A 135,537-nucleotide genomic window follows, 5' to 3' on the forward strand; every position below is an offset into this window, starting at 1 on the left:
TACGGTACCAAGGGGCTGTTTTCTTGGTCAGTTCCTTTCGGCGATAAGATCACTTTTGTGAGATTTTGATGGCTCGGCACCGGAAGTGTAAAAAAAGATATTAAATTATAGGGTTTTACGTGCCAAAACCACGTTCTGATTATGAGGCGTGCCGTAGTGGGGGGGGGGGGGGGGGCGGACTCCAGAATGTTTGACCACCTGGGGTTCTTTAACGTTCACCTAAATCTAAGTACATGGGTGTTTTCGCATTTTGCCCCCATCGGAATGCGGCCGCTGTGGCCGGGATTTAATCCCATGACTTCGTGCTTAGCAGCTCAGCACCATAGCCACTAAGCAACCGCGGCGGGTTAGAACCTATGGGTGATAGGGCTTCTCGCACAGTGCCAAGCATGCTATGTATTTTGTAAATGCCAGGAATGCTGTTGCTCATAGATTCCAACATGTTCAGTTCTGAGTCATGCGAAGCAGCCATGTCCCCCCAAAATTGCCTGCCTCCCAAGAAACATGTTTTGAATGACACAGTACTAGGGAGCAAATATTTGTTTCGCTATATCTGATGTTGCGTTGGATCTTGTAGTTCTGATGTCGTTATAGCCGTAGGTCAGCCCATTAAAATAAAGCGTGGCCAACCAAATTTTTAATTTACTTCGTTGTACACGATAATTCGTTATATCCATTTTCGTTATGTCGAGGTTTTGCTGTATCGTTGGCTTCACTGTTTTTGGTGATTAATATGGAAAGGTCTCGAACCAGCTGTATGCATAGCATCTCCTGGAATACCACCACTTTTGGTGAACAGTACGTCTTTACTTATGTATTTGCAAAAGGTGATTGCTACTCATGCCTTTTACCCAGAACACATGATTTACAGTGTGCTAAGATCTAAATTCGAGCTAGTTGGTACGGCAACATCTTTGCAAGGAATATCACAAAAGACAAGGCAAGCGAAGCAGACATCCACAGGGTGCTGCGTGTGTATGTGTCTGTTTTGCCTGTCTATGAAGATTTACTGTGTGTGTGCAAAATAGTTTTCAACTGTCAGTACTTTGCTGGAAGCTTGCTTGCTTAAAAAAACATTAATCGAACAACCTATGTAGCCCATCAAAAGACATTGGAACTTTGTGGAGGTATATGAATATATGGCCATCGTCCTTGTCATTTTAGTGCCAGGAAACAAGCCAAGGCGAGATGGAAAAAATGCAAGAAAAGATGATATGGTGTCGTAATGTGTGCAGTTTGGTAAAATAGGGTGCAAGCCTGGGCTATTAGTTGGTTGGTCATAATTAAACTAATAGTGTGAAAGTAAAACTTGGACACCAGAGAATATAAGGGGATGAAACACAACGCTGACTTCCAACTAGTTCATTCTATTTGACACGGATGCTTTTATACAACTCACGGGCAGCTACAAAAAATTTAACAAAATTAAATGCTTAAGAGATGAAAAAATGAAAAATAGAAAACGGAAGTGATATGAACAAAATATACACAAAAGGCACCAAAAAAGAAGTTGGCTAAGCCAATACGATATGCATGCTATGATATTTATGGACATTCTGCATTCCAAGTTTGAAAGCTTTTCCTCAGATATAGCAATTGGTGAAGCATTTGGTGTCGCAACGTATCAACTCGGATGTTTCAATGATTTCCTTTGTTCTGTTGATGCAGTGCCGTATTTTGTCCTTTCTCTTCTCTTGCGTTCAAATGCTTTACCTTTGTGCGGTTAGTTTAATTAGTTTGGTACAAGTTTTCACATATCTTGGAAATGTTTCTGTCTGGCTTTTTCACTCAAGCAATGCTGTGCGTGGCACTGGCTTGCACTTACCATGCGTGCGCGTTAATATAGCCTCCTTTATACTGCATTTGAGGAAAGAAAAAAAAAACCTAATGGCAGTGATCATAGCATTGTGTGACCATTGAGGGGTTATGTTTCCAGCCGCCTTTTTCACCATATCAAAAGGCTTGAAACAATAGCTTAATTGTTTCAGTAATCTATTTCAGGCACCTCTGGTTGGCATTCTGTTATTTTTCATAATTGTTTCAATATTTCTCTTTCAGATGATCCCCCAAGCATTGCAACTGGCCATGGAGGAAGATGTAGAGTAAAGGAAATCTCTACCAAGAGGTTACCTCAACTACATGGGCGTGGCCAATGCAGATGTGGTTTGTAATCTTTGTCTGCTTGCTTGTTGTAAAATAGTGTGTGTGCAACTTTAAACAGGGCCTTGCAGCATGAAATCTACTACGTTTTCAAGTGAGCAATTTGCTGCTATTTGCATGAAAACTGCTGTATTGCAGGTTGAGAATCGGGAACTGATACAATCCGCCTCTTTCATGTTCCTGTGCTGCCCTCTAACGCATGCCGCTGGAAACGTTTTGGGAGTGTGTCGGGGATTTCGCCGGTTGATTTGTGTACCTGCGCCCATGTTGAGTGCGTGTCGGTTGTGCGTCTCGTGGATCGCGATTAATTAATAATTGTTTCTCTGAGGCAGCATGTCGTTCACCCATTGACTACAGTGGGTGAATAGGCCGGAGTGCACTGTTGTGGTAACAGCGCGGCCAATAAAGGCGCGCCGAGTTCCGTCTGCGGATGCGGCTGTCTTAGAGTTCGTTATCGCTGATGCCTGCGATTGCACATCGCTTTTTGCATTCCTTTTACACATTCACTAAACATTTCGCATATTCAAGAAACCTTCGAGCGCAGCCTTCCACGTAGGATTTGCCAAAGCGGTGCATTTGTTTACATCTACAGCTTCAGATCGCTGTTAGCTTCGGATATTGTAGAAACGGTGCATCGCTGATGTGAAATAATCTCAAAACGTAGCAAAGCGTAGATATCTGCACATGTGAGCCGCATTGTTCCTCCCCGAGACGAGTCAATATGAGCGGCCGAGTCACTTAATCAACTGCAACTGTGATCCAGACGCATATATATTGCGGGCTGTTACTACTTACTGATTCTCGCTCTTGTTTAACTTCATCATATTTACAGTTTGTACGTGCTATAAAGGATTATTAGAGACAGCTGTGCTCGGCATAAGCCCCAACTTATAGGCCATGTAGTTTTCTCGCGAAACCATGGATGCCATCGCTGACACCGTTGGCAACTGAGCGAGCTTATGCTGCTGTGCCGAATGATTATTCTCTTCTTTCCCGTTTGCCGCAGAGGTAAACAGTGCTTCTATGGAACTAAGAAATGTGTCAGTATAACAACACACACACGCCCACCATGTATGGGAATGCGACCGCCGGCATTCGGGAACGGTGACCAAAGTACAAGATGCTGGCACAGCGCTGTGCCGCCGCTTGCCGCTTATTGTGTACGTAGTTATCGAATTGCTGTAGTAGTTATCAAATCGCTGTAGGGCCACAACTTAACTATAAGAGCAGTTTACTTCGTCCTGACTGCTTATTTTTTAAGTTCAGCTCCATCGGTAGCGGCTGCACGAACTCGACAGGGTCAAGCCTAACCCAACTCTCGCTAAACAGGATCAACGTTGACTCAAACTTCACGTGCACCGCATGAGAGGACTGAAGCTCGTGCATTTCAACTTCGAAGGCATGTCGACCCATTTTGAGCTCAAATAATTATATTTATAAGTGAATGAGCTGCAGCTATCGTGTTGTCGGTTCAATGGCTGATCGCGTTGTGTTCGGTCTAGCTATCATGGTCGGCACGCTGATTTTGTCGGTGCCGTTGACAAGAAAGCCCGTCGCACTATATGACAACTTGCACCCTTCGGTTGCGTCGTTGTTGGCCTATTATGACCAAATGGTCTCAGTGACACTATGCTGAATTGTCGGCCAATCGTCGGTGTCAGCGCCTTGTCAGTCTCGTATCGACGCAGTGTTACCATGCCTTAAAAGAGTACATGAAGCCAGGCACGCGCTGCCACCACCAGCAACAGTGGGCCGACGCTGCAAGAAGACTACGTCAGCAACATGTTTTTTTAAGTGTCGCCCAATTGTAACGCAGGGGTTTAACGATAATTTTGACAGCCGTCAATGCAAGGCGGCTACTATGAAGCCCTGGCTCTTTGGTCTTACGCGCGTTTCCGGCACCACACCGACGTCGAGCTACCAGAAGAGTTTCAACGCGGTACACGGCACAAGTGTTCGCTGCATTGAGCATCCATGCGATTTTTTTTTACGGGGTAGCTTTTCCCGATATCAGGCTGCGTGGCCGCGTGCGCGTCCCTTCCGAAACGTTTCATAACTAATCTGCTAGGGCAGGGCGCAGGCATCGTTGCGCCGTGAAAAACGTGGATTGCTGTACAATTGGAGTGAAATGAATGAGAAGGCGGACCGAGGGGTTCCATTGCTTGTTAGTTATAACCATATGAAAAAAGGAAGTGAAGCCAAGGAAGCTAACTGTTTTTCTTAATTGAAATGTCTAAAGAAATATTGTCTGTTTCGCGTAAAGGCGAAGCATTGAAAGCTATTGACTGCAAGATCAAGCAGAGTCACTAGCTGGCGGGCACCGGCTGAACCACAGAGTGTGGATTGCACCGTGCATCGTCTGCTATGCCTTACGTGTTGACATGTGCGCACGCAGCTTGCATATTAAAGCCAATTTCTTCTGTGATTGTAGCACCGCCATAAATGCTGCCTGGATTTTTTTATGATGTACAGAAGCATTTAAAGTTTCGCTGTCCTTGTGCTGCAGTGAAATCAGTGACTGCCCATGTCAAGCATACAATGTGCTATCGTTGCGCTCTCTGTTCGCCACAATCATAGCAATTATATTATCGCTTTGTGTTTCTATTAAACCACAGAAAGCATTTTTCCTTGCTGTTTTAAAGAAATCTGATGAGTGCAGCGATACGTGATTGCTGTGCTTTAGCGATTTGTTGCAATGTATTCATCACTCTGCCATCTTTGTGATACCATGCAACACGAATGAGGTGGCGCGAATATCACTGAGTAGTAAAAAAAAAAGAGAGAGAGAATCGCTTGTCCGCACTAACGCAGCAATGGTGCTGCCACCTACAGCTCGATCTCGTGGCGAATAGTAAGGTTTAGCATTGCACTGAAGACGTCTAGGAACGCTGCCATAGTGTGCAGTGTGACAGCAGTGTCGCACCTCAATGACGCATGAGGTGAGACCGAACGAAAACTGTCGGTGTTCGTCAGTGTCCAAGAAAAAAAAAGGTGGGGATTGCATAAATTTAGCTTGACATTCCTTACGGTATGGTATGTACACAGCTGTTCAGCAAGAACACTAATGTGTGTGCAGTCATGAGAGCAGTGGAAGCGACAGACCTGACTGAGCGAAGCATCCACTTGGCTTCATCGCTTTTGGAGCCAAACGCACTTTGCCTCTGTAGGCCTTCTAATCCTCCATGCGTTGGTCTTGCATGTGTCGTTGATAGCTGGACAGCATTACAAAGCCCTTGCTGGTGAGCCCGAGGTCACGAGTTCGATTCCCGACTGAGGGAGCCACATTCCGATGAAAGCTGAATGCAAAAACCCTCCTGTGCCATGTTTTGGCTGCAATTTACGGAATCCCACATGGTCAATATTCATCTGGAGTGCTCCACTACAGCATCCATCATAACCCACTGTACAGTTTTGTTACGTTAAACACGATAATTTTTTTTACAACATTTTGTTTCTTTGCAGTAACAGTTATGGCTCTTAAAAATAATGTTGCTGCAACAGGTGTCTGTTAACCACTCTCGTTTGCGCCCTACTTTGTGTGCCAAATGCAGAACATGTGAACCAAGGAAAGAAGAATGGTGGTGGATTTATCTGTTTGCTTGCAAAGCATATTGCTAGCGCAAGTGTTACCTGCGTCTTTTGTTAGTCAGCCATATGTTCGTGACTTGCCTCGATAACTTACAGAGTGTGTTGTTCTGCTGCTCAGAACAATGTTGCGAATTCAATTCCTAATCACAGCAGCCATATTCTGACGGGCTGATGAACTTTGAGTGCATGTTAAGGGTGCCAAGAACGCCACGTAGTCGAAACAAACTCAGAGGCTACCATTACGGTACCTCTCATAGCCACGTTTTGGGGTGTAAAGCCAAAAAATTTTAATTTTAGATTTAAAGCCATATGCTTTTCACCTCAATGACCACAGTCTTCCTGTGCAAAATGGAAGTAAACAAAGGTGTAAGTGAAAGGGCACATATTTAGGCCATCAAACCTTGAGCTGTCACAGCAAGTGTACTGCACATTGCGTAGGACAAATGCATATTTGTCTTTCTTGCAGTGTTTGTAGAATTAACTGCGTGTGCTGCATTACAACTGTTCAAATGTTGCCATGCACAGTGCACAGAAGGTGTAGCTTAGAGTATCATAGCTGAAGATTGCAAATTACAAGCAACAGACTGGTAACACACTGGTAAACTCAAGGCAGATTAAAATTCTTACTTAGCTCCCAATGCCTGGAAGGAGAGAATACAACTGCCTATTTCCGAGTACACAAAATGGCTGTGTCCTTAGCACACACAGATTAGCAAAGCTTGTAAAGCTGCAGTACTTGTGACAAGGTGGTGTTGAATGCTTTGAATTCTTTTTGAATACTAGTATTTCAACCTCAATTTCCATGTTTCTTTTATCACTCAAGGTGTTTGTTGAATTGTTCTGATTGTAGTAGATTTACGAAAACAAGGAATGGAAAATACTGGGAATGTACATATGAAAGCACAAATGACGGTTAAGAACTGGCAGGCAAATCGGGGTGGGGGGTGGGGGGGCAACTGTATTCACTGAGCTAGACACATACAGTCAATTTAGGTTCAGTAACAATATTCCGATTATTACAAGTGGGGGGCAGGAAAATAATGACCACCTTTGCCTTGCTACATCGTATGACAAGAATATTTTTTCATAATGTTTTGTTGCAGTGACAAAATCTTTCTCTAGTACTCAAAGACAAAAGTGGGGTGCATTGGTGCACATCAGTGAACCGGCTTATTCCGTGCATGTGACATTTTTACAGTCTTTTTAAAAAGGCTCTGCCTCACACTTGCCTATGCATGTGCCAATAAGTGGTCCCAGCCTTGCTTGAATGAAAAGAATGTTGAATGAAACAGGTGTTTTAAACAGTACCCATAAGGCAGAATGAATTTGTTTTGTGAAGTTACTTACAGCACAATAAAATGGTGGTAACATACTTCAGTGTAGACATGCTTTCGCTTTCTCCTGCAAATAGAGCTGCGACATACAAGACAGCATCTATTGATGTTGTTTTGTGTGTGACGCAAAAGAAACAAGAAAGGAGCGAGAATACTGGTTATGTTTTTGTTCTTTTCTGTACATCAAAATTACAACTGGTAGCTGAATGCTGTCTACTTTAACAACTGTAGCAATGTGCATGTCACTTTTGAGCTTGTCATGCATGTAGCCATGTAGCATGTAGCCACCTTTGTCACCACAAATGTTTATGATTTCATGTTACCTAATGGAACGTTCTTAAGCCTCTGGTGAATGAAATCTTTGAGATTTAGCAACTGCAACAATGCACATGTCGCTCGTAGCCACCTTTGTCACCAGGAATGTTCTTGAGTCCAGGTTATCGAACGCGGTTATATTCAGCATCTGGTCAGTGAAGTCTTTCAACTTTAGGAACTGCAGCAGTGCACATGTTGCTTTACGAGCTTGTGACAAACATGGCCACAGTTCAGGTGCCCTTGTCACCAAGGGTGTTTCCGAGTCCAACTGATCTAACATGGTACAGAGTACGAACTGGTCGTTGTAGCAGGGACATACGTAGAGAAACTGTTCAAGTACCTCCACACACTTGCAATTGTTTCATGGATGTGTGCTCTCCATTCAGATGCGAAAAAAATTGTTTAGCCTTTCTGAACGGTGCATCCAGCCACAGTTGGCACAGCAATGTTGTATCACAGCTGGTGGGTAGTTGTGGTAGCTGCAGCTTCAGAGAAGTATAGAGAAGGTGACAGTTCAAGAGATGATCGGAGTTGTGTTTGACTAGCGTGACGTCGCAAGCCAGTGATGCTAGTTCTCTTGCAGCATCTACCCTATGCGAATGTCTTGAAGCCGTCTGGACACAAATGGGAGTTATGGTAATGTACATTTTCTTTAACTTGTGCAGGTGAGCGATGCACGTGAAGCCTTCTTGGGAAAAGTGCGACACCTGGTGGAGAAGTTGGTAAACTATTGTCCTGTTGACGCAGCTGTTGACCAATGTGGCAAAGCTCACCTGCACGAAGCGCTGCCGCCACTCCTTTCACAGGGTGAGCATCCAATTCCTGCTGCAGCATCTTGCACAGCCAGGTCTCTAAAGCTACTTTTTAACAACTTAGACAGGACAGATGGCCACAGGAACATGGTGACCTTAAATGATCAACATTGGTCGAATAAATGATGTCGCCAAGCACAAACCTTTCAATAGAAGGGCTTCTCTTCATCAGGGCAAGTCTTATTTTGTCTTAGGTTGTGCATGATTATTTGCAAAAAAACACCTGGTAATGCTTGATTCCAGGCTTTCAAAGTTTGCTGTGGCCAAAGCCTTACTTGGAAAATGTGAAGAGCATAGAGCATAAGTGAAAGCAAAGATGAAAGGACACTTTTCAACATTGTGTCTCGTTTTAAAATGCCTACATTTTAGTAAATTCTAGCAAAAGTATTTTCAGTGAGAGCTGTCTGCTTGAGGGAAAACTAAAAGTGAAAGGAACCAGAGCTTGCTTGGAAATAGCTAGAGAGTTTCCTGCAGCCCGTCTATAGGGTAACTGTGTGGATGTGTGCCAGCGAGTCTGGACTATTCAATAGGAAGCAATTACAAGAGCAGAAGATCGAAAATTGGACTGTGAAAAGGCACGTGCCCTTCTCGATCTGTTCCAGGCACATCTGCTGTAGCATGGTCTCTGTATCTTTCACTGTGGTCAAGACGTACGCTACACTACAGTCACCACAGTAAATATTTGCAGTTTGACTGGCGAACAGTCATGGCAACTGCGTCACGCAATGCGACATGAGGCTTTCAAAATGTTTTTTAAATTAAATCATACAATGAATGAAAGCACCCATTTCTAGAACAAGCAGATGACAAATGGCAGAACCCACCTGCTGTAAAGGCAGAGGCTCTTTTATTTCCTGGGACTGTAAAACAAGGCCAATTCCAGCAAACGCAAATATTAATGTTCTTTGTAGCTGGCAACACTTCTGCATCCCAGTCAGAATTGACTTTCAAGAAAGCACGTGCAGCAGCTGCTTCTGTTGCACAGAGCTTCGGCAAACTTTGTATATAGTCTTAAAGAGCAAAATACGAAAGTCAACGAGCGTGGTCGCAAAAAAAAAAATAACAGGCTACACCCTCTTTCTGCACACTGCCTTCAATGACAAAGCAGAGGAGAACTGCGCAGCGACAGATGTGTTGTTGATTGGTGTACTCTTAAATCGATTTGATTAATTTGTGAGCTTAATCGTCTCGAAGGCTCACTGCGGCTAGTTGAGCCGGCGTAGTTGATGCCTTCGGAGTAATTTCAACCACCTGACATATTATATTTATATATATATATATATATATATATATATATATATATATATATATATATATATATATATATATAGTCTGCAGCCGAATCTAAGCACTTGTTCGCGCTTTTGATGCCTCAAACGAGGTCGTCGTTATGACGCCGAGATCTTGAAGCAAATCAGTAGTTGCATTTTAGTACACGTGAGTAAAGTTTCAGTCGTGGACAGCTGAACGAAACAATTACCCATTAATCATTTACAACACCAATTAAGTTTTAACTCAAGTAACAGTTCAGCGTTTCGTGCACAAATCGTACAGATGTGCTCCCCACTGCCAGAAATGAAGGCGAACAAGTTGTTGCAATTTTCTTTCACGTGGAACAGTGAGCATAACAGCGCTAAACTTCACTCGATTGGTACACGCGTGCCACTTCGTCAGCCGACAACAGCACGCTGAGCAAGGACGATGGCCCACGACGCATTGATCACGTTCTGCTAGGTGCGTAATAGAGTGCGCAGCGATTTCGGATGTTAAGTCAGATTCACCGAAGATGTAACCGCTTGAATAAGTCGCATTTATGAGATGGCACTGAAGCAACATCGTTTGTTGTTTTAGGGCAAGCCGGTGACACGTCGAACGTCTTTGTATACGGTGTTCTTATCTGAAAACAAAAGATCCAGCAAAACTGGAGTACATTTTGGGCCTACTGCTGCAAACCGCGAGATGTTCGTTGACCGAATTTCGAGGCAAGATTTTATTTTGTGTCGCTGGTCGTACCGTGTAACACAGCATAACTTGTCTGGTTTGTTAAAAAATAAAATAGCAAAAGTAAACAAAATAAATGTGACGTTGCCTTCGTTGGGGTCCCTGATGTCTACGTTCGACCTCCAAGGCCATGCTTTGCCGTAATGTAGGTGACACAGTTGGCTAGGTGACGTTATAGACGCCATGTTTTTCTAGGCAGCACTCATCGCGACTGTCTCATTTCGGTAGCTTGACAGACTAAGCAAACAAAAAGTACCGCGTGTTATACGATCAGTACCATAACGTGGCCCCTTTCAATGGTGCCTTCTGTCTCACAGCTGAGGCTAGCCGCGTCACCTGTAACCAACTCAAGCGTCCCTCCATCTTCCCTGCTGCACTAACATTCTTTCAGCGGTTACACCCAGTCACCACACTCCGTGCGAGTTATGCAGCTCCCTACCCTAATACCGCGGTCACGAAAGGTATATCTCCCCTTCAGCTAGACTTCCCACCGCGCCTGCGCAGCGCAAGTATATAAACACACGTTCAAGAAATTCGAGCTGCCATCGTCGCGGTTTGCAATCGCCGCCATTAAAGCCGCGACCCCGGCCCATGGCATAGAACGCTGACCGATGATCGCCGATGCTAACCGATCACCGATGCTGACCGATGGTCGGGCATGCTAACAGCAACGTTCTCGAGATGCGTGCCATCCTCCTCGAAACGAAGTCTCGGAAGCGCCTCGGGTAGCTCGCGACTGACCTTAAGCTTCTCGGCGAGCTCGAGCACGTTGCCGACATTGTGCAGACCGATGTGCTCGTGCAGCGAGACGTGGTAGGCGAAGTCGACGAGCAGCTTGACCATCTCGTTGTTCAGGTCTTCCACCACGACTCGGATGGGCGGGGTCGACTGGTTCTTCCGCTTCTGTTCGGGATTCACGCCTTCCTCGGCGAGAGTGAAGAGCACGTAGCAGCCCGAGTACCTGCATCGCAGAGGGACCGACATGGTGCCTTACCATAGGGTGCAAAACCGGAACAAAGGGAGTTCTGCAAATTTTTTTTACGTTATACTTGATTCGCTGCTGGAATGTTCGAGATTCATGCCTTCCTTGGCGAGAGTGAAGAGAACGTAGCACACAGAACACCTGCACGCGAAACGACCGATAGTGACAACGTAGCGCTTCGCCATTACGTATCCGCGATGAACAGAGGGAGTTCCTGCAACTTATCCTTTTTAACCGCAGAAGCCACAATGAAACAGGAACGCCTGAATGGATGTAAGACAAACGAGCGCATAAAGACGCACGTACGCCCCTGATTTTACCCACCTTGATGACAGCCTGTGCACTACGAGCACCACAGGCACTTGTTCTCTCCTCCGCGCGCCACGTGGCCTCGGATGGTTGATTGTGCCTAGAGAAATTTTTGTTGTTGTTGTCCCCTCAAGAAATGAAATTGCACAAACTTCTCTGGGGGATCGATCATGAATCGGGTGGAGCAAGAGTTAAAAAAATATACATTAATTTCAGGGAAAATATATCGAAACTAAATTTGTAACTGGCAATTGTGAAATGAAATTTAATAATAATGGATATGAAATATTACAGTAAATACCTCTTCGTCGTCGTCATCTTTCAGTCTCCGCAACGCCCAATAATGCATGGCGTGTTAAGTAGCCCAAACCTCAGTCTCAGAGCTACAAAATTTTACTTGATACTTGTGCAGCCTCCGAACTTTAAGTATGCTGCTGTGTTGACGATTAACGTCACTGCACTACTATTTTTGTAATCATGCCCTATTCGTCTTTTGTTCCCCTTTCCCTTTCCCATGTGCGGAGTAGCACGTTAAAGCGTACAAACTCGAGCCGCCCTCGCCGTCTTTCTACAAATTAATTCTACGACTAATAGACGCTGTTCAAAACATCGCATACACGATGTTTCCGGTTCTGCGATGGCGAATACCAAAGCATACCATTCGGTATTCGTTTCCTGCTACTCCGATGCGAGTGATCCGTACGTGGTTTTTTTTTTTTCGTATTTGCCCGGTCGTCGTGCGCATGCGTGAGTTGCAAGAGGGAGATATGGGGACTTTTACTGAAGACTTTCACGAGACTCGGGGACTTTTTGCTGGGAATTCTTGCTTCTATACATAAAAAAAAAACTTGCGTTTGCCTAGGCAGTACGAAGGAAGGCCCACTTTGCTCGATGCCCCACGTGCAAGAGCCGCTTAAACTTCCACCGAAACGGGACCATAACGGCCCGTGCAGAGCCTGTAATAGCGAAGCGGCAGTTGCGTGTTGTCAACGGGTGGTCCGCCTCACTGTGGCACACGTGGCCCAAGGCTTGCCGCTTCGCGGTGCATCTTCAGTGCTCTGCTAGTACCACGGCCCTCGGCGACGGCAGGAGTATATGTGCGTCACATGGGCTCGCGCTGCGCACGCGCCGCGCACAAGCCATGCGCACAAACTTAAGTATAATCTGCAAATGAATATTTGCACAATTAAAATGAATTCGCAGTATCCATATGCCATTACGTATTGGTCCGCGGCTGCTAGAGGGGCATCGGCAAGTGGATTAAATACTCTGCGTTTCTTTCCTCTCTTCTTGAGTAAACACACACAGGACTAACTGTAGCGGTCACACACAACTGCTGTACTCCTATTGGACGCCGTGCTATTATATATAGGCCCGTATAGGCCGGTCATGTACAGTCAACCACAAAAGTTTACGGACCACGGGAACTCGGGAGAACGTTCAACTTCCGAGCCGCCTGTAGCAGTAGTCAGTAAAACCGAACACCCCAATGTTGTTCACATATACTAGTAGAGGCTGTAAATGGAAACACCAGGCTGCCTTGTGAGCTGGCACAGATATTCAGCTTTTTCTCAGATCTCGCATTCCGCAAAATTTTGTGGCTGACTGTACTGTTGTACGGATGATTTGTTTCACGAAGTGCATGCGATATCATTCCAAGATCCCTGACTGCTTCTCACACTTCCCGTCAAATGGAGCATATGTAACCGTAAAGTTTACCGGGACACGCTTGCCGCGAACACTACGCACGAAGGGGAGCTTTGTGGTGGAACCACGGCCTCTTGCGTGGGTCGCGATGCGGCGGAGGCGAGCGCCAGCTGGAGTTACTGCAAGGAATCGGGCGTGCCTTTCCGTGGCCCCCAAGGAACCCCATCCCGCCGGCGCGCACAAAACGGCGGACCCCGAGGCCGCTCTGTGAACGCCACGAACGGTTTGTTTGTGTGAAGGGGTTTGTTTGAATTTTCGCTTGACAGAATTACGTTATCTCGTACAGTCAAATTACAATCCGAGAGCTATCATGTCTGTAGGCTGTGTGCAAGCGTAGTTGATGATTTTTCTACGTATCTTAGCTTGAGAAATTCAATTAATCCAGACAATTGCATGCGTCACATGGAAGTCCTGGGTATACGCGGTTGGAAAATATTTTGCCGAAACTACGTTTTTGACGCCGGACGCCGATGGCGAATTTCCTGCGACACGGGCTCTTTAATGCTATCGCGTTAAAGGCGATACTGGAATGCCGTACTCGTATACATACGGACGAGATTTCGACAAGTACGTAAAAAACTTCAGTGGCGATTCAGCAGTAAATGCGAGAGAAATTTGTTAGCATTACGTCGCACCTCTTAGAGGTACTGCATCCATGACTTAAACCACGGTCACAACATTGCAAATGTTTTTTAGGAGCTCACTCGACACGTCCTGCCTCTTCGAGGAGCGAAGTGCAACTGACGTTGACGCGGAGCAGACCACCGTCAGTTGCACTTCGCTCCTCGAATAGGCAGGACGTGTGTCGAGTGAGCTCGTGCAGAGCACCATCAGTTGCACTATATACTTCTATCACGTGACCAGTCTTCCGCACTTCACATGCCTTTTTTTTTTTTCACTTTGAAACTCCTAATGCCCATGCATTAAAAGGCGAGTGGGAACGTCACTCACTTGGCAGCCAACACGATCCGATGCGCCCAGATCTCCGAACCATCGGCCGCCCGGAACACGACGTCGCAGAACTGACGTATCTTCCTCTGATCTCGAAGTCCAGGCATAAGCCTGGCCGCCACGCCCGGCGTGAAACCACGCTGCCGGCCATCGTCGTGGAAGAGCTGCGCTGCCTCGAACTCCACGGTGATCATGTCGCCATCGCCGGTCTTGTCGGCATCGTCGTCGGCGCGGACGGCTTCGACGGCGGCGCACATCTCTGTCTCACCACGAAGGATCGGTGGTTAGGGCAGAGGCTACCAAGCGAGTGAGCTGGCCACAAGCAAGAGCCGCCCAGCCGGCCACACTCCACCGCGCCATCGGGGCTTCAAGAGATAGCAGCACACCGGTCCGATCGAGCCGACTAAGCCATGTGTCTGGGCCTTGACGGTTCGAATAAACCGCTATCGGCTATTTGAACGCGCTGCGTGGCACGCGCTTTCCGACTACCTCGTCTTCGCCTTCGTTGTTGCTGCTGTTATTGCTGCTGTTGCTACTGTAGCATGATGATAGAGAGGATTGGTCATAGTGCCAGGGTTGTGTGGCTACGTCTTTTTATCAACACCTGTTGCGCGGTTGATCGCTTTAGGATTCGTGTCATCATGCTCGTAAAAAAAAAAAAAAGAAGGTCGTAGTGAAATCCGCTCAACAGGATGTTTTGAGGTTATGCTGAGGTAGGTGCGGGATGCAGAACTGCACACATTTTAACGCGTAAGCATCAGTAATGTTAAAATTAAAAAGAAGAAGTGTATGTATGTGAAGAGTGGGAAGCCGGTCACGTGGTAGTGGCAGATAGATGATGAGAGAGCTTAGTAGGAGCGTATAGATATACATATATATTGTAATGAAGAACACCTGGACTTGGACAGCGCGATCGCCAACGGCATCGGGTGCAGCCGAGGCTCGAGATTAGAGAGTGCGCGCAGTGTAGAGCTCCACCCGCCATCCGCCCTTCGTAGAATAAACGCATTGCTCTCGCATTTACCGCTAAATCGCCACTGTATTTTTTCTTAATTACCACTTTGTGTTTCGTTCAACTCACGTAATTATACAACGGGTCAATGCACGCGCCGCGCCGCGCGGCGCGGAAGACCGGTAGTGCGTTGACCGTCGTCGACTTACTTGTGGCTTTTGGTGACGGAAGTTTACCTTTTGGTGACATACACCATCTTCCCTTTCCCTCCAGGAGAGCTGGCGTAAAGAGGTTAGGCGCGGACACACACACATGCCAAAAACTGGCTTAAGTTGTCAAAGAATGTTAATCGACGCTGCTATTGTGAAGAACGAGGGGCCCCTACGGGACTCATCTTCGCAATAACAGTGTTTCCAAGGGTTCACATCTACATCTACAACGACGAAGATCCACAGTACTTGCTTATAGGTATAGTGGGCCGATCCTCTGTACAGTGGGTTGATGGAGCCACATCCACCGGCACCAAACCAAACCAAAATCAAACTGGGAAGATGGCGCAATGAACGTGGGTGGATCAATCACGGTTATAATCACACGAGGTGTTGAACTGGGTGTAGAACGAATGAAGCAGTAAACGTGTAGATCGATATTTTTCTCTGACAACGGTAGTTAGCGTCCCTCTTTCCGTTATCCGAAGCTACGGATTCGTACCAACCAGCCCGATCACAGTGTTTGCAAAGATGACAGCTGCTGCGTCCCAGTGGATGGCATGGCCTGTCTTCTAGTAATGCTCGGCGAGCCCGTTCGACGCCGTGTTTGTCTTTGCCACGGTTTACTAGTAGTGTTTTTCTTTTCCTAAAATTGTGGGTTTAGTCACAGTCTATACAAGGAATCTTGTAAACACTGTGATGACCCCATCCAAGTCACGTTCCATGGGGTCTTCCGCGCGCACCAACTGCCTGCTGAGCTTTGCGAGTGAAATATGAGCCACCCACACATCATAGTTGTTGCCTCACTTACGTACACCACGCGTACATGGGATAGCAACGCGTTTATTCTCCTTAAGAACCACTTGGCGCACAGGTCCGAAGTTCCTGTTGGGCCAGTAGGTTACAAGGGTAACCTTTACTGCCCAAGTCTTATAAAGCTATATTATAAAGTTCATCTCCGAGCGTCGTCTCTCGGGACTAGAGTATATATATACGCGGAAAGCCCGGTCTAAAAGTGCCGAGGCTACTGTCCGCTTGTGTCCGATCTATGGGGTGCACTGAATGGAAGTCGAGCTGCCTCCCGGTGTGCGTGGGCTTGTGGTACACGCTTGTGGCGAGCCCTTTGTCGATACGGTCAATAAAGACGTCCAGAAACGTAACGCAACCATATTTGCTCTTCTCCCAGGGTAAATTTGACACTATTCTCGATGAAGTGGTCCAAAAATGATGTGACGTCATTGCCGCGAATTATGCGAAACAATCGCCGAAGCAGTGAACAAAAAACGCGGCAGCCATGCCGAAGAGTGCCACCGCCAAGTCTTCGACAGCGTCCGACAAGATGGGCGCAAAGCTCTCAAACTGAAGCCCCCATGGCAGTTTCTTAGGCCGACATCTAAAAGGACTCGTTGAACACGAAGTGTAGCTGTCGGGCAAGCAGTGAGACGGCACAGATCTACGTCAAAGGCTGTGCGGGGAGGCCAGTGCACGGTCACATTCCAAATGAAGCAAATACAAAACTTTCGATCACATAACTCATTGAAACGAAGCTGTATTTGCCTGCCTTCGCCGGCTTTGGCGCGTCTGCTGGATCGATTGTCTGACTGAGGTGAGCGAGCCTGCATCGTTGACAGTGAAATAACTTGGGGTCGATCCCCGGAGTGTAATCAGCGGTTGCGTACCTCACGCGTTCAGGTCGCGTGATGAAGTGTCGACCCGGATGCTCCTGCGCTTGACAATACTGACCAACGGATTTTTCCAGCAGATTTGAAAGAAGGAAGCGCACTCTTTGACGATCGTTACCGACTAATTCCTCCCGATTTTTTTTTATTCGTTTAGTTTTGCATAGCTTTTTTTTAATCTTCTTTCATACTTTTTTTTCTCGGCCCGCCTCCTTGCGCCATTCTTCCGTCCGGGCGAATTCGCAAACTCAGCGCCCGCTAGAGGCGCCACGACCGCCACGGCTCGCGTTCCCGGGAAGACGACGCCGGGCTTGCGCGTCGTCGGGATCTGTCGCGGTGCTCCGCGACGCATGATCGATATGCCGTGGACGCCTATACCCAGGCGGCTGCACGGAGAGAAATGAAAGAGGAAAATAAAATCAGATAAGTAAGAGAGATAGCGGGTGTTCGAGACCAACAAAGCACAGCCACCATAAAAAGGTGCACAAGCCACGGATGACGATTGTCAGCGCATGCGAACGGCAGAAAGCTTCTAGAAAGCTAATCCCTTTAAATGAAGCCCTTAATGGCGTGCATCTGTTGCAGTTAAGTATCTTTAAATAGCGTTTGTCGTTTCAAGGCGCAATTCCGTAGAGAACAGAACCGTTAATCAGCACATCTTCAGCGGTATAGTATAGGTGGCGCCGCCATGGGAAGCAACTGTCGTCCTCCCCTCCTGCAGCCGCCACAGATGGAGAGGGTAGCGGGAGAAGAGGAGTAAGGCCTTCCTGCCCGAACGTTCCACCACAGCTTCTAAACGACGCCCCAAAATTATCGCACGACGGCATGTACGCCCCCAAACAAGGTTTCTTTTCAACCTCCTTTCGTCGAAACGAGCTACGAAATGCTAACGCTTTCAAGGCATCGCTATAAAGCGTGCCTCTTCTTTCACTTTAATTAAGCCTGTGTAGTGTGGGTTGCTTCAGACGTTGCTGTGAAAAGCTCCGAAGTTGCATACTTATCCAAGGTCGTCAGTGGCACGGGGGACGACTATATATGTCCACGAATGTGCCACCGCGGACTGATCCTGAGAAGCGGTGACAGTGACGATGACTATAGGTGTTCCAGCAGAACTTTTTGTTGGGCTAGTTGGTGCATATTACTGAAGTACTATAGCGCCAAACAGACGACACAAGAAGAAGCGACACGGACGAGCGCTCGTCCGTGTCTCTTCTTCTTGTGTCGTCTGTTTGGCGTTATAGTACTTCAGGACTATAGGTGGGCCTGGGGCGCGTCGTGTGCATGCGACAACAAACAAGTTCGACGTGAAAACAATATCGTTTTGCTCATCTGATACAAAAGGGATTGCGTAGATAACACACGGCGGAGAAAACAGGCCTCCCGCGGCGCGCCCACGTACGGCAGTGTTGACGAAGGTCGCGATTGTTTTCAGCAATGAATAGGAATCAATAGTTTGTGAAGAGGCATTCTTAAAGAATGTTTTGCGGTTCATCTCAAAACAGCTCGTTGGCGTTCAGCGACAAACGCGCGCCTCACTTGCGTGAAAGGAAGCGCCCTTTTGTATCGGCGCATTTGCATCAGCTGTGAATGTCCAACCACGAAGACGGGCGAAGGACGAAAAGAAAGCTATTCGCTTTAATAGTTTCTTTTCAAGTTGAAAGCCCACGACAGGACGCATCGCTGAGTACTTCATACGAAAGCTGGAAATCGCGACCGCAAACTCGGGACGTCCGCGAGCATTCAACCCTGTTTGCTTGTAACATTTAGTAAGAGCAATGAAGGGGGCTAGTTGGTGGGCGTCCATGCTTATATTGCGCTTAATGTTACACTGACGATTTTAAGTAATGAACAGGACGTGGACGTACGTTCACGTCCTGTCCTTCATGCCCGTGTGCTTGACGCGAACGTCGTCGTGCCGTCATCGTCGTTCTATAGTCGCCGTCATCGTGTCGACTGCCCGTTTTTCGGCGGCGGTTCCGCCACCTCGACGAACAATCTATCATTCCTGTATTGCGCCCACCTCGCTCTAGCTAGACTCTCGGTTACCTGCTTCCTAATTATTCCCCATTTGCCCTTACTTAATATTTTTTTCATCCCGCAATCATTTTGTAAGCTAGATGATAAGGAGGGTTATGTACATGACTACGACGTTGATGACATACCAGGGTTGGGAACGTCGTGAACAATGCAAGCGGCGGAAGCGCTGCAGTTCATGCCGATGGAAGGTGCCGTGTACCAGTGCCGGGTGGCGATGTCGTAGCGCTCGACCAGCGACACGGTCGTCTTTCCTGTTTGGAAGTAAGGAAGTGTGGTGTCAACGAGAAATGAGACGCTATTGGGAACGCGTGACCTAATAGGCCAGTACTGTAACCAACGAGCTCAGGTAAATCTATCGAGCGCAATCAAAGCTTCGGGTTCCACCAGAATAATGTCTGTAGTGCCTCACCGCGGATCGTCCCATGCATGAAATAATCTTGAACCGAATAAGGTCCACGGGACCAAGTGTCGTGCACAACACGCAAATTGGCGAACAATGGACGCGTCCCGTGTTTACCGCGACGTCAGTTACGAGCTCGAAAATGGGCTAACATGCCATATTTCCGCTCCTCCGTCGGTCTATTTGTCTCACTACAGTGCACGGTCTCAAAAGCTTGGCTCATACGTGTGCTTTCTTTGTCTTCAATGATTCATTCGCCTCGGAACGTGCCAGTTCATCCGCGCTTTTTTAAAGAAATTGGCAGTTTAAGATGCGCGCACCAACTGGCAGGTCAGTTAGCGTTACGTTCGTGCTTGTCGGGCGGTGCTCTAAAGGCACGTTCACACCGAAAGCGGAGCGTATAAGCGGACAAGTGGATTTTCAAAGCGGCGAGGCGGCGAGCGCCCGCGCCTGTTCAGACCAGCCGCGTTGTCTGGCTGTCCGCGCCGCCGGGAAGGCGGGGCATCTCGCAATATTTTTAGCAATTTCAGGGATGTGCCACCGTCTCGCGGCACTTTGGGTTTGTACGCGCACTTTCGATATTTTTTTTCGTCGTGGGTTGGCACGCTCCCGTCCGCTATCTACTTCTGCAAAATGATGAGTTCAAACGAAGAAGACGAGATCGTTGGCATTTTACTCGCCACTTGTATAGTCGCTTTTCGAGATTTGTTACAGCACAACACACGACAAAGACAAAAGAAGGTATAAAGCGACGACACGGCGCCGTGTCGTCGCTTCTTTTGTCCTTGTCTTGTGTTGCGCTGTAACAAACCTTACTAAAAACCCTAACCAGCTGGCCCAACTTGCCGTTTTGACGCTTTTCAAGAACAGAAGCGAAAAGCCCAGAGAAAGACATCCGTTTACATTCGTTCACCAGCGCTTCCGCCGTGTCGGGTTCTGATTGGCTGCGGCCAAAGCGGCCAACTTGTCCGCGCGGAAAAAAATCGGTCCACGCGTGATCCGGCCAAGCGGCCGCGTATTTTCTGCAAAGCGGAAAATCGGCGGCCGCTTGACCGCTTGTCCGCGCCGCTTTCGGTGTGAACGTGCCTTAACAGTGCAGACGTGGTGATGCGTAGGGGCGACGCAATACGCCAGGAAGCAGCTACCGCGCAGCGGAAACAGCGCCCGGCAGCTACCAGGCGTCTCACAACGCTGGCGCGACGAGCAACGCCCCACCACAGCAGTTGCGGGCATCACACGCTGATGTCCCTCGAAACGAGACCACCCCAAAACCATCGGCATTCGTCAGCGCTTAACGCAAGGATTACATAGGCTTAGCTTGACGTCTGCCCTGTCCTTTCCGCTCAGACCAGTTGATATGCGCACTAGAGTGTAAGCACACGGCAGATCAGCACGAACGCTAGCGTGTTGGATGGATAGATGGATGGATGAATGGATGTTATGAGCGTCCCCTTTGGAACGGGGCGGTGGGTTGCGCCACCAAGCTCTTGCCATTATACTGCCTAATGTCCTACCTAGGTTAAAAAAAAAAAACACTATGAACTCCCTCAACCAAATTTTCTGACCCCTTTTTGCGAACTTTGCTTTTGTACGTCTGCATTTTTTTTTTTTGTCGTTTCCGTACTTTTCTTCCACCAATCTTCCAATCGCCTCTTACTCGCGCGCACAACCAGCGCCACCTACAGACTCCCATGCCAAGCAGTGGAATGCAGGACGCTGCCCGGTTTTCCTGAGCGATCGCTTGGCTCGCGTATCTGGAGATCTAAACTTCCGCGACTGGACTTCTCACGCGCTTTCGATACCGTGGCAGCACGGCGTCGTCAACGGTGACGGCGAAAACGCGACTCGAGTGTCCGTGTAACTGCTGTCGTAATAAAATCTTTGTTTCGTCTAACCTTGGATATCAGCTGCACTGGCGAGAATGACGTAGCGCTGTTACCGCAGTAAAAAAATCTCGCTCAATCAGTTCTGCGGGGGAAACAGGGCCGCCTTCCGCCTTCCGTTCCCGACTGAGTTAACAGCCTGGTCAATCGTAGAGCAGAAAAATCGGCTTATTAGCAAAAAGTGGCGGGAACGACGCTTGTCGTCGCCACGCCAACGTCCACGGCTAACGCACGCCTATAAAACGCGTCGCCTCTATAAGAAAACAGTCATTGAGGTCTGGCTTCTCTGCACAGTCTCTCTTAATGCGGAAAAGCCAGCTGTGGCGACCTCGCAAGACAGTTCTCAATGTGCGTGCTCCCGTCCATATTCTCTAATAACCCATTATTTGCTAATAACCTCTTCAATGTACTTTCGCCAAACTACCACTCTGCATTTTCCGTAGCGTCATGCCGCGCGCTGGATTACCTACGTTCAAAAGATACCCGCCGCGGTAGCATAGCGGCAGTGGCGTTGCAATGATGGGGTTCAGGTCGTGCATTCGATGACCATATTTCGATGGGGGGCGAAATGCAACAATGCTCGTGCACTTTTATTTAGGTAGTTGCTAAAGAACCCCAGGTGATCAAAGCTTCTTTCTTTTGGTTTATTCGAGGTAAATTCCGTACAAAATTGGCTTGGGAGACACGGCCAAAAGCAGAGGAAATGCCTGACTTGGTCGTGCCATCCCAGGCAGCAAAGCAGCTAAATGATGCAGTATAGTAGCAGAAAGAAAAAAAGAACATTTGATAGCAAGCACACACTTATGCTGTACAGGTTAAAAGAAAAGACCTAGATTATACACATAACCTAACAATGTTATGAATTTTAGACATAGTGAGGACTATCGTATTTTTCGGCTATTAGTTCTCTTATTATATTACATAATGTTTTACGTGAAGTTCCACGCTTCAGTAAATGCAATATTTTTGGTTTAATGCAGAGTCCCCCACTACGGCGCGCCTCATAATCAGATCGCTATTTTGGTACGTAAAAAGCCTACGATTCCCGAAAACCTCGAAGCCATATTTTCCTCCAGATCACGAAAATAAAACGACTACCATAGCGCCCAGCGCGCAGTGACATTACTACTGTTTATCGTTCCGTGTGTACAGATCGCCCTACGGACTTGCTCGCTTGGATACAACTCCGAGTTCATGAAGGGGTTCATTGGGGTAGTTACACACAAAACGTGGTTGGCAACGCAGCCCCATTGGACTGTCTTACCATTGAAGCCTCCGATGACGTAGATGCAGCCTTCCAGCATGACTGCAGCGAAGTTGCTCTTGACGTGGGACATGCTGGGCAATCGTGAGCAGCGAGCTTTGCTCACGTCCAGCTGCTCCACTGAAAAGCGCAAATGAAAATTCGCAAGGACGAGTCACTGCAGAATGCCTGGCTCGTCTTCAGGAACGAGAAAATCAATGTTGCATGCAGCGTAAAGCAGACCTGGTATAGCACAGAGTCCGAGTTCCTTTGCGCCTTTAGCGTTCGCACAATTACAAAAGTGATGCCGGTCCTATACGCACATTGCTCGCACCGGTTAACACACACGTATAAACAGGTCACCTCTACAAGAGACCAATAAGCGAGGAAGGTTTTTTAAGTTACTGTGTACTCCACTCTGCCACCGCGTCATAGTGACACCATTGCTTGCGCTAACCAATCAGCATCGCTCCACGTCCTTCCTTTGCACAACGACGTCACTTCTCGCGCCAACCAGTAGGCACTACGAAACTGCCTCCCCTCTCGCCTTCCTGCTTTCAGGCGCAGCCCCTTTCCTTTATCACCACTTTAGCGTCCCTTTAAAGAGGCCGGCAGCATATCTTTCTTTCTAGGCCCGAGACGTCCCGACAAAAAAAGCCATCTGTTTAGCCGAGACGTCTAATCAATTGAGCCTAATGCCGTCATGTTAATTGGCGCGTCACAAATACGCGGCCATTACGAGTCGCTAAAAGGCAGACGTTCTTTCAAAACAAATTGCGTCTGTTCAGCTGTCTGCCGCAGGAGTAAAATGCAGAACGGGTTCTTTATGGAAGCATTATATAGCGATTAGGTTGGTTTATTAAACGTGTTCTAAAGGTGCTTCAGAGCCCCTGCATATATGGCCTGCATAAAATAATAATGAAGAAAACACGCTGCGTCGTCTATTGCTCAGAAAGGTCTATAGGAAGGTTGCCGCCACCCCCGTTGCTTGTCTTGCCTTAAATAAGAATAAATGTGTACTAGTTAAGGGTAAACTGCCCCCCCAAAATGCTAATATGCTGCCTAATATGCATGAGGTAAAAATATGTTCTTCATAAGGGGCCTATTACGGTGTGCTACACCTGAAATTCAGTTCCTTGCTTATAACGCTGTTGTACGACCAATTTTAGAACATGCTGTAATAATCCGAGGCCCCTACATTAAGACCTATATTTACAAATTAGAAAGGCAAAGCATCGATTTCGATACCAAATTAGTAGACAGCTATACGAAGTGAAGATACTCGTTTTATGAGCCGTATAAACTCGTAAACATTCGCTTACTAACTAAGTTAACAAACATGGTGTGACGCGCGCACAAGCAAACATAACACATCTCATTCGATGACCGCGCAAGCTCGCTGTCCAAACGCTGGAGTGAGGAAGCGCGGCAGCAGCAACGAGCTAACTGACCTTCGTGCTGCCTCTCGCTTCAACGCGAACTAAGCGGCGAAAACACAGCGCACACGAAGCTATCGGCCCTCAGTGCGCCTAGACGCTTAGACTCTGTCCCCCCCATAGCAGAACGCTTTCTAGATATGGCCCGCGCGGCAGCGCCATACGCAGCAGATGGCGGAGTAGAACGCCCCCCTCCCTCCCTCCCTCCCTCCCTCCCTCCCCTGCTCCCGGTACCTTATGCGAGACGAAAGACGGCGCGCTTCTTCCCCGCTTTCCTCCCTTGCTCGCACCAGATAAAGCCGCCATTATCGGCTCACCCTCGCACGCTTTCCCTCGCGCGTATGGCATACGGCGCGTGAGGACCATGTTATCGCCCTTGGACTTTATAGGGAACATCACGGCGACGGCGACGGCAAAAGTGGCCTGGAGTGTCCACATAATTGCTATCGCAAAAGAAAACAGCGAGATTGATCTAAAGTTCCTGTGGCCGCACATTAATCACGGACCTTCTAAGAAAAACCGGTTTACAGTCAGTTACGATTTCACTTGAAATTATTTTTCTAGGTAAGACACGGACACTACAACATTGACATATCGCAAATAATTAGTTGTTTCAGTGGTTACGCTACGGGCATGCGACATTCTCCCTCAGTAAAACCATTGTTAACAAGAACTGTTACAAATATTCATTTGATATGTTAAAGCCATAACCGACTGGAACCTTTCTGTTAATGTAGTAACACAGAATTCCTTGTCATTGTTTGACGCACACATCCATTTATTAGCGGCTTTATGTGTTGGGATCTACTCGGCGCTTGAAACTCTAGCGCTTAAATTAATAATCTGTTATGGTTTTGGGCATGATGATATAATTTTCTGCTATGTATATTTGTTATTGAAGGCTTTCTGTGGATATATTTTGTTTGTTTTGTTTCAATACGTTACGGTACAAATTTGTATGCCCACCTGCAATATAAATAAATAAACTAATAAATAAATAAATAAATAAATAAATAAATATATAAAATCTAAGCAAAGAGCCACGTGTCATGTTTCAGCACGTATGACACGCCGACTGAGGGCGAATTTAGACGCGTATTTCCCTGTGCAAAATTTCAACAACATCGATGATGTCTTCTGTGCTGACGAAGGCCATACTTAGAATTTGTAACGACTACAGCGAACAGAGGCGTACTGGAGGAGAGCCGCGCAGTGCCGTTGAACCCGCCGATGATGTACAGCGTGTCCTCGTGGGCGACCACCTGGAGGCCACTACGGGGCGAGGACATGGTCAACACCCGAGTCCACACGTTGGTCGACGGGTCGTAACACTCCACGGTGTCCAGGACCTCCTGACCCGAGAAGCCTCCCGCGCTGCGCGAGAGCGAGTTTCATCATAATCACCTTCGCAGTTAAGTACACTCCAAGGATAGTACGTGTCCTCTTTCGCAAATATCCCGTAACTACTCCCGTTCTGCGGTAGCTTCGCCGCACCCCGTTCTTGTTCGCCCCCCCCCCCCCCATACAGTATTTCAGCAGTCTCAAAGCCTCCACAGCGGATTCATTTACGTTCGCCCAACTTTCTGTGAAACTAAAATCCTTGAGCAGGCTAACTACTTGCACATTTATTGCTAGGTGTAAACCATGGTCGTTCAAAGGAGCTCTTATTTTCCGCACGCTATGCATAAAACAGAATGTTAAATTGCAAGAGATGTAGTGAAGCCTAATTAGCTCATTCAAGTTAGGTGAATATTCCCCGCCAACCAGATTTTAATGGCAATCATCGTCACAACAACAACAACAACAACAACAACAACAATAATAATAATAATAATAATAATAATAATAATAATAATCAGCAGCAGCAACAGCAGTCATTGCTCTACTCGATTAATCTACTTTGAACCGAGAGCCGTTGGCGTTTACGGGTCTAGGCCATACAGCGAAGCTCAAGTCATAACCTGGTCAGTCAATTCGCTTTACACATAGCGATTCGGAAGCCAGCGAATCCGGAAGCGACCTCACATGTAGATACGTCCTGCAGCTACGGCGGCGCTGGCGTCACTGCGGACGTCGTTCATGCTGGCCACCATGGACCACCGGTTTGTCTCGACGTCGTACCGCTCGACCGTGTTTGTGCGCGTGTGGCCGTCGAAGCCTCCCATGGCGTAGATCTGGCCCTGCCGGGAAGACAGGACGACACGTTAAGCGACAGTCAACTGGCTGCAAAACCTCACTCGAACTCGTTAGGTTAAAAATCATCGCGAGAAAGCAGCAAGAATAGCAACCACGGAGATAAATTAACAGCAACGTAGCAGTCGGCTGGCTCCCCTAGCGGTGTGCCGCGCAACTACACTAGAGCCGGATATGACGCAAGGTTACACCACGCGATGGAAGTAGCGAGAAGCCACGGCGGTTCTGGTGGGTTAGTCTACGTTCTACGTCAGTTCCGTCGGGCTCTAATTGGGGAGACGGGAGGGGCTGCTTACAGTTATGGTATTAAGGGCACCAAGCTTTACAGTAGTTTCTGATGCATCTGTTCCCATTCTGCCCATAATCTTGCATTGCGTCTTCATTGTATTCTCTTTGGCGGTATAGTTGGCCTTCGGGCACTTTCATCGTGATAACTATTTACGTAGTTAGCTCAGCATCAACCAAGTATACCTACGCATTCTGCAGGGACCGCTACGAATTCTGCAGGGCCAACATTGAGAAATACTCAACTTACATGGAACAAATGCTTTTCTTATAGTATACATACGCGTTGCTGAGTTTCCCCGCTCTCAATGGAGAAAGAGAATAATTGGCTGGTGCGTGGTGCAGGGTAAGGGAAGTCGAAGAGTTAAACGAAGAACACAAAAGGCGGGCGTTTAATTGTTATCGAATTGTTCGAAGGACTGGGGCTGACAACAACGATAAAGGATCTCTTTCACGTAACAGCGGCATAACGTTGTCGGTAACATACCCCCAAAAAAGCTGGCTAGTTTTGTCTCTGAGTTGGATCACTTTTCCATTGTCTACACAATACTGTTATCCGTTTACCAAGTTTCAAGTCAAACCCCAACCTTATGGCTGCAAAATTTTGTAATCTCCCCTCATATTTAGAGCCAAAATTTTTAATGCAGCAAGCTTTTTTACGCCAGCATCGGCAAGCTAAAACGCGTATAAGCCACTATGACCGAAGCAACAACGTGGCCACTCGGTTTTCGAAACGTCTGCGCCAGAGAACAGCAGAGGGCGCGGGGGTTGCCTTGCATTGCGGTTGGAATCATTTACAGGGACACTTAGGTTAGCAGCAAGTTTCTTAGTACAAAGCACCCTCACGAAGCACCTCTACATGCAACAATGTGGAAGTTGATCTATTTTCTTGCGATAATCGCTCATAATAGCCACATCATATTAGTGGAAATATTGCATGCATGTTGGACTGGCATACTGACAGTGTTGTTCGGCCTTCCACTTAGGCGCACCATACGCAGTGACCGTAAGCGTTCTAAATTTCAATGCGTTTGAAAACAGAGCAGTATTCATGCAATAGCATTCATGCATGCAATATTGCATGCGACAATGATGCGATAGCGCTAACGCGCTGCGGTTAAACGAGGTGTCGAAAGGTGTCGCTTCTATCTAAGAACGTCCGTAAAACGAATGCTGTCGCAAAGAAGACAGATAGAGCGGAATAAATCTATTTGTCGGATTCTTCGACTTAGGCGCAGTCTTTATATTGCAATGAATAACGAAGAAGCCGGAACTTCTGCATTAGCGAAGATTCCGCTACCCACACTGCTGCTGCCGTATACGTTTTTGATCCACTGTACGGCAATATACGGGTATAGCTAAAATTATAGTTCACGAGAGCTCGCGCCAACTGCATAGCTTTGTAGGCTTCGCAGCAGTAAAGTGGCTGCCTTTCTTCGTTCTTGCTTGCCTGGAGGACGGCGACGCTGACGTAGCAGCGCGCGATGGCCATGTTCGCCTTGGCGCTCCATCTGGCCAGCGGCACATCCAAGCAGACGACCGAGTGGTAGCACTCGCGGCCGTTGAAGCCGCCCACGAAGTAGATACACTGGTCGACCACTGCTACGCCGTGGTACGCCCTGCGGGGGACGTTTTTAAACGTCGTGTACCCTATCCCCCCCCCCTCCCCAAAGTTCACCCTACCATCTGTCTTTCCGGCCTGGAAGCTTTATCACCGTATTCTACGTAGTATGTCCTTGGTACTCCTGCAAACTTTAATGCATTGTCTAGCTATCTTCCCACGGAACTGCCCAAACGGAAAGCTTGAAGAAAGAAATACGGTCTCCACGGCTGTGCTGCCAGTGCTTGCCACTATACTCCGCAACCGTTTTGCAATCTTACTCTGATGAGGAAATTGCGTTATGTGTTCAATACCGGGGCGCGATGACAGAAGGTCAATGTGAAAGCGCCGTTCGTCGAGGCTGCAGGGCTATCAACAATTCGGAGTCTCATCACTTGTGCGCATAGAACTGTCAGATAGCGGCGACTCTTTCAAGCGCGTTGCATTTGTCTGCAAATTGTTTAAAATCCCCTTACTGAGATAACTCGAAAACATATTTGTCGCCGACCACCACTTAACAACAATACAACTTATAGTTGCGGAGGACAACGTTACCTGACCATGGTGTCCTGCCTGCCCATCACGCTCCACTTGGCGGCGCGGCTGTAGTACGTGAGCATCTTGTTGGTCGCGCACACCGTCCAGCCACCAAAAAGGAAGAGGATGTCCTTGGGCAGGCGAGGCGTGAGCCACAACTTCGGGGACAGGTCGACGCCGGCAACATCGCCCACCGCCATGGACGGCTGGCTGAGCGTCTGCGCGATTACAAGCGTGTTTTGCGCATGTGTCTGATTAGCAAGACCTGTCGTCGCGAGACCTAGAAAGAAAAAAAGACAGACAAGGGCTAAGAAATAACCACTGTAGTTTCCGCAATATAGTCCCCGGGCTATGAAAGTTGGAGAGTTGAAATTTTGCGGAGCGCCGCCGACTATATATTGGTATACGGACTATACGCGGCTTTACTTCTTAAGATCGGAAGCGAGCTTGAAGAATAACAAGGCCAGTCTGCGCCGGCAAACACTTTTTCCGTGTTAATTCACTAATTATCAGAATCAGCTCTGCAATGGTCGTCGTTACGCAAGAGCAATATGTCCAACTAATTCTAGCAGTTCGGGGATATCGTTAGGTTTTATTAAGTATACGCCGTAAGATGTGACACAACGTAACAGCATGCAAGCGAATGCTGCACCTTCGCCGCATTATTCAGGCTCAGTGTAGTCGACTGTGCTCAAGAACTAAAGATCATGAAGGCGATGAAGGCATCGAGGAACCGTTCGTGGAATCCGACATGTTTGATTTATTTTTTTCTGGCAGCCCGGAGAGAATGATTTTGACGGCTTTTAGTACTGACTACCTTATAGAGCCTAATAAAGAATCCCGGCTTTTACTGTTCGACAATAAGCTTTTGCTTACCTACCGTCCACTGGTTGTAGACTAACTAAACCACCTAAGTTCTATCCAATCTCCAATGGACCATACACAGGGTGCGGACTATATCAAAGAAAACCTTTTTTTCTTTAGTTTTATGGCCAAATTAGCCCCGGCGGACTATACAGCAGTTGGGGTCTATAGCCTTAAAGATACGGTAAGTAAAGCACGATGAATATTAGAGACCGTTAGCTTGTCCGTCTAGTATGCAGGGTTATACACCGAAGACGTAGACCTGAGCAGCCTCATCGAAGGTCGTAGTAACGTAATAAAATGCTGACAGAGTCATCTTGTCGACGCTTGGTCAACCACAAAGCGTCAGAATTGTCGCGCTATTCTTCACAACGCAAAAGACGACACTTGTGGCGCGTTTACACCCGCAATTCAAGCAAATATTTGCTGTGCGCTCTAATTACGCTCTAAGTCACGAGATGGCGCCGCCAACGCTACTGCTCGCATCTACGCAGCAGCCGCGGCACGAAGGCCTTCGCGGCGCGATACATGGCGAGGCTGTGATGTTCCGAGCGTCTATACATAGCGCGTTCAGTACATAAACGCTAATAATGGACGACACTACGGACGTGGCATGCGCTACTGTCTTTAACATCGCATGCTTTATTTTCTTCTTACTTCGCGAGGTAGTCGCAGTTTCTGATAGTATCTAAAGTCCGACCACCGCTCCTGACACGTGTACAATGCTGGAAGGAAGTAAATAGTGGCATGGCCACTCTAGCTGCCGTAGCAGTGGGGCAGCGCTTAGGGCAGTCCAAAATGTTTCTCGAATTGCAACGGATGGTTTCCTGCAATTGATAGAATTAATGTGATGTCATGAACGGCAAATGGAGAAGTCCAACCACACATTCCAGTGCGATGCTGTAGTCAAGAAAGAAACAAGTGCATCACATTAAGACGCGGCATCTCACAGTGTTATACGCGTGTGTACGCGAATTTTTTGTGTGCTATAGGAACCATCCTATGATATTACATCTAAATTGCGTGCAGTATGTGTACGCGCTCGCGCGCTTGAGCTGGGTGTGCGTGTTCGTGCCGTGTTCTCGTGCGTGTGAGTGCAAAGCAAGGTTTAATTCAACGCCGTGCCTACACTGCGAAATAATTTACACTCTTATAAAGTGAATAAGGGTGTAAATCGGTGTATAACGCACACCCATACACCCTTATTTGCACGCGCCGTCAACCGAATGTTTAATGCAATCCTAGACAGCCACGTGCTATCAGCAATAAGAGCAAGAACCCGCCGCGTTGAGAAACAGCAGCTGACCTGGTGGATCACGTTCAGCACCTTCAGGCCGTTCCGGTCACTCTGGACTTGTGGGTCGGTGGCGACTTTCTCGACGTCTCTGCAAGGACAAGCAAAAAAGATCTGCTGTAGAAAGTGAAGGGGCGCTAAGCAGCGCGAAGGCAGCAGGTGACTCGATCTCAAGGTTAACGCACTTGGCGTGGTGATCCCCACGTCGCGCGCTATTGCTAGCACGTTTTCTAACGCACTTTAACGGCCAGGCGCATATCAGCGCGGGACACTGTATATAAACGTCACTTCATCCTTTGGGACGGCTGTCTGGACCTCAGGTCATACCTTCATTTCTAGCAGCGCTTTGTTATCGCCGTGGCCACCGAGACCGGTGCATCGCGCAGAGCGATCTCGGAGGTCTGGTGTGTCCACCACACCCACTGTTCCATATCATCGGACGCCAGATCGCATCAAAGGTGAACGATTTCGATACAGTATACGCCAACGCCACGGCTGTACAGACATTTTCTACATGAATGTGCATACTTTCGCAAACGCGGTTGCTGGTTAATATACAGGCAAATCAGAGTGGGCTTTACCTGCAAAACGTACAAAGAACGCCCTCGGCTTCACGTGTCCCATAAAAACAAGTAAGTGTGCGACAGCCTCCGCCTTTGAAGTAAATACGACATCGAAGCCTTTACCGGACCTCGCGCTAAACAGGAACCAACGCGAAGCCGACAACGCTTACGCAGCTTCGTCTATACGCGTATGCGAAAACGGTTTGTCGCGCTCTTTTTAGCGCATTGATTCAATGCGACACGACATGCGTGTAACGTATGCAAGCGTCGCTGCTCGTGTGTCGTAGATAGGATACAGACACAGCGTCTTCGAACTGTGTCGCTGCAATATTTACAATGACGTCCATTCTTCGCGAGCAATAACGGCATTTGGTTTCCATGCTTATCATGTTTAGCTGCACTAGCTCTAAAATAATTTACACCCTTAAAAGTGGGAAAGGGCGTAAATTGGTCTATTATTCACACACTAACACCCTTTTTCGGTGTAGGGGTGCGAGTTCCAGACAGATTGGCACTCTTATTCACTTTTGAGGGTGCAAATTATTTTGCAGTGTATGACGTCAGGTAGGTGCGCTCACGTGACGGAGCAGCGTGCGAAGCGCAAGAGCGGCAGGAACTTGGCGAGCCAGGCCTTCCTCTCGTCCACGTCGGCGGAGATCCACTTGAGGACGGCGCCGAACGCGTCATCCACCTCGTTGGGCGCGTGCAGTCGGTCGTCCTTGAGGATCGTGTGCACCTCCTCTGGCGTCAGATCCTGGAACTGGGCGCTGCTCTTCCACACCTGCGTCACGTGTGCGTGCGTCACGCTGCTTGCATACAAAGGCGCCGGTGGACTTACGGTTCCACCTTCTCATATCATCAACAGTGGTATTAGCCATCCGACATGCATAATCTGTTTTTGTGTCCACATATACGTGTGTGTGTGTGCGTGCGTGTGCGTGTGTGTGTGTGTGTGTGCGTGTGTGTGTGTGTGTGTGTGTGTGTGTGTGTGTGTGTGTGTGTGTGTGTGTGTGTGTGTGCGTGCGTGCGTGTGTGTGTGTGTGTGTGTGTGTGTGTGTGTGTGTGCGTGTGCGTGTGCGTGTGCGTGGGCGTGTGCGTGTGTGTGCGTGTGTGTGTGTGTGTCACCGTTAACTCTACACCCTCTAACCTATCGACAACGTGAGTTCTGTTTAAGATGGGTACATCTCTAATTAATTAATAATTAATGCTCTCCCCTGTGTCGTTCTCATTCTCGGCATGAAAAACGACTTTGGCAAGCCTTTCGAGACGCACAGTTTACTACAGCATTCCAAATGTAAAATTTTTCATTGGAGGCTATTCTATACCTACAACCTCTCAAGCTATGTTTGTGGCCCGGCTATAAATTTCGAAGTTGCAGTTGGTTTTAAAGTCCAGTTGCAACTTCCAAGCGCCTCATTGTCAGTTACTTGAAGGCGAGGCTTTAAGACGTACGATTGATCCGACGCGCCGATATTTACTACTTGATTGCCAATACCAGTAGCACGGTAGATATGCTGTAGATGAAAGCAAGGCTGTATATACCAGCTAACGTTAGCGAAGCTGCTCAAAAAAGAAAGAAAGAAGGCTTAAAACACATGGTGCGGGACACGACTTTAATGTCGACGGTGTTCGGTCGCCAGACCTCTGATAACTTAACGCCGCAAGTCTTATAATCGTATTTTGCACTTTAAACAGCTTGACTAACGTTAGCTAGGATACACCGTATAGTCGGCGACAGGTCTGGGGACTCAGCGGAAGAACACTTGTTAGGGGGTTGGTATATACATGCCTCATGGAATCATGTCGTCCGATTTTTCTTCTCTCCTTTCTTGATCATTGCTTTTAACGTCACCGCATTACTTCTTCTAGGTGGCGCTGACTTCACTCGGGCGCTAAGGTGTTGAGAACCCTAAGCGATAAGGGTGCTCGTGATACACAAAGGGTACAGCTGGTATAAAGGCAGAACAGGTGCATTTCGCTGCCGATATCGAACATTCCTTATTCTTCAATACCGGCGCGAAACCCCCAATGTCTAACAAAACTGGTTCTAATTCTATAATTACGACATGACCTTCATGCACCAGATAAAAGTAGCAAAAAGAGGTTACTCTTACGCGCGAATATCGCGCAAATTTTGATTCCCGTCGCTGCTCAAAAGCACTGCCATCAAAATTGTGTGTCTCCGGTTCCCGACATTGAATAATTGAATAGACAAACAGTCTTCATAAAACCGCACAATACGGTATTTGCGCTCGTGGAGAACTTCAATGTTCGTACCTGGTCGAAGTTCCGCACCAGGTATCGGAAGGCTTCCCCGGCGAGATGCTCGAATCCATGGCTGGAGGCCAGGTGGTAAGTGTCGATGCAGGTCTCCGGTTTGAGGTCCTCTTTCAGAGTGTTCAGGCAGTGATCCCGTATGTCGAATATCTGCGTCGTAAGAAAATTATGGTCTGTGGAACCCTATGCTGAACCTCACTGTGAAAAACTTCGAAATAACTTTTTTTTTTCTTTGACGTGATCAATTTCAAGGCATGCGGCAACGCGGCCGTCCTGAAAACGTGCATGTCGTATATCCCCAGTGCAGAAAAATTCTGTGCCGTATAGAGATTCGGGCCTCGTAAGGCCATGTGTTTTGGTTGTAAAAGGTAATGCTTTCGCGAAATGTTCCCAGATAACACTTTCCTAACGTTGGCGATATAAGTGGAGCGAACACCGGGCAAAGAGGGGAGACAGGTTGCTGCAGGCGATTGTGGCCCACAGAAAACTTGTAGCGATGGTTTGCCGACGGAAGGTTTCGCGGTTGATTTGCAAGTGCCTCGTTGGTGTGGTGTGGCTTATTAGCTTATTAGCTATTCGATAACGGCTATTCATAACGTCATTTAATTTTGCTATACAAATGTGCATGCTTCACGTTCGCCTTGTCTCCGAAACCCACGTAAACGTAAAACAAAACCGCTGCAACCCCTTCATATTTGTTTCGCGAGGCATAACGAACCAATAGACGACTTGCAAAATGCTGCGCGTCCTCTTCCGTGCAGCGGGAATACTACAAAATTAGGTTGGAAAACCAAAACCCTCGACCTCGTGTTCGGATCAGGAATGCTATAGCCTCCTAGCCAGAGTGGCGAATAAGTTCCGCATCGGGACGAAATATGTGCGTTCTTCTGAAACTGGAAGTTTGTCTATAAGCCGTTTCTCTGCACATCTTCAGTGATACTGCAAGTTGCACCGTGCGCTTAGAAATGTCCAGCCCTTAATGGTGGAAACTCCGGAACTTACCATAACGCCAGGCATCAAACACCTTCTTCTTCTTCGTCTTCGTCTTCTTCTTCTTCTACTTCTAAAGCCGGGTATAAACTCGTCAAAGGAACACTAGCTGAGAAAAAAACTGACGCCGCACGACGCGGTGGATCGAAATTATGAGTATTCATTGTTGTATACAAAATACGCCTCCTTTATCCTTATTTTGATTTTTTTGAAATATACCGGATGAATGCGTCTCGCTATTGCTTTCGACGTTAATGAGATCATCATGAAGCAACGTGGCGACATGCCGTAAATTGCCACCGCGGAGACGCGTCATGCATGAGGTGCGACTGCAGTCATGTTCGCCTCTCGCATTTTGATGGTGTTGATGGTTAATTGGCACCCCCCTCTGAAACGCGGCGGGGACGAATAGTACCCTAACCCACTTGATTTAATCAAGTTTGCGATACATAACTTTTCATTTCGTATGCATGCTTTCCTTTGGACTGGCTGCGCCATCTGGCGGCGCGGCTGCGAATTCCGCGTGCAGAAAATTTTGTCTGAATATACGATATACGGCACGGCTTTGATTCCGATCTGCACCGGAGAAATTCCAAATTATTGTTTTTTTTTTGTCACTGAAGAGCCACACTTACCCAACGGCATATACCGAGTGACATAAGGCGGCATCAATGAGGTTCGTTGAAGGTCGGCAAATACCAAGCGACACATACACAGAGTTGGTCCTACGGTTGGTCTTGAACCTCGTTCCCTAGGAACAACCGCACAAATCTCTACCGATTATAGCAGGAGCTACCCACCCGGTGACAAGTTACCAGGAAAACGGTTAGAGACGTAGGCAGGCAGGCAGGTAGGTAGGTACACACCGGAGAGTGCGCAAAGAATTGTAAGAACGCTAATGGTTTTACACTCTTTGCTATATACTGTCACCCAATTTATGGCCTACACCCCGTAGTGGGTTGAGCGATATCAGAGAACCTAGGATCGACTAACCAACCTGCGGGAGCTTGAACTGTTTAAGTGCTTGCCTCTTTTAAGGCAGACAAGGAGGCACAACTCTGTGCGTCAGTGTGCTAGTGGCGGTGGGATCGACCTAGTGAGTGCGTGATTGACCAAGTGACCGCGTGACTGAGTAAGCCATTCTGTTTAATGATCAAGTGAACGTGCGATTGATGAAGTGACATTAATTTGGCAAGGGACAGAGATTTTTCAAGTGATTGAGCGTTTGGCTGAAAACTAAATGGCTGTAAGGGCGTCTAAGTGCCGAAGTGACTGCGCGAGCATCTAAGGAACTGTGTGAGTGGCTCAGTGGCTGTAACTGAGCGACTAGGCGACCGTGTGGGCCACTAGTGAGTCATTCAGTAAGCTCGCAACAAGACAGCCAAGCTGTGAAAAACGCTCGACGACTCTCTCTCTCTCTCTCTCTCCACCCCTTCCCCAAATGTGAAAGCAGCCATCGAGCGGTCCAGATTCGAAACAACGACCTCAACTACCCTCGAAGCTTGACGGCAATGATCATAAACCGTATAGAGCTCACGCTTGCTAACGGCAACGCTCCTCTGAGCACCCGTCTCCTCACCAGGACGAAGGAATCCGTTCACCAGCACCGCAGCGCGCGACTTCGTTCACCAACACCGCAGCACCCGACTGACCTTTAGCTCCTCGGCGAGTCCGAGTGCCTTGGCCACGTTGTGCTGGCCGATGAGCTCGTGCAGCGGAGTGTGGTAGGCGAAGCCGACGAGTAGTTCGGTCATGTCGCTGTCCAGGTCTGTCATTACCGCGCGGATGGGCGGCGGGCACTCGTTCATCCGCCTCTGCTCGGAACTCATGCCTTGCTTGGCGAGAGTGAAGAGCTCGTAACAACCGGAGAACCTGCAAAGTGGAAGGACCGACAGAGTGATTTACCATGTAGGATACATACGTGGAACAAGGAGACTTCTCGTAACTGCCTTTTTTTTTACAGAAGTTCAAGTTCCTCTCCGACACTTCATTCGCGATTGACATGTTCGCGTACACTTCCCGACGAGGTTGGTTTTGGGTTCGTGCTACAGTGTGTGGGGTTCTCACCCATGCTCTTTGGACAAAGGAACGACAACACAGTAGTGCAAACAATCACAATGACATTTATTGCACCTTTCATAGACTAATGCCTGCTAGCCGAGTTGCTATCCATAAAAGATGCCTTTGGGCGCGCGAGAAATCGCGGAAGTCCGACTCACCGCGACCGGATAGTCAGGGAATATGTTCGCCCCATGCTGGACACCAACGCCTGGTCTTTCGCGCGTACGGACGCGCGAACGCTGGCGCGTTCGAACGATCGTGTTCGTCCATTCCAGGGTAGGCCTCACGAGACGGTCTCGCAGAAGCATGGATCGGCGCGCGAGCAGAACAACGTCCGCGCCACTTTCCGAGGCCGAGCCAAAGAAAGAGAGCGTTCTCCTCTTCGTGCCCAAGTAACCCCGCTGTGAGGTGGCGTTAGCAGAGCCCCAATCGCGCCATCTCTCGCAATGCGATTCAACCAGACTGACTGCCACAGGCACCAAGCCACGCGGCGAAGCTGGATTACAGGAGGCGGGAGCTATGCGGGGAAACAACATATCAGGGGACGCGTGAGAGTCACGCATCCCCACAAACGCCACTAGAATAAAGTTTGTGTAAACGTGCGGAAGAAGTGAATTTTACTTGCCTGAACGGCTGACTCGACCTGCGCGTGTAGGGTTAGTGTGCATGAGGCTTTAAAAGGGACATATTAAAGTCCGCTCGTAAGCTTTTATGCACTGTCTAGCACGGTGTCGTGGCATTAAATCCCGGCCGCGGTGGCCGCATTTCGATGGGGGCAAAATGCACAAAACGTCCTTGTACTGGGCATTGGGTGTACGTTAAAGATGCTCATGTGGTTAAATCTTATCCGGAGTCTTGCACTACGGTGTGCCTCATAATCAGATCGTTGTTTTGGCACGTAAAACCCCATGACATATATTTGGATAAGTGCACTGGAGGTACCAACATGTTGCGTTGCTGCTAAGACTACGTAAGAATCTTAGTCGTGTTTCGTAGGCTGACTTATGTATTGCAATAAGACGATATCATGGTCAAGAAAACGGAGGCTGCGCTCGGCATCGATTTTGTTCAGGATACATCACGTTTAGCGAGCGTCACATTCACTAAGCCAGTGGACAACAACCGTCTATCAAGTCGGGTGCCCCACCGTACGCCATGGTCACGCGAATGTCAATGCGTCCCCGAAGCTGGCAGACCATTCAGTCACATGTCATTATTACATTTGTAACGAACTGCGTTTCTGCCAAGTGGACGTGTCCATGCCCAGCCTCTTGGGCTGCTGAGTGACCGAAGGGAGCACTGTGGTTCAGTGAATTATGGTTACTCATGGTTATTCACAGTAAGGCCACGATTACTAAGCATGAAAAAATAACTGCGAAATGTATTTTAGTCTTCTTATTCCTGTAGTCTAAATAACATCAGTTAGGTTTTATATCGTCTTCAAAAACTATTCGTCGTCAGTATTGGCTACCCGTCTTTAATACAGTGCCTTTAGCCTTGCCTTTAGTGTTGCCTTTAGCGCTCTGCGATCACTATACAGGGTGTCCCAACTATCATGCACCAATATTTAAAAATATGCAAATGCCACTTTGCTGGACGGAAACAAGGTAATGTTGTTTGCCGTCGCTTGAAGATACTCAGATTTTTTTTGAGTTCTTCCTAATAACATAACTAGTTCTAATTAGTTAATTAACTTCTCGAATACTATAATTAGATCAAATGTGTCAATGAGAAAATCATAGAGCAAGATGAAGAATACCCGATACAGCTTTCTGTTGCTTAATGCGTGCTACATAAGCGTGTTTTTCCGAGCGTGAAAGACGCCCGCGAATACACGCAAAATTAACGCGCGACTGGCCTCTCGAGGCACTTTGCGTGCATTCGCGGGCTTCTTTCACGCTTGGAAAAACACTTTTATGTAGCACGTATTATGCAACAGAAAGCTGTATCGGGAGTTTTTCATGTTGCTCTACAATTTTATTATTGGTACTTCTCATCTAATTATAATATTTCAGAAGTTGATTAATTAAGGCTACGTAATTAGGCAAGAAGTAGTCTGAGTATTTCTAAGCGATGGCAAACAACATTACGTTGGTTCTTTCCAGCTGCGTGGCATTCGCATATTTTAAAATCTTGGTACATGATAGTTGGGAAACCCTGTATAAGCTCCCCTGTCATAAATGTTATCTCACAGTCATACGCGCATGCTGTTCGTGACCAATAAGTAGAAAGGTCGCTTATTGAAAACAGGTTCTTCTCTGACTATCAGCTGTAGAAGGGTTAACAGAACTGTTCCCATTCTCGATAGGTTCCAGAGCTAGCATGAACTCAAAAACCAGTTTCGAGCTCAAACACCAGTTTCTAACTCGAATCTTTGTATTTGCATGCGTTAACGCGACATGGTCGGGTCGACTCGTCTCGACGGACCAAAATTACGTCTATGGCTGATAGGCAAACGTGTCGAATTGAGGCGTGCGGATGTTCATCCGCACATTTCGGCTCCATGCCTAAGGGACACCGCGGCCACTGCAGGACTTGCTAATCAAACTCCACTACTATAAGTTATCAGTTAAGCGTAACAGCATTCGGATAACGCATTCGTACAAGCGCTGCAGTTGCAGAGGTCTGCGGCGCGTCCGAAAGCACGGGCGTTAAACAACAATCCTACAAAAAGAAAAAAAGTAGCGCGATAACAACACTCACCTGGCAGCCAACACGAACCGATGCGCCCAGATCTCCACGCCGTCGGTCGCGCGAAGCGTGACGTCGCAGAACTCGCGGACTTTCCTCTGATCTCGAAGTCCAGGCATGAGCCTGTCCACCACGCCCGGCGCGAGCCCACGCTGCCGGCCATCGTCGCGGAAGAGGTGCGCCGCCTCGAACGACGCGGTGACCGCGTCGCCGGTCTCGCAGGCGGCGTTGTCGTCGGCGTCCATGGGCTCCTCCGTGACCTCGACGGCACCGTGCATCTTTGGAGGTTACAACGAAGGATCGGCGGTTAGGGAAGAGGCTATCAAGCGAGTGAGATGGCCACAGGCAAGAGCCGCCCAGCCGACCGCCTCCCCCCCACCCCGCCAGCGGCGATCCCAGAGATAGCAGCACAACCGGTCTGACCGAGCTGGCTAAGCCATGTACCTGGGCTTGACGGTTGAAATAGCCCGCAACGGCTATTTGCACGAGCTGCGTGGCACGCAGATGATGACGATGATGATTATGATGATGATGATGGTGGTGGCGGTGGTGGTGGCGGCGGTGGTGGCGGCGGTGGTGGTGGTGGTGGTGGTGGTGGTGGTGGCCTCGTATTATGGCACATACCCACACTGAGGGATTGGCCAATAATTGTGTGCTGAAGCACTTCATCTTTTGAAGTACCCCATATTCGATTAAAACAAAAACAAAAAACATACAAAGACAAACGAGTAACGAAGGAACATTCAAAAAGTTGTTTGTTTAATTGATTGTATACATAACCGAAATTGGCACCAAAGACGTCCCTGTAGCTGAAACCTATAAATGCCGCACCGATAGATCGCACGCGTAATGCGAAGGCGTGGCACCACCTGCGGCAAGTTGTTTTTCCATCAACTCAGATTGCCAATAATTAATCATTTTCTTTAATTCAATTAATAAGTATAAGTAATGCCCCCTATGTTTTCGTTGGTGTCTTTGTTTGTTGGGTTCTCATGATATGATTAATAAAAATTGGGCCCCTCTGTTAACCCCTTTTCTTCCTGCACTGAAAGATAGTATTATTTCTGATGATAAAATTAACCCTAATTTAGCAAGCGGAATTTCTAGAAGTCTCTTTCTTAACAATATGTAACGGTGAAATAACAAAAAATAGCAATCTAGGGATTCTATTTCTTGGCAGTATGGACACAGAGGCGATAACGTCAGACCAGTCCTGTGTAGATATAGGTTTAATGGAGGGGCACGGCAGCGTAATCTGGTGATTAGTACTTCTGATCAACTTGAGGGACGCCACTGGATTTTCCACGAGAGAGAGAGAGAGAGAGAGAGAGAGAACAACTTTATTGAAAATGCCTGCAGAATCGGTTAGGCTCCCTCCACGCAGGGAGGACAAGCTTTTTACCACGACGCGGCCACTATACGTCAGTCTCGTGCATTGTGCTCCTCGAGGTCTTGGTTCCCCGCTGCTTCCGCGGGTCCGAGAGCGGAAATTTGAGACGCGCAGCTCCCGACCATCTCGTCTTTGTCGTTGCTGCTGCTGTTATCGCTAATGCAGCCTGATGATCGAGAGAAGTGGTCTCAATGCAGGGTTTTGTGGCTACAGTCCTGCGAAAACGGTCGCGTCAGTTACTGAGCAAAATCTAGCAACTGCCTGTCACGAAGCTGACGAAGATTCTAGTAAGGGCACTTGATAACGTGTCTGGTAGTTACACTGCTAACCAAAGGAGATGTTGCCGCTCTGCGGGATATGCGCTATATCCTTTGGTCGGAGCCGCTCTGCGCAGTTCCAACCTCAATACACAAGAGTACACAAGAGGCGGCGTCGAGACAAGGCCTCGAAGTCTCCTCATGGGCGACCTGAGCCCGGGTCGTTAAACTTTGCCGGATTTTCTATAAGGTTGTTTCCGCCCACCCATCTGCATATGCGACCAGTGCAAGGGGTCAGGTTTACAAACCATGGGTAGTAATTAATTGCGCCGCGGTAGAGTTGCATTTGCTACACAATTAGGTTATGAAGCCTCTTTCTCTTTGTTTACATTTGGTGGCCAGCTTTCATTGCCATTAAATGATTCGGTCACTTCTGTTCGAAGATTGTATTATAAATGTGTTGGAGAAAAAAGAAAATAAGAAACAAGAAACAAAAACAAAAACGAAGCGGAACAACGAACATAACAACAACAACAATACAATCTTCGGGATACTATACGCGACACGTCTCTAAGACCGACCTTATGGATATATGCAGCCATAACTATTGAGAAGCACAGGTTCAACCAGTGTGCAATTATGTACTTCGATAAAAGAACACGTAGTTATGAACCTATATTTGTATGACGTCCAGTTTGCACATATGTACGACACAACGTAGCGCGTAACTATTAATCTATTGGTAGAAACCATAGTTTATCAAAACACCGCATTAAGACTATCACTACTCAGCATATAGTACACTCCAGGTGACGGTGTTCTATTGACTCTAACTGATATGTTAAACCTACTAACTGCTTAGTAAAGGCAGCGCTTACGGTAAGTCTCAATTATTTATTATCGGAAATACTAACCAGCTAGTAAAGTTCTAGCAATTACCGGTAAATCTTACTGACCATACCTGTTACTACTTTTCTGCAACCTCCTCTTTTTTTTAAGAATGTACGTGTTCTTCAGAACGCCATCCTCGCTATGCCTTTTAAGTATGTGTTATCAAACTCGAAACTCAAAGAAAGGTCGTAGTGTGATCCGTCCTACAGGCCAACTGCAACAGCTGGGCGACGGTTGTTGGCTGATGTTATGCTCAAGTTCCGGCACGATGCAGAACTGTAAACTTTTTTCTTAATTACTACTTCGTGTTTCGTTAAGGCCGTCGAATTATACAAGGTTCAGACGCACATGCTGGAGAGCGCGCGAAATAGCACTGCAAAACATGATACTCGGCGTTTTCTTTCTTTTTTTCTTTTTTCTTTAAGTGTTCATTTTTGTTTTGTGTCGACCGCGGTGCTCTCGTTTTCTTCATTACCATGCAAATTTGAGCAGGTTAGCCAAGATGGCCGTATGGGTAAGACAACACGCTTATGTGAGGGAGCTGCAAGTTTGAAATGAAGGAGTAAATTTTACTTGCAGTGTACATTCCGGCCGCCAGGTAGGAACGACCAAGGATAGAAGAAGGGTTCCAACAGGCAGTGAGTTGTGGACGAATAGCGCCAGCTCTCTGTGTGAACGTGGGGCTGGCGCTGGGCCAAAGTTTCCCAGTGAATCCCACACGGACGACGAGGAACAGGCACTCGCAGGGAAACAACTGAAAGTTTATGAAGAGGAAGCTTCAGCTCTGGCCCACCTCCGACGCGGCCTATTCAAATACATGCAAAGCGCCAAATCCCTTTTCTGAGATAACCCCTGGACTAATTTTAATATTTTTTTTTGAATTTGAGAGAGGAAGTTAAATTCTAGTGACTGTTGTAAGCGAATTTTCGATTCAGGGCCTGAATTTTGTTGAAAGAGTTCTGAAAATTTTGAATGTTCGAGAAATATAGAAGCATGCAGTTTACAAATTAATAGCTCTGCATCAAGAACAGATATCGCGATCATGTAAAGGGTGAATCTGTTACGTTGTGTACAAGGTTTCTGCAAAAGCTGTATTTCCATATTACTATTTTTTTTATATACGTGTGTAACGTATCAATTTTGTCCGCTTTTGAATTACTATTAGGTGCAAGTCACGGAATTGTGATATCGTTTTTCCTTGCTGAGTTACAGAGTTTTAAACTTGCTAGTTTCGTTTTTTGAAAATGCTCGATTTTTCCACTCTTTAATAAAAGCTTCACGACCTAAATAAAAAATTCGAAACCAAGAGTCACTAGATTTTAAGTCTGTCTTTTAAATGCAAAGCCTCGTCAATGGTTGCCGAGAAAAACGAATTCTCCGTTTACATCTATTTAGATTGGTGCACCCGAGCTAAAGCTTCCTTTAAAGTGGGCATGACACGGTCACTCAGCAATTTGTGGCTTCCCGCGAAAAACTGTAGCAGAGGGTTTATTATGGCTATACACGCATAAAAACTGGGAGTAAAAGCACATTTCTGTCCAAAATATGAGCTAGAACTCACTGGCCCTAAGCCCCGCCCTCCGACGCCCACCGCCATATTGCCAACCCATGTGTGACGTCATGCGCTGCATAGAACCGAGCCATCGTCTGCTACAAAATCGGCCACCGCGCTATGCAAGGTGGGGGCATAGCTGCCGTTTCTTGCCGTATTTGCGCCAGATGTCGCGTGCCATGTCTCCGATACCGCCAATTTCGCGTGATGAAGCAAGCGAGGAATCGCCAGCTATTGTCTCTTTTGGGGCATCTTCAGTGGGATTCAGTCACAGGGAGGCCTCTCTCGAAATTTACAATTTCGTTGGGGACACAGAAAATTACCTTCTTGAATCTCAAATCACCATTTCTATTATTTCATTTCTTGTTATTATTATATCCCAACTTTCCTAAGCTTTTTCTTTCTCATTTCTAAATTTATCTTTCTCTTATCCACGCTCTGCCAAGCAAATTTTATCCGTATTATAATTCTAATAAAAACACCTTCTTGGCTAGGCATCCGCATATAGTGGGCATGAGCCAGCGTTTGCACACAAGAACAAATGACCGCCGAACGACTGCGAGAATTATAGCAGAAGTACTGGGTTTTGCAGACTCGTCCGTCTACCGGATTCTGACTGAAGTTTAACAAGTGTCTTGAATATGCTATTTGGTATTTCTCATTTATAATACTTGGGCCCAGTCATAGTTATAATGATTGGTACTTAACTGTCCTTGCGGTCTCGATAACTTTTCTTTTTATTTTAGTCATTTTTTCTTACATTTTTTTCTCCTATTTGCTATATAATGTTTTGTAGCACTGATCAGTATTATTTGCTTCTTTAAATATTCCCTTGTTCTCGTGCATTACTGATGGCATATTATGTATAAAGTGTAACAATTTTATTTCTTTGTATACTTGATTGCTTGCCGCATACATTTTGTTCGTTTCTTGTTTCTACATTTTTGCACTGTATTTTCATGATGTTTCACCTCCTGAGCAATGTACGGGTAGGGGGGCCTTTGTCAGGCAGCTGCATCTGCCTTTAGCCCCTACAACCCAGACAATGTATTGTCTGAATAAAGCATTCATTCATTCATTCATTCAAATATGTACACGCTTTATTCTTCATTGTATAAATCATACATCACACAATCACATGTCCACCTGCTATGGTATCGCAAAGCGACTTGCAGTATCGAAAATTAGCTTTTGAAGTTCACAAGCGTTCCGACAATATGGTGTGGAAGTTGTCCGACTCCTAAGCAAGTTCTTGCAAAGGGTCCTCACCGGTGGTGAAACGTGCAAATACGAATGTGATGTGCAGCTGAAGCCACAGAGCATGTAAGTGAAAAAAAAATGAGCGAAGGCCAAAATAAATGAATAAGTGCGCTAGAACAAAACAAGAATCAAAGTCACGTTGATCGAGCTTATTTGCTATTTTTTTCTCTTTACTGTCACTCAGTTGATGCGCCATGAATTTTTATCTGAAGGACAAACTGTCAATGCAGCCTTCTGGTTAAGGCCGATCCAGACGACGGACCAAGTCTGCGGGCCGATCGGTCACGTGATGCGACGTCACGGCCCGCCGCGGTCCGGTCCGGCGCAGAGCACATCCACACGGCGGACCGCCATAGCAGACGGCTGAGCAGACCAACCAGCTACACTCTCGGCCAGAGTGTTATCATTGTTATCATTCCGGCTCGAGTCCCACAAAGCCGGGAACTGCTCAAAGAGGGAAAAAAAATAAAAAACCTCCTCGTCAGTGCAGGAGGACACGGTGTTTAAAAAAATATATCTGCTGCACGCACGTGTAAGCGGAACGGCGGACATGAAACGACTGGCTTGACTGGCTTTTGCTGAGCCGAAAACTAGATTGGATTTGGCTGAAGACACTCTGTTGCCGGACAACATTCGTTGGCTACGCCAAAATCGCTGCAGTTTGCATGCGGTCCACCGCCAAAACTGCAGCGGGAAAAGCCTCGGCGATTTGTTGGACCGCGAGGGCAGCGGTCTTGCGCGGGCCAACGGCGGTACGCACGAATTGGTGACGTCCTATCACGTGATGCGCGGACCGCGGTCCAAAAGAGCAATTTGGTCCGTCGTGTGGTTCGGCCTTTAGTGGTCCTGAAGCGTCTAAACATCATGTGCGTCGCGTGCGACCGAATTTGTTGAAACGAGGGTGCCAGATTCGGCACCACGACGATATACCCCTGCGAGCTTTGTATTGATAGTGCTCGCAATTGACACGAAATTTCTTCGCTATCTGAAACACCCTCAGCATGATCGATGGATTAAGAGTCTTTAAAAACGTGTGCTTCAGGGCGGCATTTCAAAACATCGCTGCTGAAGCGCTTAACAGAAGAGTTCCAATGGTGCTTCTAGCAATGGAAGAAAAGGTGCAACCAGCGTGTTGTGTCGAATGTGAGTGTTCTGCAGGTGAAGACGTTGATGCATCCAAAAGTTCCTGAAATATTTTTCTGAAGTACTGCACAATCTTTTGCGACAGACCTCGTATATAGCACCTATACAGCTGAATTCGTGATATTTTCGACTCGTCATACGTGGCCCGTCATAGAAAAGTGCATCGTTGTTTTCGGTCTACGACTCGTCATACAAAAGTGCCCCGCTGTCTTTGGTCTACGACTCGTCATACAAAAGTGCACCGCTGTCTTTGGTCTACGACTCGTCATACAAAAGTGCACCGCTGTCTTTGGTCTATGACTCGTCATACAAAAGTGCATCGTTATCTTTAAGCTACCCGCTTTGTCTGTATATGCTGCTTGCTGTTTGTGACGCGCCCTGTGACGCCATCGATAGCACAAAAAACGCAGTGAGAAGCCGCGTCGTCTGCTCGCGCGACATTCCATCTTTTGGCAAGTCTCGTCACCTGGAACAAGGCAAATTAACTATTCGAGGAACGCGAGAAGAACCTTTGTGACAACTCAACCCTGCAATGTGTGGTTGGTTAGTCTGTGACCGTTGAATCTAAGGTACGGGAGGACGTGGTACACATAACACGTCGGCTTGTAATTCATACAGGAAAACACGGATTACGTTGGTGAGAAGAAAAATGAAGGAAGAGCATAAAACATACAAATATTATGAAGCAAAACGCTTTCAATTTGAATCGGGAGACCGGACGGGTGGCCGCAGATACGTCGCGCAGGTGAGCGTGACGTGGCTGGCTCATATCCATGATTCTAGATAGAGAAATGACAGAAGAAAAAAAAAAGAGTTGGAAATGTTATGAAACAGACAAGACAGACATAGAACAGGTCACATACGCATACGAAACACAGTCAACCGGACAGTGAGACATAGAACAGGTCACATAGGCATACAAAACACAGTGAACCGGACAGTCAGACACACGGAACAGACTCAACAGGACAGAGAGACATACGAAACATACTCAACAGGACAGAGATACATACGAAAACATACTCAACAGGACAGACATACATAAGAAACATACTCAACAGGACAGACAGACATACGAAACACTCAACATAACAGACATACATACGAAACAGACTCAACAGGACAGAGAGACATACGAAACATAATAATATTTGAGGTTTTACATGCCAAAACCACTTTCTGATTATGAGGCACGCCGTAGTGGAGGACTCCGGAAATTTTGACCACCTGGGGTTCTTTAACGGGCACCTAAATCTAAGCACACGGGTGTTTTCGCATTTCGCCCCCATCGAAATGCGGCCGCCGTGGCCGGGATTCGATCCCGCGACCTCGTGCTCAGCAGCCCAACACCATAGCCACTGAGCAACCACGGCGGGTCATACGAAACATACTCAACAGGACAGAGATACATACGAAACAGACAACAGGGCAGAGAGACATACGAAACAGATTCAACGGGACAGACAGACCTACGAAACAAACTGAGCAGGACAGACAGACATACGGAACAGGCTCGACAGGACAGAAAGACATACGGGGCAGACATACAAAACAGACTGAACAGGACAGAAACGCATACAAAACAGATTTTAGATTATGTGGTTTTACGCGCCAAAACCACTTTCTGATTATGAGACACGCCGTAGTGGAGGGCTCCGGAAATTTCGACCACCTGGAGCTCTTTGACGTGCACCTAAATTTAAGCACACGGGTGTTTTCGCATTTCGCCCCCATCGAAGTGCGGCCGCCGTGGCCGGTACAAAACAGACTGAACACGACAGACATGCGTACAAAACAGACTGAACATGACAAGACAAACATGCATACAGAACAAGTCAGACAGGCATACAGTACAGAACAGAACACAGACAGACAGACAGACAGACAGACAGACAGACAGACAGACAGACAGACAGACAGACAGACAGACAGACAGACAGACAGACAGACAGAATGGGAAATAAATTTAGCCCTAGCGCTAACGCATTATGGGGGGGGGAGCTGATTAACACAGATAGATATATAGACACACATACACACACACACACACACATTCATATATATATATATATGTATGCGCCCTACCCAAAGACGGTGCAATCTACAGTAGTGTGGATTGATTGGTGGGGCGTCTCCGCGTCTTGCCAGTTTGCCCACCAGGCACGTAATCGCTACGCTGTAGAACGCGGTGCAGTCTTGGATCATAAAAAAAAAACAGTTTACAAAAGCTTCGATTCACATGCAGATTGCCATATGTGCGTTGGATCAGAACTATTTTTGATTCCAGAGCATTTCACGCATAAATAGCGTGAACCGGTAATTTTTTCTAAGAGCCGCAAACCTATGATTAGCCGTTCACGTTCCTAAAGGTTACTGCCAATGGCACGTTAGGCATAATTTGGATGATGATGATTATGCTCACGATGCTAATGACACCTACCAACGTTGCCTACATCGCGAACGACGCAAGCGGCGGCTGCGCTGCAGCTCATGCTGAGCTCGGGGACCGAGTGCCAGGTCCGGGCTTCGATGTCGTAGCGCTCCACCGTCTTTACGGTCCCATATCCTGTGAAGAGATAAAGAAGAGTGATGTTACCAGAGATCCGCCGAAGCAAAAAAAAAAAAAAAGAAATGTCCTGCGCAGGAAAGACTCCTTAAGCTTAATATGTGAAAGTTTTCTTAACACTTAATATGACACCGAATTGAGGGGGCTGTTGAGAAATGTGACTTGTAGGCAAACACTGCAAATAATGCGCTCCACCAAATTTCGAGCGACGCGCTGAAATCAATGGATCCAATCGATCAAGCACTCCCTCCTTCAATCAATTAATCGTGTCAGTCACTTGGGAACGAGAACCAGGAGAGTGGCTTGTCCAGCGTCCGATGCAAATACTTGTGTGAGTGACTCCAAGTTGAACCTGAAAACTACACGGTTAAAACAGTGGCGAGCCCTCGTTTTAACCCAACACCACTTAATAACTGCAAAGGTGTTCTGCTGTGTCCGCCGGTCCATTGCTACCTATAGACAGTTCGCAACACCATAACCACTGACGCTGCCATATTTGGTCACGTGACAGCGCCCGCCATTGAGCGCCGTCTGATCGGCGTTTGCTCGCTTGTTCACAATGATGACAGCGGCCGCAGACAGCCGCTATTATAGCCCACCACGGAGAACAGTGAATTGGCAGGTGACACAATACTGGCCAAAGCTGCAGAGCTTTGCCCAGTGTTACTATGTCTTTCATGTGTCCGTTCTCTCTGCACTGGAATCTTCTCGTGAGCAAGCATGTATACGGCGACGAATGTAGCCCGATGTTTGCCTTTGCCCTTAGTTATTCAGTCTTTAACGGGAAACTTTGTGGGTATTTGGGGAATTCGACGCGCCATTGCGCGGGCGCATTTCACCTTGTTCTGCAATCCTTAAGCCACATCGTCCTCGCTCCGAACCAGTTTTTAGCGGTGGCGCTCCACTCGCGGTGGTTCGCGGTGAGGGCGGAGCTAGTGACGCCACGGAGCGGCCCCTGGTGGCTACTGCCGTGACGGTAGCGACTCTCTTGCTCCTTGGGACTGCGCCCGGTACGTACGCAGCGACGTGCTACAGGCGCCCCTAACTGTGTTTTTCGCCCTTGGTTCGGGACCCCTTTGGTTCCCCGGCGTCCCGGGACCGGGCGTTCGTGCAGTGTTGGGTGCCGTTGGAGACAATAAGCGGTTTCCGTCAACTTAGGGCAGTACTGTGTTCTTGAGTGCGTCGCTCAGTAGCCCCTTGTGGCCTGAGCTCGCGCGCAGCGGGGCTAGACGCTGACGGCTGACGTGGCCCTGTGGCTCGCTAAGCTCGAACCCGCGGTGGTCAATACTCCTGTGAGACAGTAAGACCCCACAACTTGTAAGGCTTTTACGGCCGTGCGCCTGCTGTCATCCTTATAACTGCATATATGCGAAACGACGTCGTTCGAGCATAGGCATGTGTCCGCTCTCAGAGAATGCATATTTGCGCCCTGCTCTCGCGACCACGCGGTGGTTCGTTCTGGCCGCGTCATTCTTGACCCCCGAGCGCTGATCAGATAACTTGGAAAGTACTTTTCGATTACTTACAGCGCAGATTAAAATGTATTGGCGTACGCGTGTACAAAAAAATATTTGTTGCGAGTGGTCGAGAGAGATCGCTCGCCTGCGCTGTCCGATTGGTGGCGCGTAAATAAAACTCGCGGTGCCTGTTATAGCACGTTTGACACCGCTGCTATATGGAAAGTGAAGTCGCTCGAGTATGTCAGTCGCACATATAAGAAACGTTCGACAGTTGGCTATAGTTTGTTAAATATACGAGAGTTCGAGCGCAAGAAGAAATAAGAAATTAACAAAAATAATAAACGAAAGGACCAGTCTGGAAAAGGTACACAAACGCTTGCATCCGATGTCCGGTGTTTGTGCACGTGCTCCAGTCTGATCGTTTTGTTGTTCTTGCGCATGAACTCTAGCATGTCAATCGCGCTCGCGTGGGGAGGACGTAGCGCTGACTCGCACGCTCATCGAAGTTCCGCGATATTTTGTGTCGGCGGTGGCGGTAACGCGGTGTCGTTGCTGCAGGCAATGTTCGCCTGCAAGTCACTGCCGGCAGTCGGTTGCCGGTCATAGCCGGTAGCTGGCTCTCCAGCGCTGACGGTTGAGCTTGTTGTGTTCACCTTGCGGAAAAGGTGTGCACGTCGAACGGTCGTAAACACCGGCACTCTTTGATGCAGCTGAGGCGGATGGAGTTCTCACACACAGTCTCATCCCACGCCTTCAAGTCTCTGTCGCAGATTCTTGCAGTTCGAGACAGAGCATGGCTTCCCTCTCCTTTTAAACAGTACTGTAAAATATAGTGTACTATGTAAAGTACTATATAAACAGCAGTAACGATCGCCATCCTCTCGGTGGAACTTTGCAGAAGGCACCGGCGACAGCTGACGCCTGCTTGCTCCAGATTCAGAAGGAGTTCAATGGCGGCGCTTCTGTGGCGGCCCCTGGTGCACGGTGCGCAGACTGCTCGTAGTAAAATGCCTGCATGCAGTCCTACATGAATTAACCCTGTGTCGTCGTACAAATCACTTTGTTGTTCTATTCATACGCTCTACTACGCTGCTGGAGATGTGCGAGCCGAGATAAAGCGCAGTTTTATCTCGGTACAAGAATATGGCAGCCTCGATGACGTCAGTGCCTACTCACTATAATTGCGTTGGCGTCGTTGAGCTGTCGTCGTCAGGCCACCACCATGTACTCAGCCGGAAACCGCCCGTCGAGCGCTTACTGTCTACTGAAAGCCTTCACTACAAACATAGTTTCCCTTTGGGATGCGTGCGCAGGCCATGGCTGGTGAATGTTTCAACGGCGCAGAAAAAAAAATCTATGGGCACTTTGTTGAGCTAAAATGCGATAGGCGAAAGCCTATCTACGAATGCCTCTGTAGCTGTTGTCTGAACTGTTCTGCGAACGGACGCCGCCGTGGCCGTGAGCATGGGATGCAATCACAGCCATACGGCTGCAAGGTTTGTCGCCTATGTGCGCGCACCCCCACGCGCATGTCCGCGCTCTCCCACGCACAGCGCTACTGGCATGGCGCCTCCTCTCCTTGCTCCCCTCGCCGGTGATCACCGCTTTCCTGCGTCCACCACGGATTGCGCCCGGACATTCACGAGCCACTAAAGGCTCACGCTTTAATATTCATCTCCACGAACGCAGAACAGGCTGCAGGGACTCGCTCTCTCACTACGGTGCCAAAAGCGCACGAGAATGGCTGGGAAACGTGTGTCAAGGATTTAGCGTGTCGTTTGATCCGAGCGTTGAATGAATGTTTTAGAGTTTCACGTGCTAAAACCACGAGCGGATTATATACGACCCACGCCCTATAGCGGGTCACTCGGAATGTATTTGAACCACCTGAAGTTCGTTAACGTGCATCTAAATCTAAATGTATGAGGTTTTTTTTTTGTAATTCGCTCCCTGATCTAAATTAGACCGCCGAAACCGGGATCAAACCGCGATACCATGCTCAGCAAAGAATTGTCACTTTAAGCGTTGCCCCTTTGCAAAGACTTCGCGCATACGGGCGTTATTCAACGAAGTGTCATTGCCTCTGTCATTGTCATTTTGTCATTCCTCGTGTCGTCGTTGTAGATGGCTCAATTAGTGTGCGAAGGCTGTAGCAGTCTAAAACAAATGTGGGTGCGTTGCAGGGGAATTGTAGGAGTAATTAGTCGTCGCAATAAATCAACTTCATTTCGCCAAAACAAAAAATTGCGAACTCTAATCCAGTTGCAAGTTTGCAAGCGTCCGTCCGTCCGTCCGTCCATCCATCTCATTTTTTCGTCGCAGCCAACGAGTCAGAAGAGAGCGCAGTAGTCGAGAGTTCGCGCTCCCACAAGCGAGTTCCCGCATTCAATTCATACCCATGCGACTTTGCTTGTTTATTGTAAATATATAACAACGGTTGTCGTTGTCATGCCAGCGTGTACGGTTAACACACGCACAGAGGCTTCTCTGGCACAAGCCCGGCCTCTCGCTGTAAAAAAAGCCAGCTGTCGAGCAGGAAATGTATACGCATGCGCACACATTTCTCTAAGTGCATCAGCAGTGCTGTACCGCGTAAAAAAATGTATCGACAGGCAATCACGTAATAATTCTGACAAGCCGCATCATTGCGTGCGTTTTTCATTGCGTCATGTTCCTGCTGATTCAATTATTTCAAACTCAGCATAACCTGTATTGCAGAGGGAAGCGGGTAAGAATATGAAAAACGAGAACGAAATGCATCGAAGCGGCGTTGCAGGTCATCCTGAGCAGGGTTCTACGCAATGACATAGCTAATGTGGTTGTTCCGTTTTTACAGCACATCCTAAGGACCATTTAACGCTCACATGGGAGGCACTCCTTCGCAGTATCTGAAGCGGTCTTTCGAAATATTCTCAAAAAAGGAAGAAATGTCTGGCAACGCTGGACACGATGTCAAGCAGATCCACAGGCTGGTCTTACCGCTATATCCTCCGATGATGTATATCTGGCCTTCGAGAACGACTGCGGCAAAGTTGCACTTCGCTATCGGCATGTTGGGGAGATCGGCGAAGCGAGCTCTCCTAACGTCCAGCATCACCACTGGAAAACAGAGAAGGATAAAAGTCGCACAGGCGAGCCTTTACTGAAATCGAATTGCGAATGGATATATATATATATATATATATATATATATATATATATATATATATATATATATATATATATATATATATATATATATATATATATATATATATACACACACACAACCATGCTATATAGAGTTTTGAGAGCTTCCGCTTACGCAGCTTAAAGACACAGACAACCATGCAAGTCCCATGCACTGTGAGATGGCGTCACAGCTAAGCTCAAAGCAGCAACCATCGCGCGACAAGATGCCGTTGGAAGCAGCTGCGCCGTGCTTGCAATGACCTCGCTACCCAACTTCGCGTCGGAGCATCGCTACAGACTTGCTCAAGTAGGATCGCGACGTATTGCACTACCTTTGCTGCTCTCTCTCTCACTCACACACACACACACACACACACACACACGTCCCCTGTTAGAAGCGGATGTCGTTATCAATCATTCTGCGCATCCCATTGTTCATGACCGCCTTATCATCCATCATGTTAACACGAGACGGGCTTTATGCTTTTCTTTATCGAAACAACCTAAGTGGTATGCACTGTATGCGTGATTCGAAAGGATGTGAACACTTTTCGCTTCAATTTTAGCCTACGACTGCACCACCTCCGGGATCGGCCCACGAAAGAGGTTATTTTTCCCACGGACACGGCAAATGCCTTGCAGGTAGAGGTATTCAGCTTTGCTGTAAGAAACGTGCTAAAGGCTTGAATGTCTCAAATATTGCACAGTAATGACGGAATAAGAGCTGCGCTACGTAGTTGTTAGCACACGCGATGCGCCCGAGATAGGGCTGTTTTGCTGTCACCCCCCCCCCTCACACACACACACACAAGAAAAAATCATATGTTTTAAAAGCACCAGGCTGCTGTGCTCAGCTTGCGATTTCCTTCACCTTTGTGGCAACGCTCGAAGTTTCGACTGTGATATGCTGTTTCGGTATCCAGTTTCGGTTTCAAATGATTATGACCGCTGGCGCCACTCCGCGCCTAACGCTGTGAGTGCGCCCTGATGTATTTCCTTTGCCTTTTGCACACGTGAACGTTACCAGAGTCGAAAGAAAAGTTTGTTGCCTCCGTATAGCCAGTTTCCACTTCTCGCGCCATTCAGAGTCACTGGGCAAAGCGAACGACCACAATTTAGTCATGTAGTCGTAGCGACAACGCGGTACACAGCAAGCATTCGGTATAATTCGTCGAGTCCCATTCGAACTTCGCACATGGCAGAATGCAGAAAGCGCGTTCAGACGCATCGACAACACCACGTCAAATCAGCTGCTGCGCTGCTTACCGAGCGCCCCCCCCCCCCCCATAACGACCGGTGGCACCACCGCGCGGCGGCGGTTGGCAGCGTACTAAGCTCTCAAAGCATGACGGTGTAATTTCGTGACCGGTGAAAAAGTATTAAAGGGTTCTGATTAAACCCACCCTACAAACACAATAACCCGCGTATTTTCCCACATAATTAGTAAGCTGTACTCTTTCGCGACGATAAGAATAAAGGCCAAATATACCCGTACCCTTGCCGGCGCGCGAAAGTTGGCGCCTGCGCGCCTTGCGTTCGCCTAGCCTCGTGATAAATGGCGGTTTGAACCTTCGAGAGGCGCGCCCGCGTGGCTCACTATTTTCGCCTTGGTAGACCTCGTTTAGCAATTTTGTTCGGCAGCACCGATATATGTCTGGGGACGATATCCATGCTCGCGCCTTGCCCCATTCGCGCATGCGTAGGCGCGCGATCGCAAGCTCTCGCGCGCAGGCAAGCGTATACGTGTAGTTTGGCCGTAAGTGTGCTAATACTTGCCCCCCAAAAATGCAAATAATGACGCCTAAAGCAGTACGAGGCCTAGAAAAGTGAGAGTCACCCACTGTACATTTTAAAGGCGCCCTGTACATTAAAGGCGCTCGGGCTCGGTGAAACAACATAGTCCGTGTGTATCATACGCTGCGTTGAAAATCTCAGCACACGGGTGCGAAAACACCCGTGTGCTTAGATTTAGGTGCACGTTAAAGAACCCCAGGTGGTCAAAATTTCCGGAGTCCTCCACTACGGCGTGCCTCATAATCAGAAAGTGGTTTTGGCACGTAAAACCCCAAATATTATTATTATTAAAATCTCAGCCAAATTGTTCTGTCGTACGTGCTGCGTGGAGCTCGCAAGCGGATCGCGAAGTCACCTTTGTCTCAAGCGCTCTCTTTCCAACTCTGCTCACTCTACTCTGTCCTCACTCTCTTCTAGACGCACTATTTCGTCATCTGACGCACTATTACGTCATTCCCTTAGACGGGTGCTATTGGCTGATAGCTGACATCAAGCTACGGTCGGCTACATGGCGTAGATACCGCGGCCGCCGCGGGGTGCCGCCACGAGTCCACTGGCTCAGCGCACTGCGGCTCGCTGAGGACAACCGCGTTTGGCTTACGTTTAGCGTGTCGTGGGCACCAAAGGCGGAAGCCGTGGTGTCTACGGTAACATTCGAAACCATATGTTCAAAACGAAATTTGAACTGCACGCAATGGTGACATTTGGAAGGCGGAGCGTTGTGGGCACGCCTCACTGCGCTGTAGGCTTCGCAGTGCAAGGCATTGAAGAAGGAACGGGAGCACAGCGGAGGCCGCGTTTGATTGCCAATGACTCCGCTTCTGCAGAACCCATAGAAGTGCTTTTTGCGGCAAAGCATTTATGAAATAGCCTATATTGACTTCAAATGCCTTTCTCCGCTTCGATACGAAGTGGTTCGGGGCCCCTTTAATTATTACTCCCACTACCTCGCGACACCATGCTTAGAGTGTTGAGACTAGCGAATAGCGGCGTACTGGAGGAGAATTGCACGTAGCCGCCGTTAGTGCTTCCGCCGATGATGTATATAATGTCCTTGTGGGCGACCGCCTTGAGGCCACTACGCGGCGAAGACAATGTGAGCACCCGGGTCCAGGCATCGGTCGACGGGTCGTAACACTCCACGGAGTCCAGATTCTGCATGCCACTGTAGCCGCCCACACTGCGCCAGAGAATCATCGTAATCTTCATCAGCACAGTTGGGTACGTTGTAGGGACGCAGTCCACTTAATTATTGGAGTCTCAAGTTTGTCCTGTCCCGCGTGCACTCATACGAAGAACACGGATTACGTAAGAAATCTGCCGAAGGAACCCCAGTGCGTGAGACAAGTTTAGAACGCTGAAATAAAATAAAGACAAATAAGTCAAACGAAGGTGGAACGTTGAAGATTCCGCTTCAGTTTAAATGCGTGTTCTGTCGCCTTTCGTGCTGCGCTATCTTCCAACCATGCCCTCAAAGTCTTCACGACATGTCTACATCTCGACGCTGCAAGCAAATAAATCAAATCGAATTTCCGTTACCCTGACTGTCGTTGAAACTCAAAACCTCGGGCCGGGCGATGAGATTCACATTGGTATCTAGATGGATATCGTGTCGCTTGACTCGAGCCGGTCCAATTGCTTCTGCTCTATTTGCACGCGCTGCGCATGAATCTTCTTCACTTCAACATTTCCTTTTAATTTCTCTCTCTCTAAACACCATGGTGACTTAACAGAGTAGGTCGCTGACTTTTGAATCATTATAAAACATTTTTCTTATAGTTTGTTTCTTGCCTAACAGAGTAGGGTCCTACCTTTTAAACCACCATGAAGCATTTTTACAGCGAAGCAATTAAGGGCTACTTTTCTCACTATCGTGTTCGCGTGTAGAAAAAAAAAATCACGAAGGTAGTGAAATGCCGGGCCGCCTCGCAGCGAAGGTGCAGTTCGCAGTTAAGGGGCCCACATGCACAGCTTCGCAAGTCATCCTTCTTCACAGAGTGGGAGGGCACCAAGTTTTTTCTTGTGCTTTTTTTCTTTCCTTAGCGGTTCGATTTTGCACTACAGCCGGCTTCCTTACAATTATGCCCAACCCCAAAATATTGTTCCTGTATGCGCGACTTAAACACGCCTTTCTATACTACTGACCCCGACGCTACCTTGATACCGACACTGGTTAGCTTCCCGGTCGTATTTATCAAGTCCAGCTGCCTAACTACCGATAGCCAAGCACATGCTTTGCCGTGTATTCCTTGGAGGTTTTTCGGAACAGATTTTGCTCGTAACCTTCCGAGCTTCGAAGGATGTCTACCTGTACTACTTGGTTTGAAGATCTTCCGAGCGCATCTAGTCGGTCGCTTTCCGAAATTCCTCCCAGTAATAATTCCGTACTGACTGCACTTCGAGCACGATATTTTAATCACAGCAGCCAGTTAGCAACGTAAGCCAGGGCACCATTGCTCCTCTCCCTTGACCTCTGGTTCAATTTGTCGTGTCCTCGCAGAACTCAACAGAACATCTTACGACGACGACCACAACGACGACGACGACGACGACGGCGATGATGATGACGATGATGATGAATTTGCATCCCCTTCAAAATAAGCGAGAGGGGGCGGGGGGGGTCGACTGTCGCTAGGCCTGCTTGAGCTATAGTCAGGTAACTTGTACATGCTTATCAGTCTATAGCATTCTGCCTATCTCTTTTCAATTGCTCAAAACCCCTATATCTTTTTTGTACAGTTACCTGCTCCGGTAACGGATCCTGTGCTATGAATCTTTTCCTTGTCCCCTTTTCTTTTTGCGCCAATATTCTTAAAAGGGTCTTGCTTATCTCGACTGCTAATCGGTTAAAGCTTCCATCCGCGTTGTATCCCAGTGCTTCCTGTCCTCGGCTGTCACTGTCGTACAAACGAGACTCCACGCGATGGTAATACAGGAGCTTTACCCAAGAAGCTGGCGTCGGCACAGCGTGCAAATATACTTCGCAGACAATCACACAAATCTTTTTATAACCACATAAAGCCAACAGACAATGAAACCAAGAAAAGCGTCGGGGAAATTAACCGTGGTTCAAAGTGAAATGTAGAACATAACAAATAAAAGGGGAAATGAAGGTGGACGAAAAGATAAGATGTCGCCGGTGGAAGCAGAACCCACGACCTCCGCATTACGCGTGCGTTTCATTACCAACCGCGCGACGACGACGGCTATCAATTCACCTACTAACGAGGGTTTTTTTAACCGCGTGCCAAACCAGAGCTAATTTCCCGCGATGCTTCCCTTGGCTTCATCACCTATTGGTCATTATCTATTGATCATGATTAACAAAATCAAACCCCTCGGTTCGCTTTATATCTTTTTATAGTGCCACAGCATACACGCGGCGGAAATGACAAAAACAGCGCCTTCATGAAGAGCAAAGATTTGGAGACAGTAATGAGAGCGTAAATATTGGAGTGGTGAGCATAATAAACGCCCGATTACACTATCCCTCCGCCATGTACGAATTGTTATTCAACGTTACTCTGAAAGTTCTCTACTTATGTGCCACCAACATTTTAAACACTTCTTTTGTAAGTAAAGAAGAAACCAATAAGAAGTGCTACATCCCTGTCGGATGGCGTAAACATGTGCATGTCACAGACAAAAAGAAGCGGAACACTATACTTGCATAAGAACCCGAATAGTATGCTGGGTTGTTGCATGGATGGCGTCGTGTTCACGTTTTTAAGCCCAATTAACACAATTATTATACCTATCATCATCATACTGAGTTTGCGTTCGAGCTTATTTTCGGCACAGTCATATCACATTGCTGTGACACACACACATGGAGCAAAAAACTGTGCTGTCGAAGGCGGGGAAAAAAGCTGACGTTTGGAACGCAGCCCTACTGGTCCCACATCCCAGAAAAACAAGGCTGCAGAGTGATAGCGCCCACAAGCAACCATTGTTGCGTGGGCGCTATCAGAGCTGTTCAAAAATAATTTCATTGTGGAGACTTCGACGCCTACAGGGACTGTGATGTGCCGTCGCGACGATTCAATCTTTTCTTTTTCTTCAAATTCTTGGACGTTTCAATATTACTTCTCGAGTTGCGTCGCACTATACGTTTATCGGTGTTCACAGCGTGCGATTTGCCGCTGCTTCCTTTTTTGTAATCCACTGCATTAATTCGTAACACAAGCATGACCATATGTCATGCTTTCTTTTAATGTGCTGCTTACCGCTCCCTTTCCACTCCAGTGAACTTGCCAGTACCTATAGCGTCGACAAGTTCATAGACCAAACCGTCATGACATCAGTCGGGCAGCGGACTCGGGCGAGCGTCTCAGTGCGCGCTTTCCGAACATCGCAGACCCGGTACCGTAGCAGAAATCTTCCTCGCGTCTGTGCTTGCTGCACACCCGAGTTGTAGCCGATCACTGTTTGCCGGTTTTATGTTCCGCGAGCCAAGCTTCACGCAGCTTCTTGTCCTGCGGCTACGTATGAACAAGGCTGACACCGGGCTTCGTTGCGTACGTCCGGCACTACGGCACCGAGAAGTACCCTACCATGTTGCGCGCCTTCAAAGGCAGCCACTACCTATTGCAGTGCTTTCAATCATTGTAAAGAAGACACTCGAAGTGGGAAAACCTCGCCACTAAATGAGGACCGCAGCGCACGAGGGAATTTAAACTGTCCTTTTCAGCTCGCTTCGGCGCTCCCGAAGCAGCCGACGCGGCCGCTATGTCCACGTGATCCCTAATAGCACGTCACGCCGATGGCGGCGGCAGCTTTTCCAGTGGTGGAGCTCGAGGCCAATGCGACCTCAAATGTAGATGCATCATCATTATCATTATGGTTAAGCACTCGTCGTTGGAGTCCATGAAGAGCGTTGAGTCCCGAAGTCTGAATGCATGCAAGGACAGATTCACTGAACAAGTCGATTCAACGAATCTTTCAAATTGCGAGGCTCTACTCTCTCCTTATGAGCGTACCATTAATCGGTGAATCTGTATACGATCTCAAATGTAGATGCATCATCATGGTGAAGCACTCGTCGTTGGAGTCCATGAAGAGCGTCGAGTCCCAAAGTCTGAATGCATGCAAGGACAGATTCACTGAACAAGTCGGTTCGGTGAATCTTTCAAATTGCAAGGCTGTACTCTCTCCTTATGAGCGTACCGTTAATCGGTGAATCTGTATACGACCTCAAATGTAGATGCATCATCATGGTGAAGCACTCGTCGTTGGAGTCCATGACGAGCGTCGAGTCCCAAAGTCTGAATGCATGCAAGGACAGATTCACTGAACAAGTCCATTCAACGAATCTTTCACATTGCGAGGCTGTACTCTCTCCTTATGAGCGTACCGTTAATCGGTGAATCTGTATACGACCTCAAATGTAGATGCATCATCATGGTGAATCACTCGTCGTTGGAGTCCATGAAGAGCGTCGAGTCCCAAAGTCTGAATGCATGCAAGGACAGATTCACTGAACAAGTCCATTCAACGAATCTTTCAAATTGCGAGGCTGTACTCTCTCCTTATGAGCGTACCGTTAATCGGTGAATCTGTATACGATCTCAAATGAACATGCATCATCATGGTGAAGCGCTCGTCGTTGGTGTCCATGAAGAGCGTCGAGTCGAAAGTCTGAATGCATGCAGGCCAGATTCACTGAACAAGTCGGTTCGGTGAATCTTTCCCATTGCGAGGCTCTAGCTATTCTATGAGCGCTTCGTAAATCGGTTAATCCGAAAATGAACTCACATGTAGATGCGCCCGCATGCTGCTGCGGCGCCGGCGTCACTCCGAATCTCATTCATGCCGGCCACCATAGACCACGTGTTTTTGTTGACGTCATACCGTTCCACGGTATTGGTGCGCAAGCGGCCGTGCAAACCGCCCATGGCGTAGATGTAGCCCTGCGACAACACGACGCCCCTTTTAATGAACTGCTGCGTAACCTCACTCGAGCCATGTCTGATAAAAGAAAAACTGAGTTGCCACCAAAGTAGTTGCGGCAAACCCGTACACGCATGCATTGAATTGACGCCGTTCATATTTCCCCGTAGCAGACGACAGGCAGCCTATAGCTATGGGCCTTGCCACAGCATACACTATGCACGTCTAAAGCAGTGTCAGGTTGAGTCTGGGCTATACGTCACTTCCGGCGAGCTGTACTTGCCTTCATTTTTTACAGTTCTCGCGCAGCGCTTTACCATTTAAGCTACTGCCCAGCGGCCATCCTCTCCCTCCACTTTCCTGGGTATTTCCGTATATGTGTATAAGACTATCCCTGGTATGAGGTTAGCCAGCGCTACTAATAGTCATGGCAATGATGGCATCGGATGTGGAATGTCCTTTTGAAAGCAACGGCCACGTAGTACGTCAACTAGGCACAAGACGCGGTTATTAGATACCACGAATAACCAATGCAAGTAGGCCGAATCTTGCGCTGTAGAAGCCCTTCCAGCCACGCGACACCACAGCGTTCGGTGGAAACGTGTGCGTATATATGGGCTTTAAATGTTACTGCGAGCACTGATGTTACCGCATACGTTTCCTGTGCTCCGGTATTGTACTCGTATATGCGTATGGGCAATATACCAGGTGTTTCTTTTATGTGGAACACTAGAAAAATATACCCACATCATATCCATCCATCATATCCACTTCATACATGTATAGGCAGAAATTAGCATCAAGAAAAATTCAGCAATAATTTCTCTAATAAACCAAGATATGCCAGCTAAACTAACTTGCAGTTGAAGCCGAGGAATATTCATGTCATATCGGCTCAGCAATAATCGTGAGAATAGCACACCGCTTTCAAGACGCGTGACCTTAAAATGTGCTACTAACAGTTCGAGACGCACTCACCTGGAACGAGGAGGCATTCTTTAGCAGATATTGAGGGTGGATATATCGAAAGTGGTGCTAGAGCCATCGGATTTCACCTAAGCATACGTGACTTCACTAGTGCAGTGTGCCGCTACCGACAATATCCACAAAAGCAAAAAATAGAAGAAAGACGCATGGAAAGAAACACCTGGCATGCGCAGATGAACTCTTTATAGTTAGTGCTTAGCAGTAATGGTAAAGTGGCTGCTCGAGATCGATGCAACTTGCCTGGAGAACAGCGACGCTGACGTAGCAGCGCGCGTACGTCATGTTCGCCTTGGTGCTCCATCTGGACAGAGAGACGTCGAAGCAGACGACCGAGTGGTAGCAGTCGTGGCCATTGAAGCCGCCCACGAAGTAGATACACCGGTTGACCACTGCGGCGCCGTGGTACGCCCTGCGGTGGACGTCGTCGCAAAGCCGGTACGTCGGCGAGTATTTCTTAAATGCGGTCATTTCTCCTCTGCGTACCCTTCAATCAAGTTTCTAAATCTGGCTATCCTGCACTGAAGCTTCATAACGTGATAATGTGGAAGCTTGGGCGAGTTGGTGATTCAATATCGACATGTTTGCACAGCGCAAAAGACGAGGACCGAAGGAAGTGTTGTGTTGTTGTGTTGTTGTGTTGTGTTCTTCCTCCAGTCCTCGTCTTTTGCGCTGTGCAAACGTAACCTACGTGGTATAGGCCGTTTGTCACTAGAGCTCCCCTACGTTGTCAATCCAGAAGGATAGCATGAAAAGCAGTTCACAAGCAGTATTATGTGTGGCAGCACGTCTTTTGCATACTCCACACTTTCCGCCACTGGCCACAAAGGTGCACGAGCGTATAAAAAAAAAAAAAAGAAACAGGTACCACCGCTGTGGTACCGGACCCCGAGGGATATTTTGCAACCTTACTTAAGAATTCTTAATTTACAAACTGGCTTCCACAAAACGCATTAGAAATAGCATATCACAACATACAAATACTCTTCATTATGAAACTGCACCGTGCACAACAAACGAGACACAAGGCGAAGGTAACACACAAAATACTCTTTCGTGATGTCATCTCTGCGACACGCTGGCGCCAGCCAGTGTAAGGAATGTAAGGAAGTATGAGATAGCCACAATACCGGAAGTGCCTTGAACCTCAGAATTTTCGCTGGAAGCACGCGGTAAGTGTAAATGATCACATATTCCCAGGAAGGTATCACAATCGAAAGTACAAAACTACAATCAATGTAATGTTATTTCGCGTACGCAGTCCTCTGCTAGCTTGATAGGGCAGTGAATAATTAGCAAGCACAATCGCTGCCCATACTCAAGATTTTATAAAAGATAATTATACATCATTTCATAATGGGACGTAACGCTGAAGCACTATCGCACCGTCACACGAAACGCTGGCGGCAGCCAGTGTAACGAATGTTGCGGAAGTATAAGATAGCCACAATACCGGAAGTGAGCTTAACTCTAACAATGGCAGGCGGTGCCGACGCTCAGTGAACGAGAGAACTTGCCCCCCCCCCCCTTTTGTTTTTTATTTGCCAACATCGCAGCAGAAGACGTCGCGGTGCCATTTATCATGGACGAAAGAAGCGCGCACGAGATCAATCCACAAATGGCGGCTTCCAGCATTGAAGCACTATATTGAATACTACTTCCGGCTGACGTGAAAGGCTGCCGCTTCATGCATGCCTACCTTGCTAAAAAAAATGCTCGCAACAGCAAGTTTATGTCTTCGCGATTTCATGCAATCTCATTGTTGCGGTCCGGTATTGCGGCGCCAACTAGCATGTACTCGATAAATCATGGCTGTTGCATTAACACAGACCGCGAAGCACGCGTCAACACCGAGAACGTTGTAACGCAAGCAGACGACACTTGCTGTGTGCTCGAAACGCTTGAGTGTAGCGATAAATTGTCCATGCGCATTCTCTTTCCGTTACTTTCTTCTTTATAGAAACAAATTAACTAATGTTCCAACTGTTACGGACAACATTTGTTCACCATAAAGTTGAAAAAAAAATTATCGATGACGTGCCCTAGGCAGCCAATCAAATACCTCGCCCTACTGGCGTCATATGGTCACCTCACATCACTTGGTCAGGGGCAACTAAAAACTCAGGGGAGTGGCGTGCTGCAATCGGTAGCGATGTACATTTATATCCTCATAATAAATTACACCCTTTACGTGGAGCGTTTAAATGCGTCACTTAATGATCAGAAAGGTCAACCCTGACGACTCAACACGTTTGTACAAAATCGGCAAAATCATTTCAGGGTCGCTTTCATGAATGTAGACGTCTTAGCCGGTGGCGACTGTTCCTAGCACGTTTTCTTGCCCTGCCGACTGTGCAACGTCCCTTACTGACCCAACCTGAAAACATTTTTATCGCCACAACTACCTGTGACAATGCCTTAACGCGTGCGGCAACGAGTGGATGCGTTACCTGGGCATGGTGCTCTGCTTGTCCATCATCCGCCACTTCGTGGCGCGGCAGTTGTAAGTGAGCATGTTAGTAGTAGGGCCCGATGCCCAGCCGCCGAAAAGGAACAAGACGTCCTTGGGCACGCGAGGCGTGAGCCACAGCTTCGGGGACAGGTCAATGCCGGCAACTCTGCCAGTGGTCATGGACGGTTGGGACAGCGTCTGCATGGATAACACACGTATGAAGCAGGCGCCCGGTTAGCAGAACGTGCCCGCTTGGCGGGAAGGAGACAAGCGCTAAGACAATACTCGAGGAACATTATACAGCTAGACTTTGTGCGTGTACTTCTCACAGCATGCAGGGTTACGGGAGATGTAGATGCAAGCTGTAGCGTTGGTGGCAACATCGAGTGGTGGAGGGTTTAATCAGTGTGCGCCCACAGTCATTATTGCAATGACCAATCCTATTTTACAGGTGTTGTGTAGAGCATCGGCAGCGACGCTAAGGTGCATTTTCTTTCCTTTTTTTTATTTCCTTCGAATAGAACACGCATGTAACACAGAAATGTTTCTAACTCGTTGCGCATCGACAAAGTGTCCCAAGGCTCCGCTACTAACGTCTTGACTGCCGTCTACGTCCGTATACGAACTCGTTCTGTTAACTGTAGTGCGTCCACTGGGAAGGTAAAACATTCTGTTGGAAAGCAACTGAGTCAACGGAGATATTTTTGTGTGCCAGTGTACTCACTGCTATTTATAGAATATCGGAACACAGTAAACGTCGTCGGCAGCGGATTAGCAACCTTATGCGATGAGTTGCTCAACCACAAACCATCAGATACATGGACCACTACAGGTATGCTGCAGTGGGTATGTGTCCGAGCATGAAAACTCGAGCATCCGGGTATGCGAAAATGGGGCATCGGTTACTGAGCCTTTGTTCCACGTTACTGGCGAACGTCACAGGAAGAGCATGAGACACTGTGTGTGTGCCTCAATAAACAAACACTGCATTGCATCTGCGTCACTAGCGTAAAATTACATTGCGTTTGCGTCATTTCGTGCGAGCTTTCTCATGATTAGCGACACGCCTGCATAACATTTGCTTTAACATTTGCGAAATAATCACAGAAAGCTTGATAAGATCTATAAATGAGCATGGGACCCGCAGTTTCACGATGTTCTAGTAAGGAGAAAATAAGAAGGCTATTATACGTTTGTAATTATGCAGTTTCCGGCGCCTTTACACGAGCAAATGAGTAGCAGATAGACCGTCACTGCAATAACAGTTTTGTGCGCCGGGGTTTAACGTAACGTCGCAAGATGGCTATACCAGCTCTTCTGTTCGCACCTACGCAGCAGCCGCAGGACCACGCAGACGGTGCGGCCTTCTGTGGACACGGCCAACTTCCCGAGACGGCAAGTTTTCTGGGAAACACGGATGGATGCATAGCTCGCCGATCATCAGTCTATCTGGCTTCATTTATATTCTTTTTTTTTTGCTTTATTTATATGCTGCGTTAAGCCCGAGGAGTGTCACTTTTCTTTCCGAATTTTGTGAACGCGTCACAGGAACCACTGAAACTCTTTAAATGTAATCACTTTAATCACCTGTAGTATAAGTAGACGTGTTCGTAACGACGCCTGTCGGCTTTATGGATTTCACGGGTTATGCGAAATACTAGCGCAGAGTATGCATATCGCGCCCGTAAATGCGGTCTAAAAGAGCTCGACTACATTGCCAACGCAGCGTGCGCCAACATCCCTTTGACAGCGCATGCATTATCTTCGCATTTCGCATGAAGGCCCATTCGTAGTTTTCCCTAATCTCTAAACATACGACAGCCGATAATGGTACATGTATATGCTGTAACAGGTCGTTTATTTCTGCTGGCCGAACACACAGCATGCCTGAACTCTTAATCTTATTATTATTAATTAACTCTCAATCTTAACGCCGTGATAAACACTTCGCCAACTGCATGCTCAATGCATTCGCGGACAGCGATGTGTTGTTCAACAACAAGTCAAATGAACGCCCACTGTGCACAAAAAACAGCACCTGACCTGGTGAATCACGCCCAGCACCTTCAGGCTGTCTTCATCACCCTGGACTTGCGGGTTGGTGATGACTTTCTCGAAGTCCCTGCAACAAATCGTAAACTATGCGGTGGAAAGTGAAGCGGCGCGAAGCGTATCGAAGCAACAGGCGACCCGGTCTCTCTGCATGACGCACTACTGCGACCACTAATTTCTGGCACAATTCTTCCGCGTAGCACCTAGAAATATAACACGCGAAAAGCGCAAATATGTCGCCAGCACCTCGAGAACTGGTTCAGAAAGTGTGGCGAAATCGAAGGGACCTGTTACTAAAGTAGTCTAAGCCGTCAAGGGATAATTAACTTCAAGATCCCTACAAAAGCCGCTTTAAAGAAAAACAGAATAGCACTTATATAGGGCTAGCTAGAATCAGCGTGACGTCGGTCAACTTTTTCTTGTTGACTTGTACACCACGCACTGTTCCAAAGTTTCAGCAGATATTGATACCAAAGACGAACCTCTTCAATACAATGCACATCAACAGTGAAGCTGCTACATGGTTTCAGCAACAATAACATATCACATCTTCGCGAACCCCTTGCTATGCGGGCATGCTTACTACAACTAAAGGCCTCGTCAGCTTGTTATCTGGTAGATCAACATGTGCAAAGAACGCCTTCAGCTTCAAGTGTCACACAAAAACAGGCTGCAACTTCCGCCAGTGAATACAACGTCTAAAGCCACGCCGAAGCCTATACTGGGCCTCGCCTTATAGCGGGCCTCGTCTTGCACCGGCACGTGTTGAAGCCGACAGCTTCGACACGTCCACGTTTTACAGGAACGATGCAACAGCAAGTGCCGCATTTTCCAGCGCACTCATGCGATGCAAAACCGTACATTTAGGAAACGTATCATAATGCGCAAGCTCAACCTACAAAAGGGGGCAAGGTGTATGTCTGATGCCCGTGCGGTTTTCCGGGTACTCTGGTAAAACCTTGAAGCTTGCGAACTAGCATCCTTTAGAACGGCTTTCTTTCGAGACACGTTTTTTCATGAAAACAACAACAACAAGAAAAGCATCTACGGCCTTCCTTCTGTTTCCACCCCGCAGCACTGCCACGCAGCGGTCATCGCATCAACCAAAAAAAGAAGAATAATAAAAACACTCTCCTATACGTGCGCATTTTTCTAAAATGCTAAAGCGCCTCGGATGCGATATAGAGCTCCTTCGTGGCACTTCTCTCCTCGACTTTGCAAGAGCCACGAGGCTTCTTCATACCTTGCTGGTGAAGCAGCGCACTGACACGGACACAGTGAAGACACACAAGAAAAGACGACACTCGCGAGTGTCGTCTTTTCTTATGTGTCTTCACTGTGTCCGTGTCAGTGCGCTGCTTCACCAGCAAGGTATGATGATCACTCACCAACTAGCCCAACTTTCCACTTTACTGAACCACGAGGCTTGCGCGCACTTGCAAGTGCATGTGCAAGTGCTAGTGCAGCGCATGGAGCGACGCACTTGCACTGCTTGCATGACGTGTAGTCGCGCAGCCTCGAGAAGTGGTTCACAAAGTGCAGCGAAATGAAGAAACCTGCTATCACTGGAACGCTTTAAAAACGATACACGCGAGACAAAACGTGTGTAGCCTCTCGGGCTTTGAAAACCAGACATTCGTAATACGTGCATCCACCTCGATGCGATTGCAGAAGTTCGCTGAAGGCGACTTTTCCGTCGCGTTAATGCGCACGAAGATCTGCGCTCTAGTGGCCGTTCCCTTTCAATGATTTCTTTTAATGCTCAGATGCTTTTGCATGAGTTCGTCTATGAAGCATTGTAATATGTGCCGGAGAAGTACGAACAGGATGCACTGCTTCGAGGAAGACGATGATGCCGAGTTTGGTCGAAGCCTTGTGCCTAGTATTCTTAAATATGTACAAATAAACCCCTATTAGAAGATTGGAAAACACATTCATTTCCCAGCCTACATTGTTCTTCGGAGTACACTGGCTCCGGTTTCGTACACCACAGGTGGTCATTGTAAAAAATTTGATTAATCTTTTAAACATACGTATCTGGGAGGTGCCACATGTTTATGACGTGCGAGAGAGTCTACAATTCATCTATGATGACATCTGCCCAAGTAATGCAAAAGTTCTCTCTCATAATACATTAAATGGACTATTACAAGGCCATTTATTGAGTTTAGCTATAAATATGCTCACTGCAACAGAAGCCTCACACTGTGGAGAAAAATCTGGAATTGGAATTTTTGCTCCTGCTCTAGACTAATGATTCTCAATCAGGATTCCAGACTACTTATCCGTATTTCTAGCTGAATTTCTAGCTGTTGTGTTAGCCTTACGTAAACTAAATTGATCTATATAGACGGTAGTCGTAGTAACGTATTCTTTTATTTTATGTACATCGTTCACACAAATAGTGGTACTAACCTCTTACGTGCACTTTATTTTCTAGTGCCTGCCCACATAAACCTAATTAGATTACTTTGGGTGCCCGGTCATAAGGGTTATACATGAACGAAATGGCTGACAGTCTCGCGAGCGCGGCCTTCAATGACACTGTACTATTATTACGTTATACATCAGCTTACCTAACTACAGCCAGATTCAGGAGATATGCAACTTCTCAGAATTTTTTGAGCCCAGCTATAGCAAACTTTTCAGAATATCGACGCCGCCTATTCCCTTCACACAAAACTCATTTCACAAAGGAAAAATTATAGGAATTTTTGCCCGATTGTGCTGTCGAACACCAGAATTAAACTTTTATCGTCACTGGGCTGGTCTGGCGCCCTCCCCGCTGTGCCCAATCTGTGCAGATGAGACCATAGGTCATCTCTTCTTATTCTGTCGCCGTTTTTCTTCATTAATAAAAAAAAACATTTTAGAATCAACGTTCAGGCAACTTGGTTTAAATTTTTCAATTCTCACTATTCTTTCTCTAGGAGCCTGCTCTCTTGGAAACTACCGCAGGGTTGTTTGCTCCGCCGTGGAGGAATTCACAGTTGTGTCAAAGCGAATGCCGTAAACTCTTCAATCGTTATTTTTCATTCATTTCCACCTGACACTTACACCAATTTTATCAACAGCATCTTCCCAATACCATCCAAATCTTCGCCGATCCTCAGCAGTGGGTACGCGCCATCGTTGAAGGATATCCTATCCTATTTAAAGCTGCACTTGCAGCTTTTCTTCCCTGTCTCTCCCAATTGGTTAGAAATAAACATATATTCCAATTCAAATATACCATTCTATCCTTGTGCCTGTATTTCCTGAGCTGTGTGACTTCTCGCTGCGGTGCTCTATACTCTGTGAGAGCAATGCCTCCTTTACCAGATGCCTGCCGCGTGAGCCGAGAAGCTGGTTCCTGCCCCTCCCCTCTTTACTCTTCCCCACCCGGGTTAACCCGGGTCGGTTGCGAGCGCTAGCTGCGGTGACCGCTGCAAACGTAAATCACGTAGCTCTGCCTCCGAGACTTTAGCGGTGTCTGTTGCGATCCCGGAGGCAGGACCCGCGGTCTCTGGTCAAGCCATTGGTCGAGCGCGCGCCAGCCTAGTAATCGTCACTTCCTGCGCAACAGGAAGTGGGTCGGCTGCGAGCGCCGTCTCTCCGCGACTACCCTGAACTACGGGATCCTCCGCTCCAATGGGAAGACTAGCGACGCGGCAGGCATCTAGTGAAGGAGGCATTGGTGAGAGCTTCGTTAATTACACCAGAACACTTCTCGACAACTAGGACGTCATGGTAGTGCGATACGTGAAGGTGTAGCACGCATCAGGAGCCGTGCGTTGGCGACGGAGCCCAGCGTGTCGCATGATCCATGGCGGGAGAGCATTGCGGAGAGTCCACACACTTTCCTCGTTGACACTTTGCGCTAATACGAATGGGCTATAGCCGCGTTGAACATCAATATCTACGCTTGCGTGGCACTGCGCGCGAAGCTGGGCCGATGTAACGACGCCGAATGGGGCTCGCGTACTGTTCTGACCACTGTCGCGCTGGGCCTTGGCAACGCTGTGGCCACAAGTGAACCGGCCCGTCGAGCCAAGCGATCTCGGAATCCATAATTTCGGCACAGCTGTGTCGATCGCTGCCATCTGATTGCGCTACCGTCGTCATCGGTCCTAATGTTGCTCACACTTTGGTAGTGAGGGTATATACAAAAGAATCCGGCGAATTCTGATCATGTCTTACCGGCGAGTCACGATAGACAGAAAAAAAGCGGCGATGATTTTAATACCTTGAAGGAATGGGCAAAACCTTTACATTCTAAGTTCCAAAATTCAAATGGTTAATTCCCTTGTTTTCGTCAACCTAATTTAACCACCCGATTCATGGCCGATCCCCCACAGTGGGTATGCGGCACAACTACTCAGATAAACATCAACGATGACGACCTGCATTCGTTGTCGCTGCTTGTGGCTGTCGTAAACTTGTATATCGTCATCATCATCAGCAGCAGCCTATATTTATGTCCACTGCCAGGACGAAGACCTCTCCTTGCGATCTCCAATTACCCCTGTCCTGCGCCAACTGATTCCAACTTGCGCCTGCAAAATTTCTCATTTCCTCACCCCACCTATAGTTTTCTGCCGTCCTCGACTGCGCTTGCCTTTCTCTCGTAGATCGTAGTAATATATAAATGCACGCTATTCCCGTGACAATGCATTCAGGTTATCCACTCTGATTCTTTCATAAGATGAAGCGCCAACAGAGACAGCACACTAAGAAAGAACAAAGACAGCACAAGGCAACACAGACAGGAAGCGCCTTGTCCTGTCTGTTTTTTCTTAGCGTGCTGTCTCTGTTGGCGCTTCATCTTTTGAAAGCCATGAACCAACTAGCCCCAAAATGTGTTCTGCAACTCGGAGTCCATGAGTTGAAACTAAACGCGAAGCCGTCGCTTTCTTCTATATATGCGCGGATGACGTCGAGAACTTGAGAGGGTGGACTCACGTGACGGAAAAGCGTGCGAATCGAACGAGTGGCAGGAACTTGGCGAGGTAGGCCTTCCTCCCCTCCGCGTCGGCGGAGATCCACTTGAGTAGGGCAGGGAACGTGTCATCCACCTCTTTGGGAGCGTACAGCCGGTTGTCTTCCAGGATGGTACGCATCTCCTCTGGCGTCAGGGCCTGGAACTGGGCGCTGTCCCTCCACACCTGCGTCACGTGTACAGGTAGCCCTTCCACTGTTTACAAATGAGACGAAGACATCCGGTTCCGCCTTTTGAAGTCATGACCAAGAGCCGCAGCATTAGCAGCGGATGAGGGTTTCCTGTAGAAAAGTTACCAGAGGGAGCTAGCGCTGTGGTCGTTGAGCAACCGCGGATATGACGCGCAGTACATGAATTTCTCGATATCGTTACAGCGCAAATGTTACGAAGAGGAAGCCCGACGCACACGCGTATGTATAAGTATTTACATAGGAAAAAATTAGTCGTAAACGCGCAGGCTGGTACAAAAGTCACAGTGCCAGTAGACAGTCTACCACTTCCTCTTCCATCTCCCTCCTGCACCCACGGTCCTGTCCAAATGCACCCTAACAATATATTCGCGTTTGTCCATTCAGACGTCTTCGTGGCAGGAATTGTTACACTTTACCTGTCCGAAGTTTCAAGCAACCACTGTAAAAGACGGAGTCTTTCATGGCGAGTTACCCCCCACCCCATTTTCTGTATGTATATATACTCCCCAACTCTCCCGCTTTGCCACGGAGTCTCCCAAATTCTGACCAATGCTATCGACTGTCTGGACACGGCCTCAAATCTTCCAAAAGGCTGCTTCGACCCCCTCTCCCCTCCTCCCCGCAAGATAAAAAAAAACGCGTCATGCAGCACAGCCGCATTGTAATGGCCATTTTGCACTAGGTACGTAGCCAAAATCAGGTTTAAATCCAAATCATAGGCAGTGTGTGTGTAGGCAGTGGGGGCCTAACTCAGTTCGCTTCTGATCGGGACATGCGTTGAGGAATGCGCTTGAAGCAAAGGTCTAGATAGCGTTGCTTAATGGTCGACTTCACTAAGTCAGCTTCACCGCTATGCAGCTGTGTTATGAGGCGAGACATATTAAGAGTGGAAGAAGGCCACTGTCACGTGACATAGCACGCGTTCCCTAATTATACATACAGGCGCCGTCTCCGGTCACGGTATGAGCACCGAGGCGTCTAATAACTGTACCGGCAGCCATTTCGTGCTGTCTCCGACGTTGCTGTGGCCCAGAAAGAAAAGAGCGTTTTTTTTTCTTTTGTCGTGACTAATATTCTGATGATGATCATAGAAGACAAAAGATCTGGAAGGCTATTAAACCTATAGTTCATGTCGATCAAACGTCGCTCTTACGCGACTCTTGTAACAAATTGTATGGTTTTATACACCCCACTCTCACCCCCCAACTCGCCCACCAGCAGGACTGTCTTTCGCTGACTTCAACTACAGAGATTGACCACTATCTCTTTTTTTTTTCTCATAACCACTGCAGGGACCATCTTCCTTTGAATGAACGGAGAGTACTAGAGCACCGTCCCTACCGATCATCAGCTCAGAAGGCAGTGTAAGCGCTTTTGTGTTTTCTTAGAACGTCCGGTTTTCAGAAGCGGCTTTGACTCATTGACTGTCTGCGCACGTCTCTCTCTGTCTGTCTGTCTTCCCCTTCCCCCAGCGTAGGGTAGCTAACCAGACTCTTTACTGGTTAACATCCGTGCCTTCCTTCTCTCTCTCTCTCTCTCTCTCTCTCTCTCTCTCTATATATATATATATATATATATATATATATATATATATATATATATATATATATATATATATATATATATATATATTGTCTCACCATGGTAAGGACGACACGACAGCGGCTTACATGGCGTGTGGTCATCCTCGCGTTTATTCGGGAAGGCGAAGGCCGATAATCATTGAGAGTACATAGCGACTGCAGCGGCGTCCAGCCCGTCCGAAAAACGAGTGTGCGTTCTCCATCGGCATATTCGTTTGGTAGCTTTCGAGCGCTCTAGAGTGCTCTAGCGGAACGGTTTCACATTCGGCTGGTCGAGTTCGAGTGCTCGGAAACTCATTTTACTGGAATTCATTCGGATCGCCCCGCTCCACCTCACGGAGCTCGGAGGCGCTCTCACTTTCGAGCTAGGAGCGCGACCGAGATCCGGCGCAATCCAAATGCACGTGGCCACACCCGTTATTCTGGGAGCACCTAGCACGTAAGGCTAGGGAAGGCTTGTATCTGGCCCCGATCTCGGGAGCGCTGCGTATCGCCGTAAACCGAGTTGGAGTGCTGTAGGAAACAGTCGAGGGTGCCATTTACAGTCGAACGCCTTATAATGAAGTGCTTGGGGCATCCGAAATCACTCGTGATGCAGATCACCTCGCTGTAAAGGTCGCTCACCGCACATCTCGCAATAGAACCGGGAGGTAATTATTCTTTCGTTATACAGCTCATTTCGTTGTGGAGGAGTTCGCTTTAGAGGCGCTCGACTGTATCTGATGCTCGCGACTGGAACCACGTGAGACGCACGACGCTGATTGCACTCGGGGTTGCGTGATTATGACGACGCTACATGCACGAAAAGAAAAAAAAATGTCTCGGCGTGCAGGAGAAATGAGAGTTGCTGCATTTGTATGGCATTATTTTGTTCAAAATGGTCAATGTTTCGTACCTCGTTGAAGTTCCGAACCATATATCGAAAAGCTTCTTTGGCGAGTTTCCCGTAACCGCGGCTGGATGCCAGGCGGTAAGTGTCGATGCAGCTCTCCGGTTCAAGGTGCCGATTGAGGACGTTTAGGCAGTGGTCCCGTAGTCGGTATAACTGCGTTGTCAAAATCATATCGAATCATATTGTGTTATGACTCTGCTAAACTTCGGCAAACTTCGCATAGCGCAAACTGTCAAAGTCTCCGGTAACAAAAATAGGCGACACCGTCCATCAGCACAGTGCTCTTTGCTGACAAATGAAAGGAGAGCTACATACCGATAGATGCGCTGCTCGTGTGCGTACCTTATAACTGAGTCGGTTCAACTCATTTTATTTGACTCGAGTTGATTCGGTAGGTTTAACGTTCGGAATAAACACTTCGGTTGCTTGAGCCAGCGTAGTTTACGGCCTCAGGGTGCTTTTTAACTTGCAGCCGATATACGCAGGCGAGAGAGAGAGAGAGAGAGAGAGAGAGAGAGAGAGAGGGGTACATAAGGAAAAGCCAGGGAGGTTAACCAGGCTGAACCCTGTAGGCAACCCTGTACTGGGGAAGGGAGAAAGGGGATTGAAAGAGGAGAAGGAAGAGAGAAGTTCACACTGAGCACTGTTAGACACACAAGCGTTCATCGCTGAGCTAGTCACAGGCGCTCATACAGACTGGTGCATTCGCGGGTATAGTTGCCGGCTGCCGCAGCTGGGTTTCCTAACAGTTAACAACGATTACCTTCCGCTGGATTGGTATACACGCCCTTTCCTCGAGAGATATTTGACTAGCAGTTTCGCCCGCAGGCGAAGCATTGAAAGCGAAAGCAAGGATTAGCGTTACGCCGAAGGCGTCTCGGTACGATGGCGCGATGAGACGCGCCGCCAGGGGGGTTGCAGACATCGCACTTTGGCGGTGCGCGAGATGAGGCGGAAGGAAATACATCGAGCGTGGCAGTTGCACAAACTACGCAACAGCTAATCGGGAAAAGTGCAACGCCTTGTATCTACACAAAAGTACGTTATTTGCGAAGTTAAGGCATTTAATCGTTATACTGCTGTAAACGCAGATTATTGCTAGCTTTATAAGCGATAAGGAACAACCTAAAAAAAAAAAATTGGTCAGGCCGCCTTCAAAGCTTACTTTTTCGCATCACGGGCGTGTGTGCAGAGAAGCCTGCTGTGGGCTGCTGAGATAAAGTAAGAATAACTGATTGACACATGTGAAAATAGCTTAATAATAATAATAATAATAATAATAATAATAATAATAATAATAATAATAATAATAATAATAATAATAATAATAAATAAGTGGTGTTAAAAGACTAGTTACATCACCGTCGCCGCGTCAAGGTCGGAACAAAAAAGGAAAAAGAAAAAAAAGAAAACAAGAAGGGGAAAAGAACAACTGCGGTGAGACCAGTTGTGACGGCGTTCCGGCTCAGTTTAAACGATCGCTTTGAAGTGGTCATGCAGCTTCCTGGCAACTCACCTCCACACCGTTCAGTACACGTATTTCATTTCTTTGGCAACGGAAAAGCGATGGGTAGACATGCGTATGCTAGGAAAAGCAAGTGGGCGAAAACGAAATAATAGCCGAGCGAAAACATGCTTATGCATTAACAAACAATTCTCAGAATTTCTGTCGCATACTTTCTTTTTTTTTGGGGGAGGGGGGGGGTCGTAGGCGGGGGCGGGGCGCAAGACGCTGACCAATGATCGTGTACAGAACAAAATTCAAGCCTTTTACTGATAATGACAATGCCTCTCTGCGTACACCCTCCTCAACACGAAGTCATCCGTCAAGGTAGCCCAGTGGCTTTGGCATTGTACTGCCAACCTGGAGGTCACTGGTCCGTCCCCAGTCTCGACTGGCCAATTTCGATGGGGACTAAATGAAGAAAAAAAAAACATAACGTCCCCGCTGCCCACGACTGACCTTCAGCTTCTCGGCGAGCTCGAGCACCTTGGCGACATTGTGCAGGCCGATGCGCTCGTGCAGCGGAGCGCGGTAGGCGAAGTCGACGAGCACCTCGATCATGTCGCTGTCCAAGTCTTCCACTATCACCCGGATGGGCGGGGTCCACTCCTGTTCGGGACTCATGCCTCTCTCGGCGAGTGCGAAGAGCTCGCAGCAGCCACTATACCTGCGCAGCGAACACAGTGACGGCACAGTGCTTCGGCATCGCGTATTGACCACGAAGGGCGCGACATCAACGGCGAATGGCGTAAGCGCAGCTATCGTATGCAAGAAAAAGTACCGCGAAGAACCACACACTCACGTGGCAGACATTACGAACCGATGCGCCCAGATTTCCGCGCCCTCGGCCACGTGGAACACGACGTCGCAAAACTCGCGGGTCTTCCTCTGCTCCCGCAGTCCCGGCATGGCCCTGGCGGCCGCGCCCGGTGCGAGGTCACGCCGCTCGCCGTCATCGTTGAAGAGCAGAGCAGCCTCAGCCTTCACCGTGATCGCGTTGCCATCTCCGGTCTTGCCGGCAGCGTCGTTTGCGTCGGTGGGCGTGGCTGCGTTGGCGGCGGCGCACATCTTGGTTGCGGCGAAGGAGCGGTCGCCGGGACAGGACGACGAAGCAAGCGAGCCGCAGCCACGGGCAAGCCTCGGCCGGCAGGGCCACGCGCCCGCCACGCCAACGTCGTGCCTAGATTGCGGGACACCGGCTCCACCGAGCCGACTAAGCCATGTATGCCTGGTCTCGACGGTCCAAATAGCCCGCTACCGGCTAGTTGCACGTGCTGCGTGGGCACGTAGTTGTTGTTGTTGTTGTTGTTGTAGCCTGTGATGCGTGTGGCTCCTACCCACGATGGGGGATTGGCCAAGAAATGGGTGGATTATTCGAAATTACTATGGAGCATCAATTTCCTAATAGCTATTGAAATAGCATTGAAAAGCGCAGAATTACCTGTTAAATAAAATCAGGAAGGTCATATTGAATGATTAATATGAATTTAAAAGTAAAAACAAAAAGAAAAGAATTTAGCAGGGCATTCATTTAGATTCCGTAAGGAATGTTCGGACAGCGAAGCATTCATCCCTGTGGCTGAATCACAAAGTGGACGCTCCGAACGAAAGAATTGCATATTCTGTCAAGTCCAGGCCAATTCTTCGAAAAGGTATTTCCAACCATCTTGTTCTCACCGCAGTAAAGCGGAGACAAGATGGAAGAAAGTGGTGTATCGTCTTTTCCTCATTACAAAAAGAACAGAGGGGGGAGGGAACCAAACCCGACCTGTGTAAATAGAAATTCAGTGAGGGAATGCGGCAGCGTAATTTGGTGAGGCAGACCTCAAGCATCTTTGTGTCACAGGATTCGCTATGCCAGAGAAATGCCAGGTACTTTTATTCTGGAGAAGCCGTCAAATGTGGGTTTGATAAGGCTAATCTTATTGATCGCATCCGAAATCTTGCCAGCGTGCTCTGTGCTGTCACTGGTAGAATAGGAAGAACAGGGCCGGATAGTGATGCATTTGCCAGTGAATCGGCAGTTTCATTAAAAAACAAACCTTTATGGCCAGGCACCCAAATCAAATGAACACATTGCACATGGGCAGGAACTAGTAAGTGGAAGAGTTTTAGCATGGGTGACTCATTAGTAGCGGTAAGGCAAGAGCATACAGAAAGGGAGTTAGTCAGAATGGCAGCCGTAGTAATCGCTGGGTCTAATTTACGTAAAGCTAGGATTACTGCTAACAACTCGGCCAGAAAAATAGGCACAAAATCAGGCAATCTTAAAGAAAAAGACCAGTCGAGTGCAGCACAAAGTATACCAATGCCAGCTTCTTCCTCGCACTGTGAGGCGTCTGTTGCAATGATAATGTTTGTTTCTAGGGTGCTTAGGTGGTCTTGCAACATGGCGTTTAAGATGCCGTAAGGGAGTAGTTTCGCGTGGTTTGGGAAAATGTCATCGAACCTGATCTCTGGGTAATTTGAATGCGTATTATTATGAAGCATCTCACGAATTTGCACATTTAGTGGTTCAAGTAATGTTTGCACAAATATAATCTGTGGTCTATGAAACCTGGGCCACTGAATAGGAAAACATAATTCTGGATCAGAGAGGAAAATAATTTGAAGACGGTTTAATGGGGATTCATATAGCCTTAAGAAAGTCTGAACGGTCAGAAGGTGAAATCGGCATAATATGGGTGGGATTCTTGCCTCCAGGTGTAATACGGCATTGGAAACGTATTTTGGGAGGCCTAAGCACAGACGTAGCGCCTCTCGTTCCAACAAAACTAGCGGCCGAAGCTTGTATGCTGGAACACCTGAGAATAAAACGCATCCAAATTCTAACACCGGACGAACATACATATTATATACCATCAAGAGGGATTTTCTTCGCATACCTGTTCTTCGATTGCTCAACTTGCGCAAAATGCCCATTGAACGAGCTCCTTTCGTCGCAATATATTCAATATGCGGCCGCTAGTTAAGATTTCCGTTGTAAATCACTCCAAGCTATTTTAGTGACTCTACTTGTGGGATATCTTCGAGATGATAGTTAAGCGATATGTATTCGCCTCGAGCTCCACCACTGGAAAAGCTGGCGCCACCGTCGGCGTGACGGGCTATTAGGGATCACGTGGACACAGCGGCCGCGTCGGCTGCTTCGGGAGCGCCGAAGCGAGCTGAAATCTAGAGTTTAAATTCCCTTGTACGCTGCGGTCCTCATTTACTGGCGAGATTTTTCCGCTTCGACTGTCTCCTTTACAACGCTTGAAAGCACTGCAATAGGTAGTGGCTGCCTTTGAAGGCGCGCAGCAAGGTAGACTACTGCTCGGTGCCGCAGTGCCGGACGTACGCAACGGAGCCCGGTGTCAGCCTTATTCACACGTAGCCACAGGACAAGAAGCTGCGTGAAGCTTGGCTCGCGAAGCATAAAACCGGCAAACAGTGATCGGCTACAACTCGGGTATGCAGCAAGCATAGACGCGAGGAAGATTTCTGCTACGGCACCGGGTCTGCGATGTTCGGAAAACGCGCACTGAGACGCTCGCCCGAGTCCGCTGCCCGACTGATGTCATGACGGTTTGGTCTATGAACTTGTCGATGCTATAGATACTGGCAAGTTCACTGGAGTGGAAAGGGAGCAGTAAGAAGCACATTAAAGAAGCATGGCATATGGTCATGTTTGGGTTATGAATTAATGCAGTGGATTACAAAAAAAGGAAGCAGCGGCAAATCGCACGCTGTGAACACCGATAAACATATAGTGCGACGCAACTCGAGAAGTAATATTGAAACGTCCAAGAATTTGAAAAAAAAAAAAGATTCAATCGTCGCGACGGCACATCACAGTCCCCGTAGGCGTCGAAGTCTCTACAATGAAATTATTTTTGAACAGCTCTGATAGTGCCCACGCAACAATGGTTGCTTGTATACTGTCCAATGCTCATATTCTGCGGCCTAAAGCTCATGGCACGGTGCGAAAACGCGCACGCGGCGAAAGCGAGAGACTGCGCGGACAAGCATGCAGACACGCAGTCGGTCGCTGCGAATCTGTGCGATCAATGCATTGAGGCTTCATTCTATTACGCTCCATTTAGTTATACAAACACTGTAAGAACATATTTCACATAGTTTGCTCTCAGCGTTTACCTATACCTTTCACGCAAGAAGCCGGTTCGGGAGACTCCATCGCGGCGACCGCGCGCAGTGGCGTTCACTGTACGTATTCGGTAAAGAGATAGCGTCTGTAAACGATTGTGTGCTTTCAGTTTGCCCAAGATTATTATTTAGACAGTAAACAACTTCTCTCGTTTCGAAAGTACTTACGGAAATGTCCGGGAGAGCTCGCGCGTGGTGTTTTCAGTGAGCGCTGACAGCAAAACCTATGAGGAGCGCGCCGCGTGATCCCTCATACTACGCCAGCGAGGCGCTTCCGATAGATGGCGACTCCGTAACTCCTCGCCGCCAATATTGGGTCTTTAACGGGAAAAACAAGGATAGCACACTTATTAGCATTCAGGTTGAAGTGTAAGCTATCCAGCCAGCCTTCCAGTTCCCTTAGATACGACTCCAGTATTTCGTAAAGAGAGTGTATGTCGCTAGCCATACCGAAAAAAGGCAATGTCATCAGCATAAACGTATGTACTGACACCTGGGTGAACGGGGATTCTGCTCAGTAAAATATTAAATAATACTGGTGAAAGTACCAATCCCTGAGGCACACCTCTTGTTTCCTTGTGTTTACTAGAAGAATAGCCGCTTCGAAAATAATAGAACTCCCTGTCTTTTTAAAAACTCATGCACCCATGCTACAATAAGCCTGGAAAGCAATGGCTCTGTAACCGATTCGTTAAAATTGTATGTTCAATGCTGTCATAGGCTTTACATATATCTAAGGTAACTAGAGCTGCGTATTGTTTTTTCTGTCTGGCGATGTTAATGCGACTTTCAAGGTCTATGCGCGTGCCATATTGAATAGCCAGATCGAAATCCAATTTGACACGGACTCAACAATCGATTGTCGTCAATAAACTCTATTATATGTCCGAGAAGCACTCTTTCAATAAGTTTCACTATGTTTGATGTCAACGCAATTGGTGTGATGTTGTCGATAGTTACCCTGCCGCTTGTTTTTTAAGTAACGGAATAATTTTGGCGATCTTCCATTCTTGTGGAATCCATGCATTACTAACAGAGTAGCTTAGCAACTTCAGAAGCTCACGTGGAGCTTCTTGAAAGAAAATCTTTAGCATTGCATTTGTTATGCCGTCCGGGCCAGGCGCTTGTTGCGTGCTCCAGGGTAGCGTACCGTACTGCTGCCGAGAAGTAGCGGCGCCTGCCTATCGAAGCTCGACCGACATTACTTATTGGGTAGCGTGGCGTTGTCGGCGGGCTCCAGGCATCCGGCAGATCATGGCGACCAAGCAGGGGCGAGACGATTTGCTAGTGCGAAACTTGCACGGTTTATTCAAAGGTAGTTGAAAGAAAATAAGAAGAGCATGATGTATGAAGTATCAAATATGAAGTCTCGAGTCTCTCAAAAGTACATTTCGGAGCCCCTTGAATAGGCTCTCTACAAGTGTGGGCGGGATCTTGCTTCCGTCGATGACACGTGACAGGCACGGAGAGAGGGCCCCTCCTCCTGCAATACCGAGCACGGGAAGGAGAAGTCGATCCTCTTTTCGACGAATCCGGGGAGAAGGTCGGGTGAATGACCTCTCCGGCGCCGTGGGGTCCGGCCAGTAGAGGGTAAGGGCATGACGTATCACCCACGGTGCCACGACCATGAGAGGCGAAGGGGATGAGGTAGCGCCCACGGTGCCACGACCATGTAGAGGGTAAGGGGGGACGATCTGTCGCCCGTGGGCTCCGGCCCAGAGGGTAGGGTGAATGACCTGTCGCCACGTGGCGTCAGACGCCAACCCTAACACGCTGTAGTTGGCAGCTGTAACATAACCTTTGCTACTTCCGAAAAGGATATCTCCTTGCAGCCGGCGGGAATGCAGGAGAAAAAACAGAAGTTTGAAGGCGCCTTGCGAACCGGCTCTCCAGTCCTTTAGCCAGTAGTTCTAAGGACTCCTGCATTTCCTCTGAGGTATAGACGATTGAGTCTTCATTAATACTCATTGGGAGTTTGTTTCTAAAACGAAGGTAATTAAATAAAGCACGTTTGTTTTTGGATTTAGATAGATAATCAAAATGGTTTTTATCGTACTCATCTTTTGCATGTTTAATAGTACGTTTGAAGGTTGCCGAAATAAATTGATAATCTTTCCAATTTTGTGGGCTCTGATTATGTAGAAGTTTTTTCCAAGCAGCTTTCCTTCTTCTATAAACTCGTGTGCACTCGCTGTTCCACCAGGGACTAGATGAGGAACGCTTAGCTGTCTGAATTACAAATTCAGACTTTTGTCGGGACATCTGTAACGCTGAACAAATATTCAAGCTAATTTCTTCATCATTACTATTAGTTAGTGATCTTTAAATTTTTTTGCAATTCACAAATATTCTGCCTTGTCGTTCAACTGATGTTAAAGGGCATGCAATTTCAAAGTATACCGGAAGATGATCACTGTTTGTACAGAAACCAATCTTTGTCCAAGATGTCACAGCGACACTTGTACTAGAAAACGTCAAATCTAACACTGAGCGAGATTGTCCGCGGACAAATGTAGGTCGTCTGATATTAAGGCATGAAAGATTTTTATCTATGGTCCAGTTCCACAGACGTGTCCCACATGAATCTGGTTTGTAACCCCATGACACGTGATGCGAGTTGAAGTCACCAGTAAGAATGACTTCATTTTTGCAGCTGGCAAGTTCACTATCCAATTGGTATGTACTGCGCACGGCCGTAGGGAAATAAGCATCTATAATAGAAAATGAACGGTAGCCTGGGATGCTAAGGTGCACTGCCAAAATTTCACGTTCCGGAGACATTAACTGGATTTCGCCTTATGACAGAATTTAGATGACAACAAAATCATTAAACCACCTCCTAGTGAAAGGTGATCTAATCGAAAAGATGGAAAATCTTTAAAATGAAAATTTTTCTCAGGAGTAAGCCAGGTTTCTTGTAAGATTATGACGTGAGGATTAAGATGAGTCTGTATAAGTCTGTTGAAGCAGAAAACAAGGAACGACAGTTCCACTGTAGCACATTTAAAGAAGCTATGGTGATGATCTAATTGATATAGTTACTTCAGCGAGCACCGTCGCAATGAACTTTCTTGGATGCCAGAATGAGAAATTGGATTACCCTTTTTGTTTTTGGTATATGGACAAGAAGCAGTTACTGGAGACCCAGTTCGCTTTTGCGGCCTGGTATCATGACCTGCTTCCATGTCGACCTGCGAGTCTGACTGACGCGAAGAACAAGGATCGGGTCCAAGAAATGTTGGGTCCGATGTGGTACTCGGCACTAGGACTGAACTGGCTACCTGTTCTGCAGCACAAGCAATCGATTTGGTGATTGGTGTTGCAGCTGTTTGCAATAGCTGTGTCATCTGCGCAGTAAACACTTGGGAAAGACAGTCGGTAACACTTGTGACAATATGTTGCATTGCCTTTGTCACTGCTTTTTCTACGGCCGATTCAATGAGTTTCGACACGTTGTCTTCCTGTAAAGTAGATTGCCTCGCAGTGATTTTTTTTTAATTGAGTGGCACATTGACCTTCATTTTTGCCACAAGCGCTTCAACTAAGGAACGCTATGAACCCACAGAAGGTGATCAAAAACGCATCCATCGTAAATCTAGAAGAAGACTGGGCTTACGGAAGCTAACACGTAGTCTACCAATGTGCAGCAAGTCCTTAGTCGTCGCTTAGTGAAGAATATCTGCTGGGTCGGCTGCCACTCTCGGTGACTACGTCAATGTCGATCTCCCTGCGAATGTATTCACCCGGAACGTCCTCAAGCGATGAACCGGAGGAGTAGCTCGAGTTCGCGTCCAGACGGTCGTCTGGCAGGAGGTCAGCGAGTGGCGCCAGCACCCGTCGCAGCCTAGAAGTTTCTGAAGTAGAGTCCAGGGACTTGGAGCCGTCATCCACTTGATAGGTTACGGAGATGGACTCCGTAGCAGACGGGGACGACTGTATGTCCTCATAGTAGGGGACATCGATCTCCCGCAGCCTAGAGCAGCACAGTCGGTAGTAGTCCCTCAGTTTCTGCGCTTTCCGCTCGAACTTGGCCGCCCGACCATCTTGTTGGCACGGGTCCTTGGCTTTTCGAACGCAGAATTCCATTTCTTTCTTGATGTCTGGCAGCCACATGCGAATTTCCGAAGGGGAGTTTAGGTCATCAAGCTGCGGCCGTCTGGGTCTTCGTCGAAGTTCTCGGCTCGGCGCTGGTGTTACCATGATTGGATCGAGTCGACCGAGCACTTCACGGCTTCGCCTGGCCACGACGACGCACTCTTGATGACACCTGAGTTGCGGGCGTCCTCATCTTCGTTGTCGTTGCTGTCGTTTCTACTGTAGCTTGGTAATCGAGAAAAGTGGTCTTGATGCCAGCGCACTGTGGCTACGTCTGTTTCTGAACACCTAGTTGCGATTGCGCCCTTTAAGATTAGCGACATCCCTTCCGAGCCTCTAAAAGAAGTCGTATACTATAGCGCGCGCTCTAGAGGAGCAACCGTGGCAGTTGGGTGACTGAAGTTCGCGGCGATGCTGAAGATTCCTGCGGCTGGAGACAACTGCGTACTTCTACAACGAAGCTGTGAAGGTAAGTTTCACAACGGTTTTCATGCGTCGCCGTGGTCGATATCAAATGTAAATGCAACGCCACTTGTGCCGGAGCCCCGAGTTCGCTTCGAACCGCAATGTTCAATATAAAAATTACCTAGCGTGTATCTCGTTTGAGTAGACAGCTCTTATCTGGGTGATTTCCTTTATCTATTTCTTATCAGTATAACCAGCAATTACTGTTTTTCAGGTCGCGTTACGCCTAGGTGCTACTGTACTGCCACCGCCTAATACTACACGGCGGTAGCAGTGACAGCTGGCATCGTGTTGCTGCAACCAAGGAGGTTATCTTTCCTGCATTGCAGCCTGCGTAAGAGCCATTACTAATCCCAGTATTCTGGAACGATCCTCCACTACACTCAACACTCGGCCTCGACTCGAGAAAGTGGATTGGATTACAATTCCGTAGAAGTTTATGTATATGGCAGATGACAACGCATTTTTTTTTTCTGCGTCTGCCAGCGAGAAGAACACACTTTGTCACACTTTGCAGATACATCTGTGTGACTGAATTATGGTTTCAGGATGTTTAGTTGAAATTAAGAGAAACAAGAAATGAAGCTGCACAGGTCACGTAATGCGTAGGGTAGATAACCGGTGGACCATTAAAGTTGCAGATTGGGTGCCCAGTGAAGGGAAGCGCAGTCGAGGACGGCAGAAAACTGTGCGGGATGACGAAATTAGGACATTTGCAGGCGCAAGTTGGTATCAGTTAGCGGAAAACTGGAGATCGCAGGGAAGGGCCTTCGTCCTACAGTGGAAATGAAATGAAATGAAATGATTAAGAAGAAGAAGAAGAAGAAGAAGAAGAAGAAGAAGAAGAAGAAGAAGTTGAAGAAGAAGAAGTTGAAGAAGAAGAAGAAGTTGATGATGATGATGATGATGATGATGATGATGATGATGATGATGATGATGATGATGATGATGATGATGATGATGATGATGATGACGGCGGCGGCGGCGACGACAAAAATCAGTGAAGAGGGCAATTCTTGTATTTCTACTAACCAATTACCTATTCCCCGTGTTGAATCCCTTGAATATATGGCTGTCACATACGATGGGAAGCTCAATTGGAGTTCATTACATAAAGCTTATCGCGCCCAAGGCTATAGGCTCTTTCACATGGCGTGACTGGGGGGAAAAGGTTCTGCCGCGCACGTCGCAGAGCGGCTTTCGATGACAGCTTTCACGTGCGTTTGCGACAGCGCGATTTCCGTCGCAGCGATGCGCAAAGGTTAGGTTGCCCCCAGCTCACCAAGTATCCACGTCTGCATAGTTAAATAAAAATAACATGGAAACTAGTCAAATATTTGAATTTTCCTATTATTATTCGGTAATAGAATAAGTACACCATCTTTTAACGTTTAAAAGCGTTGAGTCTTTACGACAGCTTGCACATACGGTGAGTGAGGTGCTGCATAACACCGCAAGTATGAGCGTACGGTTTGTGCGGCGTCGGTGGGGTGGTTCTGTTTAGTACACTCTAGTTTCGTTGTCATTATGTGAAGCCACAACTTTTTTCCTGCATGAGTATTTGCTTTTGCAGAAGAACAAGGTACTGTTGAGTATGCATATAAGCAGCTGGCACAATTTGAAGCGATGAAGAGATTGACGACGATGGCGATGAAGTGGGTACGCGCCTTATGATGAAGCGGTGTTCTTCTCCCGATCTGGATAAGCGTGCAGCTTCTCCTTTTAAACGAATTGTGTAAGCGGAAGAAAAAAAAATGTTTATGAAGCTCCTAAGCCGCAGGCGCTGGTGGGTATGCCCTATTAAAACATAACTAAAACTGGCGCGCGGCATTGCTCCACAGAGCTGCCAACGCGCGGTAAAACAGGAAAGCGCCTATTTCGATGGCGCTATGTTTCGTCACGCATTGCCCCTCCCACATCGTGCCGATCGTTGCGACTGAGCGACGGCGCCACAAAACTTGTTGCAATCCAGTCGCGGAGAGCCCACAACGTCGCGGCGGTGGCTGAGCGACGGAATTCGCTGTGTTGCTGACTGAAAATCGCGCCATGTGAAACAGCCTTATGACTGTCTTATAGAATTGATTCCCGTACTCAGCAACCGACTGTGTCAGTTACGGAGCGACACTCCGTTAATGATTTATAGGATGTATATTAGCACTACACTGAAATTTGGGTGTGTTGTGTTTTCAGGAAACCCTTCCAGTAAAGCCTTTGGTCCTTTTTGAATGTGAAGCCCTGTGCCTGTGCCTGGGTCTCCTAAGGTTTATAGCAATCAGTGTTCTATACCAGGAAGGGCGCCTACCAACATTACTTTGCATATTCCCCATCCTTGACAGCCTAAACACTTGGCATATTTAACTTTTCATTTTGAACCAATGAGTTCCCGGGTGACCCGGAACGGCTTGAGGAGACAGGGGTGTAACACAAGGCACACGAAATCATAGAGGCTCACCTGGCATGAAAGATAGGCTACAACGCACGATAGCGCGGGCGCTACGTCATGAAACTTCTTGAATATTCCGTACGGAAGACAGCGCACCAACAAAAAAAAACATGAACGCAGGAAATTATGCACGTCTCACCGATGTCCAGGAACATGCACTGGCCTTCCACATCCGACGGCGCCAAACCCGATCGCAGGCACTCGCGAGAAAGTGTGGCATCAATCATCCCAATGCCTTGTACGCGGACGCGGCCATAACCGCAAGAAGCGCGACATTCTTCACCAACATGGTCGACAATCACGGAACCGAAACAAATGCGTCGTGAATTTCCGGAGCGAGCGCTGCGAAGGCATAGGGACTAACGATAGCGTTAGCCATCACGATGAGGCAGCACTGGGAGTGCGTCATAGTTCTGTCGGACTCTCAGACGGCACGCAGAAATTTTGCCAGGGCCAAAATTTTCAGGGCCGCACATCGCATTCTGAGTGAAGCGCACCAGCTCCGACCATAAATAGAAATCGTGTGAACTCCGGGGCATGAGTCCCTACGCGGCAGTCAGCAGGCACGAGCCTACGCCCGAGCGCATGCGCACCGGCAGCCGCGAGAGGGACGCGCCGAGCAGCTCCACTCAAAGTCTATACCATTAACCTACACGCTCATACTACAGCACTACCGCCTTTAGCGGAGAACGATATCACTGCCTCATAATGCTCTCACACGTGAGGAAGCCGTAGTAGGCCGGAAACTTCAAAAAAGCACTTGTTCACATTCGAGTCGCTGCCACCCCATACACCCTGCGCCGTATTCTTATAAACGCCCACGTTGCGATTAATGCGCAACGCATAGCCACGTGGTATGCGCTTGGGCAAGCGCACACCGCTCACACCCATGTCACAACCCACCACGCGGCAGTGGTAGGCAGCACTGTTCTGCTCCGACTCGACCGACCAGCTCAACCTGGTCAACCGAGCGTGAAAGGCAGCTAAGGCCACTGGATTTCTGGACTAAGGGGTCCACCCACTGCAGAGCGGAGGAGCTATATACCTACGCTCGCGCGCTTCTCTTTTTTTTTTTTGTATAAAGTTTATTCTCTGCCTCTCTCTCTCTCTCAGCAACAGCTAAGTCGGAAATGGTCAACGCTAAAAAGTGCGCGCAGCACCCACATCTACCCACAAGTTTCCTTGGAGGAATTTAGCGCGAAATCAAGCAAAACAAACGTAAGAAAAATACTTGCAGTTGTTCAGCATCGAGCAGAAACTTCAACGTCGTCTCTGCAAACACCCAGCTGTTACTGTTGTCGTGTACGTCGGGCTGCACTACGAACTTTCTTTAGTGGCTTGAATCTCATCTGACACGAACCTTAAGAGGCACAACTGGAATGGGTGTCGAGAAAGTGACGTGTGTACTCAGAACCCTTGAACCAAGACCGCTTCACTTGATCATCGGGCCACCGTAGAGATAACAGCAGCATCAATGAAGAAGAGGACGAGTAAGGCGGTAACTGCGTGCCACGCAGCTCGTGCAAATAGCCGGTAGCGGGCGACTTAAACCGCCGAGCCCCGGCACCGTCACCCATTCGGCTCTGTCGGACCAGAGTGCTCCTGTCTCCGGGCGTTCCGTCGGCTGGTGCGGAAGTGCCTGTCGGACAACGCTTGCTTGTGGCGGCCGCTTGGTCGCTCCGCCCTGCGCCCAGAGTTCCTTCCTGCTATCCCCGAGGTGTGCACCGCCGTCGGAGCCGTGGCCGCCGCCGCCGCCGACGACGCTCCCGACAAAACCGGCGACATGCTCACCGTGCCGTTCGAGGCGGCGCAGATCTTCCGCGACGATATGGCCGGCCGCGCGAGTTCGCCTCGGGCGCGGTGGCCAGGGCCATGACGGAACTGCAGGGCCAAAGGAAAGCCCGCCAGTTCTGCGACGTCTTGTTCCGCACCGCCGACTGCGCGGAGATCTGGGGTGCTATTCTGCAAGAGTCCACCTAGTGAATTGTTTCGGCCGCTGCTGCTTGGATGCAGCTGTACAAGCGAGAAAGAGATGAGCCGCCCCAGTCAATCAGAAACGGCCGAAATGGACAGTCCACTAGGTGGACTCTTACAGAATACCTCCCCTGGGCACATCAATTCGTAATGTCCGCCACGTGAGAGTGTAGTTCTTGCAGTGTAGTTTTCTCTCCCGTAGGATGGTTCCGCTTACGGCGGGGGGGGGGGGGGGGGGGGGATAGCGAATGCGCTGGAGACTTTCACAATGGCAACGCTTGTACGAGTACAGCATCAGGTGCTGTGGCGTGTCGCTCATTACTTATAGCGTCGGAGTTCGACAGCAAGTCATCAGTGATAGCGACATCGTTTACGCTAGGACCTGAGATGTGCAGGTTTAGTCGGCCAACGGGTCCATCTAGGTCATCCCGATTTGCAACGTGCCCCGTTTATACGCGAAGTAACGAAGCTGATTCTATATCGAGTCCGCCAGCTGACTGTAGCTTCGTTTACGAGAACTCTGCCCGCTCTCGTCGAGTTCACAACGCGAACATGTCTAGTTCCCGGTCCGATTACGTTTACATGAATTGCGCCAAGTGGGGCTAGCAAACCAACCGACCCTCGCAGTCAGACTGATTTTACGGCCTGCACCGACGATGCTCGCTTCGCCAGGCTCGCTGCCGTTTCTATGAATCCGGCGATCATAGATTTCGACCCGACATAAAGCCGATTCGCCACGATTTTGTCGCGTTTATCTGCCATCTCGTGCCGCGTCCGGGCAGCACGATGCATGAGACATCAACTTGGGAGACCCGCCTCGCACTCGTTTCTCACTGTCCGCCATTCAGACTCGAACGCGTTTACGTGTTCTTTTACCGAGGGATTCGTGCGGGTTGACGCAAACTCGCCTCAATACGATGTGTTCGCGTGAACCCGATGCCCGAATTTCAGCCGAACAGGGCGAATCGACCCGACTTTTTCGAGTTTATACAAGTAAAAAAAAAAGCGGGTCAAAAACTTTTTTTTGTTCGTGCTAGCAGCTCCACCGCTAGCTTCGGAAGAGGGAGCAGTCTGGTCAACCTACTTAATTGCAGCCGATGGTGGCAGAAGAACTCGCCTTTCAATTAGCGCTGTTCCTACTTTCAGGTCATGAACAGCATGCGCGTATCAACTGTGTCAACTGTATCAACTGTGTCGTAGGACACGCGCATGCTGTACATGACCTGCACGAGCATGTGCAGCCTAGGATCGTGTCATGCCACCGTGTCACAGGACAACACTGCGCCATGAGGTGACACCACCTGTCGGGCCATTCACGTTTACGCCTCTCGCCCATCCGATAAAACACCCAGTCCGCCTGTGTTTACCGGATTGCGGTCAAGCTAAACCTATATCAGTAGGTTGATTGACTTGACCGTTCGCTCTCTATCTTGGAGGCGCTGGAGCAAGAACCGAAAACAAACTTTCATAAAAAGAAGGTGTTGCCAGAATTACCTTTGTTCAGCGTATGCACCCTGGGCTAGCGAACTATGTAATACTGTCGGTTCGCTCGCAATGCAGGTTCTCCGGTTGTTACGAGCTCTTCACTCTCGCCAAGCAAGGCATGAGCCCCGAGCAGAGGCGGATGAACGAGCGGACCCCGCCCATCCGCGCGGTGATGACAGACCTGGACAGCGACATGGTCGAACTGCTTGTTGGCTACGCCTACCACACTCTGCTGCACGAGCGCATCGGCCAGCACAACGTGGCCAAGGTACTCGAACTCGCCGAGAAGCTAAAGGTCAGTCGGGTGCTGCGGTGCTGGTGGACGAAGTGGGAGCTGCAGTGCTGGTGAACGGGTTCCTTGAAACTTCGTGCGCTGAGGAACGTTGCAGTTAGCAAGCATATATGTGAGCTCTACCCTGTCTATGATCATCGGGCAGGACGTTGAGAGGTCGCTGTTTCGAATCTGGACCGCTCGATGGCGACATTGCTGCGGTGGCGTCGAGCGTGTTCCACGGCCCGGCTGTTTTGCTGACGGGTTAATAACTGACTCAGTCACTCACATAGTCAGTCACTCACACAGTCTGTCACTCACACAGTCAGTCACTCACGCAGTCACTTTGACGCTCACACAGTCACTTAGTCGCTCAGTCACTCACACAGTCTGTCACTCGCATAGTCTGTCACTCTCACAGTCTGTCAGTCTCACAATCTGTCACTATCACAGTCTGCCACTCACAAAGTCTGTCACTTACGTTGAGCGTCTTCCACAGCCCGGCTGTTTGCTGCGGGGTTAACAACTGACTCAAACAGTCACCCACAGAGTCACTCACACAGTCTTTCAATCACCCAGTCTGTCAATCACACAGTCTGTCACTCACACAGTCAGTCACTCACGCAGTGAATTGACGCTCACACAGTCACTTAGTCGCTCAGTCACTCACACAGTCTATCATTCTCACAACCTGTCACTCACATAGTCTATCACACTCACAGTCTATCACACTCACAGTCACTCACACAATCACTTAGTCGCTCAATCACAGTCACCCAGCGGCTCAAACGGTCAATAGTCACTCAGTCACTCATTGAGGTTATGAGTCACTCACGTAGTGGCTCGGACATTTACACAGCTGCATAGTTAGCCACACAGTTCCTAAGTCGCTTACACAGATCACTAGTACAAATTAGCACAAAGATATGCCTGAGTGCTTTTCTGTTAAGGCAAGTATTCAAGCCGTTCAAGTTTCTGCGAAATGGTTGGTTGACTGATCCCAGGTGATATGGCTCCACCCACTACGGGTAATAGCCTATGAAACGGACGGTAGGATAAAAACAACGATTTAAATATTTTCTTTTTCAATCAAAGACAAGATATTAAAAAATATACAATAATGAATAATCGTACACACCATTGCGTCGCGTGGCGTCATCGTTTTCTTTCCAGCCATTGTGCCTTCGACCAGCTTAAGCGGCTCTGCAAGAAGAAGAAGAAGAAGAAGAAGAATTCGAATTGGGCGTCGGATGCCTGTTATTACGGTAAGTCGATTTCGGGTAAGTCCTGGGATTCCGATGCATGGTGCAACCCGCTGTGTTGTGAAGAATGAGCGTGTATTGTCGTCCTGCGAGTATGAATTCGAGCAGACGTCTCTGGTGCTTCTAGTCCGACTGGAAAAGACTAGCGTCGATGCTACAACATCCTTAATCCAAACACGAAGTCGAGGGCTTGGTTGCTGGTTGCGGCGACCTCATTTCGATGAGAATGAGGTGTGCTTAAATTCACTTGCGTGGTAAAGAAACCAAGATGGTCATTCATCGATCTATCGATCATACGATCTGATAGCGATACCTAGTGTGATAGTGCGATTTTGTGATAGCGATACCTAGTGCAACTGGAGCAAATGGCCTTACGTGCCCAAAGTTCCCGCGCAATACAGAATTATTCTCGAATCTGACTACGAAATGCACTGTCCAGGACGACCGCGTCGCCCTTTTCTTTAAACGCGCACCTTGAGTTTGCTCCTCGTTAAATAAGATGTTTGTCGACGTAACCCTCGGCAAGTTTCGGCCGAGTTCTCGCACCTCGGTACGTTTACGACGCGGATCTTTCGGATACGGGATTAGTGCCTGACCACCTTGAAGAAGAACCTCGGAGCAGACGGCTGCATCGACACTTACCGCCTGGCCTCCAGCTGTGGATACGAGCATATCGCCGGAGAAGCGTTTCGCTACTTGGTGCGGAACTTCGACGAGGTGCGAACACGGAAGTTCTTTGCGGGCTCGGACCAGAATAACTGCGTTTCTGTGACGACTATACAACAATCCTGTTATTAAAAGTCGGGGTTTGGAGACAAAACGTTAATGACATATACACTTCTTAGCCGCGCCGGGCATCGCAATGTGCCCAGTAATTGCTTATAATGTTACCTCACTTCACTAATTTTCTTTAATGCTTAAAGAGCATGTAACTGAGGAATTGGGGCGTAATTTTGTTAGAAATATCGCGCTCGCACCGGCACTGAGAATTAAATGCTCGATACGGCATCGGAATGTATCGATTTACCCTTTGTACCAGCTGTAGTCTACGTATGCAGACCCTTGTTTCACGCACAGTAGCTATAGTGTTATTGGTATTTACAATTAAGTAGTAAATATCGACGCATCTGATTAATCGTCTGAGTGCCTCGCTCTCAAGTAAGTGGTGATGAGGCGATAGGAAGTTGCAGCTCGTCTTTAAAGCCAACTGCAATTTCTAACCGGGCAAAAGGTATAGCTTGAGAAGGTGGAGATATCGACCTTGGGAAAATTTTACGCTGGAAATACTGTAGTTTCGGAACGCTCGCAAGAGTAGTTCTTCCTGCCAAAAATGAAAAACGCGCAGTGTAGAGCGTTTCATTCATTCATTCATTCACTCACTCACTCACTCACTCACTCACTCACTCACTAACTCACTCACTCACTCACTCACTCACTCACTCACTCACTCACTCACTCACTCATTCCCAAAACTTGAAAAACTTGAGTGTATAGTTGCATTCACACAAAACAAGATTTCGGCATGCCGCCTTGGCTATGTTGCTGTTCCTGGTGATATAAATGAAGCGGAAGTTCTCCGGCGCCTTTGTTTGCAAACAGCGGAGGGGGGTGTCTGTACACGTGACGCAGGTGTGTAAGAACAGCGCCCAGTTCCAGGATCTGACGCCAGAGGAGCTGCGCACCATCCTGGAAGACGACCGGCTCCACGCGCTTGACGAGGTGGAGGACATGTGCACGTTCGGCGCCGTCCTCAAGTGGATCTCCGCCGACGTGGACAAGAGGAAGGCCTACCTCGCCAAGTTCCTGCCGCTCGTGCGCTTCGCGCGCTCCTCCGTCACGTGAGCGCACCCTCTTGACGTCATAAGCCGCATGTCTATAGCCATACACGCGGACGTGGCAAGAACGCCTCTTGTCCACTCGTGCATCCAATCGCAGCGCTTCGAATTTTACTTGATTTCTTGACTTCGCGGCGGAGGCGAAACCCCAGTGTGGTTTTGGTGCACAGAACTTGAATTGAATTCTCGGGATGTGGGCAGAGCTAAATTAAATTAAGAATACAGGCTTTGTTGAATCTTTGGCATAAATTATGAAACCGCGAAGGTGATTGCACTTCGTGCTTATTTGGGGAACTAGACATTGCAAATAAAACCCCCGAAAAAACGAAGGACGCTACACTTTATACCCTGCAGAAAATGGTAATATTAAATTAAATTATGTGGTTTTACGTGCCAAAGCCACTTTCTGATTATGAGGCACGCCGTAGTGGGGGACTCGGGAAATTTCGACCACCTGGGGTTCTTTAACGTGCACCTAAATGTAAGTACACGGGTGTTTTCGCATTTTGCCCCCATCGAAATGCGGCCGCCGTGGCCGGGATTCGATCCCGCGACCTCGTGCTCAGCAGCCCAACACCATCGCCACTGAGCAACCACGGCGGGTTGCTGAAACGGTTCACCTTTGACGCCATTTCACTCTCAATAATATGGGACGGGGCGTGGTGTGCACGGTTTGCCTCCGCGATCGCTCCGCGCGATGGATCGATCTCTGTATAGATTGGTGGCCACCGAGTCGCTGCTCTGAAGGTACGAGGTCACGTGTACTGTTCCGCGTTTACAAGCGCCGAGCAAGAAAAAGGGTGCCTTCGATAGTGCGTCACGTGTTGGATCACCACACAAAGTGGAGTGTGGCGATTCCTCGATCGAGGCCGGGTCGCCTACTACGCACTTCGCACCCCTCTGCTTTCTGTGCAGCAGCATTCGCGTTTTATTGCAGAGACTTCCGAGAAAGTCGCCACTCACCCACAAGTACTGGGCGATGGAGACAGCCTGAAGGTGATGGACGTGATCCACCAGGTTAGCTGCTCTTCTTTTCTCTTTTTTTTTCTCTCTCTCTCTCTCTCTCTCTCTCTCTCTGTGCACATCGGGCGCTTGCTTCATTACTGATAGCACATGGCTGTACGTCGAGCATGCAGATGATGGCGTGCTGACCGCGACGTGAACGCGTGTACACGCACAATTCAGTCTAATGCGATATGAACAGGATGGTTCCAACCACGACGGAAAATGCATGTATTTTATATACGTGGTTTGCACTCGCGTCATCTCGGTGGCCACGTTGGACTTACTATAGCACTGAGAGGTGCTTCGCCTTGATTTGATGCCCTTTTTCCCATTGCATTGCCAGGTCTGCGCTGGCAGATACGAAAGTGGCCTCAATTTGTTCTCCGTGACGTCACATGAAACAGTACTGTTGAAGGAAGGTGTCGCGATTCGACTACCGTATGCGGCGCCCCACTGCCACTGCGTACTGTGATCACGCGCATATACATGTGCCATATGAGCGGTGGTCGGAACTTGTAGACACTACCGAAAACTACGAAGCTCTTCTTGCAAATTAGTAATTCATAAGGTATATGCTAGCGCTGCCAGTGACAGGGGCACGTGATGCGTCTGTAATGTTGTCCCGCGCTTTAATAGTGCTTGTACAAGGTCCTCGAAGTTAATATTAACTGTATAATTTTAATAAACACGCGATGCTAGCTACGCAAATACTGTTTGCCTCGGCAGGTTATACGCTTAGCAATAACTTTCCTGCTACAACGATTATGATATATGTGTTTATATTTGAAAAGTTAAGACAATCATATTTCACGATGACTGCACCTTGTTTGGTCCGCCTGGAGTGCGCTTCTGGTCCGAGATAACATCGTCAAATTCGACCATCAGTCGGCTAATTTCATAATTCAAGGGCAGGGATCTCGACACAACGTGAAGCCCCCCGTTTTCACAAGAAACAGCCTGACAATTACGCTGCGTTTGGCGACTCTTACTTTCTCGCGCTAATTGTGTCCGCCAAAGTGCATAAAACGCCTGACCAAGCAGATTTTGCGTAGCTAGCAAGTCATTTTCGTCAAAATTACCATTACACTATACTTAAAGACCTTGCATATTAACGCGTTGTGTAGACGCTAAGAACTTTGCAGCCTCGCAAGCACTCGCGCCGCCACGGCCCTCATGCCCTGCGGCTGCTACGTAAACGCCCGTTGCAGCGTTGGTGGCGCCGCCCCGTGGCATAGATTGTAATTACAGCATGCAACAGAGCCACACGCGTCTTTTGTTTTGTTTGTCTTGGGCAGAACAGCGGCACAGTTCCTGGCGCTTTTTAATTCCTTGCCGTGACCTACGAGCTTGCTTCAATTGTCCTCGCAGACGCGGCTAGCCCGTTATATGTAGATGGACAGGCTCTCCAACATTGTCGCCTTTCCAAAATCTCGGGACCTCAGGTCTTGCTAATCAAACACACGAGTAAAAACGTGCTGTATTCGTGCAGACGCTCACCCGGCAGTCCATGGCGGTGGGCGTAGTTGCCGGCGTCGACCTGTCCGCGAAGCTGTTGCTCACGCCTCGCCTGCCAAAGGACATTCTCTTCCTTTTCGGCGGCTGGTCAGCGGGCGCGAGCAACAACCTGTTCACGTGCAACTGCCGCGCCGACAGGTGGCGCGTCATGACCAAGCAGTACGCTACGTCCAGGTAATTGGTGGCCACTCGGCGACAAGCCATATATTGTGTTCAGGTTGTTTCAATCAAGGGCTTCGCACAGTTTGCAGAGAAAAGCAACGCGCCACATAAATGACGCTGCAGAAAGAGGTCGCCGCTATAGCTGAGAGGCTCACACGCGCAAGTATTACGTGTAGACCCTTTTCGCGGAGCAGTTTGCTGCAGACGAACGAGATGGCGCTTTCGGCGGCGCACCGCAGATGCCTCAGGCGAAAGCACGAATTCGAAACCATTACCGCTTCTACACTGCTACTGTGCGACCAGCTGTCGGAAATGCAATTGGGTGGTGTCTAACGCACTGTGCTTCATTCATTCTGCAAGATGACGCGTGCAGTACATGGCTGTCAAAATATAGTTACTGGTATGAAATGAACCTGTGTGGCCAAGTTCACGGAACGCTGCTACACAGATACTGGTGCCGGCCCTTTGCGATGAACGACTTTGCTCGTGGATTTAAAAGAAATTTCACTTATCCACCAGCATTGCATCGCTAACTAACAAAGAAAGGACTTCAACCCCGGAGCATGGGCAATATTTAGAGCCGCTCGTTACACAGTAACAAAAGGAGTAGCGTCACTTACTGCTATAGTAGCTTTCCCACACGCTACCTACACTACGTGCGAGAAACCACCCAATTCACAATCACGCCCACTCTATCACTCACGTATGAAGAATGAGTGGGCGCGCTCTAATGAATGCGCCGAAGCATGGGTTACGCCTCACGCATGCGAATGTTCGAAGCTGTTACTTTCGTGACAGTCCACAGAGTAAGCGAGTGGCAAGCTTGCTTTGCTTCAAGTCATTAAAAGAGTATAGAACATCTACGTTCCAAGTATGGTGCGCTTCAAGAAAAAATATACCGCAACTGAGCGAGGAACGTTACTGAGTCGAACACATGGCAAGCCGCTGCTTCAAAGTTTTTGTCAAATAAAGAACTAAGAGCAAAAGACACTGATCCTGATTCAGAAGCGGAAAGTATAGACAGCTTGTACATTTCTAACCCCGCTTCTAGTAGAAACGCCCTATACAAGACGTAATGAGCTACGAGCACTTGCGTCATGCACATCCGTTGTAAACACGGAGGAAACAAACGGCTGAGGCAAGCAATGGACGCGCCACCACGTGATAAAACATGGCGGCGCCCACGGGATCGCTATAAAAAGTCAACAGTTGCAAGCGGCCGCATGTCAAACGAGGGGAAGAAGTGATGCGGCTCCGTATTGTTGAGAAACCGTGGCCTTGACGAAAGCTTTTACGCAACATTCGCATTCTATGATGGCAAACGCGTTTAATGTACCCGTAAAACCATTACCTTGGTTAGGATAGTGAGATTACAGAACGGTTGCGAACTAGCATAACAGCCATCGGGGCAGTTTCGTCGCCAGATACCTAGACAATGCAAGAGAATGTTTGTGAGTGCGAAGGACATTGCTTTGATAACGCAGTAATGCCAGATAGCGTATAGCCAGATTTTTCAAAAGCTGGTTGGTAGCACAATCAACCGCAAGCGTTTGCGGGGCGCAGGATCTGCCAAGAAGCTGAATTCTCGCGAAGCGTGGTCACACAGTCTCGAATTAAATGCTCCAGCACGTAGTATCCTTCGCCACCTACACAGTGATTCATTAAATACGAAGTACCATGCCTTAACAGTGCAGGAATTCACATTTGGAGGGGAAACCACGTCACGTAATCTTTTGCTGTTGACTGTACACCGCGTATTAAAAGACGTCCGCCGACGTCCACCGCAGGGCGTACCACGGCGCCGCATTGGTCTACAAGTGTATCTACTTCGTGGGCGGCTTCGACGGCCGCGATTGCTGCCACTCTGTCGTCTGCTTGGACGTGCCGCTGGCCAGATGGAGCGCCAGGGCGAACATGGCGTTCGGGCGCTGCTACGTCAGCGTCGCGGTCCTCCAGGCAAGCAAGAACGAAGAGAGGCAGCCACTTTACAAAGCACTAGCTGCAAAGCGCAACTGCAAAGCCATGCAGTTGGTGCGAGTTTTCGCGAACTGTAGTTATAGCTGTATCCGTATATTGTCGTATACATAAAGAACGTTGACGATTATGACGATTACTTATTGGCGTCCCCTTTGAATCGGGGCTGCGACAAATATTCACCCAGCGTTAGTTGATCGGGCATGCTATACATGCTTTTCGTTTTAGCATTTTTTACATACATCTCCTTAACCTGTTTTCTGTTCCTCAAAACTTTTACCTGCGCCTGTAACGGACCTGGTCTATCCTGCTTTTTTCCCATCAATACTCTAAACGCCTCTTGCTTATCTACGCTGCTGACCGGTTGATGCTTCCGTCCACTTTTTTTTCCAAGCGCCTCTGGAAGGCGTTGATTGGTCTCCGCATTCTTGCTGCAGCATACACATACCTCATCCTGTAGCGAATATTGGGTCGGGTATGTTTTTGTCCTTAGGCAACCGGTTCCAGCCTCAAATAGCAATATACTGCCTTTTGTGTTATCGTACAGATTTTCCCTTCTAATTTCTTCTGTTACTAGATAGAAGTGACACTTCTCGACACTTTGTTTAAACGCAACACCAAAGTGGTGTTGCATGATTGCTCTCGCGAAAGGAAAAAAAAAAATATACGCTGCTATTCGCAAGCGCATTAGAACCGAAAGGGTCATCGAGTTTGGTACACCGAGCTCAACGGTAGAGCTACGCTTCGAATATTGCTGTCGAAATTGCATGCAATACATTGGGAAGCACGATAAAGCGATATTTCAATTAAAGTAGATAATGAGTGCTTACTCCAAGTACTACCTTATGGTTTTTGTACGCAACAAAAAAAAAAAAGCTGCTTCCAAATTTCTGAAAGTAAAGATCTTCTTCAAAGACTGCTACGATCCCGAATGGTCTCTGTATATTCTTCCGTCCCCTCCCCCGCATTACACAGACGATTATTATTTTTTTTTTACCGTAGACAAATGGTCACCTAGCCAGGACACAAGCCGCGCACCTTCTTTCACCTGACGCAGGCGCTTCTAAAGTGAGCGGACACGACGTTGTTATACGACGAAGATAGTGGACAGGTTGTAAAATGCCGCTGCTGGCGTGAAATGCGTGTTCCAATAATAATTTTTGGCTCTAAATAGGATGCGAGATCAGAAGGGAACATTTTGTCAGCACACGATGGTTTGTCGAGATACTGGATTGAGCAGTAACTGTATAATGTATGGCTGTATTCAATGGGAGTTATTGAATTCATTGGTGCAGATATACGGAACAAACTGCCACTATGGAAACATAGCTAGACGGGTTTCTCGCGATGTGAGCGCGAATGTTATAGTGCTTTTCATGTCATCCCCATTCCTTGGAACAATCCTTACCTACTCACCTGAATCCCCACTAAACAGCCCCAGCCACTTCTGTTTCCTTGCTTGAACACTTCTCTTACCCTACTCTACGCAGGGGCCCCTTGTCCTCCTCCTCCGTCGAGGGTGGGGAAAGGGTGAGCAACGCGTACACAAACGCTGCTAGGAAAAGCCGTTGTGGCCCTGACGAAGACAGGTCCACCTATCATAACGTTGTCTTCAAGAAAATTGCATATTTATGGTTATTGTACTCGCAAAATTCATTGCTGTGATAATTAGCTGATGATGGGCCCGAATGCCCCAATACTAATTGCCGCCAAGTATTGCGGTAGTTGGCGCTGTTGCTGGCATATGTTTGCAGTGATATTTGTAGTGATAGATTTTATGTGAGAAACTTCATACCGAAGCCGTAAACAGCCCCTCCTACCCAGCCGCCCGATTAGAGCTTGCGAGAAGTGACGTAGAACGCAGACTTCCCCACCAGAACCACTGTGGCTTCTCGCTACTTCACTCACGTATACAGTGTAACCCTGCGTCATATCCGGCTTCTTGTGTAGTTGCGCGGCACACCGCTAGGGGAGCCAGCCGACTGCAACGTTGCTGTTAATTTATCTCCGTGGTTGCTATTCTTGCTGCTTTCTCGCGATGATTTTTAACCTAACGAGTTCGAGTGAGGTTTTGCAGCCAGTTGACTGTCGCTTAACGTGTCGTCCTGTCTTCCTGGCAGGGCCAGATCTACGCCATGGGACGCTTCGACGGCCACACGCGCACAAACACGGTCGAGCGGTACGACGTCGAGACAAACCGGTGGTCCATGGTGGCCAGCATGAACGACGTCCGCAGTGACGCCAGCGCCGCCGTAGCTGCAGGACGTATCTACATGTGAGGCCGTTTCCGGATTCGCTGGCTTCCGAATCGCTTTGTGGAGAGTGAATCTAGTTGTCAGCTTGCGACTATAGCACGGCGAGCCTCTATAGAGAGGCTCGCTGTACGGCCTAGGCCCGTAGACGCCAACGGCTCTCGACGAGTTCTTAATCGACTGGACCGATGGGTCATAATGACATCTCGGTGGCGGGAAATTGTTGCCTAAGCTGAATGAGGTAATTAGGTTTTACTATGGCGTAATAATAGTTCAGCGGAAATCCGCGAGGGGGGAAGAAGCAATTAATAAAAGGACCAATTTTTCTTCAACTGCGAGGCTTTTTCTTTCGAGGAACCCGTATGGGTTTCCTTTGTAGCAATTGCTACGATTGGGTGGATGTCTAATTTTGCCTTTATTGGGTTTTACTATATCTACTACAATGACGCCTGTAACTACACTAGCGAATGTACTCGTGGCAGCAAATGTACGCCTTCCCAAGCGCGTCATTCCTTTAATAAATACAATAGATCTCTATTGCGTTTCTATCGCTCGCATTGAAAGTCATCGTCGATGGCTCTTGAGCCATTTTTCTGTTTTCTTTTGTTTTTTTTTGTTTGTTTTTTGCTCTGGTTTGTTCGTCTCTAGCCCCCATTTTCTCTCTAAGCTGCCTTTTCTTTCCCTCTCTCATTTCTATCCCTGTAGCATCCTGGACTTAGGCCTCCACCACATGCCAGTCGTGCGGCGCGGAGCAGCACGGTCGACCTTCGCAAACAGCGAGCATGCCGTTGCCTTTCCGGAAACCGTGTCGTCCGCGCGATGCGCCACAAGCTTATCTTTAATAAACTAGATATGCGCTTTATTAAGGCGTTTCTTTATTGTCGTGAGGATATTTCGGTACTGTTTGCCATTTCTTTGCGAAATTTCTCACAGAACAGAACCGGTCGGTGGCGCTGGTAAATGAGCCGATGTTATATAATCCGGTCTTATGTAAGCCGATGCATTATGTTGTGTTTACCACATCCCGTCTATTAGCGTTCGCGGTCAGCTGTATTTCTGGCGCTTACCGGCGTCTTTGGGCGGGGCACAAACTGCAAGTAGCATATACATGGCCTACACAAAGCCGTTAGCCAAGGGATAACGACACTTTTGTACGAGGAAGAGCGCGTTAAGGATAGGCTAATAGCGAAACAGTACTGCCATATTAGTTAAACGTATCACGAACGTAGCTGGCGCCGCTGTGCGTGTTACGTTGTCTAGCTGCCCGTGAGCACCAAGCGCCAATTCTAAGCACATAATGCAAACAACTACAAAATGGACGTATCTCTACAGAACAAGAAGAATAAAGTTGGCAACTTGTTCCTGCTATATAGGCTGCTACAAAACGATGTTGACGGCTGCGTCTGCGACTGCTTGCCCCTTCGAGACGCTGACAGCGACAAGAATATTTCGTCCGAAGGGTGACTTATTCAAAGCGCTAGCAAGATTTTAACGTCACAAACCCTGCAGCTCTTAGTACCTGCTTCCACTCTGAGTCGTCCCTGTAGTACGAGTCGGGGAAATTTGACATTGACTCAGGGGACATTGACGTGGACCGACAGTGTCCTCCTTGTCACTGCAGAGTATACACGTAAAAATTCGCTCCCTCGCACACTTTTATTTTTTTACTTATTTAGCCCATGTACTCATATTGGCAAACCTACGGAAACAGACATCTCCACGATGGTGCGTATGTGCCATACTGTATGAAAATTATCAATAGAAGCTATAACTTGAGGTGAAAGGAAAACGCCGAGAAGCAAGTGTTCCACCGCAGTTCCGCGTGTTCTATTAGAAGAAGGAGAGGGTGGCACATGTTTGAGGAGGAGGAAAAGAGGGAAAGACCGTTAGGGACTCATGTTTGAAACCGCGAACGTGCACTGTAAGATTCCCACCAACAACAACGGCAACGTTTATAGGTTATTGTATAATTAGACGGGTTTAGCGAAATGCAAAGGAAGCAGTATAGTTAAGGCAAAAAAAAATTCTGCATAGTGATGTGCCAACCTAAGAACTGGTACATAAAAACAAAGCTGCGTCAGAGAGTCCTTCGGAAGTATACTAACCTACTTGTTCAGAAACGCCCCCTTTAATTGAAGCTCATGCTTGTATTGGTAACGTCTGACATGAACCCGCCGGTGGAAACGCAACGAGAATCTCGGGCACGTTCACGCTGCAGGTGTCATCTATAGGCCAAGTTAAGCGTGAGCCTCAAGTTAAGGCGCATCTCTCAATACGGTACTAACCCCCGTATTCAAAAATGCATCTCAACTTGAAGTCCATGCTTGACTTGATTTTAATGACGCCTGTCGCGAACGCACCGATAGAAACGCAATGAGCATCTGTGGCGCGTTCGCAACAGGTGTCATTTATATAAAGTCAAGCATGGGCTTCATGTCGAGATGCATTTCTGCATACGGCGGTAAGGGTGCACGTTTGCTTGGCTCACGGCGTCGCTCGAACCCGTTCGCGCGTTGCAGTGGCTGGCTGTTTTTAGTCGCGGCTCCCGAAAGTGCTGCGTTACAGACAAGGAAACTGCATTGGTTGCAGCAACACGATTATAGTATTAAAGCGGAGCCGGTTAAGGCGACATGAGAAAGAAAAAATTTACTGGTTGAAAAAAAAAAACGTGCATATAAGTTGTCATTCGAATGAGATGTACACAACGTAACATTTACTTTAGAACCATTGAACAATGCGTTTATAAGCGAATTCGGGGCACTGACACAGGTTGTGTTGCAGTTACATTTGACATCCACCACGCCGACGCACAAAAAACCGTCGCGCGACTTCCCTTAACAGTCTCGCTGTAAATGTTTGCAGTCCTGCATGCATCGCCAGTTAGAACTTCAGCATAGCCTCTGCGAACTCCAGTCAGCACTGTCACCGTTGTTCCTGTAGAACGCGGGCTAAGTATCGGGCTTCACGACACGAATCTTAAAGGGCCACAACCTCAAAACAGATGTTCGGAAAATCACTTAGCCAATAGAACCCTGGCAGTGAGAGAACTTCTCGTGGTCGCCATGCTACAGCAGCAAAATTCAAGGGGCACTTAGTTATCCCTACGTGGATGAATGCGAAGACATTGCAGCCAGCCACCGCGCGATGCTCAGACATTATGCCACAACGCAAGGTCACGGATTCGGCTCCCGCTGGAGGTCGAGGGTTCGACTCCCAACAAAGGTCATGGGTTCGAGTGGCTTAATTAACTGTTGCTTAATTACCTACGCCTTAATCAACACCAAAGGCCATGGGTTCGATTCCCACCAATGTTCGTGGGCTCGAGTGCTTTATAATTAGGACTATCGTAATTAGCTCTGCCATAATTAACTTCACCTTAAGGCCAAAGGTCGTGGGTTTCACTCCAACCATAGGTCGAGGGTTCGATTACCTTTGGCACCATCGGTGGTGCACGCCAATACCAACAACTACGCCGGATTTCCCGCCTCATGAGCCACATGCAAAGTTTTCGCATTAATGTCAGCAACAACAACGAAGGACGAAGACGAGGAAGTCGAGAATCATGCGTGGCACGCAGCGCGCGCAAATAGCCGGTAGCGGGCCATTCGAACCGTCAAGCCATGGCTTAGTCCGCTCGGTGAGATCGGTGCGGTCCTGTCTGGGCGCGACTGTGGTGTGGCGTTGGGTGGGCGGCCGGGTTGCGGCGCTTGCCTGCGGCAAGCTCGCTCCCTTCGTCCTCTTGCCCTAAACCACCGCGCTTTCGCGGCTGTAGCCAAAGATGTGCTCTGCCATCGAGGTCATGGAGAAGTCCATGGACGTCGATGACGCTGCCGACAAGACCGGAGGTGGCGACATGGTCACCGTGAGGTCAGAGGCTGCGCTGCTCTTCAACGGCTACGGCCAGCGGCGTGATTTCGCGCCGGCCGCAGCGGGCAGGGCCATGCCGGGACTGCGAGACCAGAGGAAGAAGCGTCAGTTCTGCGACGTCGTGTTCCGGGCTACCAACGGTTCGGAGATCTGGGCGCACCGGTTCGTGATGGCTGCCAAGTGAGTCTCGTTCCCGCTTGCCTTTTTTCGCTTGTCAGGTTTGTCGCGCTTATAACGCCGTGCTTGTTGATGTTCTGCGGACTTTCACAGCTGTATAGCGCTTGTGCGAGTACAGTTTTTTCGGGTGCCGCACCTTGTTGATGAAGTCAGTGCACAGTAGTCAAGAGTCGTCGGCGTCGTTTTGCACGTGGACCCGAGACGTGTGGGTCGAGTGGGCCGGCGGGCCCGTCGAGACGTTCCTGGCTCAGTACCTGCCGCGTTTAGCCGAAGTAACGAAGCCGGTTTTAGTTGGTTGGATAGCTCAAGTTTTTTTATTCATGAATGCGACTCGGGCGACTTCAAACTGAACCGCTACGACCCTCAAGTTCCTGTGCCGTACCGTATTGCGTTGAAGCGAGCAGTGCGAAACTGAGGTATTTGCTTGGGAGATAACGACGCGCCGCCACGTATATACTCTATTCCAACAGGTTATCCAGTGACCGACTACCATCCCTGCTCGTACTCGATTGCCTGGTCTTTTCCAAAGGGTTCATTCAGGTCATTAGATATTACCCAACACTGGCTCGCCTCGACCAGATACGTTAACCCGGCGACCCAATATCAGCCTAAGCCCGCTCGATCCTATACTTTGTCGAGTTAATGTGCACATACACGTATAAGGAAAAGGTCGGTTCAGAAAGTAGCTTTAAAGTGAACGACTTTCTTTGGCTATTTCGCCTGTTTTGGTTGTAGTCTGCGGCCAGAATTTCTCTGCCGGTGCAATAGGGCCCACGCACACGTACTGCCACGCGAGTGATTTGTGGCTTATGAGATGGTTGTGGTCAGTGGTGACGCTCTGCCGCGTTTCTCCGCCGCCCAAGTTGATGCTTGCGGAGTTCGTTCGTCGCCGAAATCCGCAGTGCGCCTCAGCTCTCGTCCAGGTGCGCCGTTTCATATTGCCGGTTCCCCGCAGCTTAGCGTAGACCGACTCCTTCGCTGCGTCGAATGCTCATGATTTTACAGCGGATGGCCGGATGAGTATCTGGCTCTCTGCGGAGCCAACGAGCGGAGACGAAATCGCACGCGTTGTGCAGTCACCGCCATGCAGTCGTCGTCGCGTTGTCGTCGTACCGTCGTCGTGCCGTCGTGGTTGTGCTGCTCTCGTTGACGCGGCATCACCTCCATTGTTGTCACACCGCCAGTTGCCGTCACACTGTTCTGCCCCCCCCCCCCCGTGTCCACGATAATTTGTTCCACCACGCACGCACGCACGCACGCACGCACGCACGCACGCACGCACGCACGCACGCACACACACACACACACACACACACACACACACACACACATATATATATATATATATATATATATATATATATATATATATATATATATATAAACGTGTCCATCAAACACCGTTATCAACAACGGGAGAACGCATCTGAACTATTGCTAGTGTGTCCATTTGGTTTCTGCGGTCCGCATATGGCTATTCGCTTACTTTGAGAATCGTTCTTCGACGGCTTCTGCAACAATTATTTTTTTTGTGCTTCGTACTAAACTTAGCGCACGGGAACGTTCAGTCGAATGGTCGAATCAACTCGCCTGCAAGCTGATCGTGAGCACGGAGCCGCCGATTCCAGCCATGTAGCCACCTTGCAGTAGCTACGCTTACATGAATGCGACAAGGTCTATAGCGAATCGACATGTCGGACCGAAATTTGTTGTTGTTCGGTACGGAAAATGGTCTGTTGTAGGGATTTGGGAATGGAATATAACTCGCTGGATCCGCTTAACAAAATGCGTGTAAACGTGTTCGCGTCGGTCTGGACCAGCCCAACTTTTGAACCAACTCTTTCGCGTCGATTGTTTGTAAGCAAATTAAGCTAGCATGTGGCCTCACTTTGTACTCTCGCAGGCCCTTTCTCGCTCGCCCAACTCACTTTGATGTGGAACGGCCACGCCAGCCGACTCAATAGAATCGAGTTCACGCAAACGCACGGAAGCATATGGCTAGAGGCTGAGACATTGGTTGCAAAAAATTTCCTAGGTAGGTCTGGCGCATGTCTAGCAGACGTCTCTTTGTACTTGTCTTCTTGCGCTATATCATTTTCTTCAGCGTCCTCCCTTTCGCAGAAACCAACGTAGAGATCTCCAGGTAGACAGCCCAAAATAAAAGATTTGATACGAAGGCAAGGAAGACAGGCACAGTGCTGCAATCTACGTCATAAATCACTTTTTCGCTATGCTTGCCTGAAGAATGCAATGCCAAATCGCCCAGCTAAAAATTCTTCTGAAGCGAAAATCTTCCCTTGATTTGTAGTGCGATACCTGTACGGCGTGAATCAAAGCAAATTCGCAGACGCATTAATGTAGCCGGTTTTGCTTCTTACTCAAACTTTCACATCGGCAATCCTCTCCTAAGCAAATAGCAGATCTTGTACTGGGTCATTCCCCTCAAAGTGATCCAGCGTTTTTTTTTTTCGACTTTTTCAAATTTAGCCGAAAAACTCTCTCACGTACTGATGGCAGATAACCGTTATCTTGACGACGACGAAATGCAAGATCAGGGCGAGCCGAAGTCACGTGGCACGCGCAAAAAAAAAATAAGTTAATTCCCGTGGTGCTTGCAGCGTACAATCCATCCATATTGAGGAAGGTACGTAAAATTAATGACACGCATGTTTAGCCATAAACCACTTCTGCAGGAAAGAAAAAGGAGCTGCAAGGACTGCGCTTTGTTAATCGTCGTTACGCAATGCTGAAGCACCATGCTGTCGCTGTGTTCATGTACAGGTATTCTGGCTGCTGCGAGCTCTTCACTCTCGCCGAGAGAGGCATGGGTCCCGACCAGGAGTGGGCCCCGCCCATCCGGGTCACAGTGGAAGACCTGGACAGCGACATGATCCAGGTGCTCGTCGACTTCGCCTACCGCGTTCCGCTGCACCAGAGCATCGGCCTGCACAATGTCGCCAAGGTGCTCGAGCTCGCCGAGAAGCTGAAGGTCAGTCGTGGGCAGCGGAGACTTCGTGTTATTAAATTACGAGAAGAAATGGAACCAAGGGGCCCGATTTTTATTAACCATTTCGTAAAGGGCCAAGAAAGACACCAAGGACAACAAAGGGAGATTACTTGTACTTACTAATTGTATTAAAGAAATTATAAATTGATGAAAATGAAAGTGAATGAAAAGAAAACAACTGGCCGCAGGTGGGATACGAACCCACGCCTTCGCATTACGCGTGCGATGCTCTTACCAGCTGAGCTACCGCGGCGCCGTTTTCCCCATCCACTTCATGGGATATTTATGTTTTACTGCTAGAACTAACCCTGGGAGTGTTAGCCAGCGCCTCCGCACTCTCTCTCTCTCTCTCTCTCTCTCTCTCTCTCTCTCTCTCTCTTACTATCGCTTTCAATGCTTCGCCTTCGGATGGAACTGCCGATCTTTAATATCCCTCGAGGGTGTTAGCTGTCGGCTGCTAGGAATCCCGGATGCGGCGGCTAGGAGCCAAACCCACGACCACTTGCGTAGATCGATCTGGCTGCACGTTAATAAAGGAACATCCGAAGCCCTCAACTACGCCGGCTCAAAAAGGCCTTAGTTTTGCTTCGGGACGTTGAACCTCTCAAAGACCAATCGATTCAATTCGAAAGTACACAAAGGAAGAGCGCGTCTATCGGTGTGCAGTCATACGAAGCTCAACGGCGTCTTCACACTTTACGGCGCAGATACTCCGGATTAAGAATCACTGCCTGAACACCCTCAGTCAGAATCTCGAACCGGAGAGCTGCTTGGACACTTACAACCTGGCCTCCCGCTGCGGATACGAAAACCTCGCCGAAGAAGCTTTTCGGCATCTGCTTCGCAATTTCGACGAGGTACGAACGTTGAAATGGATCGTCTTCAACGAAATGCCGCAATATAAATGCAAACATTGACATTTCGTATGCGCGCAGAAACGTCTTGCCTTCACGCATTACAACAGGAAAAAAAAACGGTTGCTTAAAAAATTCAAGCCATAAGAACGTCTCGAATACATAAACACACAAAGAGAAAAAATTCACGTGCTGCACATCGTATCTAAGGTTGCTCAACGACCACAATGCTAGCTCCCTGTAGCAACTTTTCTACGAAACTCTCCTAACCCGCCGTGGTTGCTTAGTGAATATAGTCTTTGGCTGCTAAGCACGAGGTCGCGGGATCGAATCCCGGCCACGGCGGCCGAATTTCGATGGGGCGAAATGCGAAAGACACCCGTTACTTAGATGTAGGCGCACGTTAAAGAACCCCAGGTCGTTCAAAGTTCGGGTGTTCCCCACTACGGCGTGCCTCACAATCAGATCGTGGCCTTAGCACGTAAAAACCCATTTAAAAAAACAACAGCGAAACTCTCCTATACTCCTAATGTAGCGGTTATTGGTGATGATATCAAAGGGCGGAACCGGAAGTATTCCGGCATCTTTCTTTGTAAGTATTGGAGGGGGTCTGTTCGTTGCGCAGGTGTGGAAGAACAGCGCCCAGTTCCAGGCTCTGACACCAGAGGAGCTGCGTACCATCTTGAAAGACGACCGCCTCTACAGTACCAGCGAGGTGGTGTACACGTTCAACGCCATCCTGAAGTGGATCTCCGCCGACATGGACAAAAGAAAGAGCTACCTCGCCAAGTTACTGCCGCTCGTGCGCTTCGCACGTGGTTCCGTCACGTGAGCGTGCCTTCTCAACGTCATCCACGCTTCTATAGATCCTTTCATCCGCGCTGTGGCAGCATTGTATTCTTGACCCCCAGAGAAAACACGTACTCAGTCGCATAGTACACTATAGCAGCATGTTCTTTATGTGTTCAGATATAAGGAACATTTCCCACTCGTTCAGCAGTTCCTGTCGCCGCAGAGCTGTCGTTTACAGCTGTCGTAGCAAGTTTGATAACATCGATAATGACAACGGGTTGCATGTAGATGAGCAAGTGATACAATGTTTGCCTACTTAAACCCCCAGGGGAATTTCTGCGTGACGTTTTTTTTTTTCATGATGTTTACAAATTTAGGCTTGACCTAAGATTTGACAAATATTGTGCCAAGTTTTGCAAGAAATGCCGCTCGCGGGAAAGTTTCGCTAGTCGACCTCAGAACGTTCCGTTGGAAGTCTTTTGTTGCTGAAAGGACAAAAGTGCTGTACTTGCTTCGAGCTATAATAAATATAGACAAGTTCCTGAAGCAGGCGATCAAAATCGACAATAGCAATGTAGCTGCGATGTTTTGCTTGTCAGTGTTTGCTATGCCAAGTATGTTGCTGCTTTTGTGCTGCATGTAAACGTAAATCCGCGGAAATAAAGTACGTATGTAACCCTGAAAAAGCTTGCGTTCCGGGCGAGGTTTAAAAAAATATGTGTGCCTGATGGCCCTCCGCCCCTACCTTCTTTGCTGCGCCTTTTAGGTGTTGTTTCGTGGAAATTTGAAGAAATTTAAAGGTCACGGGTTGGCACGTATGGTTATCACGACGGAGGGATTTCGATGTTGAGGTTTATTGTATTGCATAGGCCTATCTGCAATGGTATTTACCTGCCGAGATTTAGGAATAGTGCTTGTGCAAGCCAGCAGGAGAAAATTAACCCGCTTTATTGTAAAACATGCTTCTATAGCTGGCACTATAGGTTCCATTCTCTTCTAGAAATAGATCTATTGAATGGACCTTGCATATGTTACTGCAGGAAGGCCCCGACAATCAAGACTACTTTCATAACAAGTCCCTTCAATTTCATTGCGCTCCCTGGACCAGTTCTCGAATCGCAAGCGACATATTTCGGTGCGTCACGTGCTCCGTCTTTAGGTGCAAGGCATTATAGAATCGCATCGGAAGTTGTGGTTGCAGTAGCGTGTCACGTGGAGTCACCAGAGCTGTTTTGCTTCGCGCGCGTCACGGCCCCTTCTCTTTCCACGCCTCGTTGCAGGGACTTCGAGAAAGTCATCAATCACCCACAAGTCCGGGGTGACGAAGACAGCTTGGAGGTGCTGAATGCAATTTACCAGGTCAGCTGCTGATTACGTGAACAGCGGATGCTGGCTTGCTTTGTTGCTGATCAACACATTTGCTGTCAAAAAAATAAATCTGTTTCAAAGCCACAATATCATTATGATAAGGGCAGTAGTGAGGGACTCCGCTGTTAGTTTTTGGCCACCTGGAATTCTTCAACGTGCACCCGATGCACAGGTAACCGAGCATTCTTGCATTCCGTCCCCACCTGCGGTCACCGCAGTGGAGTTCGAACCCGGGACCTGGAGCTCAGCGGCGCAGTGCCATAGCCACAAAGCTACACGGCTACGGAAAAATCGCTGTCTAAAATTGTTTTGGCCTCGCGGTTGGTGACGCGTTGATCGCGACCTACGTATTTGTGTGTCTATTAGTTCGGTCCCCAGAAATTAATGACGCGTTCCAGCATGTAGGTACTACGTCTACCATTTTGTGCGGTCGAATCCAGCGGTCACTCCGCGTCTTAAGTCGCTGGTTTAAACCCTCCTCCACACGATGGCGCCGCCAACGCTGCTGCGTACGTCTATAAGGATCCGGTAACACGGCATTTCCGCGAAGAGTAACGCGTACTCGGACAAGTTGTAACTCTATAACATTGCTTTAATTAGCCCGCGTCTTCTTTCCACCAGATCCGCACGGCCTGCTAATTAACCGAGTACCTGCTTAAAACGTTTCGTTAATAAGACGCGATTACTAGCGCAGCAAGACGGGGGACTAAGGAAAGAACACGGACCTTAGTCCCTGGTCTCGTTACGCTAGTAATCATGCCTTATTACGCTCGCTACCAACTATCGCAACTTTCTGCCTTAAATAAAAAAAAAACGTTTCTCCACGCAGACGCTGTCCCAGCGGTCCATGGCGGTTGGCGAAATTGCCGGTGTCGACCTGTCCCCACGGTTGTGGCTCACGCCTCGCGTGCCCAAGGACATCCTGTTCCTCTTCGGCGGCTGGGCAGGGTGCGCCACCAACGACATGCTCACGTACAACTGCAACACCGCCAGGTGGCGCGTGATGGGCAACCAGTACACCATGCCCAGGTAGCGTGTCAGCTCATTCTCGCATGCTTACTGTCGCAGGTATTGTCGCAGGTATAGTTCTGGCGGCGAAAATGTCTTCAGGTTGTGGCAATGGGGGACCCGGCACAGTTGGCAGGGCGAAGGAACGTGCTAGCAAGAATCGCCACTCGCAAAGACATCTACACTCATAAATAGTACGTAGATGCTAGTTCCTGTCAATGTTTGTATTTGACTTTTCTTTTTAGTTTGTGCTCTACTGAATATAGCGCAATGTTATGGCTTTTTCCTTCTTTTTAGTTTTTGGTATAACACGGGGCTTTAGTTAATCTGTAATGCTCGCGTACAAATTTAATATTTCCTTGTGCACACTGCCTACTTGTTTTTCAATTTAATAAAATGTATTACTTCTCGTTCGTATACATGCATTTTTGTAAGTTGACGCCGACCCACTTGTGTACCCACATGTGAGCGCCCGCCTTCCTTTTGGTGCCTTTGATGGGTTTTAGGGTTGGTCAAGTTGCCTACGCACAACATGTTACCCAGAACCCCACCATGGAATTCTTATTATGGGAAATAAAGTCATTCATCCAAATAATGGGGAATAAGTGCAAGCGGCTTGGTGTTGTATGAGAAACGGCTTTGACGAGCACTTGACGTCTGCTGTACCAAACCATAGTGTTTGCGCTACTTAGTATCACCTTGTCTGAAGCCTCTTGTGCGTCATATGTCTAACCAAGCAAAAAGTGCGGGGAAATCACAAGTGCGCGCACCGAAATGGCAGGGGCAACAGCGGTGATTTGTCAAGTCTATGCAAGATTACACGTTCGGTCTTTCCATCTGGTATTAGATTTGATTTTCCATCACGAAAGAAAAAAGTATGTTATCTGTGATGCTACCTCTGACCGGTCCTGCTCAAACCATTTCATTCAGATTGTTAAGTAAGATTGTGAAGCAGTAATGAACATTAGCAGAGATTCAGCATCGCAGCCTTGAGACATTTTCTTTTTCGTTGATGCAGCTTTGTTTCCAGTGGCGTAAAGTGAAATAAATAATAAATAAAATAATTTACTCTCTCATTCATTCCTAGTGGTGTAAATTAAAAAGGGTGCGATTTGTAGACCATTTGCATCTTTATTCATTTTTGAGGGTGTAAATTATTTTACAGTGTATACGAAAGGAAATGCCGCTGCACATATCGCCGCGTTTAAAGCATTCGTCACATTATGCCATTGGAGGTTGACTACCTAGGTGCAGAACCTACAGCGTGGATAACTTTATGAAGCTTCGATGCAATATAGCCATATTTAGAAACTTTGTCGGGCGGGGTACGCAAAGAAATGATCGCATTTAAAAGGTACTCGCGGCTCTGCGACGACATCTACCTCATGCAGGGCGTACCACGGCGTAGCAGTGATCGACCAGTGCATCTACTTCGTGGGCGGCTTCAACGGCCGCGAGTGCTACCACTCTGTCGTCTGCTTCGACGTCTCTCTAGCCAAATGGAGCGCCAGGGCGAACATGAATATCTCGCGCTGCTACGTCAGCGTCGCCGCTCTCGAGGCAAGTATATACTATGGTCGACAACAAGCAGCCACTTTACCAGCGCTGCAAAGCACTGTAACCTTAGAGAGCTTTGGTGAGCCGTAGCTTTAGACTATACGTATAAATATCGGGGGGGGGGGGGGGGGGGTGTTAAGAGTCTTTTGCTGATAGGCGCCGTTTGTGGATGGAGTAGTAATGTAGCGTACGCATGGTTAGCTGAAATGCAGAGTAGCACCACTTTCACGATCGCAGAAATCTGCTAAATATTGCCTCTGCGTTCTAGGCAATGTCGTCTCGAAACATTACTATTGCTAACACATTTTAAGGTCGCACATCTTGAATGCGGTGCTAGTCTTGGGATTTCTGCTAAGCAGACATCCCTTCGACACTCCTCGGATTCGATTTAATTCAATTAAACTGCACAGTTTAATAATTATATTATAGCTGAAAATATTTTTGTTGCTTATGGTCTCACAACGGAGCTTATCAGCGGGAACAGCAGGAGCCTAGATAGGAGTTTCGCGTAAAAAGAAACACTTGGTATATTGCCTATCTGTGCATAATAGTGGAAAAGAGTACGGTGCTCGTCGTCAACTACAAGGTGTGAGACCGGGCTAGTTGGTATTCCATGCTGATTTAACCAGCGCAAGAGTGGACACGGCACAATAGTATGGCGAAAAGGACAAGCGCCAGCGCCAGTTAGAAGTCGGCGCTTCTCCTTGTTGCCTTACTATTGTCCCGTCTCCACTTTTGCGCTGGTTACGTCAGCGTCAGCTACAGATTTACGGCTTTGATTCAACTACTTTGGTTATACCATTATTCGTTTTTATCAAGAGAGAGAGAGAGAAGAGGAAAAACATGCAGGCGTTTTTGTCAAACTGCAGCATTTCTTTAAACGGGGCGTCATGTTGTCGCAGGGCTACATCTACGCCATGGGCGGTTTCGACAGCCGCTTGCGCACCAATACAGTGGAGCGGTATGACGTCAAGAAAAATCAGTGGTTCATGGTGGCCGACATGAAAGACGTCCGAAGCGACGCCAGCGCCGCGACGGCATGCGGACGCATCTACATGTGAGGCCGCTTTCGGATTCATCGATTTCCGAATCGCTTGTAAGGAATGTAGGTTTGCATGCATTATTCACCGAATCAGTGAATCTGTTGAGTCTTCCGACTCAAAACTCTTCATGGATTCCAACGACGAGTGGTTAACCAATGATTATGACGACTGTGGTGATTGCCATTGGTATTTTCTCTGATTGCCGGTGACGACAAATATATCTAGAGCGGGCTAATATATACGCGTAGTCGACTTATTGAGGTCTGCTCCCAACTACCGTCAGTTGCTCTTCGCACCCGCTCGCATCGTCTTTGAACCCTATCACTTGGGCTAAGTGGATTTCCTCTCCGGTTCCGGCAGGCTGAATATCTTTGCGATGTGACCTTATAAGCATGATAATGATGATGATATAGTGACAGGCCTTGAAAGCGAAGAGATGGCACGCACCACGACAGTCATGGGGGAATGCGAATTTCATTTCATTTCATTTGAGCGCTTACATCATCAAGAAGTAGGCAGACTGGCGCAGATGCTTGTCAGGGACGGCTGAAGAATGGTGGCGCGAAAGAAGACTGAACAAGCACTGAAACTGAAACGTACCCCGTCTTGCTTTGATTGGTACGCTTTTGTTTTATTTCACTGTTCTTAAGTTGGGGGGTATCGCGCACCGCTGCTCACAAGCCACATTTTCTTCGTGGGTATTCCACGTTCTTCGTATGCGCTCACGCATGCAGGACAGGGCTCGCTTGAGACCTCGGAAATAGTACTACACGCCTGCCGCGTACCTAACAGTGGTAATGGCGATTACGATTATACTCTCTCTTTCTCTCTCTCTCTGGCGCAGTGTGGGCGGCTACACGGGCAGAGAGGTTCTGGACACCGTGGAGTGCTACGACCCATCGACCGACGTCTGGACCCGGGTGGCGACCATGTCCTCGCCGCGCAGTGGCCTCAAGGTGGTCGCGCACAAGGGCACGCTCTACATCATCGGCGGGTACAACGGTTCTCAGCGACTTTCCTCAAGTAAAGCTCAAACCCTTCGAGAGCGATTTTGTGCGCGACAGCGACTATAGCGACGGCTTCGGACGACGACGCGTGGACAGATCGCTCGGTTCGCCCATAATTACATCACAGTGAGCAGGGAGGGCGCGCAGCGGCGCCGATTGGTCGGTGCACGCGATGACGTCATGAGGCTGCGGCGGCACAGTGAAGTATGCAGCCCCCACCGCGAGCAATACGTTTCCGATAGATTTTAGTCGTAGGCCGGTATCGTCAAGAACAGTGCGATGCTGGGGAGCGAGGCTCATTCAACGCCGAAGTCCGCCCATGCCAGGTCACAGCGCCAACGCCCAAAGTGGCTGGCAAAGTATGAAAGCCGGCCGCCGACGTCGTCCGACGTCACGTGACACCGGCCGGCGCAAACATCGAAAATCCATTGGAAACCTGTTCCTTGTGGTTGGACTTTAAATTGGAGGCACAGTGCTCACCGAGAATAAGGCGGCATAGTGCACCATCGGAGTGAACGTGAAGGCTTCGTTTTCCCCGACTGGAGCAGTACGTGGGATCTGGGAGATTTTTTTTCTTTTTTTTTTAATTCTGTGTATTCCAAAGCGCAAAGAAACTCTCCCTGTGCGCTACATCGGATTTCGTTACGTGCGCTCATTCTTTCTAATTCTCTCAATTGTTTTCGTTAACAATTTTCAGTGGAGCAGCTCGATGTGAGGAAAGTTCGCTACGCAGAATTACCCAGCATGCGCCGCGCCAAGAGCAACTTCGCCGCCGTCGTACTTCAAGGCTGCATCTACACAATTGGAGGCTTCAGTGGTAAGAGCGGCCAATGGGCCTAGCTGTTCGAATCGCGCGCGGCGTTGTCAACCTTTTTTTCTTTTTGTCAATAACCCAGAGGATGCTTACATAAATTCGCTGATGTGCTCACGTGGGCTTTCAGAAGTCCCTACGATAGTTTCTATATACGGGAAAAAAATCACCGCCCAAACACTCCGTACACATGGTTAACCAGTGAACTTGAAATGTGCGGCCCCGGTGTTTATCACTGGGTTAATCCCGATGGCTCATTAAACGACGGCTTGGTAGGCTGCCGGATCCTCGGTACGCAGTTGCTGCTTGCGCTCGGCTACGTGAGCCTGTTCTTGTGCCCGGGATGCAGCATCGGCATGGCGTCGACGAGCTCGTTCCCGTTTATGTTCGCGGCGTTGCGGATCGAAAGCTGCCTGCTCCTCAGCAGTACGTATGACGCGTGTCCTGCCCATTTCGAAGCCGGAGAGAAACTGCTGCGCGCGCATTCGGCTGCGGCGGAGAACAACGACATCACTACTGGCGCCACTAATGGCGCGCCTATCTTTCCCTGTTCTTTTTCGCGCATGCGCATGGGGTTGAGCCGGAGGAGTTTTCGGCGTACAGGCGATAGGTAGACGGACGGACGAATCGGCTAGCCATGCACAACTCGGCTGTAAGAAAAAAAAATTCTGTTAAATGTTGTGAGCAAGCGCATTGCTACACGGCCCACCAAAATTCGTGCGCTGATGAAGTGGCGAAAATGCACAAAATAAAGTTAGCACGGTTGATTTACCACGCGATGGTTTTTAGAGACTATAGCACCAAGCACGCACGTCGAGAACAGTCTTGCTAGCTCGCCACAGCTGGCTTTTCCGCATTAAGAGTTACTGTGCAGAAAAGCCAACCTCACTAACTGTTCTCTTATAGAGGCAATATGTTCATATGCGCGTGTTAACCACGGACGTTGGCATGGCGCAACGTCAAGCGTCGCTTGCGCCAACTTGAGAGTCGGACCAAATTCGTCTGCTCTACGATCCATCTCGCCCTGAGGTCAAGCCATCAGCGGAAGGCGGAACGCTGTCCTGTTTCCTGTGCAGAACGAATTGAGCGAGTTCAAAATCGTTTCACCGCGACAACTGTTGTTGTTCTTCCGACTGACGCTTACGCTGCACTCCTAAACAATCCGCTGCACATTCACCCACAATTTAGTAACCCACTGGTCACTAAACCGCAGACGGCTGCAGGACAAGGCGGCAAAAGTGCGCTACACGTTAACTGTCGCGAGTGCAGCTTGCTTTCCAGAGTCAAGTCAAGTCAAGTCAGTTTTATTTACATCATTATGATGTGGGTAGGCTCAGGCAAAAAGCGAACGATTTTCCCTTGAGGAAGCCCGAGCCCCCCTACATGGCGTACAGCAAGGTCAAAAGTTTTAAAATAAAGTACAAAATCCACACACACTACATAACAGAATATAATACAAGAAATTCAGAACAGTCGATATAAACTCTTCGTACATGCTCATTAATACACAATGCATAGGTGTTCCCAGAGATGAAAATGTCCTTTCCATCACACTTTAACGCAAAGGGAATACAGCGGAACAATTCAGAAAAATTGTTATTAGTGAAATTCAGAACAATGGATATAAACTCGTCGTACATGCTCATTTATACACAATGCATAGGTGTTAACAGAGATGCAAATGTCATTCGTGTCAGACTTTAATGCAAAGGGAATACAGCGGCTTACAAAAAATGATTTCTTAGAGTTTGTGTACTAGATGTTTCAAGAGAAAAACGTTCAAATATGAATTTATTTAGTAACCTTGGAACTGCATGACGCATCATCTGTCGACCATGTTTTGTACGGCAAAAGGGAATGGTCCAACGTTCGTGTTTTCGAAACGAGTATGGCGTTGAGTTTGCTTCGAGGGATGACAATGCTATCAAGAAGTTGTCATTGTGAAAAATGTGATTGAGGAAGCCAAGATCGTAATTGCGATAGGCAATTTACCGGCCCTCCACGTTCTCCGGGCACGATTTGGTCCTCCCCGTTGCCGTGCTTTCACGGTATCGACGGACGCATGCTCGTTACCAGCGCGTAGGTTCAGAAGATCTCCAGAGACGCGAGCGAAACGCTATATGCGTCTTGCTCCGCTCCATGGATTGGTTCTGAAGTACATGAAAAAGAGCAGCGTTCTGCCGTCCGGTGTTGGCATGGGCAATGGACGTGCACACGCTCCTGCTGCTCAGCTGTGCGCATGCGCCGCGGTGCATACACTGGTCTGAGCGGAAGCACAGCAGACGTCAAGCGAAGCCTATCTATTCCTTACCTTAAACGCTGACGAATGCATTATGGTTTTCCGTCGATCTCTCCTCGAGTGTTTTAATCGAGCGCACTGTAAAATAATTTACACCTTAGAAGTGAAAAAAGGTGTAAATCTATATAACTCATACCCTTAAGGTGTGATTTATACAACGGACACCCTAAGGGTGCGAGTTAAAGACACATTTACAATCTTTTTTTCACTTTTAAGGGAGCAAATCATTTTACAGTGTACGCACTCTGTTTCATGCATCAGGTGCAACTCTGTGGAGGCTGCGTTCGCAGTTAGAAAGAGGTGCTTTTTGAGCGGCTTTTGTGAAAATGTTCTTAATATAAGCTCTGTTCTGAATGAAAACAAATGAATTTACCCTTAGAAACAAACAAAGCATGTACTCATACGACTGATATTACGCGTTGTTTTAGATCAATTTTCTTTTTTTTTTATTTGCAGCCCGTCGCGGCAGCCTCACATGCATGCTCACGCGAGCAATCGCCTCCTGGCGCGCAGTGAAGTATAGACGGAACGCGCAGAGTGATAAATTTTGGTGACCGTATACTTCTTGCGTAGCTTCCATAGCGTTGCACACCATGTATGAAACGGAGTGCAGAGCAACATAGATTTGCGACGCCGGCAAAGGCAGTAGCAGCGTTGCTCTTTACGCCAGCATTGTGAGACGCCTGTCGGGGTGCTGTTTCTGCTCTTGCCTGATTTTGCCGTAATAACGGAGCTCGTCCAATGTTCCCATTTTGCGTGTTACGCATGATAGTTGTCTCCGGTTTAGATGATGCGACGAGCGCAAGAGTGGACACGGGACGCTATAGTTAGCTGTAGTTCCCGAGATAATAGGAAAAGGCAAGAATTACGGTGCATAGAAGTGGCCCTTTTTTTTTTTTGCGCGTCAAACCTCGGTTACACTACGCTTCCTTTTCCTCGAACAGGGAACAAGACGGTGCCGTTCGTCGAGCGCTACGACATCGCCGCCCGGAAGTGGTACACGGCACCCGAGATCGCCGTGAATTGCAGCGCGTCCGCCGCCTGCATCGTTTACGACGTCACCAACCCTGGTAGGTGTCCTCAACTTACGCCATGGTCACCGTCGTAGACCCTTATTATGTGGTCTACGAAATGACACGGCGACGTGGGTTGACAAAATTATGTAAGGTTTAATTGGGAAGCTTTAGGAAGCAGGTAACCGAGAGCCTAGTTATATGGTGGTACTGCGGCTGAAGACGGGCAGGCGCGCCACGATGGCGGCACGATGGTGGCACGACGGCCTATACGCGTCGAAGACACAGAATTGAACGCCTCGGAAGCGTATTGTGCGGAAAGGATTATACAGGGTGCCCCAACTATCATACCCCAAGATTTAAACACATGCAAATGCCAGGTAGCTGGATGGAATCAACGCAATGTTGTTTGCCGTCGCTTGGGGATACTCAGATTAAATCTTCGTGCACGATAGTCGGGACATCCCCGCATATACGTAGCCATACCTACCAACTCTCCCCAATTTTTTCGGTCCCCCAGCCCACCTCCGTTGGAAGTTTTTCGATTCATGGTGAAATAATTCCGCAGGAGGCACTTCATTAGAGCAAGTTTATACGGACAAACGTTAGAAGCAGGCGCGAAAAAAGGCTACTGTAATCTAAAACGAGTGTTACTTGTCATTATGTGCTGCACAAGGTTTGTTGTCGCTTTTGTGCGGCGTCGAGAGTTAAATAATCTTTTATAAAAGCGCGTATATGTCATTGAAAGGACATGCGTCCAGAGCGAGCTTTTAACACGCCCCCCCCCCTTCCCCCCGACCCCTATCTTTGCTAAGCGGGTTTTACGAATTTTAAATCTCAGAGGTTGTCAAGTGTGCACAGCTCAGGCAAACAGATGTCCTGCATTTCTTGCTATTTCTAACTTGGTTATACAAGGTAGGCTGTCACAGTTCATACATCTTTTTTTTATTCTCGACCACGCATATACATGGTGTCCCACGTAACTTGTACCAAAATTTAAATATATGCGATTGCCACGTAGCTGTACAGAACCAAAGCAATATTGTTTGCCGTCACTTGGAGCAAGTCAGCCTTTTTTGTATCTGGCCTAATGACATAATTAGTTATTAAGTAACTCCTCAAACACTATAATCAGAGCAAAATTGTCAATAAAAAATTGTAGGTCATCATGAAAAATTCCCGATCCACCTTTCTGTTGCTCTATAGGCGCAATGAAACGATAAGCGCTACCTACCATCATCGATGGTGTCTGCACATTTTCCTTACTCTGCGTTCTTTGTATCTGTTTTCTCTCTTTTCCTCTACTTAACACCATTTCCGTGTGCTCTCTCATTTCTCTCCGTGTAGCCTCCTGGGTATAGGCCTCCACAACACACAAGTGCTGCGGCGCGAAGCACGGCGATGGCCCCCTGACGACCCGCAAGCCTTCAGGAAAGCGCACCGTGTAGGCCGATGCGCGAATGGCGAGCGCAGAGTTTGCAACTTCGTCTTGAAGTTAGAATGGCGGAAGGAAGCTGGCAGAAAAAATAGAAGAATAAAATGAAATCCAAAATAAAATCAATAAAATATTCCGGTGGAAATCGTCGATAATTATCGTCAAAGAGCGCGTTCGTTTCTTTAAAATCTTCTGGAATTTTCTTGAGCGGTGTTTTATGTAAACCGTATTCAAAAGGCGAAGCGAGGACAATCGCGTAGCCCAACCGGGTAGGGGCTCAATCACGTGACCTCGCCGCGTGACCAGAGTGGCCACTGTTCGCTGCCTCTGAGAGGGATCAGCCGACGGCGTAGGCACATTTTACTCGGCGACAGGTTGAACCATAGAGTTTTGAAAAATTCTATGGGTTAAACCGAGCAGACGTGCTAAACCCGGATTATGAAAGCTAGAAAGCGCTTGGAGGCTTTTATTTGTTAGTGAGGATGCTTTGTCACCGTTTGTTGTTTCTAAATTAAATTCCGTAGAGAAAACAGCCGGTGACTGGTGCTATTCTGGGCTTACTACAGATGTGTCTCACGTAACGTGTGCCAAAACGTTAAAAATATGTTCACCACCGCAGCGTCGTCATGATACCATCGATTATTATTAGTTTTGAAAACATATACACAATTAACAGAAAAGGGAAAGCGAGGAGAAGGCTGGCAACTGCCACCGGAAGGGGCACGACGCCTGTCTATACTCTTCAGAAGGGAGGTGACAGCAACACAGAAATGGAAGATATGATATCACGCTGGTAACAGCACCACACGGTCGTCACACTGTCGTCGTCAAACCTTCCTCGTCACTCCAGTGTCGTCATCCAATGGTCGTCATTCCGTCGCAATGAAATCGTCGTCATCGAATCGCCGTCGTGCCATCGTGGTCGTCTCATTGTCGTCATTTCAGCATTGTCTTACCATTGACGTCATACAATTGTAATCACCTTAGCGTAGTGATCGTGCTGTAGTCTAGCCGTCTATACGTCACTCCGCGACTCTCTTCGTCACACCGTCCTTATCGTGCCGTCGTAGTCATACCAACGGTATCAATCTAGCAACCGCATCACGTTGTCTTCACACCGCTGTCGTGCCATCGTCTTCGTCATGCAAATACAATATCTGCATCGTCATCATGGCGTCGGCGTCGTTGCATCGTAGTTTTGCCGCAGTGATTCCATCGTCGTCAAGCCGTCGCGATAGTTTTATCGTCTAGCAATGGGAGGCACAGCTAACCAGCTCAGACCTGGCGGGACAACAGTCCTTCATAAGACAGGTCAAGCGGGCGGCCGAGGTCAGCGCGGACCTTGGACTAAAGGGACTCCGACCATCGCACGTAAAAAAGACAATAAAGGTTTCTCTCTCTCTCGTATTACTTCGTCGTTATGCGTGGCATGTGCATGATCGAGTGCAACCTGTCCAGCTGGGTCGTGTGGTCTCGACATACCAAATGATACCTGAGCAAGAACAGATTCCTGCGACGCGTGATCAATCCACAGATTTTTTTATTTTAGTTATTTTGACATGCTTTGTTCTGTATTGTGTGGTAAATCGAGTGGTGCCCTCACGTGCAAAGCGATGAAGTTTTGTAAGCTCCACACGTACTGTCACGTCCACTCAATGAGAGAGAGACAGAACAACAACTTTATCGAAATAAAGACTGTGCTTTGATTACTGCGGGTGGAACCCCTCTTCCAGGGCCCCATTGCCTCTTCCAAGATGAAGTATGCTGCAGGACCAGCTGTCGCAGAAACACTGTCGTGGTTGCGTGTGCAATGCGCCATTTTCCAAACGCCGTGATACGCCTTTTCGGAAACGTGCACCGCAGCGCTTTCTCCTGGTGCCGTCTTTTGGCGAGAGGGCCTCGCCAAAAGCGTACACGATGTATTGTCGTGAAAAGTATTGTCGTGAAAATACCCCCGCTACGCTCTGGCAGTCCACGGACCGCACCTGAGATCCCGCGCCATCGGCTTTATCATAACCTCGGGAGCTCTTCTGAGGATTCTGTTTGTCGATATTTTTTTACTTTCACGCGCAGGGTGGTAGCCGGGCGCAGGCTACCACCCTGCGTCTACTACAAACAAACACGTACCCTTCACCCGCCCGCCTCCACCTTATATTTCCGGACGTCTACACTACCCCCAACTGCCGGTGCTGTGGAATTCACCCGGCTACGCTTCCGCATATGCTATGGGAGTGCCCAGCACAGTACAACCAGACTAACACCACGACTCTCTCGTCGAGGTTGCATGAGGCTCTGCGGAGCTCCGCCCTCGACGACCAAACCTGGGCTACCCAGCACGCCCGCGAGGCGGCGGCGAGGCAAGCCCTCGACGTCCCTTCGTGGGAGGCTTAGGCCCGGCCATCATAAAGTGCTGGTTCTACAATAAATGTTTATTCCTCCTCCTCCACGCGCTAAGTAATCTCGCAACAATGCATAGCTGTATTGCGGTGAAGCTCAGAGCAGCCATTATGAAACGCATACCATAGTAGAAAAAAGATTTTGCGCTTACCTCAGCTCCGTTCTCGATAAAATTTTGCAGGAATATCACATTTTATAAGCTGAATAGCTCATTGTAACACTTGGCGCGGTCACTGGGCAGTCTATCAAGAAAAAACTGCGAATTTGTCTTCGCCTACACCTCTCAGACGCACCCCCGAGCAATTAAAAAAAGCGAATCTGAAAGGTCATGCCTTGCCGCATCGAAGACGACGTGAAAGTCACAAACGGCGTGTTTTATACGTTACAGATATACATATAAAGCTTACTATAAGTACTTGCTTGGTGTGTCAAAAAAGAAGCTATGAATTTACCTTTGTTTGCCCTCCTGGCAGTTAGTAATGTCTGAGACATGCCTGTAATGTAAGCTTCCCGTGTATGGGTGTCGTTCTTCTTCGTCTGGTCCCTCGTTTGCTCTGGAGCTGTTTTACTATATACGGACTGTAATTTCCCTTACGCGGTCTGCACTACGGCAGAAAAATGGCCTTCGAGATTCGCTTCCAATAATTACTCGTGGCTTCGTCCGAGAAGTCTAGGCGTACACAAGCTCGCAGTTATTTCTTAGCAAACTAGGCAAGTAACAATGCCAAGTCTTACATTGAACGATCCGGGGCGAAAAATATGGATCCTTCTGCAAAATTGGAGCAAGAACAGAGCTGCGGTAAGTGCAACATTATTTTTCTGGAATTTTAAGAGGAAGACGTACGTCTACGTATAGCAAACAATGTAAAAAAGTGTTGACAAATTTTTTTTTTTGGCTTTGTAGCGCTATCAGCGAATATTTGCGGGGAGAACTCCGGAAGCTTACGCAACACTTAATTGTTGACCTAAATCAGAAAGAAAACGCTAGGTGTTGCTTGCACCCGTCATAACGGGCGCAAGGCGGTAGCAGACGACAGCGGGGCTGGCGCGCCTTCATCAGGACTCCTCAGCGGGCTGCCGCTAGGGGCGCGCGTAACTTTCTGAAGAGCTGAGTCATTAGGAAAGACGTTAGGGTAATCGCCCCAAATGAGGGAGCAACACAGGATAGCACAATAGAAAACAGCTTAGAAGTGACCAATCTTAACTGGAAAAAGGCGGAAGCAAATGTTCCAAAATGCACGTCCGCAGGGATAGACGAAATTCTAATCAAGTTGATTAAGCAACTTGCCCCAAGAAGCAAGGAAACGCTGATAAAAGCATTGGAGGCAGTCGTAACAAATAAGCCAATTCCGTGCAGCTGGAAACAGAGTAAAATGAATTTGATTTATAAAGGGAAAGGCGATAAGACGAACATAAAATCCTTCTGAACGATTACGATAACATCAGTTATATACAGGCTAGCGATGCAGGCGGTGAAATTAAAAATGCAGTCATGGGTAGAAAGTAATAGAATACTCAGAGAACTTCAGAACGGGTTAAGAAGTGCTAGGCGCTTAGATGGTAGCCTGTTCGTGTTTACCCAGTGCATAGAAATAGCTAAGGCGGAAAATAGACATCTGTATTTAGCCTTCCTGGACATAAGCGGTGCATACGACAACGTGAACAGGGAACTCCTGTGGAACATATTAAAAGATGAAGCTATCGGTCATGAGGTAATTGATTTCCTACAGGAAATATATAGAGAAAATAATGTTGAAATAACATGGGGAAAAAAATTAAAGAGTACAACTGTCGAAGTACACAAGGGATTAAGGCAAGGTTGTCCTCTGTCACCGCTGCTGTTCATGCTTTATATGATAAGTATGGAAAGAAGACTACAAGGAAGCAATCTAGGGTATAATCTGTCGTACAGATTTAGCGAAAAGGTTGTTGAGCCACTGAGCAGCCACGGCGGGTCCGCGCATCTCTTTTCAACGCTAAGTAAGCGGCGGGAACACAGCGCGCGAAGCTATCAGCAGTCGGCTCTCTTTGTCGACATCGCAGATCGCTTTCAACGTTCGGCCCGCAAGGCGGTGCCATACGAAGCCGCCGCCGGAGTACGTTTGGTCACGGTTCATAATGGTCCTACGTGGATGGATAAGGCGCTAAAGAGCGATAACAGCCTATAGTGATTAGAGCGTCATCAACGCACCTGGCGGCGCCTCCACCTGTCGTACTTTGCTTGCGTCATCAATGCTCCTTGCGGCGCCGTCCGCACCAATTCGCGTCGCCGTTGCGCTGTCGTTTGTACTCGCTGGATCAAGTTTCACAACATCGATGACGACACTGGGCTGCGTGGAATGAGCAAGTGGCACAATGCTTACGCATGCTTAGGCAACTGCCAAAGGATTCTCTGCGTGATTTTCACTTTTTTTAAAGCACTGGGACATCGCTAGTACACACCAGCACCAAGCAATTATAATGAGAAATATTTATACAGCAAACGAACCTGCTAAAATGTTACATTTCGTCATTTTGTGAAGGCATAGTCGCTTTGAAATTCCTAACGTGTGGTGAAGTTTAGGGCCACAGCTCAAACAGCTCTACAGATATAGTAGGGGCTAGGGTAAAGAAAATAACTTGCTGGCACCATCATTCGTTAATTTTGTTCGTGAGTTGTGAAGTGGGTCAACTAACGCTGGCCTATTTCTGAGTCAGCCAAAACTTAACACAAGTAAAAGCCGGAACGCTCTCGTTTTTATTCACACATTTCGTACGGGATAAAGACTGACCCCCACGTAGTACGAAAGCACCAATATGCAGAAAAAAAATCGAAAAAAATAGACAGCTTAAACCTTCTTCAGTACGATATCTTAGTAGTGGTGCATCAGACAAGGAATCATGCGCGGTCATCGTTTTGCCGTTACTGTTCTTTAAATGTGATAAAATCTTATAAGGTGCTTTAGCCTTGGCTCTATATGTCGACAGAGTAGAGTGAACAAAATGTATAGCCCGACAAACACGCACTCAAGCCCTTCATTACAAGTATTTCACCGGGAGCAGATGGGCTGCTGTCACGACGAACGAGTCGAGTAACACTGCTCTTATACCAGTCTGCTCTAATGCATGTACAGCTGGTTTAGTCTTACAATATGACTACCTGCTCAGAAAATAGCGCGAAATATTCTCACTCACCTGCTGTCATTAGGAAATCTGAAAAACTTCGCAAAGCTGGTAACACCGGTGTTAGAACACCGCAGAGTCGCTCTAGACGTGACGCCCCGATTTAGCCGCCTTCGCCCGACCGTCTTCCGTTCCTTGCACGCCTGAACAAGCTTCTCTGTCTTATCTTTCCCAAGTTAATACTTCGCACGATAACCGAAGCAGATGACCGAGCGCGATCCGGCTTGTGATATCGCTGAGCGAGTGGCAAGGGTGAGAGGAGGCAAGCTCGACCAAGCTCGACGGACGCACGAAGTCAACCCACTTGCCGCATATTCGCAATAACTAAACAAAAAGGATGTGCTTGCCCTTCGCTAAAATGTGTTTATTTCTAAAAACTTGCGAGTGGCAAGAAATTCGAACATCTACTTCGTTACACCAGATCTATAGGACGCCCGGCAACCGCTAGGAGCGCGCATGTTCCTTGAAATGAAAACTAGCATTCGCCTTCCGCATGTTGTTCAAACGACGGTGGTTAAAAAAAGGGGAGTGGGGCAAGTTGAAGTTTATTCATATGCAAAACGTAGGTACATAAATGTAATATACAGACGAGGGTCCCAAAGTAATAATACTGAAAACGGGACCCTGGGTTAGTAACTACAACAGAATTGTAAAATTGTTGGCAGCATAACCGTGGATAGCATAATGATATATCAGTTGCAAGAAAAGCAAATGATAATGAAAGAAAAACCCAACAAACAATGCTCTAATCGATGTAGTGTTACAGAAATAACAACGGCAGTGGCAAAAATTATACAATTGTTAAAGGCAAAGAGGAACAAAAGAGAACGAACAAAGAAAAAAAAAATGTGGCGCAATTTGAACAGTGCAAGAAAAAAAGAAGAACGGGTGATACTTATTAGTTAGGTGACTATGAAACTACAAATATTTATTAGGCAAAATTATCAGAGGTTACCAGACAATATTTTAGCGAAGCTTTGAAACTCTGAAATGTAGGTAGTACTTTAAGCGAAGCAGGAAAACGATTCCAAAGTGTAATGGTAGCGAATGTAGATGTTTTTTTTTACCATAGTTAGTGCGAACTGATGGTAACAAAAAATTATAATTAGAAGAGAACCTAGTATGGTTTGTATTTCTAAGTGAGCTGCTTTGAATATATGGAAAGGTCAGCTGGGAATCAAGCAATTTATAAAACATTATTGCTAAATTGTAGTTGAATAATCTTTTTATAGATAAAATTTTGTACTGCTCAAGCAGGCCGATAGCATTAGAGCGCGGTGAACTGTGGGTGATGATACGGATTGCTTGATATTGTATATGCTGAACTGAAGACAAATAACACAGATATGTATTACCCCAAACGATTAATCCGTAGTTAATGTGTGAATGAGTGAAAGCAAAGCACAAGGAGAAAAATAGTGCCCTGCCTTGATAAGCGCACGGATAGCAAAAGCGCACTTCAGCTTGACATGATTGATGTGCAGGTGAAACTTCAGATGGAACGTTAGGTTAGCCCCACTACGTCGTCTCTTACGTCTTGTTGGTGAACGTCGTCTTTGTCCCTCCTGTGGCACCGTGACATAATGTTCCATAATTTTACAGCATATACACGTCACCAATATCGGTTGGTAGTTTTCAGCCATGTTTTGTTGACGTCATTGAATATCGGTATGACTGGCAGTTTCCAATCTTGTGGAATCTGACCAGTCAATAAAGATTGATGAAAAACATGGAATAAAAACATGCTCAGAGACAGTATTCTTTAGTAATTTAGAGTTAATATTGTCAGTACCTGCTGACGACGAAACTTTCCAATTGTTAAAAAGTGCTGAGAAATACCATCAATAAACAGCCTTATACCGTGATGTATGCAAACGGTTGACCGTTATTTTAAAAGTTGGGTTCTTTTCATCCCGAATGCCTTATTTATGCGCATAAACAGGTGTCAGCTACATTAATTGCCTATTTCAGTTAAAATTACACTATATGGTTTTGCGCCGAATTTCCCTTGAATAATCTAAATGAAAGAAAGAAAGATTGACGTAGGTTTGACACTGCGCCAGAAGTGCTAGTTGCTGTGCAAAATCAGCTTCTTGCTGGTGCTAAGATCTGCACCAGAAAGTCAAATGGCTGTTCCACCACTGCACAAGGTATTTTACATTTTCTCGTCAACGCAGCATAAACTGTGCTCCACTGCCTCAACTATTCTCTAGCACTCCAACTGGTGCCCTAAAGGACTGCTTCATGGTTTCAATTGAAAGTTGTAGTAAACGGATGGGTTTCGCAAGCAATAAGTGACTCATTGTACGAACAGTCGGTGCCATTCGGAGAGATGTGTGCCGTATCATCGAATGAATGCTGCTGCAGGCCACTGTGGAACATTTATTAGCTTGGCCCTTGGTCTTGAACAAGAACATATTTTCCGCTAAACTACCGGTCAAGTATTCGCAAAGTGTATACTATTATTGGCCATACAGCTTATTGTGTGTCCATCCATTCATTACCAAATACACCTGCTTCCAACACTGCGGGTGCGTCCCCTAAACATGCAAAATCATCGTCCTGTCTGACTGACCCAAATTTGCAGCAATAGGTTAGAGCATGTGATCTGTTGGCACTCTAAACAATACCTAGATGAAGACAACATGCTGTTTGGAATCCAGCATGGTTTTATGGAAGTCTTTAACTGTCACTCAGCTTATTTCCTCATATAACAACTTAGCAGTTAATAACAGGGAACAAATAGAGGCAGTATTTTTTAGACTTTGCCATTGCCATCGCCTTTAATTAAGTGCGTGAACTTAAAGCTGCATGAAGGTTTACGCAGTCGAATAGACACCAAATCTGTGCATTTTATCAGAGCCTATATTGAAAACCGTGTTCAGTACATCAAAGTCGGCAATCGTATTTGAGGCATTTCCTTTCACGTCAGGTGTAGCATAGGATAGGGGTCATTCTTGGGACCTTCTCTGTTCTTAATAGTCAATGACATAGCAAATATGGTTGGATGTATTGTGCACAGTAGTTAAATCACAAGCTGATGAAACTAAGCTCAGCAATAACCTTGATAAAATTCGCCACTGGTGTGAAGGGTAGGAAATGAGCTTGAACATTAATTAGTGCTGTGTTATGAAGATAAGCAGCAAGGAGACACCTTTACGCCTATTGGTAACAACGCCTAACAATGTTTCTACTTAGTACCTCGAGGTAATTCTAACAGAACACATGAGGTGGGACAAGCATATTGAAAACATTTTCATGAGCGCTCTCAGAAGTTTATGGACCTTTGCCGCAGTTTCAAGGGAACCCCTATACAGGTAAATGTATAGGGGCGTTCGCTGTGCTGTCAGACCTAGCTATGAATATGCATAAGCTTTGCGGGATCCATATGCCAATAAAATATTGTTAAATTAGAATTATTACAGGAAATAGAAGTTAGGTTCATCTGCAAATGCTGCAGAAAAACTGATAGTGTGTCGCAGATGCTGAGTACTCTCCATCTTGAATAGCTACAGGGAAGACGCGCTAGACAGGCTATAACTCTTGCATTTAGTGTACAACAGAGTCCAGCATTATGAAATAATTTTACCTGTGTACTGCTTCTTGTGCCAGCATTTGTCAGTACCACAGTAGAATTATACAGGGCCTATGTGCTGTGAATAATGCTTATAGATATGCAGGGTGTCTACCAAGTTGACATTTCCAAATTCCCCGAGTTTTCCAGGTTTTCCCTGAGCACCTTTGCAAAATTCCCTGAATGAGCCAGAACTTTGTTTTATGTCAAGGCAGGCTGACATCATGTTGCTTAGTGCTGTCACTCTAGTAAGCATGTTGAAACAAAAAAAGACTAAATCCAGGCAGGCTGACACCATGTTGATCAGTGCTGTCACTCTGGTAAGCATGTTGAAACAAAAAGATGACTAAATCCAGTTTGAATAGTAAGGAGTAATATCTATTTCATTTAAAAAGAAAATAGAGGGCATAGCGAAAAAAATAGCAAAACCCATTCCAAATTGTGTCGAACATTTTCAAATACGCGTGAAAAGGAGATGCATGCATAAGTAAATATTTTTGAATATGAGCTATTTCTATCAACTGATAGCAAGCTTATCGGTATGAGGCCTGAACTTTGTCACGACTAAGAATCTCTCTGCAGCTGGAAATTCAACTTCAACTGTCCTGACATACTCTCAGTCCATGCACAACATCTCAGTGTTGGGTTTCACTGCTTTAAAGAGTTTATTTTGGTTTCAATGAGGGACACCTACATCTCGGTGTCAGCCAACACTGTTTTTTGAGCTCAAGCTCCTTCAAAGAGGTGGCGGCACGCTTCCTTTCCCGTTAATTCCTCCGTGCGTCGGTCCTTTCTGTTCTCATCCTCCTCCTGCCACGCGTTCACCCCATGGATCATTTGAAGCATCGTCTTGGTCAGTTGTACAGTCAACGTCCGATTTTTCGGACTCCCTGGGGCCGCAAAAACATCCGAAAAATCGGGCAGTCCGAAAAAATGAGTGCATGCCTTTAACTGCCTTTAAGGGCTAAAATTGCCACAGGCACGCCCGAAAAAGCTCTTAAGGCCTGCCAGTACACTCATTAGGCATATCGGTGCTCGTACTGGACAGGAGATGGAGTGCACGCGTGTATAATTAAGGAATACATACTGTGTCCCATGACAATTGCTCCTTCCCACGTTTATCCTTCACCGCGTAACACTTCTGTAGTAAGGCAAAGCTAACTTTCGGAGACGCATTACGCAACGTGTTATGCTCTGCGAGCTTCGAAGCCAATTGCGAGGATTACAAAGGCGGAGTCGGTGCCATTGCTGACAACGGCGAATTCTTTCAATGAAAGCACAGCACCGCACGGCAAGAAGCTTAATAGCGAACGTAGAAGCGGCTAGGCCTAACGTCGCCGCGGTGATGGCTACGGCTGCCAGCGGATCTGCGTGCAAGAGTGCCGGTTCGAGGCGGCGTGATAATCAATATGGCGGCGGTGGTGGCTTTGATTAATGTGAGTTGAGACATGCAGTCAGGGCAATAGGCATTGACTATATGGAGTACGTGGTGGTGCCGCAAAGCCATGCGAATTATAGGGCATGTTCGAAAAATCGGACGTCTGGAAAATCGGTCGTTAACTACTCTGGCAATACCTCGTGCCGATGACACGGCGTCAATGACGATACGTTGCAATTCCTCCGTTACTGGAGCCAGCATTAACACGACTTTCGTTTCCTTTCAATAAAGTTACAGCTAATTTTCCCTGATAAAAGCACAAATTCCCTGAGAATTTCCGGTTTTCCCGGTTGGTAGACACCCTGAGATAGTAATTTTTTTCTCAGACTAAAAATGGAATGAATAGTCTAAGAGTTGTTGAAAGTAGATATGTTGTCATATTTGTGATTTGTATTGTTTGGCTATAATACTGTTTTCCAATGTTTGTGTTTTTTGTCCCTTGATTACATTTTTTGTATATTCATTCCTCCTTGGACTCAAATGAGTCGGCAGCATTTATAAATAAATTTCAGAAATGTAACTATCTACCACAACAGACAATACCGTGAAACCTAGTTCGAGATGAAGTGCTGCTGTTCTTAATTTGGTCATCAGGCCCATGATGGTATTACTGAATGTTTGGGCTGTCGCACTTGACTGCAATGGCAGCTTGCACTAATACCATGCTCCTAGTCTTCTCACTATATCTTAGTTAAAAAATGTTTTAAGCAAAAATTTGTGCAAATTTCATAAACTTGGCCATTGAGCAATCATAAAAATATATTCATGTTTTCCAAATCGATATGGTTGACCTGCTGTGCTCTGATTTGATGTTAAATCACTACCAAGACATTGAATGGAGAAAAGACTGATCTTTACCACTACTATGTAATTTCATTTCTTCGGCATTTTATAATTAGCTTTTTATTTTTAAGTGAAAAGCATTACTCAGGTGAACTGTCTTATTCTCTTGGTGCAGCATTGAAGCATACCAGCTGTCCAGCAAATGCAGATGGTGCACTTACATGAAGGATACCACCACCGCTGTAACTCCTGTGTCCTTGAGATGGATAAACTGATCTGAAGTGCTCACCAGGATCCATGCAGGCCAGCGTGTGTTTGAATTCCATTTGTGCCCTCAGAGCTTCTCGCGAACGTTCAAGCTGAACACTGCACATTCCTGCACACTCACACAGCCAAAAGGCCATTTCAGTGTCCTTCACGCTCTCGGAGCTTCTCACAAAAAGTTATTCTAAAGCAACACCTGTGCATCCACAGAGGGGAGATGCCATTTCATTGCCATTTATGCGCTAAAAGCTTCACGGTGAAGTCTACATTGAAGGAACACCTGCGCATTCACACAGGAGAGAAGCCATTTCAGTGCCCTTCGTGCCCTCGAAGATTCAAACAAAAGAGTACTCTCAATCGACACCTGCGCACCCACACAGATGAGAGGCCATTTCAATGCCCTTTTTGCCCTCAGAGTTTCTCACGAAAGAGTGTTCTGAACCAACACCTGCGCACCCACACAGGCGAGAAGCCATTTCAATGCCCTTCGTGCCCTCAGAGCTTCTCACTGAAAAATTCTCTGAACCAGCACCTGCGCATCCACACAGGAGAGAAGCCATTTCAATGCCCTTCGTGCCCTCAGAGCTTCTCACGAAAGAGTACTCTGAACCAACATCTGTGCACTCACACAGGTGAGAGGCCATATCAGTGCCTTGCATGCCCTCTGAGCTTCTCACAGAAGAATGCTCTGAACCAGCACCTGCGCACCCACACAGGCGAGAAACCATTTCAATGCCCTTCATGCCCTCAGAGCTTCTCACTGAAAAATTCTCTGAGCTAGCACCTGCGCACCCACACAGGAGAGAAGCCATTTCAATGCCCTTCGTGCCCTCAGAGCTTCTCACTGAAAATTTCTCTGAACCAGCACCTGCGCACCCACACAGGAGAGAAGCCATTCCATTGCCCTTCGTGCCCTCAGAGATTTTCACAAAAGAGTAATCTGAACCAGCACCTGCGCACCCACACAGGAGAGAAGCCATATCAGTGCCCTTTATGCCCTCAAAGCTTCTCACAAAAGTCAACATGGAAGGTTCACCTGCACTACCACTGATGTGAGAGGCTGTTTCAGAGCCGTTCATGCCGTGAGACCTTCTTGTAGAAGTCTGCATTAAACCAACAGCCACGCATCCACACAGGCGGGCGGTCATTTCAGTGCCCTGCATGCCCTCAGCAATCCTCAAAAGTCCTTACTGAAGGACCACTTGTGCATCCACTCAGCAAGAAGCCATGTCAGTGTTCATGTACTCGGATGTACTCATGGAAGTTCGCACTGAACTTCACTTCCACTAATGTGAGAGGCTGTTTCAGGGTCCTTCATGTCCTGAGAACTTGTGGAAGTCTGCACTGAACCGACACCTGCTCGTCCACACAGTCCGTAGTGAAGGATCACCTGTGTATCCACTCAGGGAGACGCCATGTCAGGGCTCTTCATGTCCTCAGTTACTTGCAGAAGTTCACACTGAACTGACACATGCACAACCCACATATGCGAGAGACCGTTTCAGTGCCACTTCTACCGCCAAACCTTCGGACATAAGAGCCACCTTAATAGGCACCTTGCCACCACAAGTGCACGTGACATGTGCGGTGCAGCAGCGCTGAGTTGTGTGCACTCCTCATTGTTCCTTCTTGCTTTTCATGTTTTCCTTAGTTTTGTCATGGAAACTCAGCATGTGTAATGTGTAGTTCTACACTAGGATAAACATAGTAAGTCTTCACTTTTCATTATGTTTAAGCTTTGTTGCAGACAAGCACTTCTCTCTGCATTGAAGCGTTTAACTGCTCTTTACTAAATCAGTTGTGAGAGTTCGTTTTGTGCACTAAATAAAATTTGGGATTGGGTTTTGTTAATTATTGATATTTCAATACTTGCACTAATAGCATGTAACGTTTCATTCGCATTTGTGCTGAACACTTAGAGAATTTGAGTGGCTATTTACTATTGCTATGTAATGCAGTTAAAACCTTTTCTCAGGAATTGAAATTATGCAGTTATGTGCTTTTTTGATTCCTGCTGATTCAACTGGTTTCAGTGATACTAAATGCACTGGTATGAAATATTTTACCCATGAAGATCTGTGCAGACATTTGAGAACCTTGAAAATTGCTTCATAATAAAATACTTTTCTTATGGATTGAAGGCCCTTTAATTTTTATGCATCCTTAGCCATTTCAGTGTTTCTTTCTCCCCCCCCCCAGATAATATAGAAGTACATGGATGATGACAAATGCACTCTTAGTATGGTTCTTGCACTCTTTTCGTTTTCTATAACCTACTTGACATTTGTTCAATGAGAAAGCCAGTCATTCTAGATGCACTGTTTGACCAAGTGGTCACTGCGGTTGGGTGCATAATAAAAAAGGCAAGCAATGGAGATAAACACGACCTAGTCCTCACTTTAACCGAATGTGTTTGCATGAGAGTCAGCTTTCCTCAGCTGTCCAGTCAGGCTATTCATTCTGAACTCTAGATATTTCAAAAGCCAGCCATATGGGCATAGCCCATATTTCTGTCATGGGAAACTCAATGCGCGAAGTGCTGATAACATCAATATAAATTGGACAACAGTGCAAACGCATTCACAAAGTGCCATGACTGCAGCAGTCCACATACAGCCTACTCTGGATCATGTGTAATATTAAAAAGGACAAGGTAATCTAGGTAGAACTTAAAAAAAATTGTCTCGCAGTGCATAGAGGACGTGCATAGTTTTCAGGTATTAACTAGGGCGATGCAATTCACTGGTGCTGGTATGCGCTATCTCTGGTTGATGCAAGATGTTAGCATGGCCTTGCTGACCCGACCCTGTCCACCACTTCCTAGAGCCTTGCTGCAAATCTATGGCTTGGTACAAGAAATGTTTGACAAAAACTGCTGGAAAGACAGCCACCTTCTCCGGCTTCAGACTATTCCAGTGCTGCACCTGAACCCATGGAGGTAGGCTTTCTTGACACTGGGGAGCAGTGCCAGCTGAATCCCAAGGCCTTTCTGATCGGTGAGGTCAAGATCAGCTAGCATAAGTTGAAAGCTGTCTTGATGGAATCATCCTCTTCTGAACCAATCTGCCAGCCCCTCCAGGCTACTTGGCCTTATGTAGGTAGTGGCTAGCCTATCAGCCTTAGTGTTGGGAGCGCAGCATGCTGCTGAGCATGCCAAAAAAGTCTGTGTGTAACTGTCCCACACAATCCTGCAGCTTTGAGTACCACCCAGACTTAAGGGGGGACGCACCCTTTGAAAACCAAAAAATTGCGAAAAAGTTTATTATTGGAAAACCACATTCGGGCAGTGTTCTATAAACTACAATATCTGTAAATACCAACATCTAATTGATCCCAAAACTATTTCAAATAAAGTTTATAACAAGCAACAGCAGCCCTCGAGCATGTGAAATAATGTGAAATAATGACACGTTGTAGTAAAAAACACGATTGAGT

The 135,537-nt window shown here is 47.7% G+C and overlaps 7 protein-coding genes, 1 non-coding gene and 1 pseudogene across 8 annotated transcripts; 5 read left to right on the plus strand and 4 right to left on the minus strand.

Moving 5' to 3' along the window:
* Positions 1–2,112: 2,112 nt before the first annotated feature.
* LOC142588910 (ribosomal oxygenase 1-like) lies at positions 2,113–8,887 on the plus strand. The gene is made up of 3 exons (XM_075700721.1): positions 2,113–2,163; positions 8,063–8,244; positions 8,812–8,887. Exons 1-3 carry the CDS (start codon positions 2,140–2,142, stop codon positions 8,885–8,887), a joined length of 282 nt encoding a protein of 93 aa, XP_075556836.1. The 5' UTR covers positions 2,113–2,139.
* Positions 8,888–10,834: 1,947 nt separating this feature from the next.
* LOC142588911 (uncharacterized) lies at positions 10,835–39,645 on the minus strand. The gene is made up of 13 exons (XM_075700722.1): positions 39,366–39,645; positions 36,254–36,473; positions 33,612–33,761; positions 31,913–32,115; positions 30,784–30,862; positions 28,632–28,831; positions 27,927–28,095; positions 26,024–26,178; positions 25,194–25,372; positions 22,584–22,703; positions 19,162–19,287; positions 14,160–14,418; positions 10,835–11,171 (listed from the first exon to the last, which is right to left on the minus strand). Exons 1-13 carry the CDS (start codon positions 39,629–39,631, stop codon positions 10,835–10,837), a joined length of 2,463 nt encoding a protein of 820 aa, XP_075556837.1. The 5' UTR covers positions 39,632–39,645.
* Positions 39,646–44,547: 4,902 nt separating this feature from the next.
* On the minus strand, positions 44,548–60,742 carry LOC142588258 (uncharacterized). Its single transcript, XM_075699824.1, has 5 exons — positions 60,592–60,742; positions 55,833–56,017; positions 52,852–52,971; positions 48,287–48,412; positions 44,548–46,625 (listed from the first exon to the last, which is right to left on the minus strand). The coding sequence occupies exons 1-5, from the start codon at positions 60,729–60,731 to the stop codon at positions 46,612–46,614; spliced, it is 585 nt and encodes a 194-aa protein (XP_075555939.1). The 5' UTR covers positions 60,732–60,742; the 3' UTR covers positions 44,548–46,611.
* A 1,166-nt stretch (positions 60,743–61,908) lies between these two features.
* Positions 61,909–95,924, minus strand: LOC142588912 (kelch-like protein 10). Its single transcript, XM_075700723.1, has 8 exons — positions 95,841–95,924; positions 76,165–76,636; positions 75,822–76,029; positions 73,862–74,011; positions 71,156–71,358; positions 66,206–66,284; positions 64,161–64,360; positions 61,909–62,122 (listed from the first exon to the last, which is right to left on the minus strand). Exons 2-8 carry the CDS (start codon positions 76,428–76,430, stop codon positions 61,909–61,911), a joined length of 1,320 nt encoding a protein of 439 aa, XP_075556838.1. The 5' UTR covers positions 76,431–76,636; positions 95,841–95,924.
* LOC142588913 (uncharacterized) lies at positions 91,437–101,096 on the plus strand. Its single transcript, XM_075700724.1, has 6 exons — positions 91,437–91,506; positions 93,133–93,341; positions 94,276–94,355; positions 95,833–96,032; positions 100,115–100,269; positions 100,952–101,096. The coding sequence occupies exons 1-6, from the start codon at positions 91,492–91,494 to the stop codon at positions 101,094–101,096; spliced, it is 804 nt and encodes a 267-aa protein (XP_075556839.1). The 5' UTR covers positions 91,437–91,491.
* A 5,794-nt stretch (positions 101,097–106,890) lies between these two features.
* LOC142588914 (kelch-like protein 10) lies at positions 106,891–113,468 on the plus strand. Its single transcript, XM_075700725.1, has 8 exons — positions 106,891–106,934; positions 107,072–107,279; positions 108,005–108,154; positions 108,777–108,979; positions 110,224–110,302; positions 111,141–111,340; positions 112,711–112,883; positions 113,428–113,468. Exons 2-8 carry the CDS (start codon positions 107,115–107,117, stop codon positions 113,466–113,468), a joined length of 1,011 nt encoding a protein of 336 aa, XP_075556840.1. The 5' UTR covers positions 106,891–106,934; positions 107,072–107,114.
* TRNAT-CGU (transfer RNA threonine (anticodon CGU)) lies at positions 107,478–107,550 on the minus strand. The gene has a single exon. It is a non-coding gene; the product is annotated as a tRNA-Thr (tRNA).
* A 315-nt stretch (positions 113,469–113,783) lies between the features above and the next one.
* On the plus strand, positions 113,784–120,628 carry LOC142587231 (uncharacterized). Its single transcript, XM_075698101.1, has 5 exons — positions 113,784–113,933; positions 114,764–114,942; positions 115,624–115,743; positions 118,981–119,106; positions 120,397–120,628. The coding sequence occupies exons 1-5, from the start codon at positions 113,794–113,796 to the stop codon at positions 120,408–120,410; spliced, it is 579 nt and encodes a 192-aa protein (XP_075554216.1). The 5' UTR covers positions 113,784–113,793; the 3' UTR covers positions 120,411–120,628.
* An 11,691-nt stretch (positions 120,629–132,319) lies between these two features.
* Positions 132,320–134,030, plus strand: LOC142588915 (uncharacterized; annotated as a pseudogene).
* Positions 134,031–135,537: the final 1,507 nt, after the last annotated feature.

Source organism: Dermacentor variabilis, chromosome 7, assembly GCF_050947875.1.
Source record: "Dermacentor variabilis isolate Ectoservices chromosome 7, ASM5094787v1, whole genome shotgun sequence".
NCBI classification, from domain to species: domain Eukaryota; kingdom Metazoa; phylum Arthropoda; class Arachnida; order Ixodida; family Ixodidae; genus Dermacentor; species Dermacentor variabilis.

Bases quoted from the DNA above. Each gene is read 5' to 3' on its own strand.
- LOC142588910 (XM_075700721.1), top strand. From the start codon at position 2,140: ATGGGCGTGGCCAATGCAGATGTG. The intron at 2,164-8,062 runs GTTTGTAATCTT...TAACTTGTGCAG, and splicing joins GCGTGGCCAATGCAGATGTG to GTGAGCGATGCACGTGAAGC. The intron at 8,245-8,811 runs GTCTCTAAAGCT...GATCTGTTCCAG, and splicing joins GCAGCATCTTGCACAGCCAG to GCACATCTGCTGTAGCATGG.
- LOC142588911 (XM_075700722.1), bottom strand. From the start codon at position 39,631: ATGCACGGTGCCGTCGAGGTCACGGAGGAGCCCATGGACGCCGACGAC. The intron at 19,288-22,583 runs GTAAGACAGTCC...ACTTCCAAACAG, and splicing joins CGTCATCGGAGGCTTCAATG to GAAAGACGACCGTGTCGCTG. The intron at 11,172-14,159 runs GTGAGTGACGTT...TCTGCGATGCAG, and splicing joins CGGATCGTGTTGGCTGCCAA to GTACTCGGGCTGCTACGTGC.
- LOC142588258 (XM_075699824.1), bottom strand. From the start codon at position 60,731: ATGGGCGGTTTGCACGGCCGCTTGCGCACCAATACCGTGGAACGGTAT. The intron at 56,018-60,591 runs GTGAGTTCATTT...TCTCTGGCGCAG, and splicing joins GCATGCGGGCGCATCTACAT to TGTGGGCGGCTACAGTGGCA. The intron at 52,972-55,832 runs GTACGCCGCTAT...TCTGTTTTCCAG, and splicing joins CTACGTGCAATTCTCCTCCA to TGGTGATGCTGGACGTTAGG.
- LOC142588912 (XM_075700723.1), bottom strand. From the start codon at position 76,430: ATGTGCGCCGCCGCCAACGCAGCCACGCCCACCGACGCAAACGACGCT. The intron at 66,285-71,155 runs GTGAGTCCACCC...GATTTGTTGCAG, and splicing joins TTCGCACGCTTTTCCGTCAC to GGACTTCGAGAAAGTCATCA. The intron at 62,123-64,160 runs GTAACGCATCCA...CGTCCACCGCAG, and splicing joins AAGCAGAGCACCATGCCCAG to GGCGTACCACGGCGCCGCAG.
- LOC142588913 (XM_075700724.1), top strand. The intron at 93,342-94,275 runs GTGAGCGCACCC...GTTTTATTGCAG, and splicing joins TTCGCGCGCTCCTCCGTCAC to AGACTTCCGAGAAAGTCGCC. The intron at 94,356-95,832 runs GTTAGCTGCTCT...GTATTCGTGCAG, and splicing joins TGATGGACGTGATCCACCAG to ACGCTCACCCGGCAGTCCAT.
- LOC142588914 (XM_075700725.1), top strand. From the start codon at position 107,115: ATGGGTCCCGACCAGGAGTGGGCCCCGCCCATCCGGGTCACAGTGGAA. The intron at 108,980-110,223 runs GTGAGCGTGCCT...GCCTCGTTGCAG, and splicing joins TTCGCACGTGGTTCCGTCAC to GGACTTCGAGAAAGTCATCA. The intron at 112,884-113,427 runs GTATATACTATG...TGTGCATAATAG, and splicing joins CGTCGCCGCTCTCGAGGCAA to TGGAAAAGAGTACGGTGCTC.
- LOC142587231 (XM_075698101.1), top strand. From the start codon at position 113,794: ATGGGCGGTTTCGACAGCCGCTTGCGCACCAATACAGTGGAGCGGTAT. The intron at 113,934-114,763 runs GTGAGGCCGCTT...TCTCTGGCGCAG, and splicing joins GCATGCGGACGCATCTACAT to TGTGGGCGGCTACACGGGCA. The intron at 114,943-115,623 runs GTAAAGCTCAAA...AACAATTTTCAG, and splicing joins TTCTCAGCGACTTTCCTCAA to TGGAGCAGCTCGATGTGAGG.